Raw genomic sequence first — 139,465 nt, forward strand, 5'->3', positions numbered from 1 at the left:
GGCCATAAAAAGAATAATACAGCTAGTTAAGGACCAAGTTGATTCTGCCCTAGGCAAGCCTATTCAAGTGCATTATCACCAGCTTCACCTTGCTGACCAAGGTGTGGATCCAGAAAATCTGTCTGCTACCCACCCTTTTGGGTAAGAAAGCCCCCTCCTACGGGAGCAGCATATAACTCGAAAGTATGCTTCTAGCTTATGCTATGATTGGTACCGCTGGGTGCGAGGCAAAGCACTGCAAAGGAGGGTCAAAACAATTAAAGGCCATTTTCGAGCTCCTTGAGAAGTATGCCTCATTTGCATAGGGGTTCGCTCTGCACAAATTCCCCTCCCCAGAAAAACAGAAGCCACAAACAACTTGGGGAATGAGGCCTCTACTTCCCCCAGCAGGTTAATGCCAAAAGAATGCTCGATCAGCATTCTTCCTCCATCCTTTTGAAAAACAAAGGGAGGAGGACATGGAATCTCTAACTATTCCAGAATAATCAGTGTAAAAGCAACATTCCTCGCCTAATGCAGCACAAAGCCCTCCCTGTTTAAGGAAAAGTAGGTCTAAGCCTCTTCTATTTTGGAGAACAATCTCTGATAGAGATGTAAGGGATTTTTCAAGATGGGTAATGGAGGTTTCAATGCGGGCTAAATCTTCGTCTATAGCAGCTCTTAGGTGGGAGAGACCTTGGTGCTGGAGAATCATAGAGGCAGTTCCGGTGCCTATGCCAACAATACCTAAAAGAGAAGCAATAGTAACAGCCGTAACAAGTTCTCTTTTTTTTCTTAACATGGCTGGAGGCTGCGCCTCCCAGTATTGATAAAGGTCTTCTTCTTTATGGAAGAGGACATGGGGTAGCACAGTCACTAAGAGGCACATTTCTTTCGTTTCAGTGAGGGCTTTTGCTGATACGCAAGGAGTAAGCCCCGTGGAAGAGCACAGCCATTTTGCTCCTATTGGGGGAATATAGAATTTACCTTGCGATGGAAAGGACGACTGTGCACAGACCTTTTTTAAGGAGGAGGAAATGTTACCAATACAATGCCCAGAGTGAATAACGGATTGCATGGTGAGGCCGATTTTCATTGTACTCCAAGGACACTGGGGAGGATTGTCTTCGTTAGAAATATTAAATGAGGTATTAAGGGCTATAGCGTCACAAAAAGGGGGATTGACAGAGAAACATAGCCAACAACTGCGAGTAAGGTTAGGCTGGGAGGAGTTTAGAGAAAGAAAAGTAGCTTGGAGCACTGGCCAGAGTGGGTTATGGGCCAGTTCAAACGCTATGGGAGAGCTTGAAGGTGGTAATGTTGAAATGGGAGTAAAAGTAGTTAAATGAGTTTTGTTTGGCATAGCGGGAGGCGGGGGCGTAGGTATGCGAGAAGGGATAGCTGGAGGCAGGGGTGCGAATATTACATTTGGCCCTATGGCGGATGGTTTTTGCTGTACTGCTTCTTTTTTTATTTGGATAAGGCTTCCTGGGTCGACCCCGTCTCTATAGATTCTGAAGCCCCAGGTTCGACCGGTTAACCAGGAAGGATCAGTGGGGAGTTGCACGGTAAGATTAAGGTGAGTGCAGGTACCTGTAGGTGGAAGGTGGGAACTATCGTCCGTGCTGAAATAAACACACTCATCACGGGGTTTGCAGTTCCAGGGGGCCCAGCGTAGGGTAAGATAGTGATCAACGCTAGACGGCTTCCAACCCGTAGCTAGTGTTTCGCAGCCCCAATAGGCACAATAATATTGATTGGGGGCATTGCAATACGGTTTTCCGGGGTTGGAGGCTGGGCACATATAATACTGGTGTTCATTACTGCCAACGGGGGGGTTGGGAAATAGATTAGAGGCGTTGACGAGAAAAGAAGGTTGTCCTGCGGTGGTATTGGTTTGCACAATTTTGGAATCTTTCCACCACGTTAGGGTCCATTTCCAAGGTTGGTGGGTGTATTAGTTAGGGTTCTCCTTGGAAACAGAATCAATGAGAGATGTCTCTTATTATCAAATTGTAAAAGTGACTCACGCAACTGCAGGAGCGCACGAGTCCAAATTCTGCAGAGCCATCAACAAGCTGTCAACTCCAAGGAAGACGTCCGACGAACTCCTCGGGAAACGAACCGACAACTTTGACGAACTCCTCAGGAAATGAACCGGCAACTGAAGAACTCAGGAAACGAACCAACAACTTTGACGAACTCCTCAGGAAACGAACTGGCAACTTCGACGAGCTCCCCAGGAAAAGCTTCACTGAGCAGCTGAAGAAGTGAAGGTTCTCTAACCGTCCGGCTTATAAGCCTCCAACTGATCACCCGGACCAAATCCAGCCAATTGCATTCTCTCACTGTGGAAGCATGCCCCTTGATGAGTCATCAGTCAGCTGCAGTCAATTGACTGATGATCCGACAAACCAACCAGCCTCAAATAGCCTCACAGGAATCGTCAGGCCAGTGCTCGCTTGACCAGACAGCTAGGCCACCTAGCCAAGTTGACACATGAACCCAACCATCACAGCATCACAGTGGGGGTTACCTTTGCGATCGAAAATGCCATGCGATACACAAGGTAGGAGGAGATATAAAGCGGCAATTTTGAATGGTAGTAGGTTTAACAAGGCCATACTAATAGGGGTTATAGGTTTTGTTTTTTTTTTTTTTTAAGGAAAGCAAGCTAGCAGAGTGATGCACCCTACAACACACAAGTATGTTATAGCAAGCAGGAGGCGTTCTAACGGGCTCCAATGTTTTGGGGCAACAGCTGCCAATCCGGCTACAAACAGCAAGGCCAGAGAGCCAATTAGTAAGAGCCAATAGTTCATGTGGCCTCAGTGATGGGGCAAACCTGTAAGCTGGGCTTCTCTCGGTTGCCGGCTGCACGTAGGTTGGATGTATTCTGGGCAGGCTACAGCAAGGTTGGCGACGTGCTGGAAGAGAAAAAGAAAAATTTTTTCTCAGAGAGGGGTTTGTTCCCTGGAAAGGTTATTGTTAAAGGGAAGGGGGGATTTTGGGGCTTGTTTTGATAGTGGAGGATTAACATGTCTTATTAGTCTTTCTAGAAGCCAGCGAGGACCTTCCTTTTCTTGGTCATATATGCAGGCAGAGCCTCGTCCCCAAATGATAATGGGGTCAGGCCCATTCCATTCTGACGTTAAGGGATCACGCCACGTAACAGTGGCTTGCTGCATCTGTGCTTTGGGATGCCAATGTCTGTCAGCTGCAGATTGTCCTTCATTATCCAGAGTTAGGAAGTTAAGAACAAAAAGAGCATGATGTAAAAGATCTCGGGGGTGTTGTTTTGTGAGGTTGAGAGTGCTATCAGCTAGGCGGCACAGGGTGTTTTTTAGGGTGCGATGCGCTCGCTCTACCATTCCCTGGCCCTGGGGATTATAAGGTATTCCTGTAATGTGCTTGAGTTGCAATTGCTGACAAAATGCCTGAAAGTTTTTTCCAGTATACCCAGGTCCATTATCTGTTTTAATGGTTTTAGGCTGCCCTAAAACAGTGAAGCAATGTAGCAGGTGAGAGATAACATGCTTTGAAGCTTCCCCTGATTGTAAACTAGCTAGCATGAATCCACTGTATGTATCAACACAAACATGAGTATATTTGAGTTGCCCAAAACTGGCAAAGTGGGTGACATCCATTTGCCAGATTTCATTTGGGATGAGTCCTTTTGGATTGACTCCCAAGTGAGGGACTGGCAATTGGGTTACACAATTTTTGCAGGTTTTAACAATTTCCCTTGCTTGTTCTCTTGTAATATTGAATTTTAGGTGGAGAGTGTTTGCATTTAGGTGGTGTTGAGCATGGGCTTGGGAAGCTAAGGTTAGAGAATTGCAGAGATTGGGGCATATTAACTGAGTGGCAGCGTCTGCTAGCGCATTGCCTTTTGCTAGAGAACCTGGTACATTTTGGTGGGCACGGAGGTGCCCCACAAAAAAGGGGTGCTGTCGTTTTAGAATTAGCTTTTGTAGTTGTGAGAATAAGGGGACTGCACTGGAGGAAGGTTTGATAAATGGAGTTGTTTCTAATAGTGGTACAGACAGAGCTATGTATGCGCTACCAGTGTATAAATTAAAAGGTTGGTTTTGAAGGTGGGAGAAAACCTGCAGGACTGCATAGAGCTCGACGAGTTGAGCTGAAGTATAGGGAGAGCGCACGGAAAATGCTTGGCCTTGGATGACGTATGCTGCGGTTCCATTTGCTGAACCATCAGTAAAGACTAAGGTAGCAGAGTCTATTGGTTTTGTTTTAGTAACTTTTGGGAAGGTGAATTGATGGATTTTAGCGAACTGGATTAATGGATCGCTGGGGTAATGGTTATCAATATTGCCTAGAAACAAAGAGCATGCAATAGCCCATTCGTCGTCGGTTTGGGAGAGCCAATGGATTTGATCTTGAGTGTACGGGACGATAAGGGAATCGGGGTCCTTTCCAAACAATTGGCGACTAGTTTGTCGGCCTTTAATTATGAGGGCAGCTATAAGAGAAATGTATGGCGAGAGCACTTTTGATGGAGTAGCGGGGAGGTGAACCCAGAGCAATGGGTGGCCTCGCCCATTTGGCTGTTTTAAATTGGACTGCCAGAAAACCCCTGTAGGTGTGTGAGTTGTGGCAAGAATTATAAAGATTAAAGGTTGGTGGTAATTTATTTGATAGCAAGTTTGACTTTGGATAGCTTGATTTATGATGGTAAGCACTTGCATTGCCTCTGGAGTTACGCTTTGGGGAGAGGAGGGGTTTGCGTCTCCCTTTAAGATATTATTGAGCGGCAGGAGAGTTTCAGTGGGCAGTTTTAGGTAGGGGCGAAGCCATTGAATGTCCCCTAAAAGTTTTTGGAAGTCATTTAGCGTTAATAGATGGGAGGTTCGCAGTTGAATGCGGGGTGTTAAAACTTGCTGGTGCCAAAGCTCGAACCCTAGATAGGAAAAGGGGTCTGAAGTTTGTACCTTGTCAGGGGCTATTTGAAGACCTCTTGCTGTTAAATTTTTAAGGAGGTTTTGAAAACAAGAAGGTAGTTTGGACATGTCTTGACCTACTAATAGGATATCATCCATGTAATGGAGAATGTAGATTTATGGCTATAGTTGTCTGACAGGGTTAACGGCGTCAGCAACAAATTTTTGGCATAAAGTCGGACTGTTGGCCATGCCTTGTGGCAAGACTTTCCATTGAAATCGGGGCATAGGGCCTTGAAAATTAACTTGAGGAACACTAAAGGCAAAATATTGTCTATACTCTGGGTGAAGGGGTATGGAGAAAAAACAATCCTTTAAATCTATAACTATTTTGTGAAAACCGATAGGGATAGCAACTGGCGAAGGGAGGCCAGGTTGCAGTGCTCCCATAGGTACCATAGCTTTGTTTACGGCTCGCAAATCTTCCAACAGTCTCCATTTGCCTGATTTCTTTTTTATAACAAAAATAGGAGTGTTCCAAGGGGACTGAGTAGGTTCAATATGTCCGGCATTAAGTTGTTCCTGTACTAACTTTATAGTCGTGAGGGTCTTTTCTTGAGTTAGAGGCCATTGATCAACCCACACTGGTTCTATGGATTTCCAGGAAATTTTTTCAGCATGGGGTACAGGGATGTCAATGGCCGTTAGGGTAAATTTTGTAGGTGCCCAAGTCCTGTTCTAGCTGTATTAGGTGTTATAGAGATGGGCAGTTTTATCCCTTGATTAGTTTTGCCTAGGCCTTTGCCAGGGAGAAAATTCATTTTGAGCATTTGAGCAATAACTGTATTACTAGGGCTGCACATAAAAATTTTCATTTGATTTAGAATATCTCTACCCCAGAGATTAACGGGGAGATGGGGGATAATATATGGTATAACTGTACCAGCGTTTCCTTCCTCATCCTCCCATTTTAGGGCCTGTGAACCTTGTAGAGGATTTGTGGCTTCGCCTATTCCTTGTAAGTGGGTGGCAGCGGCTGTGAGAGGCCAGGATTTAGGCCAGTGATTTGAGGATATAATTGTGGCGTCAGCCCCTGTGTCTAAAATTCCTTCAAATGGTTTACCATTTAATTTTAATCGTAAGGTGGGCCGATTATGGGATATTGGTTGTGCCCAAAAAATGTCAGAGGATCCAGGGTCCTCTGTAGGGCGCTGGAGTTTTTTGAAGTTTGAGTTGATGTGCTGAATGGGGAGTATTATAAGTTGTGCTATTCGAGTGCCAAGAGGAATAGAGATAATATTGTTTGAAGTGGCTGCAATTATTTGTATTTCACCTTTAAAATCATTATCTAGCACACCCGGGATGATTTGGACTCCACACAGGGTGACACTAGCTCTCCCTAGAATGAGACCAAAGGTATTAGGGGGTAAAGGTCCATAGACTCCTGTTGGTATGAGGAGAGGACTGGTTTCTGGGGTTAATATTGATTCAGAGGTGGTACAGAGGTCCATTCCTGCACTTCCTGCTGTTGCTCTCCGTAAGTCTGAGATATGGCAGCGTGGTTTATGATTGGGAGCGCAGGTACTGCGACTGGGGATGGCGTAACAAACCGTACTGCCCCTGGGTTCGTTCTGGTTGGGGCCTGGGGCCGGCCCCATTGGGAGTTTCCCTGGGGCTTGGGATTAAGGGGTTGGCCATTTACGTCTGCTCGAGAATGGCATTCAGACGCCCAATGGAACCCTTTTTTACAGCGGGGACAAATAGAGGGCGGCAATGGGGGTTTGTTGTTAGTAATGGGTAAAGAGGAACTGGTTGGTGGCACGGGGCAATTTTTTGAAAAATGGCCAGGTTGCTTACAGTTATAGCATGTTGGAGGCTTTGTGCCGTAAAATTTTTATGCTGCACTGCAAAATTTTGAAGGGCGGCGCCAATGGCTATTCCAAGAGTTTGAGTGGGCCCGATGCCAGAACAGAGCTTTATGTAATTATTAAGATTGGTATTACGAAAGGGGCGGATTGCTGCTTGGCAGGCAGCGTTGGCATTTTCATAGGCCAGGTGTTTAATAAAATCACTTTCATATTCGCTAGCCCCGAATAGACGTTCAGCCATGTTTTGTAGGTGGCTGAGAAAGTCGCTATACGGTTCATCGGGCCCCTGTCTTACTTTAGCAAGAGAGGCAGTGGCGGTGCCCTTTTGCAGAAGTTTTTTCCATGCTCTAAGCGCGGCCGTTTGTATTTACGCTAGGAGACCTGGGGGGGAATTGAGCTTGCTTATTATTCTGATGGTAGGGGCTCTGACCTAAAAATTTGTTTAATGTCCATTTTTTAGAGGTGGCTTTACGGGCATTACGGGTGGCATACCTTTTACAGTGCTCTTCATAATCGGATTTCCATAACAGGAAATCGCCGCCGGACAAGGCAGCTCTGGCTAATTGGGACCAATCGTTAGGAGTGAGTTCCTTTTCACTGAGGCTTTCTAATAAGGCGAGCGTGAAGGGGGCGGTAGCGCCATAATCATTCACAGCCTTCGTTAATTTTTCTAAATATTTTAAACTGAGTTTTTTATATTTAGCTGTTGAGGTAGTACTAGCTTCCTCTTGCTCCTCTGCATTAGAACCGGGGGGGGGGGGGGAGGGGGGTTTGATTGTTTTTCTTCCTCGCTTTCGCTACTAGAATTGCCATTTTTGGAGCCGGCGACGCCATTTTGGGAGCTGGCGGCACCATTTTGGGAGTCTTGGGTCTGACTACGCGTAACCGGAAAGGCATAGGTGCGGCGAGTGCAATGGGGACGCGATGAGCGGGCATTTTCGGAAGCGCAAGGGCTGCAACACTTTGAGTTGCCGACTGGAGGTTGGCGAGCAAATTGGCGGCTCGCAGCCGCTCCTGTTTAAAGGTTTCTCTAAAATTATCGGCGTATAGCCGGAGATTTTCTGTGGCTTCTTCTAAAGCGTGGAACTGAGGTAAGGACGTGACTGGATAAAAATGAGAATATGATTTGGGAAAATCGGGTGCGTAAGGGGGTGGCCGAAAGGGAGGAAGGGAGTTGTTCTCCAAAGAGGGAGAGATTTTAGCCTCCGGTGCCTCCAAAGAGGGAGAAATTTCAGCCTCTGGTTCGATTTTGTGCTGATCGGGCAATAGACTAGCTTGACTGGTTGGGGTATTTGGCCTATCCCTGTTGGAATTTTCGTTTAAGGGATATTCAAGCATGTTAATAATTACTGAGCTGCATGCTGAAGCGGGGCGAGAGTGCTCTCTTAAAGCTTCCTCTCCTATTTTACAGAGATTTTGAATGTCTGGAGCTGAGGAATGAACTTTTAGAATTTCATTAATTAGGTTCCAATAAGAAAAGGCAGTAACTGGGACCTTTTCAGGACCGAAGGTCTGGAAGTAATCTTTTAAACAGTCTCCGACTCTTAGCCAGCATTGGTGGTTTATAGAACCCTCTTGAGGGAACCAAGGGCAGGTTTTTAACAAAAAATCAAAAAAATGTGTGAGATCTTTTTTCTTAACTCGAGTTCCTTGTGCCTTGAGTGATTGTTTGACCTGACTAACATATAATTCGTGTTGGGAAGTTACTTGTCCCATGTTAGGGATGGGGGCTTACCTTTTGTTGGCTTCTTTTCTTCTTTCTGTTTCTTCCTTTCGCCGGCACTGATTGACTGCTGAACGGATCTGTCTCGCGACCGAGTTTATTCGCGGTGATCCCTGGTGTGGTTTTCTTTCTTTCTTTGACTGCTGAACGGATCTGTCTCCGGACCGAGTTTATTCGTGGCGATCCCGGGTGCGGTGAGTGTGAGGTACCTCTCTCCTTGAGTGCGGCGTTCCGTCTCTCACAGAATTCAGGGCCCCACGTTGGGCGCCAGTTTGTCCCGGCCCATGGGACGTTCAACGGAGGCTCCGAGTCCTGTGAGGGAGGAATGGTATGGGACAAGAGACACGAGGAATGACAGCAAGACAGGTTTCTGATCAAGCTGCAAAATTTCATTGAAGAGGCAGGGTATATATACTCTAAGGGTGGAGGGAGTGGCTAGTAAGGATGGGTGGCGATCTAGGATTGGCTGCTGCTGTTGCTAGGGTGGAAGGCAGATGTAGGGGGATTAGCGGTTGCTGTTGCTGGGGGTCTGGGATTGGTGGTAGCTGTTGCTGGGGTGGATGGCCAATGGGCGGCTACTGTTTAGGCGCGAACTAGCTACTGCTTGGGCAGGAACTACTGTTACTTCCTAGAAGAAGGCTAACTATAGCTTAGGCTGTTCTTGCATCAGCCCTGGCGGCCATGTTGCATGTTACCGGTATCGCTGAAGGTGAATATTATGTATGCTACCTTAATTGTCCCCAATACCAGACTACTGGCTTGGAATTTGATAGTTTCAGGTATTTACTTCTAGCTATTCCAATAGATTGAAACCTAAAAGGTGTTATCTATACAGTGCATAAGAATGTCTACCAGAGTGACCTCTCAACTCCATTTGAAATATCTCAGCCAGTGAAACTTTATTTTGTTTCATTTTGCATCCCCCTTTTGTGGTGACCCCACTTTTTTTGCTTTTGTCCCCCATTCTAGGTGTGGCGGCTGCTTCCTGCAGCTACTAATATCAGACCAAGGGGTACAGGAAGCAGTGATAAATATCTGGATCACCTCATTGTCCCTTCTTTCATCCTTCCAATACCTATGTAACCAATTCTCTGTATTAAATCCACTCTATTTGAAATAGTTAGCAGAGCTTCTGTTTCCCTGAGTGTTGAAGCTTTTATACCATTACAAACAAAATTTTGCAAATTGTTTTATATCTTATTTTTTTATCTCCAAATACAAGTGTCATGTTCTTTATTCAGGAAAATCTGTGGTTGAATTCAGGACACAGGGATGGGGTGGATAAGGTTATGTAAATATCAGAGCTCTCTGGTGGCAAGCAACAAATGGACTCAGGCTAATTTAAGCAAAAAAAAAAAGAATCTATGGAAAACTGCTTAAAATTTTAAAAAAGAATCTATGGAAGGATATGACACAGAATTAAAGGTGCAGATTCGAAAGGGGTGGGAACCTGAGCAGAGCCAGAGATCTAGGAAGCAGGAATCAATGGACTGCACCTTCAGGGTGTTTCACCAGCATGAATCTACCAAATTCACACCCCAGGAGGGGCGTGGCTGCTCGGCCCCACTGTGGTCACACACCTCCCTTAGTGGTTGGTGGCCAGCAGGACATCCCAAATGACAGTACTACCAAACTGTATCCAATTGAGGAAGAATAGTTCACAGAAAATAAATCAAGCAGGCTGTTCCCTACAGAAGGAAGAATGGATGATGGTCAGCAATTACAAGAAATTTGTGCTACATGGAACTTCAGAAGTCTTCAGCTGTAAATTATAATGCACTAAACACTAAAACTTTGAATAAAAGAATTATGTACTTGGGATGGAATGTTCAGAGCAATTTTTCTAAAAGAAGGTTCTACAGTGAAGCCTTCCCATCACTGCTTATGGATTGGGACAAGCCCAGGGGGGAGTTTTTTTAATTATTTTTTTCATTTGACAAATATTTATTTACTATGCCCCGCTGATTCTAAGCCCCAGTGACTCTGGTCTAGGTCATTTCCTTTATCCACTGTCACTAAAGTAGAGTTAAGTGTTACTTAACATTAATAGGGTGAGTTGGCCTTTTAGAAATCCAGCCAGACACCTCACAAAGGTTAAATATTAACACATTTATAAGTATAAAACAATTACTTCACTTTGCGTAATAAAATAACACAACAGTAAATGAAAACAAAGCAGCACAAGTTCAAACAAGTACAGTGTGTTTTCTATTATACTATTTTTCCTTTAACTCCCTCTCACACAATTGAATTAAAAGATATTTTAAGAGAAACTACTTAGTATCCTGTCACACTAAGGCAATTCTTTTTATTTCTCTGTATTACTCCTCTACCATTTATTTATATATTTTTTCTAAAATATGTGGGGTTGTTTTCTAAGAGTAACGTGTGACCACTGCATAAAAGTTTTAAAATAGAGCAGTATATGAAGAATAAATACCCACCATCCATTAATACCAGTACCAAGAGACAATGGCTGTTCATATCCTAGTGTATTTTCTTCAGTTCCTGATGATCTGGATGAAAACAATTTGGCCAGAAGCAAAACTGGTATACTTTATGATCCCCTTTTGCTTTATAATTCCCTGATCTTTCTGTAATGTGCTTTGCTTTTATACTAAGAAAAACAAACAATAAACAAACAAGATCTCTATGCCTTATTCATCCCTGTATCTCCATGCCCAGCACGCTGCTTGGAACACAGTTGGTACTCCAACAGTATTTTCTGGAAGGCTAGCTTTTCACCCCAAACTAGTGAAATGGGTTTGTTAATGAATAAAGCATCATACTATAGCTATGCCTGGGTATTATTTCTCTTTCCCTTTAGTAAATGGTTCATTCTATAATTCGTGATCAATTCTCAATAATTTTGCTCCCTTACTATAAGACGATCGGATTCAAATTCCAACTCCAATACCACTAATGACGTGATTTTGGCAAGAAACTTCACCATTCTCAGTCACAGTTTTCTCATCAGTTAAGCACTGGCCCAGGTGATGAGGATACAAATAAACAAAGATCTGCCCTCAAATTTGCATTCTAGTGAGACAGCCATGAACAAACATTTGTCAGGTGGTATGACAAAACAATTGCTATGAAAAAATAATAGACTAAAGGTGATAGAGAGTAACTTCAGGTTGGAGGGGTGGTGATCAGAGATGGCTGAAGGTTTCAAAAGAATCCTAGCGTAGCGATTTTTGCAAACTTCAAGTAGTGACTAAATACGATCATGAAATCAATTTAGACAGTAAACTGCATATTTAAAAAAAATGAAATACACAATACCAGAGTGCATCACAGATATTAAAGGTAAGCACTTGTTTTGTGTAACTTGTTCCAGTTTACACACACATCTACTGTCTGACATGGAGAAAGGCACGATTAACTTTGAGATAAAGAGTTATAGAGAAGGGTACCTCTCTCGATTAGGATAGTCATACTTCGTGCCTGCAACTGTTTGTGTCTTACTCACTTACATAATAGATTTAGCTGAGTGCAAGAGACAAAAAGACAATCACAGTAAAAGCGGGAGAAAAGATCAGGACCAGAGTTAAGAGGTAGGGGAGAAAGGCAAAACAAAACTGAACAATTAAGCAATTCAAGAGAGAACTGGTATCACATTTTTTTCAGGCAAAACGTACCTGATGGTAAAAAGACACCCCCCCCCCAAAAAGAGAGCAAGTGTGCATGAAAAACAAAAACAAAAGTCAGTACAATTCAAAGCTAACCACATATGCTGTACATGATAAGTTCACTATACTCGTGAATATTTTCAGAAACCCCAAGTATCTGCTCCATACTCCCTTTTCCTACCCTCCCGCTGTAGGCAGCATAAAGATTTTAAAGTCATACCGTCTGGGAATGTTTCTTTTCTTTCAGCCCCTTAAACATTTAATATGCTTTGAAAATCATGCCTGCCCATCAGAAATGAGTAAATTATATTAAAGAGAGACTGGAAATTGTCTGCCAAAGCCCCCTCTGGCTGTGCAAATGAGGAGGACCCCATTGGAGCAGGGCTGTGATATACGATTGTTCTAGAACAAAGCCGGCAACCTACAGTCCACCGCCTGTTTTTTGTATAGTCCACAAGCTAAGAACGGTTTTTACACATTTTTTAATGGTTGGAAAAACAGAAGAAAGAATATTTTGTGGCACATGAAAATCATATGAAATTCACACTTAAAAATGATTAAAATGGAAATTTTATGTTATTTACATGCACTATTACAATAAAAATTTTAATTATATTTAATGCAAATTTCAGAGTCGATAAAGTTTTATTGGAACACAGGCAGGTTCATCCATATTGTCTAAGGCTGCTTCCGTGTTAAAAGGGTGGCAGACCTCTCTTTCTCTCTAACTGAGCCATCTCAACAGGTGAACTCGCTGCCCTCCCCCCTACGTGGGACCCGACTCCCAGGGGTGTAAATCTCCCTGGCAATGCAGAATATGACTCCCGGGGATGAATGTGGACCCGGCATCGTCGGAATGAGAGTATCTTTTTGACCAAAAGGGGGATGCAAAATGAGACGAAATAGTTTCAGTGGCTGAGAGATACCAAATGGAGTCAAGAGGTCACTCTGGTGGACATTCTTATGCACTATATAGATAACACCTCTTAGGTTTTAATGTACCGGAATAGCTAGAAGCAAATACCTGAAACTACCAAACTCCAACCCAGCAGTCTGGACTCCTGAAGACAATTATATAATAATGTAGATTACAGCGGGTGACAGTGTGATTGTGAAGACCTTGTAGATCCCACCCCCTTTATCTAGCGTATGGATGAGTAGAAAAATGGGGATAAAAACTAAAGGACAAATGGGGTGGGATGGGGGGATGACTTGGGTGTTCCTTTTTCACTTTTATTTTTTATTCTTGTTCTGGTTCTTTCTGACATAAGGAAAATGTTCAGAAATAGATTGTGGTGATGAATGCATAACTATGTTATCATACTGTGGACAGTGGATAGTATACCATGGATGATTGTATGGTGTATGAATGTATTTCAATAAAACTGAATTTAATAAAAAATTACATATTTTTAAAAAAAGGGGTGGCAGAGTTGAGTTGTCTGCAAAATCTAAAGTATTTATTATCTGGCCCTTTATAGAAAAAGTTTGCAGGCCATGTTCTAGAATATGAACATCCTTCAACCCCCTTCCCTCTCCAGCCACCACCTCCGCTTTAGTCAATAGCAAGATTCCTATGCCTGACATGGAGGGAGGGCGGTATAATAATGAATTGTATGGGAAACCTGAGACACAAGACTATAAATTTCTATATAAGGTCACATGAGTGCTTCTGCCACCAACTAGAGTAACTTCCGGGTGTGTTTCCCGATCAGAAAAGTGGGCATCACAGCAGCAGCTGCACTATATCGTTTGAACATCACCATGGTCACTTGCGAGCAGGCACTTGGAAACGGATCAAGGCAACAAGTGTTCGGAGGGTGTTTTTGCAAGGGGGAGTGTCTCTCAGCGTCTGGATATAGACTGCGGTACCCTCTGCATGTTGGCACCTCGGTGGCTCACCCCCAGCCCCACCCCCACCCCCCCTGAGTCGGGACCTCATTTTAGTCTCTCGCTTCCCGTTTGGGCCTTGCAGCCCGCTTGCTTCACACGCCCACCCCTTTCCTCAGGGCCTACGAAGTTCCCTCGGAGAACAGGGCTTTAGGGAAACCGGCCCGGGGCAGCCCAGCCCAGCACTCCCCAGCTGCGGCTGGGGTGGGTGGGGTTGTCCAAGGACCCCTGAAGGTGGTTAAGAATGACTCAGCAGGGCCTGGGCTCCAGGCGGGACGCGCCAGCGAGGGGCCTAAATTCCCTGCACCACGAAGAGACCGCAAACCATCATTTGTTAAGGGCCCAAATTTACGAACAAATGAAAAATTTAACTCAAGGCCGCTCCCGACTGATGGCACCAGAATCAGGCTGCCTGGGCCCCCACAGGCCGCACGTTTAGCCTTAACAGCGCGGCCTAGGCGACTTCTGCAGCCAGAAAACGCCGGGGACTTGTTTAAAAGGTCCTTTTCGCCATCCACAAACCGCACCCCACCCCGCTCCCATCTCGCACGCCGGAGGGGGCGGTGCTCCGGCCCTAAGAGAGGCAAGCCTCTGCTTCGAGAAGAACCTTTCCGTGACTACCGAGCCGTGACTACCGAGGAGCCTTCTGAGGGCACACTAATTTGAGAACTGAAAACAATTCCTAAAACTCTGACCCGGAATCCCCACATTCCTCTCTCCCCCAGAGATTTTGTTTGGCTAGGCGGCGGCAGTCTCCCTACCCCCCTCCCTGCCCCCACCACCTAGTTTCAGACAATCACGCCCCGCGACCTGAGGGCTCGCCACTCCGCCTCCATTCGCTCCGCCCACGCGCGCTCCCATCCGCTCCCGCGGGCCGCGGCCAGCCCTGGGAGCGCCGGGAGAGACCTCGCGCCTGCGCATTGCCAACTTCCTGCCGCAGACCGCCCCGCCCACCCCCAGAGGTCCGCCCCCGAACGCTGCGTGAAACCCGCCCGCCTCACGTCATTGGCCGAGGCGCAGGAGCTGTTAGCTCCCAGGCCCGCCTTTACCGCCTCTCACTTTTTCCCAGGGCGGATGCGCCTGCGCTCAGCAGCCTGGGCGGGCTGAGAGGCGCGGGTTGAGAAGTCTGATTCCAAGTTTGGCGAAAGAGAAGAGCAGCACAGACCTCGGTACCCGCGAGCGGGGAGTAGGCAGGAAAGAAGGACATGGCATCTGGGGAGCACCTAGGCGGCAACGGAGCGCAGGCTTCGGCGGCTAGAAGTGCGTGACACTCCTGGGAGAGGCCGGAGCGCCTGCGGGTGGGCTGCTCTCGACTAACGAGGGGAGTCCGGGGCAGCGGCGAGGGGCGAACGACCCGACGCAAGATGGCGAGTAAAGAGAGTAAGAGGCTCTGCGGGGCGGCGCGCGCCGGGGCTGCGAGGGGCGGCGGACGCACGAGACCATGGCACGCGCCAGCGAAAGGCGCGAATTGGCCTGCAGAGCAGGGGGCGGGGCCGGGCGCCAGGTTGGGCGCGCGCCTCGAAGGAGGCCTGCGCGGGACGGGGCTGCGGCGCAGAGGGCTCCGAGCACTTCCGGAGCTGGGCGCGGGGCCTAGGATTGGGCCCCGGGCGGCTGCGGTCTCTTAGGGCGCTCCCGGCCTCGAGGCGGAGGCGACCGCCACCGGGTCGCGGCGAGGACGGCCCTTTCCGCATGCGCGCGTCGACCGTCTTAGGGTGGCGGCCTTGTCCGCGGGGCCTCTGGAGCCGCCCGGCCTATGGCTGCCCGCGCGGGTACTGTGGGGCCTCTCCTGGCGGGGGGATGGAGGGAGGGGGCTGATGGTTTCCTGCTACGTGTAGGTATGTCTCTCCAAGTGGGTCGTGGAGATCCTCTAGATCCAAATCATCCATCCTGTTAGAGTAGGTGCGAACAGCTGTAATGTACAAAACAATTTGTAATATTGGAGGCAGATTGACGTCCCGGTTGTAATCCTTTTGTGTATTCGCTGGAGGTATTTGTCTCAAAGTGCAAAAAAATAAGCTTCTTGGCGTTAATATTCTCTCCACTTTCTGGGGAAGCAGTTGTTCTCTTCTAAAATAGAGGTAAAGGGAAAGAGGTTGTTAGGTGTGGCCATCTCGAGGTGACCTCTCCAGTATCTGGATAGCTTCTGACTTCGATCTCTCTCAGCCACTTAATCGTATGAGCTTTCTCCAAATTTCAGTGTTCGAAGATACTGTGGAGGAGCGTGTCATCAATGAAGAATATAAAATCTGGAAGAAGAATACACCATTTCTGTATGACCTGGTGATGACCCACACTCTTCAGTGGCCGAGTCTTACCGTTCAGTGGCTTCCTGAAGTGACTAAGTAAGGGTTTCTGGCAACTTTTATTTTGCACAAATTTAACTGTCGGCCTTAAATTTCCTAGCGTTTTATACTTGGAATGTAACCTTGTAATCATTAGTCCTTGGATGAGGTGATAGGTGGTTTTTTATTTTTAAAAATGTAAGTGACTTATGGCGTGATTTCTGATGTATACGTGTGGCATTAAAAGGGGAGAAAGGGTCCTTTGTGAGATTGATGATGTTTGTGGGAAACACTGAATATATTGGACGTTTCTTGGGCTTAAATATGGAGCAGCCTTTCTCTGGGCCCCGGACTACTGCATTTCTTTCAAACTTTATTGAAAAACGGCATGCACACAGAAGAGTGCACAAATTGTAAAGGTGAATTTCTTTGGTGAATTTTTAAAAAGGGAACGTGCCCATGTAACTGGCGCCCAGGATAAATCATTTTAATTGGCAAAGGGAAAAGAATTTGGTAACAGTTACCCAAAGAAAGGGTATGGAATATACTTTGAGATTGCTGTTAGTTTTCAAAAGGGTGTTTTTTTTTCAGCTAGTCCTAAAAGTTCTCTGGTAATAGTTGCTAACATTTATTGAACACTTAGAACAGGGTCTGGCGTATCTGAAGAGTTTTACGTCCTTTTATTTGGTTTAATCCTTACCACAGTACTACAATGTGTAGGTACTTACCCCGTTTGGCTGATGAGGAAACTGAGGCTGAGAGGTTAAAAACATGCCCAGGGTCACCCAGCTGGTAAGTAAAGGAGTGGGCTTAAGAACACAGACCAGAGGGCTCCAGAGTTCTGGCAGCCCCTGCACTAGCCTCCCTTTCTCATAGGCTTTCCCTTTTTCCAGCAGGAACTTGGCCACGGACTTTAAAGATGTATTAAATTTGGGTATTATGAGCATATAATTTAATGAGGATTAAGTCAAATATTCTATAAAGGGGATTTTTGTGACAAGTTACAAAAATTTTTAATTGTTTTATATTTTATGAATTTTTACTTATTTTATAAAATCATAGTTTTGTATAAAATTAACTTATAATGACTAGATTCTCCATATGCAGACATTTGATTCCACACAGATAGGGTCTCCATTGGTGTTCCCAAATGTCTCATGGTAAATGTACAGATGTGGGAAGGGCAGCCGAGAACTAATAATGGAGATTTCTAAACACGGGTAGATTTCTACAATAGATTGAGCATCATATATTTAAGGGTATTTAGATTCTGGTTTGGAGCGTCTTGTGGATTTGATTCTGTCTTCCTGTTACGCAAATTAAAAACTTTTTCACAACTTAATTTACATTCCCTTGGCTCTTTTTGACCTGTGACATTGTAGGAAAAGCAGGGGGCTTTCAGTTTAGACACCTGGGTTTGGACACTGCTCCTGCTTTGTGACCTAGGAAGGATGTTCAGTCTCTGTCTCCACGTTGTCTGGTCTGTAAATGGACAGGTTGGTAGGACTGACCACCTACACTTGAGAAAGTGAAATAAGATCATCCCTGTTGAAGGCCTGCCACGTAGTAAGCACCCGGTAAGCTTAAAGTGGTGGCTGATGCTGATTCTTCCATTCCTTTCCCTTCCCTTTCTTAGGGTGGAAATACCTCTATTTCAGTGATAACAGCTAACTAAAATTCTTTTTGAACATTACCTATAGTGGTGTTTGCCTTAAAGGTTTTAAAGATAATAGACCTATATGTTCCTCTGGGCCCAGACAGATTGCTGTTTATAGTCACACTTAGGAACTTACCAGAAAATGCTTTAACTACATTACATATTCCGGGTGTTCTTTGCACACAAAGAGGTTGTGGGATCTGATTGTGGGAAGTGCAGTGGCTCTGGGAATGCAAGAAAATGCCAGCCAGCCTGCATTCTTGGATGTTGAGGACTGCTCTGGGGTGCTTTTGCAGGGTTCTGTCTGGGGTATGGAGGGAGTGTGATTGTGTTTTATCAGTAGCAGAACGGTAGAAATGTGGGCTACACTTAACTGTCTTTGAGGAACTAGACCCTACTCCATCTCATGGGCCTTTCTTCTGTCTACATGCAATATGCTTCCTGTTACTTGAATTCTGAGCTGATATTCTTAAATTCAGTTAGGTAATTGTCCAAATAATTGATGTGGTTTTTTAAATTTTTTTATTTTTTAAGATTCGTAGGTGATTGTTTCATATCTCTTGTTAAATAATTTCTCAATAAATATATTGAGACTTGGTTTCCACCTCAAGGGCTTTTGTAATCTTTCAAATTCAGAAATACACAAGTGTATAGAGTAAAAAGTAAGTCCCCTTTCCACATTGTGTATTCTCCCAGTTCCCTTCCCCAGGGCAGAAACAACTGGTTTCAATTTCTTATCCATCTTACTAGCATAGGTAAGTGCATATGTGTCTCCTGTCTACCTTTTTTATGGTAGCAAGTTGTTCATGTGACTTTTCATGAAGAGTTTTTATACATATTGGAGATTTTTTCCTGTCAGCATGCTTGAATATGCTTTGCTCTTTTTAAGAACTTCATAGAATTCTATTTATGGTTATATTATAATTTTATGGCACCAGTTCCTTATTGATTGATGGGTATTTAGGTGGTTGTTTTCAGTCTTATGACTATGAACGGGGCTGCTGAGAATAATCATGTAATAAAACACACTTCTTTCATCGTTGAGTGAATTTCCTAGCAGTGGAGTCACTAGGTCAAAGGATTCTGGCACTGAAAAAGGGACAAGCTTTTTCTTTTACAATTAGTGTTTCTGCAGCTTTTAGGTGCATCCAGTGTTGGAGGAAAATAGTTTCCTATTGATTAGTTTAGAAAGTAGGCCTGTGTTAATGATGGAGGTGAATGGATTTGTAGTGAAGAGAACAATCCTTATATGATGATCAAATCAGGAGAAATGTTTCATAGAATTTTATGAGAGTCGAGGAATTTTTTAAGATCCTCCACTGTCCCACGTTCTTCTTGGGACAGTGCTCCCTGGAAAATTTCTGTGATGAATGATGTGTTTACCTGTAACTTTTATCTGTTGGTCTTTGTATACTGCTTAAACCTCCCCCCCCCACAAAAGTCCCTTCCTTCCTTTTATATCAGTCCTAACATTGTGTGTGGTAGCATTGCTCCTTTCTCTCCAGCATTCCTGTTTTTTTCACTGTTTCTCATATGATACGTTTAAGTTCCCTTTCTATAGATACTTCATTTCATGTAATCTTTCCTAAAGTACATTGCTTAGAGCCTTATTTTCTAAATGACTTTACCGGTTAGAAATGAGTACATGCATGCATGCTCACTCCCTCTCAAGACCATCTGAGGTGAATTACCTTTTTTGTTAGCCACATCATATTTGTAATCTACTGAGCATGCATCAACTAAGACCGCTGTCTTTTCAAACAAGTTGCTGTTGCTTAGCCATGTTTGCCCTATTTTGTTCTTAGGGTTGTGTGTGCTTTTGTTGTTCTTTTTACCTTAAGCCACATCTTAGCTTGGTTAAATTTTGTCTTGTGTTTTTCAGTTATTGTTAAAGTATATCCTACAAGTAATCTCCAAACCTATTTTTTTAAACCGCAGAATCCTTTGAACAACAAAACTTAGAAACAAACAGATAAATGGCCCTCCTCTCAAAGTTTGGGACTGTGGAGCACAGTTAAAAATTGCTCCTCATGGTAATACAAATAGGAAACCCCTGTAGATACATAATGATGCAAAAATTACTGATTGGCCCAGGGTGCCAAGAGGCATTAGCAGGTTCTTCCACCTCTTTGTGAATCACAGAATGAGAGAACAGAGACCCCCTCAAGAAAATCAAGGAGCCCCCATTTCATAAACTTTAGACACTATTAAGTGAAGAGACTGAGGCCCACAAGAAAGTTATGATTCAACTAATTACATACAACTGATTTTTAGTCTGAACCAGGATTTAAACTCTTTATTCTTTCTATTCTACCTTATTGCCTCTTACTGGGAAATCAGAAACATCTAGTGTTTAATTTAATAAAATGGGACTATGGGCAGAAGACATTTTATAGGCATGACATTGTGTTTTATTAGTGTGGGGATCTGTGAATGGACTGCTTTGTAGATGAGTTGGTATGTGTTTACTGAGTTGGACCTACCTGCCCCAGAGTGCTGCTCTAGAAAAGACTGTTCCCACTGGTACATGGAGGCAGAGGAAGATGGCTCTTTGAGGAAAGAAGCAAGCCCTCTGCATGTTATTAGAACAGTTCCTTACATTTGGACAGGTGGGGGTTGTAAAGCTGGTAACTTCGTGGCCGGGGGGGCAGAGTGCTGGTGCATAGTTGATGCTCTCTCTATATATGTTAAAGAAATTTTGGTGTGCTTTAGGAAGACTAGACTGAATTTGTTAGCTCCCGGAGATTTCTTGTAGAATCAGTGTGACTTAGTTTTCTTTCTTAAAACAGACCAGAAGGAAAGGATTATGCTCTTCATTGGCTAGTTCTGGGGACTCACACATCTGATGAGCAGAATCATTTGGTGGTGGCTCGAGTACATATTCCGAATGATGATGCACAGTTTGATGCTTCCCATTGTGACAGTGACAAGGGTGGTAGGTATACCATATATTCCAATACCAGTGTCAAAGGGTGTATGTCTCTTTTTAAGCACGTGCTTTTAAAGCTTTATACTAATATCTTTTGGCCCAGCAGTTTAACGTCTAAGAATTTATCTTAGAGTTACTCATCCATATGTGCATGAGGATTTCACAACAGCTTTATTTGCAGGACTGAAAAATTAGGATCAACCTAAGCAACCCAGATGTTGCTTCAAAGGGAATTGGTTAAATACATTATGGTATGTTTGAAACACTGTTCATCAGTCAGTGAGAGTGAGGTAAAATTATTTGCACTGGAATGGAAAGATCCAAAATAAATTAAGTGAATGATTACTATGTATAATTACAATACTCCATTTTGGTAAAAGTAATAATATGTGTTGATAAAAGCATATTAAAAATCTGAGGGCATATGCACTAAACAGTTAATGGATTTTTTGGGGGGGAGTAGGAGGTAGTGTAGTAGAAAAGTTAATTATGGAAGCTATTAGCTTTTCTTTCTTTTTGTTGGAGGTAGGAGTGTCAGACACACATTACCCCCCCTGTTCTGATACTACCACAGCTCCTCCAAGTTTGGTGATTTTGCTAGATGGATTCAGAATATTCAATAACAAATTATACTCTTGGCTAAAATTTGTTATGGCAAAGGATACAGAACAGAAGCAGCAGAAAAAAGATACACATCGATAAGTACAAGGAGGTCTGGCCCAGGCCTCATCCAAAGCCATGTGCACAGGATGTGCTTTTTCTCTGGCACAAACCGCAAGGACGTGTGGGATATCTTTCCCTAGGGAAACCCATTTGAGGCTCAGGGTCCCAGGCTTTCAGGGAAGTGAGGGCTACTAGTTGCGTAGGCACATCTCGCTGACAGGTAGCTATGGCAACCAAAACCTCTGGGACCCAGTAATGAAACCAGGTGCCCATTAGCAGTCTTGGTGTTTGTGCAGAGCAACCCTGACCAACGGGTACAGCACGGTCCGTTGCTCCAGGTGTACACCACAAAATCTTCAGTCCATCAGTGACGTAAAGAAATTCTGAGGTTCATGTTCCCAGAAATTGGCCAAGGGTGAATCATGGTTCCAGTGTCCCTCGGAGACACAAGGACTAAGCAAGCAGACCTGCTGTGTTAACGCTCTCCTCACACCCTCAGATGGTTTAATAGATACGAACACTTTGCAATATTTGCTTTTGTATTTTCCTTATTGAAAATAAAATAATTGCATTATAGCTAAAGCCCCACTACCTGCTACCCCCTTCCTCCCTGTAGCTTTCCTCTGCAGAGTTAATCACTATTCTGAAGTTAGTGTCATTTTCATTTTTCCTACTTAAATGGTACTAAATGTGTATAATATTGTTGGGCAGCTTGCATTTTTTCATTCAGCATTGTTTTTTTATATGTATATATACCATGTAGACACCTTTCTCATTCTTTTAACTGCTGTATAGTATTCCGTTTTGATTAAACCTTAGTTTGTCTGTTCTCTTACCAAGGAACAGTTGGATTGTATCTGCTTCTTTTCCTCTTACTAACAGTGCAGCAGTGAATATCCTTTACATGTCCTCTTCTTGAACACCTCAGGGAGAGTTTTATCTAGTGTGGTGGAATTGCTGAGTTATTGGTATGTTCATTGTCAAAATAATATAAAAATATTCTCCAAAGTGAATTACCCAGTTTACCACTTCCCACAGTCTACAGTCCATTCCCCCACAACCTTGGCAGTGTTTGGGGTTGTTGTCAACCTTATACATTATTTCTGCAAATGTTGTTACAATCAGAATATTTAAAATGGCTTTTAGTCTTGTAATATATGTACTTACTGGACTTTCAGTTTAACATTCAGTCTCCATACATAAATTATGGATACTTCAAATGAAGTTACATGTCCAGTGTATTGCATTCTAACGAGTGGCAGAAACAATTCAGTCAACACCTTTTAAAATTTTTACTTATGATACTGGTATTTTTTAGTGGGTACCATTACTGTCATTAGACAGTGGAGGGTTTTTTTTTTAACTTTGAGAACTCGGAGCCCTGTGTTCAAACTGAATCTTACCTGGAAGCCCAATTTTTTTTTTTTTTACAGCTGTTAAGGTTGTTTTAGCAAAATAAATTGGGAAACCTGAGTATCTTTGTAGCAGAAGGGTTAGAACTAGTGAAGTCTATGAGATGGGATGTTGGAAGTAAAAGCAGGGGCAGGAATGGAACAGGGTTTCACAGGAGGTAGGAAGTGATAGGATCAAGGCAGGCGATCTGAGGAAGGCTGAGATGCACATCTTTCATTGCCACGATGCAAAAGGTAAGTGCTGAGAGGGAAATGGGTGGTTGCATATGGTTGTGTGAGTAGTGGGTGGAGTAGTTGTGTGGAATGGGTTATGATTTTCAGCCACATTGAAATAGTAAGCTGTGTTTGTCACAGAAGAGAATGACTAGGTGCTGATGTTAAGGCATGGGAGTCAGTGGTCTTAATGCATTCCCACATAGCAAGAGCTGGCCAGAACTGAGAAATGGCTGACTTACCATTTAGGAGAGGTCTGTTTTCTCCAGGCCTTAGCCCATCTGCTTTACTTGTTAGCTGCCTGGCTCCATTTGGCATTTGAGTTTGCTATTTCTGACCTGAGACACAGGGTGAGCTAAAAAGTAATGTGTGAAGAAGAGGCAGTTGAGGTCAGGAAGAAATAATTATAATGCAAAACTGCCTAACTTGTTAAGTGTCAGCAGCCAATTCAAGTTTTTATCTGTGAGCAAAAAAAGAAAATGTTCTTAATTGCTCTGTCAGCTTAGATGTTGTCTACTGTTACTCTTTCTGCTAACATCTTGTTGGTTTTCAGAAATTATCATATTTTTTGTGCACTTCATCACTTTGCCAAGGCCTATTTTTTATTATCATTACTACATTAAAACTGCAGTTGTATTCACACATCAGATTGAGAGTTTAGCCCCCTTGTTTAGCTTTGGCACTCCACTAGCAGTTAAACCATGGATACTAGCAGAACCAGCATGTGAGTGTGTGTGCTGGGGTTGGATGGGGTTAGCATGGATTTCTGGTCTGAGGATGTTTCTGACTTGACACTCAAGGAGTGGTTGTGAAAACCTTTCCTGTTCAGATGAAACCTAAAATAAGATGCTAATTCAGTGCAGTGCTTTCAAATGAGTTGTAGTTGAACTATAAAAGCTAGTTGGAGTGTTTATTATGTGGTTATCTGAAACGTTGTTAAATAACTACATCATTTTTACAAGTGAAAGATGCCAGTTTTTTCCTCCTAAAGCAGAACAAAATTCTACATACAAGTACAGCTGACTTGACTTGCGTGAAATGTTGTCAGTATTCTTCAGTGCAAATGGGCTTCAAGAATAAATTAATTACAAGTATTTTTTGTGTTTTCTCTTTCTCTGGTCAGTTTGTTACTGTTAGCTTAAAATCTGTTGGTTTGATTGAATTGAGTTGTAAATTTTAATCCTAAGTAGTATGTGTTTCTTTCTCCTCACGTTAGAATTTGGTGGCTTTGGTTCTGTAACAGGAAAAATTGAATGCGAGATTAAAATTAACCATGAAGGAGAAGTAAACTGTGCTCGTTACATGCCACAGAATCCTCACATTATTGCTACAAAAACACCATCTTCTGACGTGTTGGTTTTTGACTATACAAAGCACCCTGCTAAGCCAGGTATGGAATAATAAAGTCAGGCTGTTACTTGAGCTTTTTCTTGCTTCAAAATGGTAGTATTTTGTAAAACCATTCGAAGTAGTATACGCTGTGATTTCTAAAGGTTTAAAATTGTTTCAGTGGTCCCTCAACCACCCTCAAGTGTGGTGATTCACCAGACGGACTTAACAGCAGGTTATACGCAATAGCTAAGGTGTTTGTTGTTGTTGTTTTTAAACAAAGGACACAGGGCAAAAGCAATAAGAAAAAGATAAACATCAAGCAAAGTCCAGATTGGTGGAGCACAGGCTTCTGAGTCTCTGTGCCCCAGGGCCACATATAACTTGCATTCTCTCTAGCAGTGAACTGCAGAGACATGGGCTAAATGAATGCCTCTGTCCAGGGAAGCCTGTTTGCGTCTCAGAGTCTGGGGTTTTATGGAGGTCTGGTCACGTAGACATATCCTGCTATGTGACTAGCTATGGTAACCAAAACTCAGGATTCCAGTGATGAAACCAGCTACTAGCTGTTTCATGAATTTTACTAAATGATTCTGACAAGTTTTGGTGAGCTGCGACAGCATGCCCCACTGCTCCAGGTGTACCCAATTTCATTGATCAGTGATACAAAGAACATTCCTAGGGCTTGGCCAAGGGTCATTGGTGGTTGCAGGCTACCCTTGAGACTTGCAAGGACTGAGCAACCAGACCTGCTTGGTTCACTCTTACCTTGCAACAATATTTCTAAAAATTGACCTGTGGAGGGAAGTTGCCACCACCCAAATGTATTAGATAGCTAGCTATAGTTGTCAGTAATTTTGTGTTGGACATAGTATTAGGTTTTCCAGTGAAACCAGTCATTTGATGGTCATGAGACTGGTTTGCAATTGAGTATTTAAAACGAAGAACAAAGAACAGCTTTTCATAGCAATAACAGGTCAGACCAGGTCCTTATTCATGTACATTGCTTTTCCAGACATTGCAGTAAATGTTATGGCACACTCAATGAAGGAGTGAGAATTTGCTCTTGCCAGTTCTAATAAAGAGATAACTTAATGTTTGATGTATTTCTTTTTTTCTTAGACCCAAGCAGAGAATGTAATCCTGATTTTAGGTTAAGAGGTCACCAGAAGGAAGGCTATGGTCTTTCCTGGAATTCTAATTTGAGTGGACATCTCCTAAGTGCATCTGATGACCGTGTGAGAAACGTGTTCTTCCTAATCTACTTACATCCTGAGAGTTAAAGAAAATGTCATGGACAGCTCCACAGTGAGGAGCACTATATAGATGAAAGGTTTCCTGACATGAGACTGCAGATTATTGTGAGAATATTTTCATAGGATTTAGAGCAATAGTTTTTTTAAACTGCCCAGTGGAGCCTTGGGATTCTGCACAGTTCTTTTGAAGCAGCCTTAGAATGGAGGGAGGGTAGGCCAAAGGCACCCCATTATATAAAAGATGATCTCTAGGGCCTTATAATGGAAAGTCTACGGAGTGTTTAGGGCTAGATTAATATAAACCATTTTTTAAGTGTACAGTTCAGTGGTTTTTAGTAGATTAGTATATTGTTAATGTACCCACTGTCTAATTCCAGACCATTTTCTTCATCAGATGTCCCAAAGAGAAACTTATTTATCCATTAGCAGACCCACCCCATTCCACCTCTCCCCAGCCCCTAAAAACTACTAATATGCTTTCTGCCTCTTAAGGATTTGCCTATTCTGGATATTTTATGTAAATGGAATTATACAGTGTGTGGCTTTTTCTTTCTGGTTTCTTTCCATTAGCATTAATACTTTCAGGGTTCATCCTTGTAGCATGTATCAGTACTCCGTTCCTTTTTACTGCCGAATTATAATCCATTGTATGGATAGACTATTTTATTTATCCGTTCATCAGTTGATGGACATTTGAGTTGTTTCCACTTTTTGGCTATTGTAAATACTGCTCTGAACATTTATGTGCAAGTTATTGTGTAGGCATGTTTTTATTTCTCTTGGTTATATGTCTTTGAGTGGTATTGTTGGGTCATGTGGTAACACTATTGCTTAACATTGTGAAGAACTGCCAAACTGCTTTCCAAAGTGGTTGCACAATTTTAAATCCCCATCACCAGTGAGTGAGGGCTCCAGTTTCTCCACACCCTCTTCATCACTTGTTAATTGTCTTTTTGATTATAGCCATTCTAGTGTGTGTGAAGTGGTATCTTGTTGTAGTTTTGATTTGCATTTCCCTAATGATGACAAATGTGAAACATCTTTTCATGTGCTTATTGGCCATTGGTATATCTTCAGAGAAATTTCTATTGAGATTCTATGTCTGTTTTTAAATTGGGTTGTCTTTTTATGATTGAGTCCCTTGTCAGATATGTGATTTTCAAACATTTTCTCCCATTCTGTGGGTTGTCTTTTCACTTTGTTGATGGTATCCTTTGAAGCACAAAAGCTTAATTTTGATGAAGTCTACATTTTATTTTTTCTTCTGTGCTTCTGGTGTCAAATCTAAAAAACTTAAAGTTTTATGGTTTTAGCTCTTATATTTAGGCTGTTGATCCATTTTGAGTACATTTTTGTATATGGTGTGAGGTAGGGATCTGACTTCATTCTTTTGCAGGTGGTATCCTGTTTTCCCAGCACCATGTATTGAAAAGACTGTTGAATTGCCTTGGCACCCTTAATGAATAAAATATTTTAACAAAAGTACCACCCAAATACAAAGTGGTATTGTTCACTTATCATTGATCAGTGGTTTGTAGCAGTCTCACTGTTAACCACCCGCTGTCTTCTCTCATGGATCCCATGCTTCAAGCAAACAGCGTGTGTTATGATTCTGCCTGAAAGCAGAGTAGACTTCAGCTCATGTAACTTGGTCTCAGTTAACATTCTATGTGAGCTTCACAAGAGTAGGTTCCCTCGTCTTTTCTATTACCATATCCCCAGTGCTTAGAACAGGGTTTGTCACATGGCAGTCCTCCTTTATATTTTTGTATTTTTGTTGATTATGCGTTAAGCTGTTTGAAGTATTCAGAACAGATAATTGCCCTAAATCAAGGCTCTTTAGTTGTAAGTAACCAAAACTGACTCTGGCTGATATGAACAGAAAGGGAGTTTTTTGAAGGGCATTGGGTAGGGTAGCTCTTCCCACCACTGTGATAGCTCAGGAACGAAGCTTGGAAAACTGCCTGGAAAACAAGAGGCCAGATCCATGACCACCCACATCATGCCGTAAAATCAGACCAGTGACGACATTCTTGTTACCCCTGGAAGGGGTGCCGCCCCATCAGAACAGATTTTTCCCTGGTGCTGTTCACAGTTGAAAGTCCTGGTCTGCCTGATGGAGCTGGTGGTGGGTTCCTGCAGCCCAGCTGCGTGGGAGGCAGGAGGGCCAGGGTGCAGGGATCTGCCTGTGGTAGAGGTTCCCAGTAGGGAAGGTGAGCTCTATCAGAAGCCTATGGAAATAACCTGTAGAAGGCAGGAAGGTGCTAATGATAATAATAGCTGACACTTAGCAGAGGCACAAAGGCTGCCCACGGACCAGGCCTCCTGCTGTCTTCCCAGTCTCCTGAGGTGTGAGAAGCAGGGGAGAGAGATGGGAAGAGGATGTAAATTGCCTGAGTGTGAAAGTTACAACAGAGATGAAGGGCATGTGCCATGTATAAAATTATTTTTTGTTACTGGGAAGGTAGCTATTACTGGGAAGAAGCTTTGTTACAGAAACCCTTTGAGATGAGAGAGTAATTTTAAAAGAGATGAAACCCATACCAGTATCAGTGGAATTCTAATTAGTGCTAATGTGCCTTAATGGAATTGCCTCTTATTTGAAACCATTGGGTGAGAATCATTGCTTGCAATATGTTTTCATAAAAACCCTCCTAACTTTTTTGTGATGGGATGCCAAGAGAAGGTGGAAACCTCACAATGTGTGGGCCGCTCTGGTCTCTGAGGCCGGCAGAGGGCCCTCTTGCCTCTTCTTGGGCTTTGCTGACATTGCCGGGAGCACGCCATGGGGGTCTGTATGCAGCCTGGGAGCTTTGGCCTCTCGGCGTAGTCTAGTGTGAGTTTCTGGCCCAGGGTCACTCAGCTGTTGCCAGTCTCCAGATGCCTGCAATGGTTTCTGCTGGCAAGTGAGAGACTTTGCCCAAAAGGGTTTTTCTTTTTAAGAAGACTATTAATTTCTATAGTTTTGGTTCTTTCCAACTCAGTATGAATTGTAAGGATTCGTACTGTTCAGTAGATACTGAGCACCTGGCTCTTGGTGATTTGTCATTTGAATGACTTTGGAGTACTTGGCTGGATGGAAGTAGAAACTCGGAACCCCATGTCCTTTGCCTGCCACCATGAAGGGTTCCCCCACTTCAGGGTAGTTTCTTTGCCCTCTGCAAAGTAGGTCATGGAGGCTACACCCAGACACACTTGATTCTGTTTGGGAAGTTTCACTTTTGTTTATATTTCGCTCCCTTATGTTTATTTCTAACTAGCCATATAGCTATAACTTTTCTATGTAGTTATCTAGTTTTATTTTTATTTTAATGAAAATGTTTTAATTAAGATGCTAGTATTTAAATTCATTCTCATAAGTTTTATTGTATTTTTTGTTGTTGTTGTTTTCCTTCTTCAGACTGTCTGTCTGTGGGATATAAATGCAGGACCAAAGGAAGGCAAAATTGTGGATGCTAAAGCAATCTTTACTGGCCACTCTGCTGTGGTAGATGTGGCCTGGCATCTGCTCCATGAGTCACTGTTTGGATCTGTTGCTGATGATCAGAAACTTATGATGTAAGGTGGAAAATTCCTCAGAATTTTGTTGGATGGGTGTCCCGAATAACCATCAGTGATTGTTGGAGACTGTGGTTTGATGTCTTAAGTTGTAGCATTAACTTTAAAAGAAAAACAGCTTTGTAGAGGTCTAATTAATATATTATCAACTGCACATATGTTTGTAATGGCTTTTTACATATGATTACTGGGCGAGATGAATAAACACAATTGTTTCTTATTTTAAAAAAGAAAGAAAAACAGAAATGAATGTGAAGAAGCATTCTTGGTAGTGGTAAATACCAAAATTGGGATCAGAGTGACTTCAGTTGGAGGAAGAGAAAAAAACAATCCGATCGGCGTGGTGGCAGGGCTCATTCAACCACTGTAATGCTTTTTGATGTTGGAAAATACCTGAGGCATATTATGGCAAAATATTGAAATTTGACCAGCCTAGGTTTTAGGTATCAGTTTGTTACATTATTCTCTACATTGTCCTTTAGTGTATTCTTAAAATAGTTCATGACTAAGAAATCTAATAAAAGAGAAACCAGAAATAAAAGCCCTAGTTCATTCTCATTAGGTTTAGAATTGATCATTTCATGGTTGGAAAGACCTACTTTCTAGTTCTCTGCTGGTCTGGTGTCTCTGTTAAGGGGGATCCTCACCGAGAAAATGGCAGATGTGGAGTGAGGACCGAACCAGGAGTGTGGAATAAGCGGGTGGAATCCAAGCGTCCTCGGGGTATGCTGGCTTTGTGTCTTTGTGTTTTAGATGGGACCAGGTCCAACACCACCTCCAAGCCAAGCCACTTGGTGGACACTCACGCAGCCGAGGTCAACTGTCTGTCATTCAATCCCTACAGCGAGTTCATTCTAGCAACTGGCTCTGCGGATAAGGTTTCTAAATTTTTGCATATTTGGTGCTTACAAACCCAGTTGTCTCTAATTAGATAGTTAAAAATTATGTGAAGTGTGGAATGAATTCATTTTGATTTATTTTCCTCAGACTGTAGCTTTATGGGATCTGCGTAATTTAAAATTAAAACTACACACCTTTGAGTCTCATAAAGATGAAATTTTCCAGGTATGTAACACTTCTTTGTATATCAGATTTTTAAGCATTTCTTTCATATTATATGGTTGGGGATGGGACATTGTATTTTTAAAAAGCTCCTTTTTGCTCTATATGAGTAAACTAGTGGGTGATCATTTGAATCTTTTTGAGAGGATGTTAGTTCAAAAATTTTTTTTTAAAAAAGGCTTGCAAAATAGGATGTTTAAATAGTGAAAATCCAAGGTTCTTCAGTTAAGGTATGCTGGCTGTATGGGTTGACGTGTAAAAAGATAAGCTCTCTTGTACACGGTTTAAAATAGAGATTTGCTTAGTGTAAGATAGATGCTCATGAAAACTTAAAAGCCTCTGGGATGGTTATGGGGATGAATTAAGTTTATTGGGACCACTAACTGATGCCTGCCATACTGGAAAGTGACATGCATAGAAGGTGGGCCCAGGAGCTAGTCCATTTAAGAGCACTTAAAGGTTAGGAGGGGGTGGGGGATGGGGCTGTGGGCCAAGGAGAGGATACAGAACAGGAGGTGGGAAAATCTCAAAGATTAGAATAGTATCCACAAATCTAGGAATAGGTGATTCTTTTTAAAATACATTTCAAAATATGTATTGCTAGGTCCACTGGTGTCCGCATAATGAAACTATTTTGGCTTCAAGCGGTACTGATCGCCGTCTCAGTGTGTGGGATTTAAAGTAACTCAGAATCCAGTGACAAAATAAAGCATAAATTGAATCTCCTAATCAGAAGATTACATGATCATAAATTGAGGAGAGCAATTTGTTAACACCACTTTAATAAACCTGATATTAAAATAATTTCCCTGAAGTGTCTTGGCTCTATTAATATAAATTGTTGAATCAGCAAATAGTAAAATAAATGTTGTCAGTTTTGCTTTTCTTTTAATATTCAGGCATGAAGTGTGTGTGTGTGTGTGTGTTTTAACATCCAAATGATTTTATTTAAAACACTCTTGCTCTAGAAAAGGAGGAAGATGCTAGCAGCTCATGTTTCATTGGGTCTGACAGTACACCGCCTGGACTATCCTTTCTCAGAGTTTCTGTACAGTTGCTCTTCTGTGTGTTCATTCAGCAGATAGAAGCTCCTGCTGTGGGTTGTGTAACAACTGGGAACACTTGTGAACGAGATAAGCATGGCCCATGCTGTCATAGAGCTTATGTTCTTCTGGAGACTTATTCTGTATAACAGATTTTCTCCCAATTTCTTAAAAATCCCTTGACTTCAGAGTTGATATTCTAAGAATTGCAGGTGCCTTTCCTTTTTTTGTCCGGGCCTTTAGAGCCATTAATAGAGTTGCTCAGTAATAAACTTCTCCAGAAGATGCCATCACCTTAAGTTTAAATCATTAGATTATCAAAAAATAATTTATTTCCTACTTGTATTAAAGCTGTTGCTTTGAGGTGGAATAAATTCAGTGTATTAAAACCAAGGCTGCCTTAATTACACAGATAGCAGGCCCATCCTTCACTGTATGTAACAGAGACATAAAAATAAAATTCTAGTATTATGAAACTTCTAAACACCTAATGTTCAGAGTTTTCATGGAACAAACTCTGGCCCTGATGGATACTTAAAAGTGGGGGAATTTTGAAAGCAAATATTTGAGCATATTCTGCCTCTCTTATTTGTGAACAATTTTGGTAGTAAAATAAAAAACCTAAAACACAAAAATGTAGTTAGTTGTAGTAAACTTTGGAAGTCTCATGCCTGGAATTATTTAGCAATCCTACATGTTTGGGTTTGTTTGATTAGTTTTATGGGAACGAAAAAAATGTCTGTCTTTTGAAAGGCTCTGTATTTTGGCTTTTTTCAGCAGGTATTACTAGCACACAGTCTGGTAGCAAACTAGATAAAAGATAGGGCTGTGATATTGGTGTGTAATTTTGATTAGGAGTCATTTCACTGTGGGACTGCTAGCAAATTCTACAAACTGAAGTTTTTAAGAGAAGGAAAATAAAACTAAAAACTTTTCCTTGGTTTATATTACTTAAAGTTGCATGTTTTGTTGCCATATCTTTGAACAGATCTGTAATACTGATGTGTAATTGTATTTTACTGCTTTATGGAAAAGGCTTTGATTAACAGTGAAGCATAGGAGCTCTGTATCAGTTCTTGTTTAGATATTTTATATACTCAGCTTTTAATTGTAATGCAGTAGACAACGCAGGTAAAATATTGAACAGATCTTAAGCTAATATTTGTTATTAATAAGTTCCCCATTCTGCAGCTTCAGTTATAAACAGCTCTCTTCACATTTAGAGAAAGTAAACATCACATCTTCCACCAAATCATTCATATAAAAACCTTACTTGAATAGCAGTAGTTGTTTTTAGAGTTAGTGGGTGTGAATGTGTTTTAAGATAAGCTCTCTGGACTGAATGGTTTTGCGTATATTCATGCTACAAGAATGTCAATAATTGAAAGCATTGTGTCCTTCCTTAGTAAAATTGGAGAAGAGCAATCAGCAGAAGATGCAGAAGATGGACCTCCAGAACTCCTGGTATATATTGGCTTTCTTACACAAAATGAAATGTCATATGCAGATGGGATTATTTGTAATTGGTCCTTTTGTGTTGAGAATTAGTTAGAACTTTAAATTCTAGCTCAAGGATGACTGCAAAATGGAGGGCTTGGAGGTTAGTGTGATTGTTTATGACATGTACTGAAAATGGTAAATTAGAGGCCCAGTAGATTTTTACAGTGTTTCACTTAAGGGTAATTTGAGTGCCTGGAAAATAATGTGTAGTAATATGTTTATTTTTTTATGTATTTGGTGACAGCATTATTAAGACATAATTCATATACTGTACAATTTACCCATTTAAAGTCTACAATTCAGTGATTTTTAGTGTAGTCAGGGTTGTGCAGCCATCACCACAGATCAGTTTTTTAGAATGTTTCCATCACCTCAAAAAGAAACTCTGTTTCCCCCTGCCCCCATCCTCCCATTCCACCAGTCCCTGGCAACCATCAGTCTGCTTTCTGTGTCTCAGTTCCCCTATTCTGGATGTTCCATATAAATGGGAGCAGACAGTATAATAAGAACAGTTCATTCATGGAGGACACACCGCCAAAATACCAGATTTCAGTTGGAACCCCAATGAGCCTTGGGTTATTTGCTCGGTGTCAGAGGATAACATCATGCAAATATGGCAGATGGTGAGCTAAAATATTTTTTCTCCTAAATGACTATCTTGGAAAGAAGAGATTTATGGCTAATGTTAAGGTAGCAAAAGTATTTCAGATATTTAGGTGCATATTAAACCAAGTATTTAGAGAAAGGAAACAGTTTAAAAGAACTTTTTCCATTTTAACAGAGTCTTGAGTTCAATCCAGGGCTTTATCCATTATTTCTGTCACCTGTTGGGTTGGGGGAAATCTCTACACACATCTATATAAATACAAAGATGACGATGCATCTTCTGCTCCGATTTTCATGATTGTTGCAATAGTCATCAAGTGGTGTCTCAGCATCACTGCACTGTGACCAGGGTCTGCTGTGTCACAGGCATGAAGGACACAGGAGCAAAATGTCAAGGCACTCATAGAAGATTCGGTTCTCTGATGAGCACAAAGTACTTGGCATTCTAAGGTATTTAGATGTTTCATAAACATGAGGACAACCACTCTGAATGATGCTTGAAACTGCTTTTGGAAAACACCCTTTATGAACAATATATAATTGAAATGATAGTCGTGCATTAGTGGCTAGGTATAAATAAGGTCTGGGGGGAAGACAAAATGAAACCAGGAAATAAATTACCCAAAAAATGTGTCCACATTTAATTTCCAAAACTGAAACACACCAGTCATTGAATCTTAAAGCCTGGTCAGATAGAATTATTAAATGCTATTTTTAGATGACGTTATAAAAACCACAGATTTACCTACAAATTTATTTGGTTGTTCCTCTCCAGGCTGAAAATATTTACAATGATGGAGAGTCAGATGTCACGGCGTCAGAACTGGAGGGGCAAGGATCTTAAACCCAAAGTATGAGAGGGGTTTTCTATTGAATGTAATGCCACACGAATGCTTGACTTACCAAGCACCCAAAAGGCATTGTATAGTAGGAAATATAACTGGGATGGCATATGGCATTCTTTATCCTCTGATTCTAGCACTTTCAAGTGAGCTATTGCGTACTGTCTGTATCATATTGTAGCTATTAGGGGAGGAAGGAATGTTGCTTAAGAAAGAACATCGTTTTAAAATACAAGTAGCAGGGTACTGCCTTTGATTCAACTGATTTAAGTCCCTGTTTTCTCCAACTAAGTGCTTGCTGTTCCCAGATATGCAAGAATAACTTTTACCCCCTTTCCCTCCAACACCTCAATTGGCTTTGCAGAAATAAAAGTTTTAAAATAAATTTTGTTTTATTCTTTGAGGAGCACAGTAGCTGTGTGTGTGCGTGCACACATGTCCGTCCCGGTTCTTGAATAGAAATGGGTAAATCCTGCAGTCTCCAATTTCTTACCTGCCTCATTTTGAAAGGGAAGAAACTGTTAATACATGCACATTGAGAATGTATTGAATTTCTCTTTCCAGGGTACATGACAAGCATCTTCCTCATCCAAAGGTAGGGAAGAAGCTAGGTGTATTTTATGGGTGATAGACTTGTAAACCTAGAACTACTTTAACTTATGCATCATTGGACCCATATCCTTTTTGTGCTTTCCCAGTAGTGGGGACCAGCAAAGGTCTGTTCTTGTACAGCCTGCCAGCTAGGAAAGGTTTTTAAAGTTTTTTAAAGGTCTCTACCTTCTGTGGCCTAGAAGGCCTAAATACTTCACTCTTTACAGAGAAACTTTCCCTGACCTCTTACATGGATGATTAAACACCTTTCGCTCATCACCAAGTCAGTCATTTCCTATATACAAGTATCCCTTTTTATGCAAACAGGTAGACTGGGGTATGCTAAGGCAGGAGACTGGAGAAAACTCAGAATCCTTGTAGTTTTTTAAAGCCTCAGCAGAAATCCCACTGCAGAATTCTTCTAGAATCATCCATTTTACAGGCAAAAAAGGTACCAACAGAGGTCTGACTGCATAAACTGAGATTTCTGCCACCCACTCAGAATGATTAGCCCCACACTCCTTTTTAAAGTTTTAAAATAATTAAACTTGTTAAGACCTGAGAAACCAGCTATCTATCTACAACAGATCTCTTTGGATTTTATTGTTACATAATCAATGTCATGGTTAACAAAAGAATACACAGGAGGCATTAAATTTCATACATATTTACTTAATCTTTACAGAATTGAATAGATAAAATCAGGTTCACATTAGTGAAAAATCTCTATCAGATGTCTTTGAAAAACAAAACAAGACTGCCTCTTAATTCGTATCCTCATGAAAGACGTGGGCTGTAAAAATAAAGCAGTGTGTTTAGCACAAACTAGAAGATATCTGCATCCATTTTTTCACAGTTATTTCCATCTACAGTCGAAGAGAGGTAGGTTTTTCTGAAACATCTGAGAATTGAATTGTGATAACCAGGTGTAATAAAGGCAGTTGAACACATAACTAATAAAAAATACTGGTCTCAAGACTGAGAAATATACTCCTGTAAGTCTGAGGATGAAATGGTGCATTAGCCAAGACACAAGCTTTTTCTACACCTTGGCGCACTATAATACAAATCAAGATTCCACAATGGTGCAACAAATGCAATTTAAGTGACTTCAACATTTAAACCTTTTCTGGGTCAGCGTAGGAGCATTAGAGTGTTCTAGAATACAGTAGATACAGGGTGTGCTACAAAGCCACAACACTGGCTGGTGAGGGGATTGCTTTACGAGAGTGGCCCTAGAGGGTCCCGTTTGCTTTTATTAACGGTAATGGTAGGGAGATTCTGAAAGGAGACCGAATACATCCCAGACAGAATCCATATTCTTAAACACCATGGTAGCATCTAGCTAAATACACATAGTAAGCTGTAAGCAGTAGGCCAAGTACTGTTTATCACATTGTTTTATAAAGCCCTTGAGAATGTGCAAAGGTTTAAGATTTACAATCTTCCACAGAGAACAAGTACCACAAAGAGATGTGGGCTCCACAACTGGCTGAATAAAATGTTAAGAGCTGTACATCCAGCAGAGTTCTTGTGAAATGTGATCATTAGTACTAGTTTTAAGATAGATTCTATTTCTGATATATACCTTCATTTCCTCTGAGGGAAATTAGTCTATTTCATTTAGTAACGGGGGGTGTTATGAAAGGTTGTGGGAGGGCTTTTTGTTTTCACCTCATTTTGAGAGAATAATCAGATAACCTACTCTGGATTTCGTTTCCCCACTGTCTGGCCCTTGATTAGCATGACTCATGGTGGCAGCTTGGATCTAATCTTCCAGTCCAGATGTTTCTCATCTGTGGATGGACAAATTTGTAATTCTTTCAACCCAGTTTAGACCACAAATGTAACAGGACCTTATACATAAAACTTGAACAAGAACAAAACCCTTTTAACTGGATGGAAAACTTGGGCTTCTTCAGTCCAGTGAGCAATTGAGAAGTGTCAATTTGATGGTTTTGCTAAGTGGAATGTGCTAACAGGTTTGGTTAGAACCTTTCTATTTCAAAGTCTTTCAATACAAAAGTTTACTAGGGACAGTATGTCAAAGTTTTCACCATTGGTGCAGCCTGATTGCTCATTTGTATAATTTACCCATGTCTCAATCAAAGGAAAGTTAAGAAACAAATGCAAAAGTTACAGGCTTAATTTAGAAATTTCCCCCACCCCCAAGTGCAGAGACCTTGGTAATACTGGGTTTTTTTTTCCCCCCTTTAAAACAGTTTAAGTCAGTAGGAAAGGGATGAGAAACAGTGAAAGCACAAGAATAAGGATAGTGACTACTGAACACCACCCTGCACCAAGTTTTCCCAAAGGGGAAAAAATGCTGGTTCCAGTCTTTGTTTTGGAAATGAAAGCAGTTTCAGTTAGGATGATCCAAAGTTAAAATTCACTTTAAAGAGCCTGGGATATTTTGCTGGTGGGACTCTTCTAACAGTTGAACATCAGTCTTTCAAGTAACCAGCAGAGGGACCTTCACCTATTGAAAGCTACATAGAATTTACCCTAATTGACTTAAACTGACAAGGGACTGGAAGTGACTGCAAATGCCAAAAGCAATTTTTGAAGAATGGTGCCTTTCTGTGGGAGGTGGAGAATAAGTACCCAAATCCCAAATTGAAACCAAACAAAAACCAGCATACTCTGTGGTAGACATTTGGGTAGAAAAATTCCACACATCAGTTCTAGCCTGAAAGCAAAGCAGCATTGTTGACTTTTTAGTCACGTAAACATTAAGCGTGTTTGTCCAACGATTTGACTGTATGTACTATTTTGTTTACAGGTGACATCTTTGTATACATATTCTGGCATAACTTTGTGGGACTCAAGGCTTGTGGCCATCTCAGTTTTATCAAGTGACAAACAATTACCCAAAAGCTAATTTGAATCAGATATCCTGTGCTTGGTTCTGATCTAACACTAGACTTTTATTTTTACTTGGCATTTAAATGGGATATTAGACAAAACTAATCATCTTGTATATTTTATTTTATTGAATTATATTAATGGCAGGCAGAAAATTTAAATTAATGTTTTTACATTTAGGAACCATGCTCAGAACAAAGTTCCCTCGTAATGGTTGGCCCTGTCGTGACTGGAATTTTAATAGTGACGACTATGTGCAAGGAGCAGGGAAGAGAAAGGACAGTGCAATGAACACATGCATTCCAATGAAGGGGGACAGTGAGGCAGATGTGCAACACAGCTGGGGAAAAGGGAGCGATTAAAACTATTCAAAAAACTAAGCAACCTCCTGTATCACGTAAGTCCAGTAGTTCAAGAAAATACAGATATGGTAGAAAAAGTAAGAAAATTTTCACCACAAAACCAGTAGTTTACTACTAACAGAGAAAGTTATACACAAAATATCTCTCTCAAAACAATGCTGACACTTCATCTTAGTCAACTGAATCAGTACCTGGGACAGAGCCCATGGCCAGGGTCTTTGGAGCGGCAGTTTTTTCACTGGCTGCCTTGGGCTTTGCTTCAAGGGGAGCCCCTGGGGCTGTTTGCGAGGAAGTGTCCAGCTCCTTGTGAGAAGCCAGGGCCGGGCCCGCCTGGAGCACAGGCCTCGCTAAACCCACACCTGCTGCTTCTCTAGACACCTGCTCTCTAAGGACTTCCACCTTCTCACTGAGCTCATTTCTTTCCGTTTGAAGAGCTCGGCCCAGCTTCTGTAACCGTTCCAGTTTTATCTGAAAGGCCTTGTACTCTTTATCACGGACAGTTTTCTGTAAGGGGAGGGGAAAAAAGAATTTAAGTAACCTCATTAAATACAAATTAGGTTACTGTATACAAAATTAAGTAACCTGAGCCATACTGAAAAACTACTGGCTTTATCACCTCTTGGACAAGTTCAGTTTTTTTTAAAAAAACCTCCTAACTTTCTAGCTAGCTTCACTGCACACATATGTATGTAAGTATCTCAACTGATATTAAAGTAATACTGTTCTAGGACAGCAAAATTACATTGTCATGTTTCTTAAAAATAACACCTCACTGACTTATGCTCATATACGTGGGTAAAATGGGGAATGCTGTTATATGTTACAATAATACACTTTTTAAAAAATCAACATCTACTTAACTCTTTGTATTGATGAAATACTGAGAAAATTAAAGAATCAGTCACAAAGACCAGTTGATATAAAATTGAAGGGTCTAATTAAAAACAGAAGAATTCATTTTCCCTCTACGTAGTGGATTTCTGTTTTACCAAGTTTTAGAGAACGAGATTCTTGCTACATGTGCCCCATTTCCTCTTGTGAAATGTTATAAATTAGCCCTATCAAGTTTCTGAAGGTGTGAAATTTGGTATTGCAAATTGAAATGCACTGAATACATTTCAGCTTTATAAGAAGACTGGCAAAAGTACTTTGCTGCCTTTTTGAAAAAACTGTTAGTCACAGTAGAAGAGTGGCTGGGCGGGGCCTGTGCTCCCAGTGGCAGCAGCAGGCAGGAGCTTGTCAGACTTTGGAGATCCCAGCCCAGACCTGCCTAAGCAAAAACCTAGGGGAGCCTGGCAAGCCAGTGTGGACACGCCGGAGTTCAAGAAACCAGTCCTGCAGAAGGAAGCTGCATCCAGGTACTTTGCAGCTGTCTCCAACATAAGCCTGGGCTAATGCATTTGGTAGTAAGACGCTTAAATACCTCACTGTGGAAGAGACTTTATAGAAGCAAGTCCGTGGTTAGCAGAGCCCTCATAAATTCTACTTCACACCCCCAGCCATGGGCAGCTCTGGCCAGAGCCATCCCCCCTGGTGGTGCCATCACAGCACGCACCCCCGCCCTGAGAGGGAAGAATGTGTCTCCGTGGTAGAAAACCAGCTCACCTCTTCAGCCATTTGCAGAAGCGCCTTATTGTTTTCCCATTTGGTACGCCAGACAATCATTTCTTTTTCCAGTTTCTTAATTTTCTTTGTCATCTGTGAATCAACACAACTGCAAATTTAAATTCTAACTTCCATTTCTCATTTCTATATCCTGTCCCATCTCAGAGACTGCTCACAGGCTGCCCCCACCCTGCTCTCCTACCCCGCTGGCAGCTGTGTCTTGATCAAAGTTGCTGGTCTGCCTGTTGGAAGTTGAGCTTATCACAGAAGCTCCTGGGGTGGCAGCAGCAGGAACCAAAGTAGGGGTTGCACATAATGAGGCAAATCAGATCCCCTCCATTTCAGCAGAAGCAGCACCAGGAGGACGCTCTCAGCCGCCACACTCCAGACTCTCAGCTCAGGCTGGAGGGCTGAGGGAGTTGAGAATGAAGTAAGTCCTTGTTTGTGACTTTTATGGTCCATTAAAGTAATCCATCAGCTTCTTGGAGGAATAGGGACTCTTGGCCTCCAAAGATTAAGGATTGGTTCTCTAACCATCACCTCTGAGACCACATCAGCTTCAGAACTAGAGGCAGCATAATTTAGTAAGACTCCAGTGACCAGGAGAATGATCAAAATATTTAATCCTTAGAAATCAGCCCCACAACTCACAAGACTGTTCCCTCACACAAGACCCTTCACACAGACTGTGAAAGCCTTGTGGACCACACTCCCTTTATCTAGTGTATGGTTGGATGAGTAGAAAAATGGGGACGAAAACTAAATGAAAAATAGGGTTGGATGGGGGATGGTTTGGGTGTTTTTACTTTTATTTTTTATTCTTTTTACTTTTTTCTGGTATAAGGAAAATGTTCAAAGATAGATTGGGACAATGAATGCACAACTATATGACGGTACTGTGAACAGTTGACTACACCATGGATGACTGTATGATATGTGAATATATCTCAATAAAACTAAATTTAATAAAAATGAACAAAAAAATGATCCTTCACACAAGAGTACAGCACCCACTTGGTTCCAAGTAGAGGCCCTGAGCCAAGTGCTGTTCAGGGAAACACGGAGGAGGAACCAAAGCCCCTTGCCTTGGGTGGCTGGTTACACCCAAAACTGTAATACAAGGCAAAGTGCAACAAAGGCCACGGGAAGCACTCGGAAGATCTATGTGGGACGCTGACCTGTGGCGATCCCTGTAGCCACTGGCAGAGGAATGCATTCTGGTGCAGGCGCCTGCAGAAGGATAGCTAATTTGGGAGTCCTTGTAAGTTTGGTTCCACCTGAACAAGTGAGCATGTGCTCAAGCAAACATTTGCTGTCCCAAACATGACCCCCTAGATCAGAGCCTTAACTGAAAGGACTGGCAGACAGAGCCCATCTGCTGCTCACCAAATTCTCCAGATTACTGGATCAAAAAATACTTGAAAGTAGTAATCTGAGCACTCAATGTGTGTCAAGCACTCTTAGAAATACTCTTTTTTATGAAGGGTAGGTATTTTTATTATCTTTACTTTTAACGATGAAGGAACACAATGGCAGAGAAAGGTTAAACAACTTGTCACATGTTAAATAATGCAACCAGGACATTAACCCAGGAAATTTGATTAAAGAGTGCATGCTCTCCATCAACACAGAAGATCTAATAATAATCATGACTAACCTCTACTGAATGCTTACACAGTGCCAGCGGCTACTGTACTGATCCCCAATCTGCTACCATTAAAAAAAAGGGGGGACCCAGAAGATTGAAAAGCAGTGACACGAACAGATATCTGCAGGCCAATGTTCACAGCAGCATTATTCACAATTGCCAAGAGATGGAAGCAACCCAAATGCCCTTCAACAGATGAGTGGATAAATAAAATGTGGTATATACACACGATGGAATACTACGTGGCAGTAAGAAGGAACGATCTCGTGAAACATATGACAACATGGATGAACCTTGAAGACAATGCTGGGCGAAATAAGCCAGGCACAAAAAAGAGAAGTATTATATGCTACCACTAATGTGAACTTTGAAAAATGTAAAGCAAATGGTTTATAGTGTAGAATGTAGGGGAACTAGCGATAGAGAGCAATTAAGGAAGGGGGAGCAATAATCCAAGAACAGATAAGCTATTTAACGTTCTGGGGATGCCCAGGAATGACTATGGTCTGTTAATTTCTGATGGATATAGTAGGAACAAGTTCACAGAAATGTTGCTATATTAGGTAACTTTCTTGGGGTAAAGTAGGAACAGGTTGGAAGTTAAGCAGTTATCTTAGGTTAGTTGTCTTTTTCTTATTCCCTTGCTATGGTCTCTGAAATTTTCTTTTATTGTATGTTTTTTTTTTAATTTTTTTTCATACAGTTGATTTAAAAAAGAAAGTTAAAAAAAAAAGAAAGCAAAACAAGGAAAAAAAGATGTAGTGCCCCCTTGAGGAGCCTGTGGAGAATGCAGGGGTATTGGCCTACCCCACCTCGATGGTTGCTAACATGACCACAGACATAGGGGACTGGTGGTTTGATGGGTTGAGCCCTCTACCATAGGTTTTACCCTCGGGAAGACGGTTGCTGCAAAGGAGAGGCTAGGCCTCCCTATAATTGTGCCTAAGAGCCTCCTCCCGAATGCCTCTTTGTTGCTCAGATGTGGCCCTCTCTCTCTAGCTAAGCCAACTTGAAAGCTGTAATCACTGCCCTCCCCCCTACGTGGGATCAGACACCCAGGGGAGTGAATCTCCCTGGCAACGTGGAATATGACTCCCGGGGAGGAATGTAGACCTGGCATCGTGGGATGGAGAACATCTTCTTGACCAAAAGGGGGATGTGAAAGGAAATGAAATAAGCTGCAGTGGCAGAGAGTTTCCAAAAGGAGTCGAGAGGTCACTCTGGTGGGCACTCTTATGCACAATTTAGACAACCCTTTTTAGGTCCTAAAGAATTGGGGTAGCTGGTGGTGGATACCTGAAACTATCAAACTACAACCCAGAACCCATGAATCTCAAAGACAATTGTATAAAAATGTAGCTTATGAGGGTGACAATGGGATTGGGAAAGCCATAAGACCACACTCCCCTTTGTCTAGTTTATGGATGGATGAGTAGAAAAATAGGGGAAGGAAACAAACAGACAAAGGTACCCAGTGTTCTTTTTTACTTCAATTGCTCTTTTTCATTTTAATTATTCTTGTTATTTTTGTGTGTGTGCTAATGAAGGTGTCAGGGATTGATTTAGGTGATGAATGTACAACTATGTAATGGTACTGTGAACAACTGAATGTAAGATTTGTTTTGTATGACTGCGTGGTATGTGAATATATCTCAATAAAATGAAGATTAAAAAAATGAATAAATGAAAAAAAAATAGCGTCTTACATAAATTCTCTTTTATGTAATATTCTACTAAAAATATACAAATACCTTTTCCATTTCCTGCCTGAAGGTCGTAAAAAGTTCACTGCTTTTTGCCATGGTAGTCTGGAATTCTTCAAACTTATCCATATAGAGAGAAAGCTACAGAAAAAAGTATTAAATATTCTGAGTTCCAGGTAAGCAATTTAAAATCTCAGACTTTCAACAAAACACAATATGGTTAAACATTAATTATATTATTAGGGACAGAAATAACAAATGCAAACGCAATCCTTGAAACCAGAGAGATGGCTGAAATTCTTATCACCCCCTGAAATGCATTAAACAAATGCAATTTTGCTGACCTAACCCGCCACAAAAGTGAAGTAGAGTGGTGTAGCTATACGCTTCGTGTACCCATAGTGCTCTACGAACCACCCCCTCTACTAACATTTGAAAAACTGTCCTTGGAAAAAGATGATTCTTTCAGAATTCCACCTGCATAGTTCTTAGCTGGATTTCAAGGATCTCTCTTTCCTTAACGTAGGCAAGAAAATGAAATAGAAGCCAAAGAACTGGTTTGGTTGGAGAAGAATTCAGTGGGGTACACTTAAAAGAAAAAGAAAAGGTAAAAGTGGTAGAAACACTGTTTTGTTTTGTTTTTTTAACTCTTACCCTCAAGGAATTTTTGTTTTCCAGCCAGGCAAATAACACTAACCAACAAGCCAAGCAGAATAGAGAGTCTTCTCTTCCTTGGAATAAGAATTCAAAGAAGGCAAGGGGGTGGTGGGGGTCACGCGCAGGGAGTCAGACTAGTCGGGCAAGTGTCATGTGGTGAGGCCTGAGCCAGGCCTCAAGGTTGGGCTCAATTATTTAATTTTAGACCAGGAGAGAACCTTTTAGAGATCGCCCAATGTGATTACATTGTTTTCAGGATGGGGAAATAGAGGCCCAGAGAAATAAAATGTTTTGCCCAAGATTACACCATACACTTAAGAGAAGAATAAAAGATCATCAGAGGCCAAAGAACAGCATCAACGATGCCTTTCAACTTTGAGCAGTGACGTACCAGGAACATTAGACAGATTGGCCCCAACAGGATGGAGGGTAAATGGTGATGCCCAGCGTACCTCCAGTCAGGTGGGAAAAGCATAGAGAAGCAAGTTCTGCAGTCCGTGCAAGCAGGGGAAAGACGGAAAGCAACATCACCAGTGATGTCAGGCTAGAAGGAGAGTACTGGACCGCCAGCACGCCTGCTGAAAGTGAGGGCCTGGCCGATAATGATGCCAGCAGGAGGAGAAACATAGGAGTGAGCTGGAGGACAAGGCGTAGGATTTACTGACAGACTGTAGGAGGCACCCAATGACAAGGCCATTGAGGCTACTGGCCTAAGGCTCAGAATGATGGTGGGTCTCGGGGCAGCATAATAAGGGGTGTGGTTCTATGTGATGAGGGAGATAAGAGGTTATGGCAGTTTCAACATGGCATGTTCTTCTAGAAGAGAGACTGCCCCAACTGAAAGTTCAATGCTGGCCTACAGTAGGTAGTTAATAAATGTCAATTACCATCTCATCTGGACCTATGTGACTGGATCACAAAACAGTAGGTCAAGACACCAGTAGACTATGGAGATCACCAACAAATGATGAAAAATGAGATGGTAAGAGCAGAGAAGGAAACACTCTTGGGAAGGACAGCCACATTAAGTAGTGGGAAGAGAAAGGTGACAGCAAAGGAAACAAAACAGCGATTAGATAAGAAGACTCAGGACGATGGAGATCACTCACAACAAAAGCTGCACTGATACCGGCGTAACAGAAGAGAATCGGAGCTATTGTGCGGAACTTCCATGTTAAAGAACATCTTCCAAAACCACAAAAGACTTTTTATACCTTCTCCACAATGACTTACTTCTCCATATATATGGATAGGTGAATTTACAGAACTATTAAGAAAGGGCTTCAAATTTTTTAGAAGCATTCTCACAGGATCATATAACTTACAGAGGAAAGTTCAAAAGATTTCTGATACTTGACTCCTCCGTTAAGTTAGGTTAGCTTAATACAGAATTAATTATCACCACATTGTAAACGTTCCCAGTTATAAGCAGCACTCCATGGGGGTGCTCATGAAGTATCAGGGCAGGTGAGAACTAACTGAGAGACCTTACACATTTAAGAAACAAGACCAGGTGGAAAGCAGCAACTTTTCAGCTATGGGAAGCACAGTCTTTCCTGTGCCTTTTCTCGGAGTGAGAAGCAAGTCTGAGCCTCCCTTATTCTACACGAGGCACCCATAAGGAATGGAAGGGACAGACCTAAGGGGTCTAGTGTGAAAAGCAGGAAGGACCCTAATTTAGAAAAAAAAAAAACAACACAACTCTATCTGGGAGTGGGCCTGTATGGTCTTAAGCCATTTTAAAAATAGGTCATGTGCTCAGAGCACAAAATTTTAAAGACATTAGGTTAACCTATAAGAAATTGTCATTTTTATCAGTCGAAGTTAAATATCAGAAGTTTCGTGAGGTTCAACTCAACACAAAAGAAGGAAAATCTGAAGCTCTATCAGCTTCTCTTCAGTTAGCAATCAGCTGACAAGCAGCACATGGGGCAAGGGACTGCAAAAGGGAGGAGACAGCTGGGATAATGGCAGGGACACTGAAGACACAGTGACCACACTGAAGACATGGTGACCACCCATTCCAGTTTGCCTGAGACTGAGGGAACCTTGGGACCTGGGATGTTCAGTGCTACAACTGGGAAAGTCCTGGGCAAACCAGGATGAGATGGTCACCCTAAATGAGGAAATTCCCATGAGGGCCATGTGATCCAACCCTCAGCTCTGTTGAGCCTCCCAGGTGTATATCAAACATACCAAGTATTTCTCACAAATTCTACCATCCTCTGTTATCAAGTTACCTGCTGTATCAGTTGTACTTCTTGCTGTTTCATTTGTTCATATTTGTGCCTTGATTCTGTTGCTGCTTTTAATAACTAGAAAACAGAAACATTCAGGCAAAATACTGACAGCAATTACAGAGATGACTAAAATGTCAGTGACAACATACTTAGGCTTATTCCTTCCACCATTATATACAGGTAATGAAATTATATATAGGTAACAAAACATTACCTATATCTTCAATCTGTTCCACTTGTTAGCACTTAGGAACGCAGGAATAATCTTTTATTGCTTAAGGAGAAAAAAGTACCCTGGAGGCCCAATAAGGCTTACGAATCTCAGGGTCAAATTGTTGTAAGTGAAAATACTCAGATGCCCAGTTTTATTAGCACAAAACATGGCTAGAAGCATCAACATTAAGGGGCTATTTTAGTAAGCCCCTCTACTCCATGAGGGGCAAGATTAGGCAGGCTGAAGGGACATATGGAGTAAAGCAACAGAAGTAGACACCCGGTTTCTAATCACTTTTTGAAAAGCAGAGGTGAGGCAGTGTGGGGGGGGCATTATTTAATATACCTGGGTTTTCAAGAAAATTACACAGTGAAGTTGCACTGAAGGTAGATGTGAAATTCAGTTGCTGAAGTAAAACATCTCAAACAGTCCAAATAAGTCTTGAAAAGAGAGGCATGTGCCTCTCTCTAAACCTGAGACCCACACTCAGCATGAGATGTTCACAATCCTGAGGGGCACTGAGGAACTGAGCCTTCCCTACCATGCTCACCTCGGGGCCTAGGCCACTTGAGTGAAATGCTGGATGGAACAGTCCACATTATTACAATTATTTCTCACTTTTACTGTATTTTTGGTTAAGCATATATAGCTGAATTAGCATATGTGCTAATATATACATAGCCAGTGAGATTTCACCAGGTTCACAGTTTTTGACAGGCAATAGGATCTGAGACTATACTCTGGGAACAATGCTGAGGGATTAGAATATAGAGAATTCTGTTAAAATTTTATCAGAAAATTATAGCAGAGTAAGTAAAATCATTTACCTCATACTTATTTAAAAACAAAATGTAACAGTGTATAGGAGATCCATGCTTGGTGAATTCTAAATTAAATATAATTGCCTCTAACTCTCAAGGCCCAACTTGCCAAATCAATGGCACAATTTTTGAACCTGGTGACCACTACCTAAACAGCGAAATAAATATTCTAAGCACAGAAAAAAACCAAATTGTGTGCACACCTTTCTACTAATTTGAAGTAGCATCTCAAGTATGGTTTTGGTATAAAAAAGTTAATTAGAGGTAGAAAGCCAAATGTTTCCTTAAACACATGCTCCCCTTCTCTTTCTAGAGCAAACAACCAAACAGCATGCCCTGGGCCACACAAAACGTAGAAAGGTATAAACGTTTTAAATGGCTTTGGTTACAATTTTGGCGATAATCTCTTTTTTTTTTTAAGAAATAAAACTTACAAACTCTCTCTCTCTTTGATGTTTTTCATCAGCTTCTTTTATAAGCTGTGTCGTCTGCTGAAGTTTGGCATCCACAAGTTGTTGCTGCAGTTCCTTATGTTTGAACACTTTATCAATATGCTACAGGAAAAGTAAAATTTCTTCCATTAACTCAACAAAAAAAGGTACACAATGTTTAAGGGACATAACCCAAGTTCCAATGCGTTGCCAACTGTGCTTTTCCTGCTAATGCCACTGTAGCTGAGAACACTGGTGCTTTCTGGCATATGCTTGCATAAGAGTCTATTTTACAAAGTCCTGACTACCCCATGCCCATCCCTGCTAGAGATGGGGTATCCCCCATCAACAGCCTCAGCAGCCATGAGCTTTGTATTTCCTACATCAGCCCTACATAGAAAATAAGGTTCAAATTGTATTAAGAAAAGGATAGATAAGGAAAAGCATTAAACTAGTAAGCCCATTCATCATATACACAATTCCTGGTTATTTCTCTCCCCATTAAATTTTGTGAAATTTCTTAGTTGGAGGCAGCATGATATAATGGTAGGAATGGCCCAGTGGAGGGGTGGGGGAAAGGCAAATCTCTGCTCAGTATGTGGCCCTGGGCAGATTCTTCCCCATGCTGAATCTCAGTTCCCATATCTGCAATGGGGGAAAACCACACATACCTAGCAGAGCTGCTGTAAAACTAAATGCAATGCTGAATTACATAAGGTGCTCAGTGCCTGGCAGATACTAGATGCTTGGTAAGAAGTCATTATGTACAAACTAAATTGTTAAGTGGTTATTTATGCTCAGTAAAGTGATCAGAACATCCCTTCTTCAGAAAGACAGCAACCCTTCTAGATACAACACCCTAAATAAGGGGAAGAAGTACTAGTTGATAATAAGGTAACCCAATAAAGTACTGAGGAGAGCACAACAGATGTCTCGCTTTGAGTGCAAATAATTTGGTCATCATTAAACTACATCCTGACCAACAAAAAAACATTCTATAATACTCAAAATAAACAGAATAATGGAAAAATTACTGGTGGCCAGTGACCAAGTTTGGAGGCCACAGATCCTTCCAGTAAACTTTTTATTTCAATGAGTGTGTATGTATGAAGGGTTAGAAGTAGATTCTTTTCTCCCCAATAGTATAAAGTCCCTATCTAAACAAATATCTGAATTATAGGTGAAATGCAGCAGAAGCATACACTGTAAAGATTATCAGAGAAGTCTGAGGTTCAGATATTTTGGGGCCTAATATTTATTTATTATGAGTCTGTATGCAAAAATCTCAATCTTCCAGTATCACATGGAAGATAGGTAGTACTTAGCACATCTCCTAAAAATTACCTTGTTTATCCAAATCTACTAACTGTTAGGACATCAAGTGATGATCCCAACTAGTCCTTACGTTTATTGGGTGCCTGATCCTTTCCTTGCTGGACCTTCCACTACACATATACAAAAGTTCTAAAATGTCCTGTGACAATAGTTGTAAATTAGCAGTGAATGGTGAAAAGTTTTGGCTAATAAAGAGTAGCTGTCTAAATAAACAAAGAAAAGGTCTTTACCTCTTCCCTCAGTGCATACTGTTCAATGAACTTCTTCAGTTTCTCTCCCAATTCAATATTCTCCTGTTGGAGTTTGGCATTGTGTGTGTCGTGTTGTTCCAGCTGGGTCTGAATCTCATTTAAAGTAATCTGGAAATGTGCAGTTGCTTCTTTGTGTCTCTCTTCTTCCTCTCGTGCCTGCTGCATATTTTCTTCCTTATCATCCAAAATAATTTCTGTTAATAGTATCAACCTATAGAGAAGATGCTCACAAAAGATGCTGCCTCAGTGTGGGTTCATTTATTGCTGCCCCAAAGTGTTGCTTCTGCACTAGAATTCCTCCTCCTTGATGACCAGAAGGCTTTCTTTTAAAAGCAAGTAGCTTTTCCTAAAGTATATGGAGTAATCAGAGCTGCAAACTGTCCAGCTAGAAAGCAAGCGTTATCTGACCATCTAGAAACTCTCCATACTGAAATCAAGGGAAGGGGCTTCTCCATAGTTGGCTTTTCCCCAATACGCTCCTCACCAGTAAGGCAGAGCACCATCTCAGAGCAGCCTGAGGAGGTGCATCTCCTGTTTAAGTTCCCTTTCAGGGTCACATCTTCCATCCCCTCAAGGGCAAGGGACAAATGGAATCCTCATTTTTAAAAGGTGACTTTCACCTCTTGCTAGGGTACATGTGCCAAAAGACTTTTATATCTAAAGAGTTACTCACCCAATCAAAATGCTGATCTGCTATGGGAAAAATACCATCTACTTTAATAATATCTAAATCCTAGGCTTCAAAACCAAGAGAAAAAAACACAACCTCATATCAGGTGAGCCTCCACTTCATGCGTGGTCTCATGTGCAAGGGCCCAGGGGTTTTCTGTGGTGAGTGGATCTGATCAGCAACCAGCTCCATCAAAATCATATGCCACCGGTACCCCGGCTTGGCCATACCACAAAGACAGGCAGGTCCCTGTTTTAGGAGGCAAGCTTCTTGCCGGTACCTCTGTTCTTTTTCCTTTCTTCCCCTGTTGATACCAATTAATCTTTTCATACCTGCTCCTTCTTCCTTTATAATCAGACAAGATCCAAGTCCTGTTCTAAAAGCACTTAGCAAATGAAGAGACGGGGGTGGGCAGGGGGGGGGAGTTTGGCAGTCCAGCCAAACCACATCCACAGAAGAGCCCAACGGCCTGTTTTCCCTCCTCAGTTTCCCATTTCATTTAAGCTTTTGATCCCTTATCTGAGGAAGACAGGGGTAATCAACTATGTCAGCGGCCAGCAGAAACTTGGCACCTTCCAGCTCCCTAAGCCATTGCTCTGAGTAGGAGAGCTATGGACACAAACATCCACCTCATCCAGAGCCCTGTGACCAAGCAGGAGGCCCACAACTTAGGCCTCACACATGGCATTGGCACAAGCAAGACAGTATCTCTGTCTCCAAGGACCCACAGTGTCTTCCTCTCAGGGACCTGATCTACCAGCACAAACATAAATCCTCGTAATTCATCAACCAACAACCACAGTTACAGCTAATATCCATTAAAGCAAGTAGAGACGAGGATTGATTTCAAATGCATAAGAAGTAATCAAAACGCCATCTAAGTAAATACCTCCTAAAAACAAACAAACAAAAAAACCCAGAAAAATGAACCAACTGACCTTTAATGTCTTATTGTGACGCTGAAGTTCCCTGCAAAGAGACTCTAGTTTGCTTCTTGCCAAGATAGCCTTGCTGTGTTCACTCTGTAAATGAACTTTTTCTTTCACTATCTGGGCTTGCTGCTTCTGCAGAATCTTCATTTGCTTCTGAACATTCCTGCTCTCCTCCAACTAAAATTCACAAGAATGTTACATTTAGGAAGTACAGTAAGAATCTTTGCATTATGGCTGGAAGAATTACGATTACAGCTACAGAACACGTTTTCAAAAGGCCAAACACTGTAGTGTGCTATTTTATTTAACTTATTCCATGCCATGCTAATCTGCTAACCTTTTCTATTCCTCTCTTTTCCAGTTGTGATAGGAAAGTAGGCAAAAAAAATGTAGGGTGGGAAGAAAAAACAATCTCTTTCTTATTAAAAACAAAAACTGAAAAGTTTTGGTAATGGATGGCAATGATGGTAGCACAACATTGTGAATGTAATGAATACAACTGAACTGATTTGGTTAAAATGGGAAATATTATGTTGTATGTATGTTACACCACAATAAAAATTAAAAGGAAAAAAACCTGTACAACACAAAGAGCAAACCCTAAACTATGGACTTTCATTAATAATATAATAATACTGGCTCATCAAGTGTAACAAATGTGCCACAGTAATGCAACCTGTTGACATTAGAGAAAAGAGGGGGTTGAGGGGGTGATATGGGAAGTCTTACTTTTCTGCATAATTTTTCTGTAAACCTACAACTGCTTTAAAAATAAAGTCTATCAAAAAAAAAAAAAACTAAAATTTTAGGTATCAACACCACCTAGTTTTACTTTTCCAAAATAACACACAAAAGCTACTTTCTTGAAATGGTCCATCAAAATCTGAACTCAGTAAGCAGCACCCAGAGGTCTCCCAAGAGAAGGAGGAATCACTGTGATTTTAGACGGGGGGCGAATTAGTCTATTTCAAGGTTAAATCAACACTAACGTAAGATGGCAGCCTGAATGACCTTTAATAAAGCTTCTATGAAGAATGAAATGATGAGTCACAATTTCAAGAGCAGGAGTGACATCTTGTGGCCTATTAAAATACATCAAGCATCGTTATAGGCAATAAGCTCACAACTAAGGAAAACACCTTCTTGGAAGTCTCTGCAGGCAAAAATAGTTTGGTTTTTGCACAATAATTTTGTGAAGTCATTTTGCTTTTGGATCTAACTATGGACATGAGCTGCAGGCCAGTTGAAATTGGCTACAGGTTCTGCACACATCATCTGGAATTCCACCCCAACTATGTAACGCCACCTTTTTCTTTCTCACTCCAAATACAACAGAACATGAATAAAAACAGTATCATAGGGAAAATCCAAACTCTGCCTATTTTAATTATACTCTTTAATGTTAGTAGTGATAACAAATCACTGGCAATAGCAGCTCAGAAGCAACTTCTATTGCACTGCTGGTGATATACTGCACCTTACTAGGTACCAAGCACTGAGCTAACCACGAATGATGTAAAAGGAACAAGAGCATCCTAGAAGATGGGTACAGATGCAATGAATTGGTAGATTTGATGGGGGGCATTGAGGGTCCGATGGCTTCTGTTTCCTTTAAGCAATATGAGGCATGATCAACTGCTGAGGAGAGAGATGAAGGTTTATAATTAATGGAAAGGGTATGTAACAATCAACTATGGAGAAGGAGGTAACCAGAAAAACATCTTAATGTAACCATACCACACTGAAGGCCTGGTTGAATTTTCATCTGCCTTGGATGACCTGAGTCGGGACTCTGCAAGGCAGCTGGAATAGATGATTAGAAGGGGAGAGCGGGTGTTTCCAAAAAGAATGATTATGATGATGTATGAAACCCAAGGGAAAGAAAAGACACAAAGACTGAAGGGTTGTATGGCTGGGAAGAAAGCAGAGGGCCAATGAGCTGATGGCCACAGCGCATATAGGGAAAGATGGGGTGGGAATCCTTGAGCAAGTTCGCTGGACTATTGATCCAAATGGGATGTCTGCCTTAGTGACTCTGGAGTCCTGTATGTAGTCCATGGGGGTGATCACAGCAGTGGGCGGCTTGGATGGTACAGTGAGGAGGCAGTCAAGAAATGAGAGGCCAGAGTGAGGAAGCAACCCAGACTGAGAGCGAGAGGTGGGGCCGAGGGGACCATGGCAGGTCAGGTGCCAGAGTCTTCAGTGCATTAGGAGTGACCAGGAAAGTTGGGAGATGACAGCAACAAGAAGGGAGATAAGGTAGAGCAGCTGGATGGGCCCTGAACCTTAAGAAACATGGGTTGTAAAAAAGAAGGCAGGGTAACAAGAAGGGCACAAAGCCCACCTTCCCAGCCCTGAAGCAAAAAAGGACCCAAAAAGGAAGTCAGGCCTTCAGGGAAGAGCCAGCTTTCCGGAAATACAAGAAGTTGGAGCATTAATCATAGGAGTGACTGTGGAATTTGGAATTTGCATTGCCTTTCCAGACAGCTTCCATCTCCTGGGCCCTAATCCTTGCAGTGCTAGGTACTGCAGCTTGCACTCTGGCCAGAAAGCATGGTACATGCTGGTTTTTTTGAAGAGCAAGGGGAAAGTCAGAACCTAAAAATCTACTGTGGCCTGGCACAGAGGATTAGGCACACATTTTTCACAGACAACTGGTGTTGGCAGCTATGTGAGTGCAGGAGCAGCGGCGGCAGTGAAGGCAGGCAGATAAACCACGTGCTCCTCCATGTGCTGGAAGGGATTCCCATCAAGTCCAACAGGCACCCTGTGGGGTGAAGCTCATCTTGGACATACAACCAGCATTCCCGGCAGGGAAGGGATCTCATGCTGCTGCTCCTGAAGGTGCCTCACAGGGCAGCTTAGAATCCCATGGAGGACCAACTACCATTTAAATATCTGCCCGGGAGGGGAAGCTGGAAGAATACGGGGATGTGGCAACTCAAGGGGCTGTCTACCTCTATCCTTTTTTTCTCCCCCTTTTGGACAAGAGTGGGTAGGAAGGCTTCAGATTTTGAAACATGACTTTTGAGTCAAAGAAGTAAAATTATTTTCTCTTGTACTAAAAAAACACAAAACAGCATGCCAAAGGAAAAAGGGGCAAAGAAATTAAGATAATTGATAATTGCAGAAATACGAGCAAACAGACTTGAGCGAGAGAAGTGAAGTAGCTTGCTCGTAGTTGCACAGGTACCCAGGAGCAGTGCCAAGGCACCAGCCCAAGGCCTTTGCTCTCTCTCAGAAGGCCCCACTGCCTACAGCCATGAAGGCCAGGCTACCGGAAGGTGTGCTGCATGCCGTGGGCACACACACGTGTCTTTCCGGAAAACCTTTTCAACAGTTATCAACAACCTTTAAAGGTGTCTTTCCTCTGCTTAGTAATTAAATCTTTAAATTTATTACAAATGTGGGCTTTGAGGAATTATTGCTGGTGTGAGAAAAAGGCTCACAGATAATTTTATGAGGGGGGGGGAAGAAAACTAAATGACATATGAAAAAAATGTTCCCTGTTTGAATAAAATACAAGTACCTGCTAGTATATACTCAAAAGACAAGAAAATTTTACAAAAAAACTCTAAGAACAGATAATGGGATATATGAGCAATTTTTCTTTCTATCTGAGTCCTCTGGTGCACAGCACTGGATTAATCCCAGACCTTGGTTTATGAGGCAATCACTGGTCTGTACAAGGCCTTGTGGTTCATTCCTTTACCCCACAACATTAGGACACTGACAATTCCTTCAGTCTAGCTATGTCCCCCTGCACTCCCTGACTCAAGGTAACCACAATCCTGAATCCTGTGTTCATCATTCCATTGCCTTCCTTTTTGCATTATTTTATTTCATTTGTGTTTAGTCCTAAAAAAAATCTTTTCCATTTTAGTTGTTATGATCTTACCGTGGCTAGTGCAACTGAGGAACTAGAATTTTAATTTGCTTTGATTTAAATTGATTTAATTTAAATAGCCACATGGGGCTATTCACTACCCTTCTGGACAGCACCACTATAATTATATTGCAAAGATTCATCCACATTTTGTTGCATGCAGCTATAGACCATGGGTTAGCAAACTTTTACTGTAAAGGACCAGAAAGTAGTAGATATTTTAGGCTTTGTGGGCCACATATGATCTTTGTTGGATTCTTTTTTTAAGCAATTTAAAAATGAAAAACCATTGTTAGCTTGTGGGCAATACAAAATCAGGTCTAAGCTGTATTTGGCTGGCGGGCTATATAATATCCCTCTATAAAAAAACATACCACACACTAAATAAAATTTTAAAAATAAATAAAAATAAAATAAAATAAATAAAATACAATAAAATATATAAAAATTAACCCCCACACACACCTTATTTATACATTCTCTTGTCAACAGATTTATTTGAGCTGTTTCCTGCTTTTGTTATCACCCACAGTGACATGAACATTCTGGTATATGCCGTCTGGTGTACATGTGTGAGAACTTCTCTTGGTAAGTGGGGAGTAAGAGGATTTTAAACAGTCGATTGTACGTGACAATCCCAAACTGTTTTCTAGAGTAGCTGGCAAGTGAATACTGCCAACAGCAGTGGTAAGATCTTATGGATCCACTCCTGTCCAATACAGAGTTCTTAATTTCTGGCACTACAATGGGCAGAAACTGGCATCTTGTGTGGTCTTGATTTGCACTTTCCTGATGAATAAGAGGCTCGAACACCTCTTCGAGCGTTTAACAGCTTTGTGGCTTTTCCACTTCTATGAAATGACTCCTCGTGTCTCATGCCAAGTTTTCCACTGGGTTATCTGTCCTTTTTGTATTCATCTGTATGTATTCTTTACATAGTCTTGGTACCAAATCTGTTGTTCATTGTATGTGTTACAAACATGTTCTCCCCAGTTTGTGGTGTCTTCTCACATGTCTAAGGTGTCCTTTGATGAACAGAAATTCTTGATTTTAATACAGCCAATTTTTGCAAGCTTTTCTCTGATAGTGCTTTTTGTGCCCTAAAAAATACTTCCTTAACCCAAGGCTGGGAAGATGTTCACTTACACTGAAATCCCTAAAAAATTTAAAGTTTAATTTCTGACATTTAAGTCCTTAATCCATTGGATCTGACTGGTGTGTAAGGGTCTGATTTCACTGTTTTCCCATAGGATAACTACTTGAAGCCCCTTTAAATCATAAGGATGTCAGTTCTCCCTCAAATTTCTCTGTAGATTCCATGAAATGCTCATCAAAATTCCAAATGGTGTTTTCCCCCCATAGAACTAATACACTGACTCTATACTTTTATGCAGACTAAAGGTCCAAGAATAGCCAAGATACTTCTGACAATGAGGGTAAGATGTGCCGACCCTATCGGATATCAAGATTTATTATTACACTATAATAATTTAGACAAAGTGACAAAGGAATGGAAAATAGCATAATAAACTACTTACAGGCCTAATGTTATCCACATTTAGAAAATGAAACAGTATGACTTCACAAACCCAGATTATCTGATGAACCTAGTGACCACCACAAAGTCTCCCTAAGTGGACTAGCAACAATCCCGATTACGGTGCACAATACTCCATCACACTCAATCCACACAATGTCTATACTGAGTCAGTGTAACCAACACTAAGGAAATCAGATGATGCTGAACGCTACCAACAAATGAGGGTAACAACGACGTTTTCTGAACAATGCCTGGAAAGAGGCTACTCCCTTGATGGTCTCACTGCTACATATACCATACGCTCTACTTTTTAAAGAAAACGAGCACTCCTGCAAGAAATAAAGCTTTAGAACATTTTCTGAGAACAGTACACATCTTATTTTTCACATATTCAGCACAAGTAATCACTGTACTCCAATCAAGAAGAGGCAGGTTGTTCACTAAACAAATTTTCAATGTGTCACTTCCCAAAATGAATGCAGCAATTGTTACTGGTGTTTAACAATAACGATTCCCACACAGAAAACAAAATAAAACAAAAAAAGCAATTTTAAAAAATCACAAAAACAGTCTATACCCTTGCACTTAAAGTAGGATCTAAGGGCTGGCAGCAGCAGCATCACCATCATCCCCTTCTGAGAGATTACTAAAATGCAGCATCTCAAGCCCTACCTCCAGCCTATGCATCAGAATCCATACTGGAACCACAGTCACCATGAGCAGGAGTCTGAGAAGGACAGCTCTAGACGACCATGCTACTCTAGTTGCTCTTCCTTCTTCTAGTCCCTTCATAGCTGGCCGCTGGAGTCACATCTCTGGGTCAGCTAAGTAACCTTTTATACTGCTTTTTCCAGAGTTTATTCTTTTCTCCATTTTTTCCCCTTTTCTGTGCTTGTCTTCTTTTTCTACCACTTCTCACATGATTCTCATGTGAATGGCCCCAGTAGGGACTGGCTTCCATAGCCAATGAAAGCATTCTTTTCCTGAAGCCAGTAATCAGATCACACGGTGTTCTCTGTGATCTTTGCACCTGTTAACTGTCCTAGGCCATTTTCACTAATGCTCAGGGTTTCTTGTTGCTCCAAACAGAAGGTGTCAGACTGCTGAATGACAGCTAAGTGGGGTATACATGGACCACTTTCTAAATGGAGGGAAAAGTACCTCTAATTCCTTCAGTAATAGACAAACAAAATCCACTGTTTAGAGCTAATCATTCACAAACAGTAGTATTTATGACATGGAATAATAACTGCTTGATCAGATGAAAATGCATAAAAACTGTCAATGATAATTCACATAAGTATTTCCAAAAAGGCAATACTTTTAGCATTTACATCAGAACCAGTTATTCTAAGTTTCCCATAATCCTTCCTTCAAAGGGTTCTCAGGACTTCCCCATTTTCACTCACATAAGATGGCAGGTTTCTGTGTTGAGAGTGTCTCCCTAATTCCACAGAGAATTAATGCTACTTGAAATAACACATGCCAACAAACTCTCCTATGAGGTCAGTTTCTTCAGAAGATGGAAAAAGGAACAATGCCTGGCACCTAGAAGATGCTAAATAAATGTTTCCTGAGACACAGCTATTGTTCTAGTAGACTATTTTATCTAACTCACAATTTCTATCAAAATGGTTAGAGCCTCCATTATTTTGTGAATTCCCCTGGAAAAAGTTAAATGCAGGAACCACTAGACACTGACTGGCATTCTAAGGCATCATAACATAGGAATGAAAATGCTGACTTAGAAATACTCTAACACTGAGTTTTAGGAAATCTATGCTGCATTTTAGCATAATATTCTACATATAGTCATCTCATAAAATGAAGTTATACAACAAATATAAAGGTTTCAAAAAAATCATATCCTTCCCTTCAATTTTGGAAGAAAATATAATTTTACATTTAAATCTGTATCAAAATTATATTTTTAAAAGCTTATCAAGCACTCACACACTTTGCCATGTTTAATTTGGACTTAGCTCCCCTGATTAAATACTCACGAGATCAGCATATTTCTTACAGAGAGCTGCCAGCTTCTCCTCTGGAGTTGAAAGGGTGTTTAGGGCTTGCATCAGTAATAAAACTTCTTTCCCTGATGATCAACAAGATAAGAAGTCAGTCCTGGAAAAAGGATGAGATCAAATCTAATTTGAAAATTCTACATAATACTTCCCAGGATCTGACATCCAGAGTAAAATAATTTATGGCTGTATCTAGAAATAGAGATTTACCAGCTAAATTAAGAAAACTAGTTTTAAATTCTGGATTAGCAAGAACCCCTCCCTTCCTACCCCTACCCCAAATTCCTTCACTCACTAGCCATTTGTCATCTAAACTGTAAAGAACACTTACTGAAGGTTTAAAAATTCCCCTTGCCTAAACTGATGTCCATGTTAAGACATTTTACAAAGGGCAGAGAATATTTTTAAAAGTGTACTCTTAATCAAGTACAAATATATAAAAGCAAGCCCAAAAGGAGTTCAGCTGATACTCTCTGCCTACCTATGAGACACATACAATCACACATCTTTTCCTATGTGCAGTTTAAATAACTTATGCTGTTTTCTGATGATTTACTAAGCAGACTCTGTGTGTCAATCAAGTTTAGTGCAAAGAAAGGGACGTTATGATAGCTCTTCCCTTGTGAAAAAGTACTTAACAGTATTTTAAGGATTTTGGCATAGAGAAGCAGGTAACTGAGATAGCAGCAGACAAATGATGCTTCAAAGTAAATGATAATATTCTACTTCATAGGCTAGGTGACAGGTATCTCATTTATTTTTTAAAATATTCATTCTTACATGTAAGATAGTTCATAAAAAAGATATCTTAAAATAACTGGTATTTGGTATACGGTACAAACTGCTATGGGGGAAAAAAGAAGGCTGTCTTCAAAAAAGAGTAGTTTTCTATCCACATAAAAACTTAAGTAATTAAACCTTCTCTCATTAAGCCTGAGGCCAGTAAGAATAAGAAAGAAGATTAAACATTATTATTGAATGTGATTAGAAGTAACTGTAATCTGCAAGTTTATGAAGAGTTTTTAATGCAAACTCCATCTGTTTTGTTTGTATTTTTGAGCTATAATTCACATAACATAAAATTAACCCAGTTAAAGTGTACAACTTATTATATTCACAGAGTTGTGCAACCATCACCACTATCTAACTCCAGGCCATTTTCATTACCCCAAAAGAAATCATTTAGGCATTAACTGTTACTCCTAGTTCCCCTTTCCCTTCAGTCCCTGAAAACCACTAAGCTACTTGCTTTGTGTCTGTGGATTCTGGGCATTACAAATAAACTAGAATCATATAACACATGGTCTTTTGTGACTGGCTTCTTTCACTTAGCATAACATCTTCAGTGTTCATCCATGCTGTAGTATGCATCAGTACTCCATTCCTTTTTACAGCTCATTACTATTCTACTATATGAATAGACCACATTTTGTTTTTTCCATTTATCAGGTGATGGATATTTGGGTTTATGAATAATTATTCATTATTATGAATAATGCTGCTGTGAATAGCTGTGTACAAGTTTTTGTGTACATATATGTTTTCAATTCTCTTGGGTATATTATACCCAGGAGCGGAATTGCTGGGTCAACATGGTAACTGTGTTTTAACTTTTTGAGACTGTTTTTACACTTATAATTGGCGCTATTGATTCTGAAGAAATCTGTCTTGTTTTGCAGGGAGTTAAAATTACTTTTCATATTCCTATAAATTTTTAAGTTTTCCAGGGTATCAGAAAATGGACTTAATGAGAAGGATAATTCCAATTTACAGTCATGTTCAGAAACCATGCAAATCAAACATTGTAAACCTTGTTATACCTTCTGTACCCAAGTATAAAAAACTAAGAGGTAACCAGTAAACTAAAGTAAATGGGGATTTCAGATTTCATTCATATTTAACATTTCACATTCTTAGTCCTAAATTTCAAACTAACATAGCAGAAGGGAGAAAACATACCCTTGAAAATCAATCAGTCTTAACTTTCTTTCTAAATCACAGAGAGCATTATATCATCTCTAAAGTTTTGTGACTAATTTTTAAATAAACCGAGAAAATAAACATACACTTTTCATGGTAATTTTGGTCAGTACCTAAAAAAAAAGAAAAAAAAATCCAAACAAGGCAAGTCGAGCTGTCGAGCTGGCCCCTAACTTTTGCAAGAAAGTCAACTCTTGATTAATCTGAGAGAAATAACTAAACTTCCTACTCACTGACAGAATGACTCAACCAGACAATATGTGTATTAGCCAAGCAACATCTACCTCAAAATGGGCCATATTCTACAATCATCATATGTGCTATAGAAAACTTAAGTAAAATGAGCAGGATTTGAAAATGTCCAACGCCAAGCTGAGACTATTACCTAAAGTCTTCTCTTTGTTCCTGTTGCACTGGGAATCCTGCTGGCCATCAGGAGGATCCATCCGAGCTTCTTGCCCAGGAGTTTCCTCTCTTGCCTCTTGCGTGCAATATGCTGGGCTCACCAAATTCCTGTTCTTTGTTATAAAATCACTGCCTTCGTCCTCTTCCAATAAATGTTTGTTACTTGTGCCATCACGATTTGAGTCTTGATGTTGAAGAATATCATTTGATTGAGAGTTATGCAACATATCTGCTTTCACTCCTAGCCCACTAATTCCAGCTTCTTCCATTGTGCCAATTACAAACTAAAGAGAAGGGGGAGGAGAAAAAAGGAGGAGAGGGATTAAGACACACAGAATTAACATTTACAATCAATGGTACATCATAGTTTGACAGCTTTTTTTCTCTTTCTGAGTGGTTTGTAAAATCCATGTAAATATAGTAGTTTCTAAGTTTCACTGAAAGGTGACCTAACTGTAAAGTATATGAAAATTAAAGTTAAAACAAATCATGAAACTAAGTATTACCAAAGGAGGCAAGAAGTATCATTTAGTTGTAAATCTATGTATTTCCATATAAAAATTCACCACTTACAAAAAGGAAATCAAGAAAACAATTCCATCTGCAATGCCACCTAAAAAAGTTAAATACGCAGGGAATAAATTTAACCAAGGAGGTGAAAGACTTGTACACTAAAAACATTTGGATGGATTCTCTGGTGTGTGAATGAATCTCAATAAAATTGCATTGAAAAAAAACTGATAAAGGCAGAGAATCTTTGAATGGAGATATAACTAAGCACTGGATCCTCAGCAGCCCTGCCCACCTCTATGTTGGCTGACCTCTGGAAAATGATCTCTGTTACCCATCAGATTTTTCCTTGTGGCCATGTTTTGTAATTTTTCAAACTAAGCATCCATTTAAGTACAGTGATTGCAAATAAAATAGGTTACAGAAATGTGTTTATTCCTCACATTTTATCTAAAGTCATCCTACCATGATCTAATATTCGCAAAAGCATGCTTGTCAAGTTGGCAAAATATATTCTTGCCTTATTTTGTTTTTTTTTTTTTTTTGAAGTTTTCCCTAATTCATTTATTTTAAAGGTTCCTGGATGCCAGGTTTTTTTTTTTTTAAATACAGTTTTATTGAGATACATTCACATACCCTACAGGCATCCATGGTATACAATCAATTATTCACAGTACCATAATATAGTTGTGCATTCATCACCAGAATCAATTTCTGAACATTTTTCTTACTCCAAAAAAATAATAATAAAAATAAAAGTAAAAAAGAACAAGAAACATTTCATTCCCTGCATCACACCCTATTTTTCATTTAATTTTTGTCCCCATTTTTTTAATCTTTTTTTATCATCATTTTATTGAGATATATTCACATACCACGCAGTCGTACAAAACAAATCGTACTTTCGATTGTTTATAGTACCATTACATAGTTGTACATTCATCACCTAATCAATCCCTGACACCTTCATTAGCACACACACAAAAATAACAAGAATAATAATTAGAGTGAAAAAGAGCAATTGAAGTAAAAAAGAACACTGGGTACCTTTGTCTGTTTGTTTCCTTCCCCTATTTTTCTACTCATCCATCCACAAACTAGACAAAGGGGAGTGTGGTCCTTATGGCTTTCTCAAACCCATTGTTACCCCTCATAAGCTACATTTTTATACAACTGTCTTCAAGATTCATGGGTTCTGGGTTGTAGTTTGATAGTTTCAGGTATCCACCAACAGCTACCCCAATTCTTTAGAACCTAAAAAGGTTGTCTAAAGTGTGCATAAGAGTGCACACCAGAGTGACCTCTCGGCTCCTTTTGGAATCTCTCTGCTACTGAAGCTTATTTCATTTCCTTTCACATCCCCCTTTTGGTCAAGAAGATGTTCTCCGTCCCACGATGCCGGGTCTACATTCCTCCCCGAGAGTCATATTCCACGTTGTCAGGGAGATGCACTCCCCTGGGTGTCTGATCCCACGTAGGGGGGAGGGCAGTGATTTCACCTTTCAAGTTGGCTTAGCCAGTGAGAGAGGGCCACATCTGAGCAACAAAGAGGCATTCGGGAGGAGGCTCTTAGGCACAACCATAGGGAGGCCTAGCCTCTCCTGTGCAGCAACCGTCTTCCGAAGGGTAAAACCTATGGTAGAGGGCTCAACCCATCAAACCAATAGTCCCCTATGTCTGTGGTCATATTAGCAACCATCGAGGTGGGGTAGGGGAATACCCCTGCATTCTCCACAGGCTCCTCAAGGGGGCACTACATCTTTTTTTCCTTGTTTTTCTTTGTTTTTGTAACTTTCCCTTCTTTTTTAAATCAACTGTATGAAAAAAAGTTAAAAACAAAACAAACATACAATAAAAAAACATTTCCAAGAGACCATAACAAGGGAGTAAGAAAAAGACAACTAACCTAGCTGCTTAACTTCCAACATGTTCCTACTTTACCCCAAGAAAGTTACCTAATATAGCAACATTTCTGTGAACTTGTTCCTACTATATCCATCAGAAATTAACAGACCATAGTCATTCCTGGGCATCCCCAGAACGTTAAATAGCTTATCTGTTCTTCTTGGATTATTGTTCCCCCTTCCTTAATTGCTCTCTATTGCTAGTTCCCCTGCATTCTACATTATAAACCATTTGTTTTCCATTTTTCAAAGTTCACATTAGTGGTAGCATATAATATTTCTCTTTTTGTGCCTGGCTTATTTCACTCAGCATTATGTCTTCACGGTTCATCCATGTTCTCATATGTTTCACGAGATCGTTCCTTCTTACTGCCGCATAGTATTCCATTGCGTGTATATACCACATTTTATTTATCCACTCATCTCTTGAAGGACATTTCGGTTGTTTCCCTCTCTTGGCAATTGTGAATCATGCTGCTATGAACATTGGCATGCAGATATCTGTTCGTGTCACTGCTTTCCGATCTTCCGGGTATATACCGAGAAGTGCAATCGCTGGATCGAATGGTAACTCTATATCTAGTTTTCTAAGGAACTGCCAGACTGGCTTCCAGAGTGGCTGAACCATTATACAGTCCCACCAACAATGAGTAAGAGTTCCAATTTCTCCACATCCCCTCCAGCATTTGTAGTTTCCTGTTTGTTTAATGGCAGCCATTCTAATCGGTGTTAGATGGTATCTCATTGTGGTCTTAATCTGCATCTCTCTAATAGCTAGTGAAGCTGACCATTTTTTCATGTGTTTCTTGGCCATTTGTATTTCCTCTTCAGAGAACTGTCTTTTCATATCTTTTGCCCATTTCATAACTGGGCTGTCTGTACTATTGTCATTGAGTTGTAGGATTTCTTTATATATGCAACATATCAGTCTTTTGTCAGATACATGGTTTCCAAAAATTTTTTCCCATTGAGTTGGCTGCCACTTTACCTTTTTGAGAAATTCCTTTGAGGTGCAGAAACTTCTAAGCTTGAGGAGTTCCCATTTATCTATTTTTACTTTTGTTGCTTGTGCTTTGGGTGTAAAGTCTAGGAAGTGGCCGCCTAATAAAAGGTCTTGGAGATGTTTTCCTACATTATCTTCTAGGAGTCTTATGGTATTTTCTTTTATATTGAGATATTTCGTCCATTTTGAGTTAATTTTTGTGTAGGGGGTGAGGTAGGGGTCCTCTTTCATTCTTTTGGATATGGATATCCAACTCTCCCAGCCCCATTTGTTGAAAAGACCATTATGGCTCAGTTCAGTGACTTTGGGGGCCTTATCAAAGATCAGTCGGCCATACATCTGAGGGTCTATCTCTGAATTCTCAATTCGATTCCATTGATCTATATGTCTATCTTTGTGCCAGTACCATGCTGTTTTGACAACTGTGGCTTTATAATAAGCTTCAAAGTCAGGGAGTGTAAGTCCTCCCACTTCGTTTTTCTTTTTTAGAGTGTCTTTAGCAATTCGAGACATCTTCCCTTTCCAAATAAATTTGATAACTAGCTTTTCCAAGTCTGCAAAGTAGGTTGTTGGAATTTTGATTGGGATTGCATTGAATCTGTAGATGAGTTTGGGTAGAACTGACATCTTAATGACATTTAGTCTTCCTATCCATGAATATGGAATATTTTTCCATCTTTTAAGGTCCCCTTCTATTTCTTTTAGTAGAGTTATGTAGTTTTCTTTGTATAGGTCTTTTACATCTTTGGTTAAGTTTATTCCTAGGTCCTTGATTTTTTTAGTTGCTATTGAAAATGGTATCTTTTTCTTGAGTGTCTCTTCAGTTTGTTCATTTCTAGCATTTAGAAACATTACTGACTTATGTGCATTAATCTTGTATCCCGCTACTTTGCTAAATGTTTACTAGCTCTAGTAGATGTATCGTCGATTTTTCAGGGTTTCCTAGATACAAGGTCATATCATCTGCAAACAATGACAGTTTTACTTCTTCTTTTCCAGTTTGGATGCCTTTTATTTCTTTGTCTTGCCGGATTGCCCTGGCTAGCACTTCCAGCACAATGTTGAATAACAGTGGTGACAGCGGGCATCCTTGTCTTGTTCCTGATCTTAGAGGGAAGGCTTTCAGTCTCTCACCATTGAATACTATGCTGGCTGTGGGTTTTTCATATATGCTCTTTATCATGTTGAGGAAGTTTCCTTCAATTCCTACCTTTTGAAGTGTTTTTATCAAAAACGGATGTTGGATTTTGTCAGATGCTTTTTCAGCATCTATTGGGATGATCATTTGATTTTTCCCTTTTGAATTTTTAATGTGTTGTAATACATTGATTGATTTTCTTATGTTGAACCATCCTTGCATGCCTGGAATGAACCCCACTTGGTCATGGTGTATGATTTTTTTAATGTGTCTTTGGATTCTATTTGCAAGTATTTTTTTGAGGATGTTTGCATCTATATTCATTAGGGAGATTGGCCAGTAGTTTTCCTTTTTTGTAGCATCTTTGCCTGGTTTTGGTATTAGATTGATGTTAGCTTCATAAAATGAGTTAGGTAGTGTTCCATTTTCTTCAATGTTTTGAAAGAGTTTGAGTAAGATTGGTGTCAGTTCTTTCTGGAAAGTTTGGTAGAATTCCCCTGTGAAGCCATCTGGCCCTGGGCATTTATTTGTGGGAAGATCTTTGATGACTGATTGGATCTCTTTGCTTGTGATGGGTTGGTTGAGGTCTTCTGTTTCTTCTCTGGTCAGTCTAGGTTGTTCATATGTTTCCAGGAAATTGTCCATTTCCTCTACATTACCCAGTTTGTTGCCATACAGTTGTTCATAGTATCCTCTTATAATTATTTTAATTTCTTCAGGATCTGCAGTTATGTCACCTGTTTCATTCATTATTTTGTTTATATGGGTCTTCTGTCTTCGATTTTGTCAGTCTAGCTAGGGGCTTGTCAATCTTGTTGATCTTCTCAAAGAACCAACTTTTGGTGATATTTATCCTCTCTATTGTTTTTTTCTTCTCTATGTCATTTATTTCTGCTTTAATCCTTGTTATTTCTTTTCCTGTACTTGGTTTAGGATTGGTTTGCTGTTCATTTTCTAGCTTCTTCAGTTGATCCATTAGTTCTTTGATTTTGGCTCTTTCTTCCTTTTTAATATATGTGTTTAGTGCTATAAATTTCCCCCTTAGCACTGCTTTTGCTGCATCCTATAGGTTTTGGTATGTTGTGTTCTCATTTTCATTCGCCTCTATGTATTTAGCAATTTCTCTTGCTATTTCTTCTTTAACCCACTGATTGTTTAGGAGTGCGTTGTTTAACCTCCAGCTATTTGTGAATTTTCTAAGTCTCTGATGGTTATTGACTTCCAATTGTATTCCATTGTGGTCAGGAATGTGCTTTGAATAATTTCAATCTTTTTAAATTTATTGAGGCTTGTTTTATGTCTCAGCATATGATCTATTCTGGAGAAAGTTCCGTGAGCACTAGAAAAGTATGTGTATCCTGGTGATTTGGGATGTAATGTCCTGTATATGTCTGTTAAATCTAATTCATTTATCAGATTGTTTAGGTTTTCAATTTCCTTATTGGTCTTCTGTCTGGCTGATCTATCTATAGGAGAGAGTGATGTGTTGAAGTCTCCCACAATTATTGTGGAAACATCAATTGCTTCCTTTAGTTTTGCCAGTGTTTCTCTCATGTATTTTGTGGCACCTTGATTGGGTGCGTAGATATTTAGGATTGTTATTTCTTCTTGTTGAATTGCCCCTTTTATTAGTATGTAGTGGCCTTCTTTGTCTCTCAAAACATCCCTGCATTTGAAGTCTATTTTATCTGAGATTAATATTGCTACACCTGCTTTCTTTTGGCTGTAGCTTGCATGAAATATTTTTTCCATCCTTTCACTTTCAGTTTCTTTGTGTCCCTGTGTCTAAGATGAGTCTCTTGTATGCAACATATTGATGGTTCATTTTTTTTGATCCATTCTGCGAATCTGTATCTTTTAATTGGGGAGTTTAATCCATTTACATTCAACGTTATAACCGTGAAGGCATTTCTTGAATCAGCCATCTTATCCTTTGGTTTATGTTTGTCATATTTTCCCCTCTCTCTATTAATATCCTTAATTGTACCCATACCGAATCTCTGTAGTACTGAACCTTTCTCTAAGTCTCTGTCCTTTCTTTGTTTCTCTGTCTGTAGGGCTCCCTTTAGTATCTCCAGTAGGGCAGGTCTCTTGTTAGCAAATTCTCTCAGCATTTGTTTGTCTGTGAAAAAATTAACCTCTCCCTCAAATTTGAAGGAGAGCTTTGCTGGATAAAGTATTCTTGGCTGGAAATTTTTCTCACTCAGAATTTTAAATATATCGTGCCACTGCCTTCTCGCCTCCATGGTGGCTGCTGAGGAGTCACTACGTAGTCTTATGCTGTTTCCTTTGTATGTGGTGAATTGCTTTTCTCTTGCTGCTTTCAGAACTTGCTCCTTCTCTTCCGTGTTTGACAGTGTGATCAGAATATGTCTCGGAGTGGGTTTATTTGGATTTATTCTATTTGGAGTTCGCTGGGCATTTATGATTTGTGTATTTATGTTGTTTAGAAGATTTGGGAAGTTTTCCCCAACAATTTCTTTGAATACTCTTCCTAGACCTTTACCCTTTTCTTCCCCTTCTGGAACACCAATGAGTCTTATATTTGGACGTTTTGTATCATCTATCATATCCCTGAGGTCCGTTTTGATTTTTTCAATTTTTTCCCCATTCTTTCTTTAATGCTTTCATTTTCCATTCTGTCATCTTCCAGGTCACTGATTCGTTGTTCAACTTCCTCTAGTCTTGTACTATGAGTGTCCAGAATCTTTTTAATTTGGTCAACAGTTTCTTTAATTTCCGTAAGATCATCCATTTTTTTATTTAGTCTTGCAATGTCTTCTTTATGCTCTTCTAGCGTCTTCTTGATATCCTTTGTATCCCGTACTATGGTCTCATTGTTCATCTTTAGTTCTTTGAGTAGCCGCTCTAGGTGCTGTGTCTCTTCTGATCTTTTAATTTGGGTGCTTGGGCTTGGGTTGTCCATATCGTCTGTTTTTTTTATATGCTTTATAATTTTCTGTTGTTTTTGGCCTCTTGGCATTTGCTGAACTTGATAGGGTCCTTTTAGGATTTGTAGACCAATTGAAGTCCTTATCTCTAATTTATCAGATCTACAGCTTCGTGGAATACACTTTCTCTAACTAACCAGCAGGTGGTGTCCATGAGCCACCTGTTCTCCACAAGCCAGTTCTCCCCTGCTTAGCCTTTGTGGTGAGTGGGAGTGTGAGTCTTGTGGGGTCCAATTGTTGTATCAAGCTTGCGTGTGTAGTTGGTGTTGCCCGCCCTGTATATGGGGCGTGTTTCTGGGCAGTCAGGGAGTTGGGGTGGCTCTAACAATCAAATCTCCCTGGTGATCCTGGAGTTTTAAAGCTGCTGCAATAGTCTAATCCTTCAGTTCAGTCCTGCCACAGTTTGTCTCTGCCACTGACCCTCAAGTCCTTGGTATTGGCGTATGGCTCCTTAGACTTGCAAGTGGGCCCCTCTTCCAGGCTGTGCACCCCCTGGTCCTCTGTTGAGGGATGACTGTGCTATGTCACAGGTGAGTACCGTCCCCCCAGGGCAGTTCTGGGCTGCTGGGCTGTGTAGGGAGGCTCCCAGTCTGCTGAAATGATGGCTGAATGGGGCTTTGTTAATTCACACTGCTCCACCTTCCCAACTCTGGGACAATCAGCTGAGGTTGCAGGGAAGGCTAATATCCGCGCCCAATTTTGTGGTGTGTGCCTGTTATTTGAAGCACTTCGTCACACTGGGTTGCCTGGGGCAGCTCTGGGCTATGGGGCTGGCGATGGGCAGGAGTGTTTCCTGTCCACCAGGATGATGGCTGTGAGCGGACACCCCCCTTTTCTTGGGAAGTTGTGGTATTCAGTGAATTTTCTCTGCCACTGGATTATTGCTTTTTGTCTGAGAGCTCTCTTAGTTCTGCTGTTGTCTTGACCTGCCCAAATGGCAAGTCTTTGAAGCTTTCTGTATTGGGCTTCTTAGAGTAATTGTTTTAGAAAAAGAAAAAAGGATTAAAAAAAAATAAAGGGCCCTCCTCAGAGATCTAATGGGTTATTGAAATGCTAAGAGACAAAGCAATTAGGGCCATTAAGGAAAGGTCCACAGGGCAGAGAGATCAGCTTCTCTTCGGGATTTGCATATGAGCCTCAGGGCCTGAGCTCTGCCCTTCCCCTTTCTATGTTCACCAGAACTCCAAAAATCCTCCGCTTTTATTTTGGAGTTTTTCGTGGTGTTTTTCTCTATGCCTGTTTCCTCTCTGCTGGGCTGGCTGCTCTCAGATTCTCTGGTGTCTGGTCTCAGTCTGTCTGTGGTTGGAGTTTGGATCAGTAGAATGAGTTTCCGATAAGGGCTGCCACTGCAGTTCTCCCTTCTCCTTCCCGCAGCTGACAGCCCCTCCTCCCACGGGACTGAGCCTGGCAGGGAGGGGTGCGGGTCCCCTGTCCACAAAAACTTACACATTTTGCTGATCTCAGCAGTTCGACGTTTTCATCAGTGTTGTATGAAGTATGCCCAAAGTCAGATTGCTCTGTGGTGTCCAGTCCACGCAGTTCCTGGCTTTCTACCTACTTCTCTGGAGGAGTAACTAAAACATACAGCTCACCAGTCCGCCGTCTTGCTCCGCCTCCCCCGGCATTAATGTTTTTAAAGAAATCAAAGTATCACATGCTTATTATTTTAAAAGTATCATCTCTCAACTTTCTCCCCACAGGAAAATATTTCTGTTGTTTAATTTCTTCCTTCATAATTCTTAAATAATGTATAAATTTCAACTTTTTAAATAAAGTTATTAAAGTAAAGCTTGTATTCATAAAAGTATACCAATCATAAATATTTAGCTTAATGAATTTTCACATAGTGCATACCTGTGCTCCTCCATCTAGATCAAGAAATAGAGTATTACCAAGCACCCCAGAACGCCCTACCCCCAAAAGTAACTACTATCCTGATTTCTAGCCCCATCAAATTAGCTTTGCCTGTTTTTTGTTTTTCTTAGTGCAGCTGTAGGTTTACAGAAACATGCAGGAAGTACAGTTTCTATACCCCCCATTCACAGTTTTCCCTATTAATATTTTGCATTAGTGTGATACCTTTGTTACAATTGATGAATCAATATTATTATAACTATATTATAAACCCCATATAGTTTACATTAGGGTCACTCTGCATTGTACAGTTGTATAGGTGTGTGTATGTGGTAATTTATATGCAGCCTAAAATTTGCCTTTATCGCTTTTTGAATATACCTTTCAGTTGTGTTAATTATGTGCACAAAGTTGTGCCTCCATCACCATCTTCCATTGCCAAAACTTTTCCATTACCCCAAACAGAAACTCCATATCACTGAAACATTAACTCCCCATTTTCCTCCCCCACTCAGCCCCCCTCGTAACCTGTATTCTAATTTCTAACTTTATGAATATGCATACAGTATTTGCCCTTTTATGTGTGATTTATTTTACTCATCAGGATGTCTTCAAGGTTGATCTAGGTCGTATTATGTGTCAGAACTTCATTCCTTTTTGAGGCTGAATAATATCCCGTTATATGGATATACCTCATTTATCCATTCTTCTGCTGATGGACACTTGAGTTGCTTCCACCTTTTGGCAGTTTGGAGCTTTGCCTGTTTTTGAACTTTATGTATAAATGATTTCGTGTAGCTTATACACTTCTGGCACCTTGCTTGCAGCATCATGTGTGTGAGGTTCACCTGTGTTCATTCTCCTTGTGGCATACGACAATTTATTCATTCTGTTGATAGAAATTGGATGGATTACATTTTATGGCCATTACGAATGGTGCTGTTTGTAACATTCTTGGCCTTTGAATGCACGTTTGCACGCACTTCTGTTGGGTAAAGTCCTAAACGTAGAATTACTGGGTTAGAAGGTATTCAGATTGCCAAGGAGATTTTCAGAGTGGCTGTACCAGTTTATTCTTCCAGAAACATAATTGATTTATCAACTTTAGACTATAAAAGATAAGAATTTAGTTCTCTTAACCTCTCTATCCTCCCTGTCCCCTCCTACTTTGACAGTTTAAATTATTTTTAATTCTTTGGTCAGATACTGTTGTAACTTGAAATAAGGAATCCCTGCTCTCCCCTTAATTTTAGAAAGTTGCTTATGTCCACTTCTGACATAAAAGGATATTAGACACCTCCCCCCTCAATCATATTACTCAAAAAAGGCAGAGGCCTTCTCTCCTACAGAGAGGAAAAGTATAGAATTTAAATTTGTGTCATATCCTATGATCAAGCATCATTAACAGGGGAAAAACAACATAAATAAATAGGGTTAACAGTATTGTGGAAGAGAGTAGATAAGGTAAAATTATTGAATTCAAGAAGCCATCTTGACTGTGCCTTCTATCTATTTCAAAATTTCAGTTGCACAACATGAGGAAGCTTATTTCTTGTTCATCCAGTAGTCCACTGTGCGTGATCTTTGTAGGTACGGTGGCTTTCCTGTATATACATGGGTTTCAGGGATTCCAGTCACCTTTCATCTTGTGGCTCTGATATCCTATAGGGTCTTGGAGACCTCTATTTTCAGGCAGAGCATGGTGGAAAAAGAACATGGGCCTCTAAGAATAAGAGTCTGCTGAAAAGACAGTGGTCACTTCTGCTCACACTGCTTTGGTGGGAACGTCACATGGGAGTCTCCCGTAGATGTAAGGGGGCTGGGAGATGTAGTGCCACCTGGGCACTTGCCTACCAGTTCTAACTCCACAGAATATTGGGGGATCAGGTATTTTTGGTGGATAGCTAGCCATCTCTGCTTTACTGTCTCCTTGAGGTTAAGGTCAGAATAATTAATGTTAACTTGGAACAGTTTCATTTCTGCTGATGTGCCTAATTATTTTAAATGGTGATAATTTAAAAATTTTATTGTAGTAAAATGTCTATAACATAAAGTTTGCCATTTTAACCATTTTGAAATCTATAATTTGCTGGCATGAATTGCATTCACATTGTTAGTCAACCATCACAACTATCCATTTCCAAAACATTTCCATCACCCCAAACAGAAACCATATACCTGTTAAGCAATAACTCCCCATTCTCCTTCTTCCCCAGCCCCTGTTAAAACCTTTAATCTACTTTCTGTCTCTGTGAATTTGCCTATTATAGATATTTCATATAAGTGGGATCATACAATATCTGTCCTTTTGCGTCCGGCTTATTTTATTCAACATAATGTCTTCAGGATTAATCCATGTCATAGCAGTGTCACAACTTCATTCCTCCCCCCACTCCAGGAGCAATTTGTTTTTTGTTTTTATTTTAATTAAAAAAATTGTGGTGACATATATACATAACATACATAGATATCATAAAAATTTGCCATTTTAAGTTTTTGAAGTGTATAATTCTGTGCTACCACTACTACCATCCATTACCAAAGATTTTTCATCACCCAGAACAGAAAATCTGTGTTCATTAAACAATAACTCCCCATTCCCCTCCCTCCCCCTGGCTCCCGGTAACCTTGAATCTGGTTTCTGTCGCTATGAATTTGTCTATTCTAGATATTTCATATAAATGGAATCATATAATGTCTGTCTTTTTGTGTCTGGCTTATTTCACTTAGCATATGTCTTCAAGGTTCATCCATGTTGCAGCATGTATCAGAACTACGATCCTTTTTATGACTGAATAATCTGTTATATGGATAGACCACAGGGTTGTTTTTTTTGTTTTTTTTTTGTTTTTGTTTTTGAAGTTTACTATTATTTTTTAAAACAGTTTTATTGAGGTAAGTTTACATACTAGACCACATTTTGCTTATCCGTCCATCTGTTGGTAGACACTTGGGTTATTTCCACATTTTGACTATTATAAATGATGCTGCCGTGGACATTGGTGTACAAGTATCTGGGATTCTATTTTCAGTTCATTTGGGTACATACTTAGAAGTGGAATTGCTGGGTTCTGTGGTAGGTAAATAACCATAAACCAATGGTTATATCTGTAGGTATTACCGAACTGTTTTCCACAGGGGTTGCACCATTTTACATTCCCACCTGTAATGCACAAGGGTTCCACTTTCTCCATATCCATTTTGAGTTCATTGTTGTATATGGAGTAAGAGTCCAACTTTATTCTTTTGCATGTGGAAATCCATTTTTTCCAGAACCATTTCTTGAAGAGACTATTCTTTCCCTACTGAATGGACCTGGCACCCAAAGATCAGTTGGCCAGAGTTGTATGACTCTCAGTTCTATTTAATTGATTTATATGTCTATTATGCCAGCACCACACTACCTTGATTACCGTAAAGCTTTTTAGTAAGTTTTGAAATCAGGAAGTCTTGAGTCCTCCAACTTTGTTCTTCGTTTTCAAATTGCTTTGACTATTTGAAGGCACCTCTGCAGTTCCATATGAAATTGAGGATCAGTTTTTGTGCAAAAAAAGGATTCTTGGAAATTTGATAGGGATTGCATTGAATGTATAGATCTCTTTGGCTATTGTCTTAGTTTCCTGGGGCTGCCATATCAAAGTACCATCAGCTGTGGGTGGCTTAAAACAACAGAAATTTATTCTTTCACAGTTCTGGAGCCTAGAAGTCTGAAATCAAGATCTCAACCCAGCCATGCCCCCTCTGAAATCTTTAGGGAAGAATCTGTTCCATGTCTTTCTCCTGGCTTCTGGCAATGACCAGCAGTCCTTGGTGTTCTTGGTTAATAGCGGGAAAACTGCAGTCTCCACCTGCGTCTTCACATGGCTGTCATCTTTCTGTCTGTCCTGTGTCCAAATTTCCCTCTTCTTAAAAGGACACCAGTCATACTGGCTTAGGGCCTACCCTAATCCAGTTTGTTCTTATTTTTAACTAATCACATACTCAAAGCCCCTGTTTCCAAATAAAGTAGTCCCCTTTATCATACAGTGAGTTAGGACTTGTACATGAATTTTGGGGGACACAATTTAACCTATAGCCTCAGTATTGACATCTTTACAATATTGTCTTCCAGTCAATGAACATGGGATATCTTTCCATTTATTTAGGTTTTCATTAATTTCAATCAGCAATGTTTTGAGTTTGTTTTCAGTTTAATTATTTACATAAACATTTAACATAAACAGGAACAAAGAGAAGACTTTGAGTATTAGCAGCAAATAATGAGCAGCAAACTAGAATTAAGAACAAAAGGTAGAATATATATATATATATATATATATATATATATATATATATATATTTACATTGGGGAATTATTTTTAAAAACAAAATAAGGCGAGGCGGGGCAAGACGGCGGACTGGTGAGCTGTATGTTTTAGATACTCCTCCAGGGAAGTAGGTAGAAAGCCAGGAACTGCGTGGACTGGACACCACAGAGCAATCTGACTTTGGGCATACTTCATACAACACTGATGAAAACGTCGAACTGCTGAAATCAGCAAAATGTGTAAGTTTTTGTGGACAGGGGACCCGCACCCCTCCCTGCCAGGCTCAGTCCCGTGGGAGGAGGGGCTGTCAGCTGCGGGAAGGAGAAGGGAGAACTGCAGTGGCAGCCCTTATCGGAAACTCATTCTACTGATCCAAACTCCAACCACAGACAGACTGAGACCAGACACCAGAGAATCTGAGAGCAGCCAGCCCAGCAGAGAGGAAACAGGCATAGAGAAAAACACCACGAAAAACTCCAAAATAAAAGCGGAGGATTTTTGGAGTTCTGGTGAACATAGAAAGGGGAAGGGCAGAGCTCAGGCCCTGAGGCTCATATGCAAATCCCGAAGAGAAGCTGATCTCTCTGCCCTGTGGACCTTTCCTTAATGGCCCTAATTGCTTTGTCTCTTAGCATTTCAATAACCCATTAGATCTCTGAGGAGGGCCCTTTATTTTTTTTTAATCCTTTTTTCTTTTTCTAAAACAATTACTCTAAGAAGCCCAATACAGAAAGCTTCAAAGACTTGCCATTTGGGCAGGTCAAGACAACAGCAGAACTAAGAGAGCTCTCAGACAAAAAGCAATAATCCAGTGGCAGAGAAAATTCACTGAATACCACAACTTCCCAAGAAAAGGGGGGTGTCCGCTCACAGCCATCATCCTGGTGGACAGGAAACACTCCTGCCCATCGCCAGCCCCATAGCCCAGAGCTGCCCCAGGCAACCCAGTGTGACGGAAGTGCTTCAAATAACAGGCACACACCACAAAATTGGGCGCGGATATTAGCCTTCCCTGCAACCTCAGCTGATTGTCCCAGAGTTGGGAAGGTGGAGCAGTGTGAATTAACAAAGCCCCATTCAGCCATCATTTCAGCAGACTGGGAGCTTCCCTACACAGCCCAGCAGCCCAGAACTGCCCTGGGGGGACGGTACTCACCTGTGACATAGCACAGTCATCCCTCAACAGAGGACCAGGGGGTGCACAGCCTGGAAGAGGGGCCCACTTGCAAGTCTAAGGAGCCATACGCCAATACCAAGGACTTGAGGGTCAGTGGCAGAGACAAACTGTGGCAGGACTGAACTGAAGGATTAGACTATTGCAGCAGCTTTAAAACTCCAGGATCACCAGGGAGATTTGATTGTTAGAGCCACCCCAACTCCCTGACTGCCCAGAAACACGCCCCATATACAGGGCGGGAAACACCAACTACACACGCAAGCTTGATACAACAATTGGACCCCACAAGACTCACTCTCCCACTCACCAAAAAGGCTAAGCAGGGGAGAACTGGCTTGTGGAGAACAGGTGGCTCATGGACACCACCTGCTGGTTAGTTAGAGAAAGTGTATTCCACGAAGCTGTAGATCTGATAAATTAGAGATAAGGACTTCAATTGGTCTACAAATCCTAAAAGGACCCTATCAAGTTCAGCAAATGCCAAGAGGCCAAAAACAACAGAAAATTATAAAGCATATAAAAAAAACAGACGATATGGACAACCCAAGCCCAAGCACCCAAATTAAAAGATCAGAAGAGACACAGCACCTAGAGCGGCTACTCAAAGAACTAAAGATGAACAATGAGACCATAGTACGGGATACAAAGGATATCAAGAAGACGCTAGAAGAGCATAAAGAAGACATTGCAAGACTAAATAAAAAAATGGATGATCTTACGGAAATTAAAGAAACTGTTGACCAAATTAAAAAGATTCTGGACACTCATAGTACAAGACTAGAGGAAGTTGAACAACGAATCAGTGACCTGGAAGATGACAGAATGGAAAATGAAAGCATTAAAGAAAGAATGGGGAAAAAATTGAAAAAATCAAAACGGACCTCAGGGATATGATAGATGATACAAAACGTCCAAATATAAGACTCATTGGTGTTCCAGAAGGGGAAGAAAAGGGTAAAGGTCTAGGAAGAGTATTCAAAGAAATTGTTGGGGAAAACTTCCCAAATCTTCTAAACAACATAAATACACAAATCATAAATGCCCAGCGAACTCCAAATAGAATAAATCCAAATAAACCCACTCCGAGACATATTCTGATCACACTGTCAAACACGGAAGAGAAGGAGCAAGTTCTGAAAGCAGCAAGAGAAAAGCAATTCACCACATACAAAGGAAACAGCATAAGACTACGTAGTGACTCCTCAGCAGCCACCATGGAGGCGAGAAGGCAGTGGCACGATATATTTAAAATTCTGAGTGAGAAAAATTTCCAGCCAAGAATACTTTATCCAGCAAAGCTCTCCTTCAAATTTGAGGGAGAGGTTAATTTTTTCACAGACAAACAAATGCTGAGAGAATTTGCTAACAAGAGACCTGCCCTACTGGAGATACTAAAGGGAGCCCTACAGACAGAGAAACAAAGAAAGGACAGAGACTTAGAGAAAGGTTCAGTACTACAGAGATTCGGTATGGGTACAATTAAGGATATTAATAGAGAGAGGGGAAAATATGACAAACATAAACCAAAGGATAAGATGGCTGATTCAAGAAATGCCTTCACGGTTATAACGTTGAATGTAAATGGATTAAACTCCCCAATTAAAAGATACAGATTCGCAGAATGGATCAAAAAAAATGAACCATCAATATGTTGCATACAAGAGACTCATCTTAGACACAGGGACACAAAGAAACTGAAAGTGAAAGGATGGAAAAAATATTTCATGCAAGCTACAGCCAAAAGAAAGCAGGTGTAGCAATATTAATCTCAGATAAAATAGACTTCAAATGCAGGGATGTTTTGAGAGACAAAGAAGGCCACTACATACTAATAAAAGGGGCAATTCAACAAGAAGAAATAACAATCCTAAATATCTACGCACCCAATCAAGGTGCCACAAAATACATGAGAGAAACACTGGCAAAACTAAAGGAAGCAATTGATGTTTCCACAATAATTGTGGGAGACTTCAACACATCACTCTCTCCTATAGATAGATCAGCCAGACAGAAGACCAATAAGGAAATTGAAAACCTAAACAATCTGATAAATGAATTAGATTTAACAGACATATACAGGACATTACATCCCAAATCACCAGGATACACATACTTTTCTAGTGCTCACGGAACTTTCTCCAGAATAGATCATATGCTGAGACATAAAACAAGCCTCAATAAATTTAAAAAGATTGAAATTATTCAAAGCACATTCCTGACCACAATGGAATACAATTGGAAGTCAATAACCATCAGAGACTTAGAAAATTCACAAATAGCTGGAGGTTAAACAACGCACTCCTAAACAATCAGTGGGTTAAAGAAGAAATAGCAAGAGAAATTGCTAAATACATAGAGGCGAATGAAAATGAGAACACAACATACCAAAACCTATAGGATGCAGCAAAAGCAGTGCTAAGGGGGAAATTTATAGCACTAAACACATATATTAAAAAGGAAGAAAGAGCCAAAATCAAAGAACTAATGGATCAACTGAAGAAGCTAGAAAATGAACAGCAAACCAATCCTAAACCAAGTACAGGAAAAGAAATAACAAGGATTAAAGCAGAAATAAATGACATAGAGAAGAAAAAAACAATAGAGAGGATAAATATCACCAAAAGTTGGTTCTTTGAGAAGATCAACAAGATTGACAAGCCCCTAGCTAGACTGACAAAATCGAAGACAGAAGACCCATATAAACAAAATAATGAATGAAACAGGTGACATAACTGCAGATCCTGAAGAAATTAAAATAATTATAAGAGGATACTATGAACAACTGTATGGCAACAAACTGGGTAATGTAGAGGAAATGGACAATTTCCTGGAAACATATGAACAACCTAGACTGACCAGAGAAGAAACAGAAGACCTCAACCAACCCATCACAAGCAAAGAGATCCAATCAGTCATCAAAGATCTTCCCACAAATAAATGCCCAGGGCCAGATGGCTTCACAGGGGAATTCTACCAAACTTTCCAGAAAGAACTGACACCAATCTTACTCAAACTCTTTCAAAACATTGAAGAAAATGGAACACTACCTAACTCATTTTATGAAGCTAACATCAATCTAATACCAAAACCAGGCAAAGATGCTACAAAAAAGGAAAACTACTGGCCAATCTCCCTAATGAATATAGATGCAAACATCCTCAAAAAAATACTTGCAAATAGAATCCAAAGACACATTAAAAAAATCATACACCATGACCAAGTGGGGTTCATTCCAGGCATGCAAGGATGGTTCAACATAAGAAAATCAATCAATGTATTACAACACATTAAAAATTCAAAAGGGAAAAATCAAATGATCATCCCAATAGATGCTGAAAAAGCATCTGACAAAATCCAACATCCGTTTTTGATAAAAACACTTCAAAAGGTAGGAATTGAAGGAAACTTCCTCAACATGATAAAGAGCATATATGAAAAACCCACAGCCAGCATAGTATTCAATGGTGAGAGACTGAAAGCCTTCCCTCTAAGATCAGGAACAAGACAAGGATGCCCGCTGTCACCACTGTTATTCAACATTGTGCTGGAAGTGCTAGCCAGGGCAATCCGGCAAGACAAAGAAATAAAAGGCATCCAAACTGGAAAAGAAGAAGTAAAACTGTCATTGTTTGCAGATGATATGACCTTGTATCTAGGAAACCCTGAAAAATCGACGATACATCTACTAGAGCTAGTAAACATTTAGCAAAGTAGCGGGATACAAGATTAATGCACATAAGTCAGTAATGTTTCTAAATGCTAGAAATGAACAAACTGAAGAGACACTCAAGAAAAAGATACCATTTTCAATAGCAACTAAAAAAATCAAGGACCTAGGAATAAACTTAACCAAAGATGTAAAAGACCTATACAAAGAAAACTACATAACTCTACTAAAAGAAATAGAAGGGGACCTTAAAAGATGGAAAAATATTCCATATTCATGGATAGGAAGACTAAATGTCATTAAGATGTCAGTTCTACCCAAACTCATCTACAGATTCAATGCAATCCCAATCAAAATTCCAACAACCTACTTTGCAGACTTGGAAAAGCTAGTTATCAAATTTATTTGGAAAGGGAAGATGTCTCGAATTGCTAAAGACACTCTAAAAAAGAAAAACGAAGTGGGAGGACTTACACTCCCTGACTTTGAAGCTTATTATAAAGCCACAGTTGTCAAAACAGCATGGTACTGGCACAAAGATAGACATATAGATCAATGGAATCGAATTGAGAATTCAGAGATAGACCCTCAGATGTATGGCCGACTGATCTTTGATAAGGCCCCCAAAGTCACTGAACTGAGCCATAATGGTCTTTTCAACAAATGGGGCTGGGAGAGTTGGATATCCATATCCAAAAGAATGAAAGAGGACCCCTACCTCACCCCCTACACAAAAATTAACTCAAAATGGACGAAATATCTCAATATAAAAGAAAATACCATAAGACTCCTAGAAGATAATGTAGGAAAACATCTCCAAGACCTTTTATTAGGCGGCCACTTCCTAGACTTTACACCCAAAGCACAAGCAACAAAAGTAAAAATAGATAAATGGGAACTCCTCAAGCTTAGAAGTTTCTGCACCTCAAAGGAATTTCTCAAAAAGGTAAAGTGGCAGCCAACTCAATGGGAAAAAATTTTTGGAAACCATGTATCTGACAAAAGACTGATATGTTGCATATATAAAGAAATCCTACAACTCAATGACAATAGTACAGACAGCCCAGTTATGAAATGGGCAAAAGATATGAAAAGACAGTTCTCTGAAGAGGAAATACAAATGGCCAAGAAACACATGAAAAAATGGTCAGCTTCACTAGCTATTAGAGAGATGCAGATTAAGACCACAATGAGATACCATCTAACACCGATTAGAATGGCTGCCATTAAACAAACAGGAAACTACAAATGCTGGAGGGGATGTGGAGAAATTGGAACTCTTACTCATTGTTGGTGGGACTGTATAATGGTTCAGCCACTCTGGAAGCCAGTCTGGCAGTTCCTTAGAAAACTAGATATAGAGTTACCATTCGATCCAGCGATTGCACTTCTCGGTATATACCCAGAAGATCGGAAAGCAGTGACACGAACAGATATCTGCATGCCAATGTTCATAGCAGCATGATTCACAATTGCCAAGAGAGGGAAACAACCGAAATGTCCTTCAACAGATGAGTGGATAAATAAAATGTGGTATATACACGCAATGGAATACTATGCGGCAGTAAGAAGGAACGATCTCGTGAAACATATGAGAACATGGATGAACCGTGAAGACATAATGCTGAGTGAAATAAGCCAGGCACAAAAAGAGAAATATTATATGCTACCACTAATGTGAACTTTGAAAAATGGAAAACAAATGGTTTATAATGTAGAATGCAGGGGAACTAGCAATAGAGAGCAATTAAGGAAGGGGGAACAATAATCCAAGAAGAACAGATAAGCTATTTAACGTTCTGGGGATGCCCAGGAATGACTATGGTCTGTTAATTTCTGATGGATATAGTAGGAACAAGTTCACAGAAATGTTGCTATATTAGGTAACTTTCTTGGGGTAAAGTAGGAACATGTTGGAAGTTAAGCAGCTAGGTTAGTTGTCTTTTTCTTACTCCCTTGTTATGGTCTCTTGGAAATGTTTTTTTATTGTATGTTTGTTTTGTTTTTAACTTTTTTTCATACAGTTGATTTAAAAAAGAAGGGAAAGTTACAAAAACAAAGAAAAACAAGGAAAAAAAGATGTAGTGCCCCCTTGAGGAGCCTGTGGAGAATGCAGGGGTATTCCCCTACCCCACCTCGATGGTTGCTAATATGACCACAGACATAGGGGACTATTGGTTTGATGGGTTGAGCCCTCTACCATAGGTTTTACCCTTCGGAAGACGGTTGCTGCACAGGAGAGGCTAGGCCTCCCTATGGTTGTGCCTAAGAGCCTCCTCCCGAATGCCTCTTTGTTGCTCAGATGTGGCCCTCTCTCACTGGCTAAGCCAACTTGAAAGGTGAAATCACTGCCCTCCCCCCTACGTGGGATCAGACACCCAGGGGAGTGAATCTCCCTGGCAACGTGGAATATGACTCCCGGGGAGGAATGTAGACCCGGCATCGTGGGACGGAGAACATCTTCTTGACCAAAAGGGGGATGTGAAAGGAAATGAAATAAGCTTCAGTGGCAGAGAGATTCCAAAAGGAGCCTAGAGGTCACTCTGGTGGGCACTCTTACGCACACTTTAGACAACCCTTTTTAGGTTCCAAAGAATTGGGGTAGCTGGTGGTGGATACCTGAAACTATCAAACTACAACCCAGAACCCATGAATCTCGAAGACAGTTGTATAAAAATGTAGCTTATGAGGGGTGACAGTGGGATTGGGAAAGCCATAACGACCACACTCCACTTTGTCTAGTTTATGGATGGATGAGAAGAAAAATAGGGGAAGGAAACAAACAGACAAAAGTACCCAGTGTTCTTTTTTACTTCAATTGTTCTTTTTCACTCTAATTATTATTCTTGTTATTTTTGTGTGTGTGCTAATGAAGGTGTCAAGGATTGATTTAGGTGATGAATGTTCAACTATGTAATGGTACTATAAACAATCGAAAGTATGATTTGTTTTGTATGACTGCGTGGTATGTGAATATATCTCAACAAAATGAAGATAAAAAAAAACTCAGTGAAATGTAATAAGAAATTTGGTTACTTTAAAAAGTTGGGTTATATGTAATTTTTACTTTTTCTCATTGAAACTTTTATATGTTTTCCAAATTTTATTCAAGGAGCATATATTTGTGTTGTAATCAGAAAATAAACAATAAACATTATTTTTACTGTTATCTCTAAAAAAAAAAATTAGTATTGTTGATATTCTACCTTTGCATCATGCTCTTAAATGGCTTGGCATGGCACCATTACCAATGTTATCTGTATTTGAAATTTTGATATTTTGTTCACCATGGACTTTTTGCATTACTTTTGATTTTTTAAAAGCTTGCATTCAAATACTATTTCCTGAGTTTTTTGGTGCCCCTTAAATTTGGGGCCCAAGGCAAATGCCTCACTATCCTTCCCTGCTTTAAAACCTGAAGCACACTTTTTCACTTTAATTATTATTCTGGTTATTTTTGTGCGTGTGATAATGAGGGTGTTGGGGATTGATTTTGGTGATGAATGTACAACTATGTAACAGTACTGTGAACAATCGAATGTATGATTTGTTTTATATGACTGTGTGGTATGTGAATATATCTCAAGAAAATGAATATTAAAAAAAAAAAGAGAAGAGAGAGCAAAAATTGAAGAGTTAACTGCTCATCTGGAGGATTTAGAGAAAGAACAGCAAACTAACACCAAAGCAAGCAGAAGGGAAGAAATAACAAAGATCAGAGCAGAAATAAATGCAACTGAGAACAGGAAAACAATAGAGAGAATCAACGAAACCAGAAGTTGGTTCTTTGAGAAAATCAATAAAATCAATGGACCACTAGCTAGGCTAAAAAAAAAAAAAAAAAAAAAAAAAAAAAAAAAGAGCAGATGCAAATAAACGCAATCAGAAATGGGAAAGGAAATACAACTACTGACCCTGAAGAAATTAAGGAGATAATCAGAAGGTACTATGAGCAACTATATGCTAATAAACTAGACAACTTAGATGAAATGGACAACTTCCTAGAAAAGCATAAACAACCAACATTAACTCAAGAAGAAAAAGATGACCTCAACAAACCAATCACAAGTAAAGAGATTGAGTCAGTCATCAAAAAGCTCCCAAAAAGGAAAAGCCCAGGACCAGATGGTTTCACATGTGAATTCTACCAAGCATTGAAGAACAAATTAGTACCAATCCTGCTCAAACTCTTGCAAAAAATTGAAGAAGAGGGAAAGCTACCTAACTCTTTCTATGAAGCCAACATCACCCTAATACCAAAACCAGACAAAGATACTACAAAAAAAAGAAAATCACAGACCAATTTCCTAATGAATATAGATGCAAAAATCCTCAAGAAAATACTCGCAAATCGAATCTAGCAGCACGTTAAAAGAATTACACACCACGACCAGGTGGGATTTATTCCAGATATGCAAGGCCGGTTCAACACAAGAAAATTAATTAATGTAATATACCACATCAATAAATCAAAGCAGAAGAACCACATGATCATCTCAATTGATGCAGAAAAGGCATTTGACAAAATTCAACATCCTTTCCTGATGAAAACACTTCAAAGGACAGGAATAGAAGAGAACTTTTTCAATATGATAAAGGCAATATATGAAAAACCCACAGCTAACATCACACTCAATGGGGAGAGACTGAAAGCTTTTCCTCTAAGATCAGGAACAAGACAGGGATGCCCACTATCACCATTGTTATTCAACATTGTGCTGGAAGCTCTAGCTAGAGCAATTAGGCAAGAAAAAGAAATAAAAGGCATCCAAACTGGAGAGGAGGAAGTAAAACTTTCACTATTTACAGATGACATCATTCTATATGTAGGAAATCCAGAAAAATCTACAGCAAAGCTACTAGAACTAGTCAATGAATACACCAAAGTAGCAGGCTACAAGATCAACACGCAAAAGTCTGTAGTGTTCCTATACACAAGTAATGTGCAACAAGAGGAGGAAATCAAGAAAAAAATCCCATTTACAATAGCAACCAAAAGAATCAAGTATTTAGGAATAAACTTAACCAAGGACACAAAAGACCTATACATAGAAAACTATAAGAAACTGCCAAAAGAAACTGAACAAGACCTAAAAAATGGAAGAACATACCATGTTCATGGATTGGAAGACTAAATATAGTTAAGATGGCAATTTTACCTAAACTGATTTACAGATTCAATGCAATACCAATTCAAATCCCAACAACTTACTTTACAGAAATAGAAAAACCAATAACTAAATTTATTTGGAAGAGTAAGGTGCTCCAAATAGCCAAAAATATCTTGAGAAAGAGGAATGAAGTGGGAGGTCTCACACTACCTGACTTTGAAACATATTACAAAGCTACAGGGCTCAAAACAGCATGGTCCTGGCATAAGGACAGATATACTGATCAATGGAATCAAAGTGAGTGTTCAGAAGTAGACCCTTGCATCTACGGACAACTGATCTTTGATAAGGCAGTGAAGCCGAAGCAACTGGGAAAGTGCAGCCTGTTCAATAAATGGTGTTTGGAGAACTGGATATCCATTTCCAAAGGAAAGAAAGAGGATGTCCATCTCACACCTTACACCAAAATTAACTCAAAGTGGATCAAAGACCTAAACATTAGCACCAAGACCATAAAATTCTTAGAAGATTCTGATGGATATAGTAGGAACAAGTTCACAGAAATGTTGCTATATTATGTAACTTTCTTGGGGTAAAGTAGGAACATGTTGGAAGTTAAGCAGTTATCTTAGGTTAGTTGTCTTTTTCTTACCCCCTTGTTATGGTCTCTTTGAAATGTTCTTTTATTCTATGTTTGTTTTCTTTTTAACTTTTTTTTTTCATACAGTTGATTTAAAAAAGAAGGGAAAGTCAAAAAAAAAAAAAAAGAAAAAGAAAAACAAGGAAAAAAAAAGATGTACTGCCCCCTTGAGGAGCCTGTGGAGAATACAGGGGTATTCGCCTACCCCACCTCCATGGTTGCTAACATGACCACAGACATAGGGGACTGGTGGTTTGATGGGTTGAGCCCTCTACCATAAGTTTTACCCTTGGGAAGACGGTTGCTGCAAAGGAGAGGCTAGGCCTCCCTATATTTGTGCCTAAGAGTCTCCTCCTGAATGCCTCTTTGTTGCTCAGATGTGGCCATCTCTCTCTGGCTAAGCCAACTTGAAAGGTGAAATCACTGCCCTCCCCCCTACGTGGGATCAGACACCCAGGGGAGTGAATCTCCCTGACAACGTGGAATATGACTCCCGGGGAGGAATGTAGACCCGGCATCGTGGGACGGAGAACATCTTCTTGACCAAAAGGGGGATGTGAAAGGAAATGAAATAAGCTTCAGTGGCAGAGAGATTCCAAAACGAGCCGAGAGATCACTCTGGTGGGCACTCTTACGCACACTTTAGACAACCGTTTTTAGGTTCTAAAGAATTGGGGTAGCTGGTGGTGGATACCTGAAACTATCAAACTACAACCCAGAACCCATGAATCTCGAAGACAGATGTATAAAAGTGTAGCTTATGAGGGGTGACAATGGGATTGGGAAAGCCATAAGGACCACACTCCACTTTGTCTAGTTTATGGATGGATGAGTAGAAAAATAGGGGAAGGAAACAAACAGACAAAGTTACCCAGTGTTCTTTTTTACTTCAATTGCTCTTTTTCACTCTAATTATTATTCTTGTTATTTTTGTGTGTGTGCTAATGAAGGTGTCAGGGATTGATTTAGGTGATGAATGTACAACTATGTAATGGTACTGTAAACAATCGAAAGTACGATTTGTTTTGTATGACTGCGTGGTATGTGAATATATCTCAATAAAATGATTAAAAAAAAAAACTCTTAGAAGAAAATGTAGGGCAATATCTTACAGCTTTTGTGATAGGAGGTGGTTTCTTAGACCTCACACCCAAGGTGCGAGCAACCAAAGAACAAATAGACAAATGGGATCTCCTCAAAATTAAACACTTTTGTACATCAAAGGACTTTGTCAGAAAAGTAAAAAGGCAACCTACACAATGGGAGATGATATTTGGAAACCACATATCAGATATGGGTTTCATATCCCGAATATATAAAGGAATCCTGCATCTCATTAACACAAAGACAAACAATCCAATTAAAAAATGGGCAAAAGACATGAACAGACATTTTTCTGAAGAGGAAATACAAATGGCTCAAAAGCATGTGAAAAAAATGCTCAACTTCACTGGCTATTAAGGAAATGCAAATCAAAACCACAATGAGATATCATCTCACACCTACCAGAATGGCCATTATCCAAAAAACAGAAAATGACAAGTGCTGGAGAGGATGTGGAGAAAGAGGCAAACTTACTCATTGTTGGTGGGAATGTAGAATGGTGCAACCACTCTGGAAGACAGTGTGGAGGTTCCTCAGGAAGCTAAATATAGATTTGCCATATGACCCAGCTATTCCATTGCTAGGTATATACTCAGAGGAACTGAAACTTAAGACACAAACCGACATTTGTAAACCGATATTTATTGCAGCATTATTCACAATTGCCAAGAGATGGAAACAGCCCAAATGTCCATCAAAGGACGAGTGGATAAACAAACTGTGGTATATACATATGATGGAGTATTATGCAGCTGTTAAGACAGAACAAAGACATGGGTCATGTAATAATGTGGATGAATCCTGAGCACATAACGTTGAGTGAAGTTAGCCAGAAACAAAAGGACAGATTCTGTATGGTCTCACTAATATTAACAGACATTAATGAACAAAATTTGGGAGTTAAAAGCTGACAACACAGGCGACCAGGAGATAGACAGAGGGCAGAGACCAGCCATTTGATGCTGAAGGACTACAGAATGTTTAGGATTGATTGCATAGATCCAGAAACAGATAGCATAATACTGTGTGATGGTAGCACGGTATTGTAAGTACACTGAACAAAGATGTCTGTGAGTAAAGCTGAAAGAGGTGGGATAGGAGAATGTATGACACCAGAGGTAAAGATAGATGATAAAGACTGGGACTGTATAACGTGGCAAAAACTGGAGTGGCCAAGGACTGTTACTAAATATACAAATATAAAAATGTTTTTGCATGTGGGAAAGCAAATGAATGTCAACCATGTAGAGAGTTGAAAAGGGGGTGGAATTCAGGAAAAAACATAATCAAAGCAAACTGGAGTCTATGGTCAACCGTAACATTGTAATATACCTCCATTAAATGTAACAAAGGTAATATGCCAATGCTAAATGTATATGAGAGGGGGATATAGGGGAGGAATATGGGATTCTTGGTTAGTGGTGTTATTTGCTGTCCTTACTAGTATATTGTATTGTATGTCATGTTATTTTTCTTTTTATCATTTTTTTCTTATTGCTAAAAAAAACACAATTTTTCTTGTAGTAATCAATATGTTCAAGTGCTGATTGTGGTGATAAATGTACAACTTTATGATGATACCACGAACAGCTGATTGTACACTGTGGATAAATGTGTGGTATGTGAATATAACTATAAAATTGAAGGAAAATATAAAAAAAAGAATAAATGAGAGTGGTGACAGTTGCAAAACTCTATGAATATACTAAAAATCATTGGATTGTGCACGTTAAATAGACGAACTGTATGCTACATGAATTATATCTCAATAAATTTGTTAAAAATAAGAAAACAAATAAATGAGTGAAGACAGCAATGAGGAGACTTCTGAGAAGGGACATAAATTGGAATAACCAAAAAAAAGCTGGGATAGCTATACTAATATTGGACAAAATAGAATTGAAATGCAAACTGCTATAAGAGACAAAGGAGAGTATAATGAAAGAGGCAATCCACCAAGAAGAAATAACAATCAAAATATTTATGTCCCAACTATAATATCTGGCAGCAAAAGGATCCAGAGTTACTGGTATAGTATGTAAGAAGACAGAGAAGACATGCAAAGGCAGTAATACATAATTAATAGGCAAATGAGGAGAAAAGAAGAACAAACCAATGCTAAACTAAGGAATGTGAGAACCTAATTTTCCCCACTGGTGAAGAAGACAAGGATGAAAGAAAGGATCTGGAAGAGGTCTAGTTTTGAGGCAGTTTCATTTTGGGCCTCATAATGTTCACAGTAATAGTAGGTTCTGATAATGTATATTGACAGGTAACATCTATATTTGCCTTTTTTTTAATCTTCATTTTATTGAGATATATTCACATACCACACAGTCATACAAAACAAATCGTACATTAGATTGTTCACAGTACCATTACATAGTTGTACATTCATCACCTAAATCAATCCCTGACACCTTCATTAGCACACACACAAAAATAACAAGAATAATAATTAGAGTGAAAAAGAACAATTGAAGTAAAAAAGAACACTGGGTATCCTTGTCTGTTTGTTTCCTTCCCCTATTTTTCTACTCATCCATCCATAAACTAGACAAAGTGGAGTGTGGTCCTTATGGCTTTCCCAATCCCACTGTCACCCCTCATAAGCTACATTTTTATACAACTGTCTTCGAGATTCATGGATTCTGGGTTGTAGTTTGATAGTTTCAGGTATCCACCACCAGCTACCCCAATTCTTTAGAACCAAAAAGGGTTGTCTAAAGTGTGCGTAAGAGTGCCCACCAGAGTGACCTCTCGGCTCCTTTTGGAATCTCTCTGCCACTGAAGCTTATTTCATTTCCTTTCACATCCCCCTTTTGGTCAAGAAGATGTTCTCCGTCCCACGATGCCAGGTCTACATTCCTCCCCGGGAGTCATATTCCACGTTGCCAGGGAGATTCACTCCCCTGGGTGTCTGATCCCACGTAGGGGGGAGGGCAGTGATTTCACCTTTCAAGTTGGCTTAGCCAGAGAGAGAGGGTCACATCTGAGCAACAAAGAGGCATTAGGGAGGAAGCTCTTAGGCACAACTATAGGGAGGCCTAGCCTCTCCTTTGCAGCAACCGTCTTCCCAAGGGTAAAACCTATGGTAGAGCGCTCAACCCATCAAACCATCAGTCCCCTATGTCTGTGGTCATGTTAGCAACCATCGAGGAGGGGTATGCCAATACCCCTGCATTCTCCACAGGCTCCTCAAGGGGGCACTACATCTTTTATTCCTTGTTTTTTTTTTTTTTTTTCTAACTTTCCCTTCTTTTTTAAATCAACTGTATTATATTTGCCTTTTAATATGAGGATGTCTATATTACATTTCACATTTAAGTTCTGTGGCTATCTCTTTTATAAAAAATAAAGGGCATTGGACCACATGATTTGCAAAATCACTTCTAGCTCTAAAACTGTATTCAAAAATTAACTGCAACCTGAGAGATACCCATATTATCCCCACCACCTCTCTCTGCAGCAAAAGGGTCAGGAAATCCCAAGATTTTAATGCCCAAAGCCATTTAAATATGCTTGTGCCTCACCTATTTTGCAGAGGGGCAGGGGATGGGTCACACAATTAGCATCTTCAAGCCACAGACTCCTAGATGTAAAATGGTCCTCTACTTTTATGGGTTATCTAAGTGGAACATCCCTGTTCCAATTTAATGAAGTCACCTTTCCCCAGCTCCACTTGGACCAATCATGATGCAACCTTCAAAATATCAAGACTTTTTTTACTCATCCTACTTATCCGGACCACTTTAGCTCTTTGTTAACACCATGTTGTATGGACTTTATTTAACAGAAATTAAAATGGTTCTCTCTAAACTTGGCACTTCAAACAACAAGCAGCTTATTCCACTCTACATTTCAATTTACTCAAATGACACTTGGGGGTACCTCTGCAGGGAGTTACAGGGCAGCACACCTCCTAATTCATATATCTGAAGATCAACCTAGAGCCTAAATGAATGAAGCAGAAAGTAATAAGTGAATAAGGCTCCAAACTCCCCTGGTCCCTAGATTACAACAGATCTCTGATGCCTCCTAATTACCCAACCCCACCCTTAATAATCTATTTTCATTTAGCAAAAACAATTACTCATTTTATATACTACCAAGGTTTGCTCACATTCAATAAGGACCATATTTTTGGCTCTTACTATCCTCAGGAAATGTGTTAAGAGAGCATGAGATATATGTAATGGATAATGGCTATGGAGCCTAAAAAACCCTACTTTTGAATATACCACTTACTACCTACCTCCTGTGTGGCCATAGGCAGGTCAACCCCCATTTCCTCATCTGTAAAATGGGGATGATCACTACTTATCTTGCAGAGTTTTGAGATTAGATATAATTAATATACATTGCTGCCACACAGCAGAACTGTTATAACATTTGAATAAGGATATTTTACAAAACGCATATATTCTCATTTTTAATACGGCCCACACGTGAACCCAAAAGCTCCTTAAAGAAACTTGTTTCTAAGCTACTGGCACATCTTCCTCACCAAATCATTCTACTCTGACCTTTCTGAGAGAAAAATGACAAAGAAAAAGCAATTTATCATGTAAGTAAATATTACTCATGGAAGAATAAAGGGTAGAAAGTGGGGAGCAGTGAAGATCATTCTGGGGACATTATGAAAACATATCATAGAATGCAAATCAACACCCTAAGTTTTCACAGCATAGGAAGACAACTCTGGTCATTCATATGCTTTTCCTTCAAGTAATAAAATTTAAATAGTTTTAAGTGCCAACAGAATTTCAACCAGGAAATAGACAGAATCATAAAATATACTCTCAGGGTCTCAATGGCTCTTAAAGGCCATCTCATCTATTTTTATCTTATTCTGGAAATGACCCACCTGGGAAAAACTTAAGCACAGCTAATTCTTAATGTTGACGAATACAATATTAAATTTGTATACTCCTTTGCATGTTTTAAATTCTGTCACATCTGTCATAGTAAAGTTACTAATAATCATGTTAGCATCAAATTAAAGGGAATTTGGTGGAAGGAAGCAATGGATTCATTTGCATATCAGGTTAAAATTTACTAGGTAAGCAGAAACTCTCGTCATGCAGTGAGGTACATCAGTTGCACTTTCAATTACATGATTACAGATCAACCCTAGGCAAACTTCACCTACTATGAGACATGGTATTTAAGCAAGTTTTGTTTCGTTTTTAACTGAACCTCAAATGCATTAACTGTATACCTGCGGATACAACCTACCTTAGAGAGTTGGAGATATTAGAAGGCAGGTACATTTTAAGTGCCCAGCAGTTCATGAAACAGTGAGGATTCAAATTTCTTTCCTTGGAGACTCCCTGAAAAGAATAAAATTGCAACAGCATTCATTCCGCTTTGCATTATACCAAATAGCATCTGAGTCCCTCCGTGGGCATTGTCCCTGCAGGAACTAGCCCAGGGTTCCGCACAGGGAAAAAGACACATCTTTCCTGAATGGAAAACTAATCAAACTACATACATTTAGAGAGGCGGGGCAAGATGGCAGACTGGTGAGCTGTATGTTTTAGTTACTCCTCCAGGAAAGTAGGTAGAAAGCCAGGAACTGCGTGGACTGGACACCACAGAGCAATCTGACTTTGGGCATACTTCATACAACACTCATGGAAACGTGGAACTGCTGAGATCAGCGAAATCTGTAAGTTTTTGCGGCCAGGGGACCCGCGCCCATCCCTGCCAGGCTCAGTCCCGGGGGAGGAGGGGCTGTCAGCTCCGGGAAGGAGAAGGGAGAACTGCAGTGGCTGCTCTTATCGGAAACTCATTCTACTGATACAGACTCCAACCATAGATAGACTGAGACCAGACACCAGAGAATCTGAGAGCAGCCAGCCCAGCAGAAAGGAGACAGGCATAGAAAAAAAACAACACGAAAAACTCCAAAATAAAAGCGGAGGATTTTTGGAGTTCTGGTGAACATAGAAAGGGGAAGGGCCCTGAGGCGCACATGCAAATCAAGAAGAAAAGCTGATCTCTCTGCCCTGTGGACCTTTCCTTAATGGCCCTGGTAGCTTTGTCTCTTAGCATTTCAATAACCCATTAGATCTCCGAGGAGGGTCCGTTTTTTTTTTTTTTTTTTAATCCTTTTTTCTTTTTCTAAAACAATTACTCTAAGAAGCCCAACACAGAAAGCTTCAAAGACTTACTATTTGGGCAGGTCAAGTCAAGAGCAGAACTAGGAGAGCTCTGAGAAAAAACGCAATAATCCAGTGGCTGAGAAAATTCACTAAACACCACAACTTCCCAAGAAAAGGGGGGTGTCCACCCACAGCCATCATCCTGGTGGACAGGAAACACTCCTGCCCATCGCCAGCCCCATAGCCCAGAACTGCCCCAGACAACCCAGTGTGACGGAAGTGCTTCAAATAACAGGCACACACCACAAAACTGGGTGTGGACATTAGCCTTCCCTGCAACCTCAGCTGATAGTCCCAGAGTAGGGAAGGTAGAGCAGTGTGAATTAACAAAGCCCCATTCAGCCATCATTTCAGCAGACTGGGAGCCTCCCTACACAGCCCAGCAGCCCAGAACTGCCCTGGGGGGATGGCACTCACCTGTGACATAGCACAGTCATCCCTCAACAGAGGACCCGGGGTGCACGGCCTGGAAGAGGGGCCCACTTGCAAGTCTCAGGAGCCATACGCCAATACCAAGGACTTGTGGGTCAGTGGCAGAGACAAACTGTGGCAGGACTGAACTGAAGGATTAGACTATTGCAGCAGCTTTAAAACTCTAGGATCACCAGGAAGATTTGATTGTTAGAGCCACCCCCCCCTCCCTGACTGCCGAGAAACACGCCCCATATACAGGGCAGGCAACACCAACTACCAGGCAAGCTTGGTACACCAATTGGACCCCACAAGACTCACTCCCCCACTCACCAAAAAGGCTAAGCAGGGGAGAACTGGCTTGTGGAGAACAAGTGGCTCGTGGATGCCACCTGCTGGTTAGTTAGAGAAAGTGTACTCCACGAAGCTGTAGATCTGATAAATTAGAGATAAGGACTTCAATTGGTCTACAAATCCTAAAAGAACCCTATCAAGTTCAGCAAATGCCACGAGGCCAAAAACAACAGAAAATTATAAAGCATATGAAAAAACCAGACGATATGGATAACCCAAGCCCAAGCATCCAAATCAAAAGACCAGAAGAGACACAGCACCTAGAGCAGCTACTCAAAGAGCTAAAGATGAACAATGAGACCATAGTACGGGATATGAAGGAAATCAAGAAGACTCTAGAAGAGCATAAAGAAGACATTGCAAGACTAAATAAAAAAATGGATGATCTTATGGAAATTAAAGAAACTGTTGACCAAATTAAAAAGATTCTGGACACTCATAGTACAAGACTAGAGGAAGTTGAACAACGAATCAGTGACCTGGAAGATGACAGAATGGAAAATGAAAGCATAAAAGAAAGAATGGGGAAAAAAATTGAAAAACTCAAAATGGACCTCAGGGATATGATAGATAATATGAAACATACAAATGTAAGACTCATTGGTGTCCCAGAAGGGGAAGAAAAGGGTAAAGGTCTAGGAAGAGTATTCAAAGAAATTGTTGGGGAAAACTACCCAAAACTTCAAAACAACATAAATACACAAATAATAAATGTTCAGCGAACCCCAAATAGAATAAATCCAAATAAACCCACTCCGAGACATATACTGATCACACTGTCAAACACAGAAGAGAAGGAGCAAGTTCTGAAAGCAGCAAGAGAAAAGCAATTCACCACATACAAAGGAAACAGCATAAGACTAAGTAGTGACTACTCAGCAGCCACCATGGAGGCGAGAAGGCAGTGGCACGATATATTTAAAATTCTGAGTGAGAAAAATTTCCAGCCAAGAATACTTTATCCAGCAAAGCTCTCCTCCAAATTTGAGGGAGAGCTTAAATTTTTCACAGACAAACAAATGCTGAGAGAATTTGCTAACAAGAGACCTGCCCTACTGGAGATACTAAAGGGAGCCCTACAGACAGAGAAACAAAGACAGGACAGAGAGACTTGGAGAAAGGTTCAGTACTAAAGAGATTCGGTATGGGTACAATAAAGGATATTAATAGAGAGAGGGGAAAAATATGACAAACATAAACCAAAGGATAAGATGGCCGATTCAAGAAATGCCTTCACGGTTTTAACGTTGAATGTAAATGGATTAAACTCCCCAATTAAAAGATATAGATTCGCAGAATGGATCAAAAAAAATGAACCATCAATATGTTGCATACAAGAGACTCATCTTAGACACAGGGACACAAAGAAACTGAAAGTGAAAGGATGGAAAAAAATATTTCATGCAAGCTACAGCCAAAAGAAATCAGGTGTAGCAATATTAATCTCAGATAAAATAGACTTCAAATGCAGGGATGTTTTGAGAGACAAAGAAGGCCACTACATGCTAATAAAAGGGGCAATTCAGCAAGAAGAAATAACAATCGTAAATGTCTATGCACCCAATCAAGGTGCCACAAAATACATGAGAGAAACACTGGCAAAACTAAAGTAAGCAATTGATGTTTCCACAATAATTGTGGGAGACTTCAACACATCACTCTCTCCTATAGATAGATCAACCAGACAGAAGACCAATAAGGAAATTGAAAACCTAAACAATCTGATAAATGAATTAGATTTAACAGACATATACAGGACATTACATCCCAAATCACCAGGATACACATACTTTTCTAGTGCTCATGGAACTTTCTCCAGAATAGATCATATGCTGGGACATAAAACAAGCCTCAATAAATTTAAAAAGATTGAAATTATTCAAAGCACATTCTCTGACCACAATGGAATACAATTAGAAGTCAATAACCATCAGAGACTTAGAAAATTCACAAATAACTGGAGGTTAAACAACACACTCCTAATCAATCAGTGGGTTAAAGAAGAAATAGCAAGACAAATTGCTAAATATATAGAGACGAATGAAAATGAGAACACAACATACCAAAACCTATGGGATGCAGCAAAAGCAGTGCTGAGCGGGAAATTTATAGCACTAAACGCATATATTAAAAAGGAAGAAAGAGCCAAAATCAAAGAACTAATGGATCAACTGAAGAAGCTAGAAAATGAACAGCAAACCAATCCTAAACCAAGTACAAGAAAAGAAATAACAAGGATTAAAGCAGAAATAAATGACATAGAGAACAAAAAAACAATAGAGAGGATAAATATCACCAAAAGTTGGTTCTTTGAGAAGATCAACAAGATTGACAAGCCCCTAGCTAGACTGACAAAATCAAAAAGAGAGAAGACCCATATAAACAAAATAATGAATGAAAAAGGTGACATAACTGCAGATCCTGAAGAAATTTAAAAAATTATAAGAGGATACTATGAACAACTGTATGCCAACAAACTGGATAATGTAGAGGAAATGGACAATTTCCTGGAAACATATGAACAACCTAGACTGACCAGAGAAGAAATAGAAGACCTCAACCAACCCATCACAAGCAAAGAGATCCAATCAGTCATCAAAAATCTTCCCACAAATAAATGCCCAGGGCCAGATGGCTTCACAGGGGAATTCTACCAAACTTTCCAGAAAGAACTGACACCAATCTTACTCAAACTCTTTCAAAACATTGAAGAAAATGGAACTCTACCTAACTCATTTTATGAAGTTAACATCAATCTAATACCAAAACCAGGCAAAGATGTTACAAAAATGGAAAACTACCGGCCAATCTCCCTAATGAATATAGATGCAAAAATCCTCAACAAAATACTTGCAAATCGAATCCAAAGACACATTAAAAAAATCATACACCATGACCAAGTGGGGTTTATTCCAGGCATGCAAGGATGGTTCAACATAAGAAAATCAATCAATGTATTACAACACATTAACAAGTCAAAAGGGAAAAATCAATTGATCATCTCAATAGATGCTGAAAAAGCATTTGACAAAATCCAACATCCGTTTTTGATAAAAACACTTCAAAAGGTAGGAATTGAGGGAAACTTCCTCAACATGATAAAGAGCATATATGAAAAACCCACAGCCAGCATAGTACTCAATGGTGAGAGACTGAAAGCCTTCCCTCTAAGATCAGGAACAAGACAACGATGCCCGCTGTCACCACTGTTATTCAACATTGTGCTGGAAGTGCTAGCCAGGGCAATCCGGCAAGACAAACAAATAAAAGGCATCCAAATAGGAAAAGAAGAAGTAAAACTGTCATTGTTTGCAGATGATATGATCTTATATCTAGAAAACCCTGAGAAATCGACGATACAGCTACTAGAGCTAATAAACAAATTTAGCAAAGTAGCGGGATACAAGGTTAATGCACATAAGTCCGTAATGTTTCTATATGCTAGAAATGAACAAACTGAAGAGACACTCAGGAAAAAGATACCATTTTCAATAGCAACTAAAAAAATCAAGTACCTAGGAATAAACTTAACCAAAGATGTAAAAGACCTATACAAAGAAAACTACGTAACTCTACTAAAAGAAATAGAAGGGGACCTTAAAAGATGGAAAAATATTCCATGTTCATGGATAGGAAGACTAAATGTCATTAAGATGTCAATTCTACCCAAATTCATCTACAGATTCAATGCAATCCCAATCAAAATTCCAGCAACTTATTTTGCAGACTTGGAAAAGCTAGTTATCAAATTTATTTGGAAAGGGAAGATGCCTCGAATTGCTAAAGCCACTCTAAAAAAGAAAAACGAAGTGGGAGGACTTACCCTCCCTGACTTTGAAGCTTATTATAAAGCCACAGTTGCCAAAACAGCATGGTATTGGCACAAAGATAGACATATAGATCAATGGAATCGAATTGAGAATTCGGAGATAGACCCTCAGATCTATGGCCGACTGATCTTTGATAAGGCCCCCAAAGTCACTGAACTGAGTCATAATGGTCTTTTCAACAAATGTGGCTGGGAGAGTTGGATATCCATATCCAAAAGAATGAAAGAGGACCCCTACCTCACACCCTACACAAAAATTAACTCAAAATGGACCTAAGATCTCAATATAAAAGAAAGTACCATAAAACTCCTAGAAGATAATGTAGGAAAACATCTTCAAGACCCTGTCTTAGGTGGCCACTTCCTAGACTTTACACCCAAAGCACAAGCAACAAAAGAGAAAATAGATAAATGGGAACTCCTCAAGCTTAGAAGTTTCTGCACCTCAAAGGAATTTCTCAAAAAGGTAAAGAGGCAGCCAACTCAATGGGAAAAAATTTTTGGAAACCATGTATCTGACAAAAGACTGATATCTTGCATATATAAAGAAATCCTACAACTCAATGACAATAGTACAGTCGGCCCAATTATAAAATGGGCAAAAGATATGAAAAGACAGTTCTCTGAAGAGGAAATAGAAATGGCCAAGAAACACATGAAAAAATGTTCAGCTTCACTAGCTATTAGAGAGATGCAAATTAAGACCACAATGAGATACCACCTAACACTGGTTAGAATGGCTGCCATTAAACAAACAGGAAACTACAAATGCTGGAGGGGATGTGGAGAAATTGGGACTCTTATTCACTGTTGGTGGGACTGTATAATGGTTCAGCCACTCTGAAAGTCAGTCTGGCAGTTCCTTAGAAAACTAGATATAGAGTTACCATTCGATCCACTGATTGCACTTCTCGGTATATACCCGGAAGATCGGAAAGCAGTGACATGAACAGATATCTGCACGCCAATGTTCATAGCAGCATTATTCACAATTGCCAAAAGATGGAAACAACCCAAATGTCCTTCAACAGATGAGTGGATAAATAAAATGTGGTATATACACACAATGGAATACTACGCGGCAGTAAGAAGGAACGATCTCGTGAAACATATGAGAATATGGATGAACCTTGAAGACATAATGCTAAGCGAAATAAGCCATGCACAAAAAGAGAAATATTATATGCTACCACTAATGTGAACTTTGAAAAATGTAAAACAAATGGCTTATAATGTAGAATGTAGGGGAACTAGCAATAGAGAGCAATTAAGGAAGGTGGAACAATAATCCAAGAAGAACAGATAAGCTATTTAACGTTCTGGGGATGCCCAGGAATGACTATGGTCTGTGAATTTCTGATGGATATACTAGGAGCAAGTTCACAGAAATGTTGCTATATTAGGTAACTTTCTTGGGGTAAAGTAGGAACATGTTGGAAGTTAAGCAGTTATCTTAGGTTAGTTGTCTTTTTCTTACTCCCTTGTTATGGTCTCTTTGAAATGTTCTTTTATTGTATGTTTGTTTTCTTTTTAACTTTTGTTTCATACAGTTGATTTAAAAAAGAAGGGAAAGTTAAAAAAAAAAAAAGATGTAGTGCCCCCTTGAGGAGCCTGTGGAGAATGCAGGGGTATTCGCCTACCCCACTTCCATGGTTGCTAACATGACCACAGACATAGGGGACTGGTGGTTTGATGGGTTCAGCCCTCTACCACAGGTTTTACCATTGGGAAGACGGTTGCTGCAAAGGAGAGGCTAGGCCTCCCTATGGTTGGGCCTAAGAGCCTCCTCCCGAATGCCTCTTTGTTGCTCAGATGTGGCCCTGTCTCTCTAGCGAAGCCAACTTGAAAGGTGAAATCACTGCCCTCCCCCCTACGTGGGATCAGACACCCAGGGGAGTGAATCTCCCTGGCAACGTGGAATATGACTCCCGGGGAGGAATGTAGACCCGGCATCGTGGGACGGAGAACATCTTCTTGACCAAAAGGGGGATGTGAAAGGAAATGAAATAAGCTTCAGTAGCAGAGAGAATCCAAAAGGAGCCGAGAGGTCACTCTGGTGGGCACTCTTACGCACACTTTAGACAACCCTTTTTAGGTTCTAAAGAATTCGGGTAGCTGGTGGTGGATACCTGAAACTATCAAACTACAACCCAGAACCCATGAATCTCGAAGACAGTTGTATAAAAATGTAGCTTATGAGGGGTGACAAGGGGATTGGGAAAGCCATAAGGACCACACTCCACTTCGTATAGTTTATGGATGGATGAGTAGAAAAATAGGGGAAGGAAACAAACAGACAAAGGTACCCAGTGTTCTTTTTTACTTCAATTGCTCTTTTTCACTCTAATTATTATTCTTGTTATTCTTGTGTGTGCGCTAATGAAGGTGTCAGGGATTGATTTGGGTGATGAATGTACAACTATGTAATGGTACTGTGAACAATCGAAAGTACGATTTGTTTTGTATGACTGCGTGGTATACGAATATATCTCAATAAAATGAAGATTAAAAAAAAAAAAAAAAAAGACATAATGCTGAGCAAAAAAAATAAGCCAGGCACAAAAAGAGAGATATTGTATGTTACCACTAATGTGAATTCTGTGAAAAATGTACAATGTTTTATACTGTAGAATGTAGGGGACCTAGAGATACCAATTAGTGGAGGGGGAATGATAATCTAATAAGAACAGATAAACTATGGAGGGTAATCTCAATGTTATGGGAATGCTCAGGAATGATTATGGTTTGTAAACTTTCTTGGATATAGTAAGATCAAGTTGGAAGGAATAGAGTTATTTTAGGTTTTTTTTTCTCTTATTCCTTTGTTTTCTTAGGGGTTGTTAATTTTCTTGGGGTATGGAAGGAACATGTTGGAAGCAATGTAGTTATTTTAGATTATTTGTTTTTCTTACTCCTCTGTTTGGACATGGTTTATTAATTTTCTTGGGGTATGGTAGGAACATATTGGAAGCAAAGTAGTTATTTTAGGTTATTTGTTTTCCTTAATCCATTGCTTTGTTTGAAATGTTGTGGGGTTTTTTTGGTTGTTGTTTGTCTGTTTGTTTTTAATTTTTTGATAAACAAAGTTAAAAAATTGAAAAAAAAATCAGTAGAAAAATGGGAGTAAAAACTAAATGACAAATAGGGTGGGATGGGGGGATGGTTTGGGTATTCTTTTTTCACTTTTATTTTTTATTCTTATTCTGATTCTTTCTGATGTAAGGAAAATGTTCAGAAATAGATTGTGGTAATGAACGCATAACTATATGATCATACTGTGAACAGTTGATTGTATACCATGGATGACTGTATGGTTTGTGAATATATTTCAATAAAACTGAATTAAAAAAAAAATTGCCACAGCATATCTATTTAAAATAACCTATTTACTCTTGTGAGGAATCCCACAAAAGCAAACGACATGCATCCTGTTTCATGTAATCTGGATTTGACATATACTTTTCCAAATAAAATGTCTCTACTCAAAACCAATATAAATGATACAAAAAAACATTAAAAATGCCTTCTGGTAATCACATAAGGAACAAATGTGGCATACTATGATATAAAAAGGTGGTATTACTAGAAGAACTTACTACATTTTTTCTGCTCTCATTACTGCTTTCCCTGTTAGATGCAGGTGAAAATAAATTGACCAAAGCTTAGTGATACGAGACAACAATCCCGTACACAGAAGACTGCTTTGTTTCTCATTACTTAATCTCTGTTCACAGAAGAGTAGTTCATTAAGTCCTCAGATGGGGGGCAAAACAAGATAATGAAATGGTTTCTTCCAACCCTGACCTAATTTCTCCACATTATGTCCATCATTTAGAGATTCTGGGAAGAGATAAGATTACAAAGTAAAGTTAGATGATGGATTTACAGAATTAATAGCACTCTAAAAACAAAAGAGAAATTAGTCTCTTTTGGACATCTTCCCCTCAGAAATTCTACATGCCCAGCACTGTACCCCATGAGTTACATGAACTCTTATTCTTTGCAACAATCTTATGTGGTAGGTATTGGCATCATCCCCACTTTACAGATGATGGAATTTAGGATTACAAAGACTGGCAAACTTGCCCAAGGTTGCACAGCTAATAAGTGGCAGACTGCTAAGAGTCATGACTCCAAAATCTATACTGTTTTACCCACTACCACACTATTTATTATTGTAGTATACAAGAAAGGGTATTGGGTTCCAGACTCGGCTTCACCCCTTGGGCAAATCACTTGACCTTGCTGACCAGTTTCTCATCAGTAAATGAGGACAATGATAGCTGCCTGCCCTTCTCCATAGTCTCTGGGTGATGTCGAATCAGTGTATGTTCAACAAAAACACTGTAAAAACTATTAGGCACGAAGTAAATGTTAAGATTTTGTTAATTTGGGCCTAGGCTCCATATATTTTTATCCTTCTAGATTATTTATGTATCTAAAAACAAATTTAACAATAGTTAAATAATTTTTAACATTTCTAAGCAAAACACTAGTAAATAAAAAAAATCCATGTTAAAAATAAATTCAGCATAGGGATGTAAGAAGTAATATGAATGAGCTTGATGTTACAAAAGATGCCTGGAATACTTGATAATGTATATTCCATCCTTTTAGACCAGTGCTGTCCAAAAGAACCCTCTGCAATGAGGGGAATGGGCTATATCTGCTCTGTCTAATATGGCAGCCACTAAGGCACATTAGTTAATATCACTTGAAATGTGGCTAGTGCAACTTAGAAACAGAATTTTTAATTTAATTTAATGTAAATGTAAACAGCCATATGTAGCTAGTGGCTACCACATTAGACAGCACAGTTGTAGACAAATCCTTAAGAGACCCCGGGAGAAGGACTTACAATATTATCTTTATTTTTTTTTAATCATCATTTTATTGAGATATATTCACATACCACGCAGTCATACAAAACAAATCGTACTCTCGATTGTTTACAGCACTATCACATAGATGTACATTCATCACCTAAATCAATCCCTGACACCTTCACCAGCACACACACAAAAATAACAAGAATAATAATTAGAGTGAAAAAGAGCAACTGAAGTAAAAAAGAACACTGGGTACATTTGTCTGTTTGTTTCCTTCCCCTATTTTTCTACTCATCCATCCATAAACTAGACAAAGTGGAGTGTGGTCCTTACGGCTTTCCCAATCCCATTGTCACCCCTCATAAGCTACATTTTTATACAACTGTCTTCGAGATTCATGGGTTCTGGGTTGTAGTTTGATAGTTTCAGGTATCCACCACCAGCTACCCCAGTTCATTAGAACCTAAAAAGGGTTGTCTAAAGTGTGCGTAAGAGTGCCCACCAGAGTGACCTCTCAGCTCCTTTTGGAATCTCTCTGCCACTGAAGCTTAATTCATTTCCTTTCACAACCCCCTTTTGGTCAAGAAGATGTTCTCCGTCCCACGATGCCGGGTCTACATTCCTCCCTGGGAGTCATATTCTACATTGTCAGGGAGATTCACTCCCCTGGGTGTCTGATCCCACGTAGGGGGGAGGGCAGTGATTTCACCTTTCAAGTTGGCTTAGCCAGAGAGAGAGGGCCACATCTGAGCAACAAAGAGGCATTCAGGAGGAGACTCTTAGGCACAAATATAGGGAGGCCTAGCCTCTCCTTTGCAGCAACCGTCTTCCCAAGGGCAAAACTTATGGTAGAGGGCTCAACCCATCAAACCACCAGTCCCCTATGTCTGTGGTCATGTTAGCAACCATGGAGGTGGGGTAGGCGAATACCCCTGCATTCTCCACAGGCTCCTCAAGGGGGCACTGCATCTTTTTTTTTTTCCTTGTTTTTCTTTCTTTTTTTTTTTTAACTTTCCCTTCTTTTTTAAATCAACTGTATGAAAAAAAAAGTTAAAAAGAAAACAAACATACAATAAAAGAACATTTCAAAGAGACCATAACAAGGGGGTAAGAAAAAGACAACTAACCTAAGATAACTGCTTAACTTCCAACATGTTCCTACTTTACCCCAAGAAAGTTACATAATATAGCAACCTTTCTGTGAACTTGTTCCTACTATATCCATCAGAAATTAACAGACCATAGTCATTTCCGGGCATCCCCAGAACGTTAAATAGCTTATCTGTTCTTCTTGGATTATTGTTCCCCCTTCCTTAATTGCTCTCTACTGCTAGTTCCCCTACATTCTACATTATAAACCATTTGTTTTACATTTTTCAAAGTTCACATTAGTGGTAGCATATAAGATTTCTCTTTTTGTGCCTGGCTTATTTCGCTCAGCACTATGTCTTCAAGGTTCATCCATGTTGTCATATGTTTCACAAGATCGTTCCTTCTTACTGCCGCGTAGTATTCCATCGTATGTATATACCACGTTTTATTTATCCACTCATATGTTGAAGGACATTTGGATTGTTTCCATCTCTTGGCAATTGTGAATAATGCTGCTATGAACATTGGCGTGCAGATATCTGTTCGTGTCACTGCTTTCCGATCTTCCGGGTATATACCGAGAAGTGCAATCGCTGGATTGAATGGTAGCTCTATATCTAGTTTTCTAAGGAACTGCCAGACTGACTTCCAGAGTGGCTGAACCATTATACAGTCCCATCAACAATGAATAAGAGTTCCAATTTCTCCACATCCCCTCCAGCATTTGTAGTTTCCTGTTTGTTTAATGGCAGCCATTCTAACCGGTGTTAGATGGTATCTCATTGTGGTCTTAATTTGCATCTCTTTAATAGCTAGTGAAGCTGACCATTTTTTCATGTGTTTCTTGGCCATTTGTATTTCCTCTTCAGAGAACTGTCTTTTCTTATCTTTTGCCCATTTTATAATTGGGCTGGCTGTACTATTGTCATTGAGTTGTAGGATTTCTTTGTATATGCAACATATCAGTCTTTTGTCGGATACATGGTTTCCAAAAATTTTTTCCCATTCAGTTGGCTGCCTCTTTACCTTTTTGAGAAATTCCTTTGAGGTGCAGAAACTTCTAAGCTTGGGGAGTTCCCATTTATCTATTTTCTCTTTTGTTGCTTGTGCTTTGGGTGTAAAGTCTAGGAAGTGGCCACCTAATACAAGGTCTTGAAGATGTTTTCCTACATTATCTTCTAGGAGTTTTATGGTACTTTCTTTTATATTGAGATCTTAGGTCCATTTTGAGTTAATTTTTGTGTAGGGGGTGAGGTAGGGGTCCTCTTTCATTCTTTTGGATATGGATATCCAACTCTCCCAGCCCCATTTGTTGAAAAGACCATTATGGCTCAGTTCAGTGACTTTGGGGGCCTTATCAAAGATCTGTCGGCCATACATCTGAGGGTCTATCTCTGAATTCTCAATTCGATTCCATTGATCTATATGTCTATCTTTGTGCCAGTACCATGCTGTTTTGACAACTGTGGCTTTATAATAAGCTTCAAAGTCAGGGAGGGTAAGTCCTCCCACTTCGTTTTTCTTTTTTAGAGTGTCTTTAGCAATTCGAGGCATCTTCCCTTTCCAAATAAATTTGATAACTAGCTTTTCCAAGTCTGCAAAGTAGGTTGTTGGAATTTTGACTGGGATTGCATTGAATCTGTAGATGAGTTTGAGTAGAATGGACATCTTAATGACATTTAGCCTTCCTATCCATGAACATGGAATATTTTTCCATCTTTTAAGGTCCCCTTCTATTTCTTTTAGTAGAGTTATGTAGTTTTCTTTGTATAGGTCTTTTACATCTTTGGTTAAGTTTATTCCTAGGTACTTGATTTTTTTAGTTGCTATTGAAAATGGTATCTTTTTCCTGAGTGTCTCTTCAGTTTGTTCATTTCTAGCATATAGAAACATTACGGACTTATGTGCATTAACCTTGTATCCCGCTACTTTGCTAAATTTGTTTATTAGCTCTAGTAGCTGTATCATCGATTTCTCAGGGTTTTCTAGATATAAGATCATATCATCTGCAAACAATGACAGTTTTACTTCTTCTTTTCCTATTTGGATGCCTTTTATTTGTTTGTCTTGCCGGATTGCCCTGGCTAGCACTTCCAGCACAATGTTGAATAACAGTGGTGACAGCGGGCATCCTTGTCTTGTTCCTGATCTTAGAGGGAAGGCTTTCAGTCTCTCACCATTGAGTACTATGCTGGCTGTGGGTTTTTCATATATGCTCTTTATCATGTTGAGGAAGTTTCCTTCAATTCCTACCTTTTGAAGTGTTTTTATCAAAAAGGGATGTTGGATTTTGTCACATGCTTAGACATTTACGATTGTTATTTCTTCTTGCTGAATTGCCCCTTTTATTAGTATGTAGTGGCCTTCTTTGCCTCTCAAAACATTCCTGCTTTTGAAGTCATTTTATCTGAGATTAATATTGCTACACCTGCTTTCTTTTGGCTGTAGCTTGCATGAAATATTTTTTTCCATCCTTTCACTTTCAGTTTCTTTGTGTTCCTGTGTCTAAGATGAGTCTCTTGTATGCAACATATTGATGGTTCATTTTTTTTTTATTCATTCTGCGAATCTATATATTTTAATTGGGAGTTTAATCCATTTACATTCAACGTTATAACCGTGAAGGCGTTTCTTGAATCAGCCATCTTATCCTTTGGTTTATGTTTGCCATATTTTTCCCTCTCTCTATTAATATCCTTTATTGTACCCATACCGAATCTCTTTAGTACTGAACCTTTCTCCAAGTCTCTCTGTCCTTTCTTTGTTTCTCTGTCTGTAGGGCTCCCTTTAGTATCTCCAGTAGGGCAGGTCTCTTGTTAGCAAATTCTCTCAGCATTTGTTTGTCTGTGAAAAATTTAAGCTCTCCCTCAAATTTTAAGGAGAGCTTTGCTGGATTAAGTATTCTTGGCTGGAAATTTTTCTCACTCAGAATTTTAAATATATCGTGCCACTGCCTTCTTGCCTCCATGGTGGCTGTTGGGTAGTCACTACTTAGTCTTATGCTGTTTCCTTTGTATGTGGTGAATTGCTTTTCTCTTGCTGCTTTCAGAACTTGCTCCTTCTCTTGTGTGTTTGACAGTGTGATCAGTATATGTCTCAGAGTGGGTTTATTTGGATTTATTCTAATTGGAGTTCGCTGAGCATTTATGATTTGTGTATTTATGTTGTTTAGAAGATTTGGGAAGTTTTCCCCAACAATTTCTTTGAATACTCTTCCTAGACCTTTACCCTTTTCTTCACCTTCTGGGACACCAATGAGTCTTATATTTGGATGTTTCATATTATCTATCATATCCCTGAGGTCCATTTCAATTTTTTCAATTTTTTCCCCATTCTTTCTTTTATGCTTTCCTTTTCCATTCTGTCATCTTCCAGGTCACTGATTCGTTGTTCAACTTCCTCTAGTCTTGTACTATGAGTGTCCAGCATCTTTTTAATTTGGTCAACAGTTTCTTTAATTTCCATAAGATCATCCATTTTTTTATTTAGTCTTGCAATGTCTTCTTTATGCTCTTCTAGAGTCTTCTTGATTTCCTTTATCTCCCGTACTCTGGTCTCATTGTTCATCTTTAGTTCTTTGAGTAGCTGCTCTAGGTGCTGTGTCTCTTCTGGTCTTTTGATTTGGGTGCTTGGGCTTGGGTTATCCATATCGTCTGGTTTTTTCATATGCTTTATAATTTTCTGTTGTTTTTGGCCTCGTGGCATTTGCTGAACTTGATAGGGTTCTTTTAGAGTTTGTAGACCCATTGAAGTCCTTATCTCTAATTTATCAGATCTACAGCTTCGTGGAGTACACTTTCTCTAACTAACCAGCAGGTGGCGTCCACGAGCCACCTGTTCTCCACAAGCCAGTTCTCCCCTGCTTAGCCTTTTTGGTGAGTGGGGGAGTGGGTCTTGTGGGGCCCAATTGGTGTACCAAGCTTGCGTGTGTAGTTGGTGTTGCCTGCCCTGTATGTGGGGCGTGTTTCTGGGCAGTCGGGGAGGGGGGGTGGCCCTAACAATCAAATCTCCCTGATGATCCTAGAGTTTTAAAGCTGCTGCAATAGTCTAATCCTTCAGTTCAGTCCTGCCACAGTTTGTCTCTGCCACTGACCCACAAGTCCTTGGTATTGGCGTATGGCTCCTGAGACTTGCAAGTGGGCCCCTCTTCCAGGCCGTGCACCCGGGTCCTCTGTTGAGGGATGACTGTGCTATGTCACAGGTGAGTGCCATCCCCCCAGGGCGGTTCTGGGCTGCTGGGCTGTGTAGGGAGGCTCCCAGTCTGCTCAAATGATGGCTGAATGGGGCTTTGTTAATTCACACTGCTCCACCTTCCGAACTCCGGGACAATCAGCTGAGGTTGCAGGGAAGGCTAATGTCCACGCCCAGTTTTGTGGTGTGTGCCTGTTATTTGAAGCACTTCCGTCACACTGGGTTGTCTGGGGCAGCTCTGGGCTATGGGGCTGGCGATGGGCAGGAGTGTTTCCTGTCCACCAGGATGGTGGCTGTGAGCGGACACCCCCCTTTTCTTGGGAAGTTGTGGTGTTTAGTGAATTTTCTCAGCCACTGGATTATTGCCTTTTGTCTCAGAGCTCTCTTAGTTCTGCTCTTGACTTGACGTGCCCAAACTGAAAGTCTTTGAAGCTTTCTGTATTGGGAGATTTCGCTGATCTCAGCAGTTCGACATTTTCATGTGTGTTGTATGAAGTATGCCCAAAGGCAGATTGCTCTGTGGTGTCCAGTCCACACAGTTCCTGGCTTTCTACCTACTTTCCTGGAGGAGTAACTAAAATATACAGCTCACCAGTCTGCCATCTTGCCCCGCCTCACAATATTATCTTTAGAAGTAACAAGTAACCCCAAGAAACCATTCAAATGGATGAAGTTATGAAACATTGCCAGAATTAACCGAAGTCAAGGGTGACTAACTAGATGGTTAAAACAACTAGTCACCAATAAAACCCATCTCCAATTGTTCCTCATTTCAAGTCCCATAATGTAACCAAACAGTGACTCAACAGTCGCTTTTCTTTTAACTCCTTCAATATTTTTGATACAACCCAATTAGTTAAACATGATTTCTGCTTCCTGAAAGAGGGCAGAGGTTAGACAGAATTAAGGAATATTTTTTTCGAGACAGTGACACAAAGAAAATAAATTAAAGGTCATAAGGAAAAAACCTACAAGCGAATTTTTTTTTCCATCAGAGCTTTTTTTTTAATTTTCATTTTATTCAGATATATTCACATACCATGCAGTCATACAAAACAAATCGCACTTTCGATTGTTCACAGTACCATTACATAGTTGTACATTCATCACCTAAATCAATCCCTGACACCTTCATTAGCACACACACAAAAATAACAAGAATAATAATTAGAGTGAAAAAGAGCAATTGAAGTAAAAAAGAACACTGGGTACCTTTGTCTGTTTGTTTCCTTTCCCTATACAAGCGATTTTTGCAAGCAGAAGACAGTCACTTGATTTTTTTTAATGAAAATTCAAAAACTAATACTTAAGTATGTATTTAAATTCTATGTCACGGTCAGTTAAATGAGAGCAAGAAATCAAAAGGAAAAAGATGGCCAGGAAGGCATAAGCAAAGAAGTATGAGGTAAGTGTATAAAAATGAGATGGTAAAGATACAAATAGGTTCTAACTATTCACACCTAGCTGTTAACCAGAACTCTGTACCTCTTATCTTTGTCATTTAAAATGCTGGTTGATTAAACCTCTGTTCCTGATTCAACGACTTTTTGTACTTATCCCAGTGACATAAAAGAGACTTACGTCCTGAATTCCAGTGGCTTTTTATCAGGTTCTCCCATGGGGGACCTCGGAAATCAAACACTGAGATTGGCTCCCCACCCTCAGGGAATAAGTTAAGTGTCCAAAGTGACAATGTTGAATCCCTAGAGAACATTCTGGTCCACAGCTTCTTTTTCGGTCCTGAAAGTCCTGGATCTTTCTTTCACAGTAGAGAGAGAGAAACAGAGGCAACTGAGAAGTAGTAACACCCACATGCCGAGGAACCTGACCTTAGAAACAGGCCCAAACAGCTAATTTTTGACACTTTGCACAGATGTAAACCGAACCTTTGTTCTCCCTTCTGAAGTTCATGAACTGCATGGGAAAAATATTATTTCGTAATTTCATACAGGAGTGATTTTCAAGAGTACTCAAATGAATAATCAAGTAATATTAAACAGCCCTGAGTGATCCAGCAGGGCGTCCAACAACTTAAATCTTTCATTATGCTCAACTACAAGGAAAAAGAAATCGGTTTCCACTTTCCAAGGCCCTTTTCCCGCAATTCTCCACTCCTGGTCCCCGAAATCCCTGTAGCCCACTAGTTGCGCAATCTTTCTCGAGCTCCACCCACTGAACTCCAGAACGAGTGGATCTGTTCCATTCTGAAGGAGACCTCGATTTTCCTGTATCCAGGCAGAAACTGAAAACTCCTTGATGGGAGTCAAGTTAAGGAAAAGGGAAAGGGAAAGGTCCAGCTTGTCTCCCAGAGTGAGACACCAAAGGCCAGGGTCGAGGAGGTGCAAGTTTCCGCACACTGAAAGTTTAAAAAAAAAAAAAAAAAAAAAGGAGAGAAAGGAAGGCGTGGTGGGGGGGAAGGGGAAGGCTGGACTGGGAAGACGTATCAGCCGATGCTGCTCCCAACTCTGCGGAACCGTGGTCCTCTGGCATCACCTCCCCATATCTGGCCCCACGTGCGGTCAAGCCCATGGCGCCCAGAGCCGAGCCCCGGGGGCCAGTGGTCCCTCCAGCCCCGCCGCTCGTCAGCCCGCGCAGTGGCGGGGACCGAAGAAGGGCGGGGGGGGGGAGGGGGAGGCCGGCGGAGCGCACTCCGGCTCCCGCGCGGTTATCTTACTGCGCAACAGCCTCGCCAGCGCGGCCCGGGAGCACCCAGCAGCGCGCCCTGCGCACCTGCCCGAGGAGAAGACGGCGAGCCCGTGACCCCAGAGAGTCCCCCGACTGCGGCGCACAGCGCGGGGAGCCTGGTGATGGCGGGGACTGGGAGAGAGAAGACCTGGCGCCCGGGGCCCCGCGGTGCCGGCCGCACATGGCTGTCACACCTGGAGCACCCCCGCGTCGCACCCCTTCCCCAGCAGACCTGGATGCACCCCCTGCCGTCCCTCCCCTTTCCCACCGCGTGCCCACAAACCCAACCGTCGCCCCCTCCCTCCTCATCCCTCCAGGTCCCACCCCCCACACACACCTGCTCCCACTGTCGTCACCCCCCGGAGGGAAGAGGACCGGATGTTCCCCCGTAGCTAAAGGTAACCCGAGGTAGGGGGAGTGAAGAGCTGGCTCCCGTAAAAGGTAGACTAAGCATCCCTCCTGCCTGGCAGCAACGAGAGCGTCCCCCGGACTGACCTTCTGCCGCGGGCTACCTCGCCGTCCTCCCCGTCAGGCTTCAGTCGCCTCCTCAGCGCCGCCGCCTCTTCCCCGCATTGCCTCCTCTACCTGCGTCGCCATGAGGTGACGGCAGCGGCCAAACAAGCGGCCCCGCGAAGGCCACAGAACCTCTCAGGGCCTCGCGCCCCGCCCCCGGATTCCTAAGGCCAATAGCCGCGTGTAAGCTTCTTCACGTGACCGGAGGAGGTTGACCCCCGAGGGGAGGTAGCGGGATGGGGGTGGGGAACATTGGAGCGTGAGTTGGGCTTCGGCGGGGCGGTAGGGTAGACCCCTGCCGCCCAAGCCTGCGCGGACCGGTGGAAGGGACTCAAGCGGACTACGAGTCCCAATAGGCTGCGCGGCCACGGTTCGCAGGCCCAGATAGGGATTGGCGTGTAATACAGCGTTCTGGGCAGGGAGGGTGTACCCACTGTGCTGCGCCTGCAGCCTACTGGGACGTGTAGTTTGCTGGGGAGGTATTCGGTTATGATCGGGAAAAGTTTTAAGAATTTTTACGTTTGGGAGAGATCGGGATCAGGAATCGGTTGTTGCGTTTTTGTTGTTGCCTCATCAGATGTGGGACTCACCTGCCTGTTCTTCGGAATTGAGCCCGAATGATTTGGGGATAAAGGGAAGTATTTGGCGATTTTCAAGGTGCAGTGGCTTTCAAAATTTGCAGTTTCGGGCTCAGACACCTGCCCCTCCACCAGATTCTTCACAACAGTTTACCTGTCCCGCGCTCCTGCAGGGCGCGTCCTATTCACCTTGGCTGACCCCTCCCGGCTTCTAAGCACAGCGCTGCATACTTAGTTGACGCTTGATTCAAGTCGAATGGATCCTGCTTTCTCCGCCAGTCGTTTCGTTACTTAGATTTTTCAATAAACCCGGTTTGCTGAATTGATTTTAATCTCGATATGATGGAGGAGGACGGGATGGAGTTTTCCTCAGGTATATTCCCTATTGCCATCTGATAGAACCGGATCTTCACCTCATGAAATCCTGACATATTGTGTTCAGTAATTCGATATGAAAATTTGTGCTAAGTCCTGTATCTTTTTTTTTACTAGACTTGAATACAAAACAGTGGTAGCAGGTGCCAAAATTTTAAGCGCATACGCGAGAGTAAATTTTGATATTGGGGAAATGACATCCTTTAATTTTTTCTGTAAATTTGGGGAAAGTACCATTATTTTGTTTCATGGGAAGAACACCTCAGTCCAGCTTTGACATTTCAAAACTAGAGCATAGTTTAAGAGGTGGATGATGAACCGAAACCCTCATTTGTTTTTTCTTTTTCCTTTTTTAGAGAAGTGTGTTTACAGAACAATCATGCCTAAACTACAGGATTCCCATATGGCAAAAGTCCCAGCAAGATGCAAAATAAAATATATCAGGAATTCTCCAGGGAATCGAGTGTCAAAATCCAGCATAGTTAGTTAAATTGTGGTACAACAGAATGCTGTGCAACTACTACAAATGATAAGCATTTTTAATTGACCTAGAAAAATGTACATAGAGTGAGCTTAAAAATTTTTCCATTTATGTAGAATTACCTATGAGTATGTTTATAAAGAGATGTTTAGAAGGATAGTCATCAAAACATTAATAATGTTTTTCCCTCGATGTTGACATTTGGGTGTATTATTACCTCATGATTTTTTGTATTGAGTGGAAGTATGTATAGAACCAAAAAAAAAAAAAAAACAAATCAAAGTCATCTTCATTAAGAAAATGAAAGAACTATGCAAGTGACCTCGAGACTTAAGAGCAATGAAAAATATTTAATTGTATTTATACATATTCTAATTTCAAAGGGATTTGGGGTGACTTGTAAACGTATACACAATATGCCAAGATTTATATGTATTGTATATGCAGAAATGAGAATAAAGTGAAATAAAGGTAGAAAAAAATAAGATGAAGTCATGAGTAAGTTTAATCCATAAAATACATGCCTTAAGTTCTTATACATAAGCTGAAGGTAAGCCAACATTTTTATTTTGAGCATCTTGACAGCTGAGAAAAGAGGAAAACCATTTACAGAATGATTCACTTCACAAAATAAAAGCCAAACTGGTTGCTCAAGAGAAACATAGCCATTTCTGGTTCTACAAGAAATGTGAATATTAGAGTTCTGTTTCTTATAACATCTTTTATATATAAGGTACAGTGGTTTTTTAATCTGTCGACAAATTCTTCAGCCCTTCTCCCTGCAAAAGGTGGAGTGTGACTCTTCATCACCTTGGATGTGCACTGGACTTAAGAAGTTTGCTTCTAAAGAGTACAGTGTAGCAGAAGAGGTGTGTAATTCCCAAAGGCAGGTGAGAAAAAGGATAATAGTGTCTGCCTGTGCTTTCTGGCTGGGAACCCTCTTTTTGCCTGAGTCAGACTACTCAGATCTTTGATAGACCCATTCTTTTTTTTTTTTTTAATTTAATTCAGTTTTATTGAAATATATTCACAAACCATACAGTCATCCATGGTATACAATCAACTGTTCACAGTATGATCATATAGTTATGCGTTCATCACCACAATCTATTTCTGAACATTTTCCTTACATCAGAAAGAATCAGAATAAGAATAAAAAATAAAAGTGAAACGAGAATACCCAAACCATCCCCCATCCCACCCTATTTGTCATTTAGTTTTTACTCCCATTTTTCTACTGATTTTTTTTTCAATTTTTTAACTTTGTTTATCAAAAAATTAAAAACAAACAGGCAAACAACAACCAAAAAAAAACCCCACAACATTTCAAACAAAGCAATGGATTAAGGAAAACAAATAACCTAAAATAATTACTTTGCTTCCAATATGTTCCTACCATACCCCAAGAAAATTAATAAACCATGTCCAAACAGAGGAGTAAGAAAAACAAATAATCTAAAATAACTACATTGCTTCCAACATGTTCCTACCATACCCCAAGAAAATTAACAACCCCTAAGAAAACAAAGGAATAAGAGAAAAAAAAAACCTAAAATAACTCTATTGCTTCCAACATGATCTTACTATATCCAAGAAAGTTTACAAACCATAATCATTCCTGAGCATTCCCATAACATTGAGATTACCCTCCATAGTTTATCTGTTCTTATCAGATTATCATTCCCCCTCCACTAATTGGTATCTCTAGGTCCCCTACATTCTACAGTATAAAACATTGTACATTTTTCACAGAATTCACATTAGTGGTAACATACAATATGTCTCTTTTTGTGCCTGGCTTATTTTGCTCAGAATTATGTCTTTTTTTTTTTTTATCTTCATTTTATTGAGATATATTCATATACGACGCAGTCATACAAAACAAATCATACTTTCGATTGTTCACAGTACCATTACACAGTTGTACATTCATCACCCAAATCAATCCCTGACACCTTCATTAGCACACACACAAGAATAACAAGAATAATAATTAGAGTGAAAAAGAGCAATTGAAGTAAAAAAGAACACTGGGTACCTTTGTCTGTTTGTTTCCTTCCCCTATTTTTCTACTCATCCATCCATAAACTAGACAAAGTGGAGTGTGGTCCTTATGGCTTTCCCAATCCCCTTGTCACCCCTCATAAGCTACATTTTTATACAACTGTCTTCGAGATTCATGGGTTCTGGGTTGTAGTTTGATAGTTTCAGGTATCCACCACCAGCTACCCCAATTCTTTAGAACCTAAAAACGGTTGTCTAAAGTGTGCGTAAGAGTGCCCACCAGAGTGACCTCTCGGCTCGTTTTGGAATCTCTCTGCCACTGAAGCTTATTTCATTTCCTTTCACATCCCCCTTTTGGTCAAGAAGATGTTCTCCGTCCCACGATGCCGGGTCTACATTCCTCCCCGGGAGTCATATTCCACGTTGCCAGGGAGATTCACTCCCCTGGGTGTCTGATCCCACGTAGGGGGGAGGGCAGTGATTTCACCTTTCAAGTTGGCTTAGCTAGAGAGACAGGGCCACATCTGAGCAACAGAGAGGCATTCGGGAGGAGGCTCCTAGGCACAACCATAGGGAGGCCCAGCCTCTCCCCTGCAGCAACCGTGATAGACCTATTCTTTCTTTAGATTTTTATCTTAAATGCCTTCAAAGAGGTTACTGTCAAGCCTTAGCCTTAATGCTCTGTGAAGCACTTTGCTTTTCTCTGCTGGGATACATTGTTGATATTAGACTTGAAGTCTTCCAGGGCCATCCTTTCTTTATTTCCATGTCCTTAAGGGGCACCTCCTGTTCTGCCTCCGTTAATTGCTCTCATTATTTACTGAAGGAATCATTGTCTCTGTTAAGAATGTGCCTGCCAGGAGGGTAAAATGTGCAAGAAAAAAATGGCTCCTCATGGGATGGGGTGGGGTATTCATTCTCCCCAGGCTCCCCAAGGGCTGTGGATGTACTCTGAATGTGGACCCAGGTATTCAGACGTTTATGAAACAGTATTGAGTGAGCAAGCATAAAACAGTTCCTATGAACTGTAAGCTCAACGGTGTCTCCACTCCCTGTCCTTTCAGGTCCTTCCACCATCATTTTGCCTATTACAAAAGCAGGATTCTGTTGGCCTCATAGCCAATATTAGGGAACAGGAATCTTCAGAGTTCATGGCTGGACATGGGATCCCTTAGAGGTTTTAAGCCTGTAGTATTATCTCTAAAGGAACAGGCTTCAGACTTGCTAGGTTCTTAATACTGTGTTCAAGCCAGGGTCGGGAGTCGTAAATGTTTTAGCCAATTTGCATATCTTGACTATCACTAACTTCACCAACATAAGCCCATTTCTAACCTTCCTTTTGCTATTTAGCAAAGCCTCCAGTGTGATTTGAGCTATAGCTTACAGAAGCATTTGCAGTGGCTGCCTCTGGAGTATGGACTCCCTGATTAATGCTAGCTGACCACTCCTGGAGTGAGAAGTCCTCAGTGGGGTCCTTGCAAGCCCTTAGATTAATACACACACAGACACACACACACACACACACACACACACACACACAGCCATTACTACCACTACGACATGATCTTTACTGGCAGTAAATTACAGACCTCATTATACCCTATAACACATCAAAGGCATTGACAAATCTAAAAGAAGCAATGTCCATCAGAAGAGTGGAAACCTAGAAGAGGGAGTCGGGGACCTAGAAAAGGGGGAGAGTTAGAGAGACCAGGCTGGCAGACCTCAGCCAAGTGATATTTGGGAGAGAGAGAATCCTGGCCCAAAAGAGGACTTCAAAAATAATAGCCCCAACAATTTTTGAAATTACCTCTAAGACTGCTTGTTGAGCTGTACATTGAGAGGAGATACCTTTCTGTATGTATGTTATATTTTACAATAATGGAAATGGCTGAAGTTGTGGAACTGTGACCCATGACATTCTTTGAGATTTGCTCTCTAACTACTTGTGAAATCGAACATTGAAAGTTATCACTGTTATCTGTATATGTTAAGGTTCACAATAAAAAAATGGAAAAAAAATAATAGCCCCATTGACAAGATCATCTCTAGCTTAAGGATGAGGCCCCAGGCTATCCTAACTTCAAGTCTTTGAACGCTGGGAGTTCTTTTGATTTCTTACTCACCTAACAACCTTCCTATTATAGAATGCCTCACAACCTTCCTATTATAAGATGCCTCCCCACATGGGTCTAAGTACAGAGAGAGAATGTAGATATGTGTACATTTTCATTCAGAGAGATGCAAGTGCTCATTTGAATACAGGGCACATTGACTTTAGATATCAGGCCTGAGGGCTTGGTTAATGTGTAGCTGCCACTAAGAGAAAGAATATTCTGGGTGGCCCCTGTAAGAAGCCCTGTTGGTAGGTGCCCTGTGTTATGCATCCTTAGCACATGGTACTTCCTGTAGCAGTATCACCACTCCTCAGTTTAAGAGCTTCATTACTTGACTCTTCTCCAGCAACATTGTAAAAGAAGTGAGGACAGGGACTATGCCCATGTCACTTCTAGATAGCCAGGTACAGAGAAAGCTCTTGATGTCTGCTTGTTGAGAAAAAGATCCTCTGAATAGAGAAAATGCACTGACCAATCAGTTTTCTGACTCAGTACCCATGAGGTCCAAACCCTCACTTGATTGCCCAAGATGATAAACCTTTGTGTGACCTCTTGGAAAGTCTCCTGGTGGAGATATCCCTCCAGAAGGTTGTGAGGGCCTTGGGCAGCCACAGGACCAAGAGCACCCCAGAATAAATGTGGTGGCGATAGAAAGTTTTCCTGCATCAGTTAAACATTTACTGAGCACCTACTACATTCTAAGCATTTTATTTTATCCCACGGTTTAGAGGTAGGGGCTCCCAGGCCTATCCTGGACATTTGTACAACAAACAACATAATTCATACAATGGTGGGACTGCCAAGGAACCTCTCCAGGGTTATTTTCTACTGTGGTTTGGAAGTTTAAGGAAGGTTTAAAAGACGACATCTGAAGGAATGTAGACCTGGCATCGTGGGACAGAGAACATCTTCTTGACCAAAAGGGGGATGTGAAAGGAAATGAAATAAGCTTCAGTGGCAGAGAGAATCCAAAAGGAGCCGAGAGGTCACTCTGGTGGGCACTCTTACGCACACTTTAGACAACCCTTTTTAGGTTCTAAAGAATTGGGGTAGCTGGTGGTGGATACCTGAAACTATCAAGCTACAACCCAGAACCCATGAATCTCGAAGACAGTTGTATAAAAATGTAGCTTATGAGGGGTGACAAGGGGATTGGGAAAGCCATAAGGACCACACTCCACTTTGTCTAGTTTATGGATGGATGAGTAGAAAAATAGGGGAAGGAAACAAACAGACAAAGGTACCCAGTGTTCTTTTTTACTTCAATTGCTCTTTTTCACTCTAATTATTATTCTTGTTATTCTTGTGTGTGTGCTAATGAAGGTGTCAGGGATTGATTTGGGTGATGAATGTACAACTATGTAATGGTACTGTGAACAATCGAAAGTACGATTTGTTTTGTATGACTGCGTGGTATATGAATATATCTCAATAAAATGAAGATAAAAAAAAAAAGACATAATGCTGAGCAAAATAAGCCAGGCACAAAAAGAGAGATATTGTATGTTACCACTAATGTGAATTCTGTGAAAAATGTACAATGTTTTATACTGTAGAATGTAGGGGACCTAGAGATACCAATTAGTGGAGGGGGAATGATAATCTGATAAGAACAGATAAACTATGGAGGGTAATCTCAATGTTATGGGAATGCTCAGGAATGATTATGGTTTGTAAACTTTCTTGGATATAGTAAGATCATGTTGGAAGCAATAGAGTTATTTTAGGTTTTTTTTTTCTCTTATTCCTTTGTTTTCTTAGGGGTTGTTAATTTTCTTGGGGTATGGTAGGAACATGTTGGAAGCAATGTAGTCATTTTAGATTATTTGTTTTTCTTACTCCTCTGTTTGGACATGGTTTATTAATTTTCTTGGGGTATGGTAGGAACATATTGGAAGCAAAGTAGTTATTTTAGGTTGTTTTCCTTAATCCATTGCTTTGTTTGAAATGTTGTGGGGTTTTTTTGGTTGTTGTTTGCCTGTTTGTTTTTAATTTTTTGATAAACAAAGTTAAAAAATTGAAAAAAAATCAGTAGAAAAATGGGAGTAAAAACTAAATGACAAATAGGGTGGGATGGGGGGATGGTTTGGGTATTCTCTTTTCACTTTTATTTTTTATTCTTATTCTGATTCTTTCTGATGTAAGGAAAATGTTCAGAAATAGATTGTGGTGATGAACGCATAACTATATGATCATACTGTGAACAGTTGATTGTATACCATGGATGACTGTATGGTTTATGAATATATTTCAATAAAACTGAATTTAAAAAAAAAAAAGATGACATCTGAGCTGTGTCTTGAAAGATCCAGGGAGTCAAATTCACCACACTATGTGACTTGTCCACCTCAACACATTTTCAGAGAAGAATCAGCTCTTGCTAACTGGGTATTACTTCATCAAAAGAGTTGAATTTCATGTTTGTTGGATACAATAGGGGCTGTAGGTAGTGAAAAGGAGTATTTGCCTTTTCCTAGAACAAAGGGCTTATTGTTTAGTTAGATTACCAAATACTACCCTTATAAGCTAACCCTGATTTTAGTCCTTACAGGAATTCAGCCAATTTCAGCATTTGCTATACACTTCCACATTTCTGGCAGACACTGAAAGAGTTAGAAAATGATTATACTTTATCCCAGACTGCTCAGGCATATTGATGGTAGACTGTGGAATGTACTATTAGATTATCACAAACTGGGGAGCCAGCTCTGGTGGGAAGAAGATACTTAAAATAAAAATTCTCCTCATATACCGAATATTGTGTGAGAGTATGTGGATTACAAAACTTCAAATACATACATTGCATATTTCAGAGTACTGGCATTCATGGATTCTGTTCTGATTTATTTCCTCAAAGTCACCTATAATTACAGACTATTGAGGAAGTGGAAACTGTATTTCTGTATAAAGACAATGGGAAATAAAAATAGGACATACTTGTGACTTTTGTATTCAGCTCTACTGAAAAATCACTAAATAAATGTGAAGTTTTTCTCCAGAAAATATTTCTGACTTGGAATACTATCCTTCTTCACCACTGCTTTCTAAAGTTGGTTTGAGAACCACATACTTCAAACTCTTCTGGGATGTTAAAATACAGATTCTAGGGCTCCCTCCAAGATCTAATTTGGAGGAAGTTGGCATCTTTAGCGATATTTTGTCTTCCCATTCATTTATTTCGGTGTTCTTTAATATCTCCTTACATTATGCATAAGTCTTTTGTTAGATTTATTGCCTTATATTTTTGTTGCTAATTGAAATGGTAATGTTCAAATATTACAACGAAATATTTCAGACATACAAAAAGCTATGAAGAAAATAATGACTAACTGGCTAGAGGTGATGACTCAGTGTCCTGTCAGGAGACAGAAACAACAGACAGTTACTTTCACAGAGAAGATTGAATTAAAACAAACAAACAAACAAACAAAACCTATTAAGCCATGTATTGGAGAGCCGAAAAGGCAAAAAGAGAATACTAAAGTGGCCATTTCTGGAAATAGCTATCGCCCCTAGGACTGGAGTTAAAAAGGAAAAAGGTTGGAATTATTAAGACTGACAAGTGTGGAGGAGGGCAACTGAGTGTCTGGGGCCCAGGCCGCTGAGGAGGGGTCCCTGAGGGGCACAGTGGGGCTGGTTCTGGGGCAAAACTGTGAACCACAGTCACCCGCTATCACTGAAGCCACCTGGGGCCAGGTGAAGACCAGTTTTGAGTTTATGTGGACAAAACCGAGAAACACACCAGAACCAACAGGTCCCTTCTCCCTCCTCCTGCTTTCCAGTCTTCCTCTAGCACCCGCTAATGGCAGGGCCTGACATGGTGTAGCTGGCAAAGGAGAAGAGAGGTTTGCAGAGTCCCAGCCCCACAAAGCAGAGCACAGAAAGGTAGGTTTGAAACGCAGAGACCAAAGCTTAATCAGCAGCATAGGTACAGCTGCTCAGGCTTTTGCCCCAATGGTGGCTGGATCAGCGGGGGGTATGGGGGAAAAGTCCCAGAATGGCAGAGGGACATAATCACAGTGTCATTATCAATGCCAAATTTTTAACAATAATTCCTTAATATCATCCTATATCCAATTGACTTTCCAATTTACCCTATTGTCTCACACATCTTTTAGCAGTTTCATTTACTTGCCAGTTTGGTGATTTCCACCTTTAGCTCATGGTAGAAACTTCTAGATGCTCTCTCTGAGATCAGTTCTTTTCTTTTCCTTGGTAATAGACACCCCAAATAGTAGTTGGGTACTCGGGTGTCGAGAATAAGGCTATATTTCCCAGCTTCCCTTGGAGCTAAGGTGGCCAAGTGGCAGAGGTCTGGCTGGCAGGGCGATGTGAGTAGAAACGTAGTGCGGCCACTTCCGGGAAGCCTCCTTACCTGACAGCAGGTGGCATCATTGGCTGCTCCTCCCTTTCCTCCGTCCTGGAAGGCAGGTAAGTAACACCCTGGGGAACCTTGAAGTGGAAGGAGCCAGAGGCCCTCACTACGTCTTGGTCTTGGAGCAGCCCTGTCAGCCTTGCTCCGCCTTTCTCTGGACTTCCTTGATGTGGGAAAGAATAAGCATCCAGTTTACTCCATTCATTTTGGATTTTCTGTCACATGCATTCCAACCTACTCCTAAATTGTCAGAAGCTATTCTATGCAGACTTGCTTCAAGGGGTGGGGGAAGAGGGGCTAAGGCTTTTTCACATGCTCTCCCACAGCACATGCATACACACTCCCTCATTACCATCTCCCCAATATAGTTATATTTTTTGTTAAGTTATTATTTCTTTAAAAAATAATTTAGGGAGGTGAAATTCACATAACATAAAATTTACCATTTTGAAGCAAACAATTCAGTGACATTCAGTACAATCACAGTGTTGTGCAACCACCATTTCTATCTAGTTCCAAAATATTTTCAGCACTCTAAAATAAAACCCCACACCTCTTAAGCAGTTTCTCCCCATGGCCTCCTTCCCTCAGCCCTGGCAACCCCCAATCTGCTTTCTGTCTCTATGGATTTTGCCTATCCTGAATATTTCATATAAATGGAATCATACAGTATGTGATCTTCTGTGTCTGGCTTCTTTTCAATTGGCATTGTGTTTTCAAGGTCCATCCATATTGTTGCACGTATGAGAACTTCTTTCTTTTTTATGGCGGAATAATATTCCATTCTGTGGTAGACCACAATTTGCATATCCATTCATCCATTAGTTGACACCTGGGTCATTTCCACCTTTTGGCTATTGTGACTAAAGCTGCTATGAACATTCACATACAGGGACTTGCTTGAGTCCCTGTTTTCAATTCTTTGAGTATATATCTAACATTCCTTTTTTACATTTCCATGTGAATATTATTCACATCCTAGCCATGTAGGGTCCTATGAATACATTACCTTTCTTGTTCATCCTTTTTTTTTCTGTCTGAGTTAATAGTTGCCTTATTATTATTTTTTTAATCATCATTTTATTGAGATACATTCACATACCACGCAGTCATACAAAACAAATCGTACTTTCGATTGTTTACAGTACCATTACATAGTTGTACATTCATCACCTAAATCAATCCCTGACACCTTCATTAGCACACACACAAAAATAACAAGAATAACAATTAGAGTGAAAAAGAGCAATTGAAGTAAAAAAGAACACTGGGTACCTTTGTCTGTTTGTTTCCTTCCCCTATTTTTCTACTCATCCATCCATAAACTAGACAAAGTGGAGTGTGGTCCTTATGGCTTTCCCAAACCCACTGACACCCCTCATAAGCTACATTTTTATACAACTGTCCTCAAGATTCATGGGTTCTGGGTTGTAGTTTGATAGTTTCAGGTATCCACCACCAGCTACCCCAATTCTTTAGAACCTAAAAACGGTTGTCTAAAGTGTGCGTAAGAGTGCCCACCAGAGTGACCTCTCGGCTCGTTTTGGAATCTCTCTGCCACTGAAGCTTATTTCATTTCCTTTCACATCCCCCTTTTGGTCAAGAAGATGTTATCCGTCCCACGATGCCGGGTCTACATTCCTCCCCGGGAGTCATATTCCACGTTGCCAGGGAGATTCACTCCCCTGGGTGTCTGATCCCACGTAGAGGGGAGGGCAGTGATTTCACCTTTCAAGTTGGCTTAGCTAGAGAGACAGGGCCACATCTGAGCAACAAAGAGGCATTCGGGAGGAGGCTCTTAGGCACAATTATAGGGAGGCCTAGCCTCTCCTTTGCAGCAACCGTCTTCCCAAGAGTAAAACCTATGGTAGAGGGCTCAACCCATCAAACCACCAGTCCCCTATATCTGTGGTCATGTTAGCAACCATGGAGGTGGGGTAGGCGAATACCCCTGCATTCTCCACAGGCTCCTCAAGGGGGCACTACATCATTTTTTTTCCTTGTTTTTCTTTCTTTCTTTTTTTTTTTTTTTAAACTTTCCCTTCTTTTTTAAATCAACTGTATGAAAAAAAAAGTTAAAAAGAAAACAAACATACAATAAAAGAACATTTCAAAGAGACCATAACAAGGGAGTAAGAAAAAGACGACTAACCTAAGATAACTGCTTAACTTCCACCATGTTCCTACTTTACCCCAAGAAAGTTACATAATATAGCAACCTTTCTGTGAACTTGTTCCTACTATATCCATCAGAAATTAACAGATCATAGTAATTTCTGGGCATCCCCAGAACGTTAAATAGCTTATCTGTTCTTCTTGGAATATTGTTCCCCCTTCCTTAATTGCTCTCTACTGCTAGTTCCCCTACATTCTACATTATAAACCATTTGTTTTACATTTTTCAAAGTTCACATTAGTGGTAGCATATAATATTTCTCTTTTTGTGCCTGGCTTATTTCACTCAGCATTATGTCTTCAAGGTTCATCCATGTTGTCATATGTTTCACGAGATCGTTCCTTCTTACTGCCGCGTAGTATTCCATCGTGTGTATATACCACATTTTATTTATCCACTCATCTGTTGAAGGACATTTGGGTTGTTTCCATCTCTTGGCAATTGTGAATAATGCTGCTATGAACACTGGAGTGCAGATATCTGTTCGTGTCACTGCTTTCCGATCTTCCGGGTATATGCCGAGAAGTGCAATCGCTGGATCGAACGGTAGCTCTATATCTAGTTTTCTAAGGAACTGCCAGACTGACTTCCAGAGTGGCTGAACCATTATACAGTTCCACCAACAATGAATAAGAGTTCCAATTTCTCCACATCCCCTCCAGCATTTGTAGTTTCCTGTTTGTTTAATGGCAGCCATTCTCACCGGTGTTAGATGGTATCTCATTGTGGTTTTAATTTGCATCTCTCTAATAGCTAGTGAAGCTGAACATTTTTTCATGTGTTTCTTGGCCATTTGTATTTCCTCTTCAGAGAACTGTCTTTTCATATCTTTTGCCCATTTTATAATTGGGCTGGCTGTACTATTGTCATTGAGTTGTAGGATTTCTTTGTATATGCAAGATATCAGTCTTTTCTCAGATACATGGTTTCCAAAAATTTTTTCCCATTGAGTTGGCTGCCTCTTTACCTTTTTGAGAAATTCCTTTGAGGTGCAGAAACTTCTAAGCTTGAGGAGTTCCCATTTATCTATTTTCTCTTTTGTTGCTTGTGCTTTGGGTGTAAAGTCTAGGAAGTGGCCGCCTAATACAAGGTCTTGAAGATGTTTTCCTACATTATCTTCTAGGAGTTTTATGGTACTTTCTTTTATATTGAGATCTTTGGTCCATTTTGAGTTAATTTTTGTGTAGGGGGTGAGGTAGGGGTCCTCTTTCATTCTTTTGGATATGGATATCCAACTCTCCCAGCCCCGTTTGTTGAAAAGACCATTATGGCTCAGTTCAGTGACTTTGGGGGCCTTATCAAAGATCAGTCGGCCATAGATCTGAGGGTCTATCTCTGAATTCTCAATTCGATTCCATTGATCTATATGTCTATCTTTGTGCCAGTACCATGCTGTTTTGGCAACTGTGGCTTTATAATATGCTTCAAAGTCAGGGAGTGTAAGTCCTCCCACTTCGTTTTTCTTTTTTAGAGTGTCTTTAGCAATTTGAGGCATCTTCCCTTTCCAAATAAATTTGATAACTAGCTTTTCCAAGTCTGCAAAGTAGGTTCTTGGAATTTTGATTGGGATTGCATTGAATCTGTAGATGAGTTTGGGTAGAATGGACATCTTAATGACATTTAGCCTTCCTATCCATGAACATGGAATATTTTTCCATCTTTTAAGGTCCCCTTCTATTTCTTTTAGTAGAGTTATGTAGTTTTCTTTGTATAGGTCTTTTACATCTTTGGTTAAGTTTATTCCTAGGCACTTGATTTTTTTAGTTGCTATTGAAAATGGTATCTTTTTCTTGAGTGTCTCTTCAGTTTGTTCATTTCTAGCATATAGAAACATTACTGACTTATGTGCATTAATCTTGTATCCCGCTACTTTGCTAAATTTGTTTATTAGCTCTAGTAGCTGTATTGTCGATTTCTCAGGGTTTTCTAGATATAAGATCATATCATCTGCAAACAATGACAGTTTTACTTCTTCTTTTCCAATTTGGATGCCTTTTATTTCTTTGTCTTGCCAGATTGCCCTGGCTAGCACTTCCAGCACAATGTTGAATAACAGTGGTGACAGCGGGCATCCTTGTCTTGCTCCTGATCTTAGAGGGAAGGCTTTCAGTCTCTCACCATTGAGTACTATGCTGGCTGTGGGTTTTTCATATATGCTCTTTATCATGTTGAGGAAGTTTCCTTCAGTTCCTACCTTTTGAAGTGTTTTTATCAAAAAGGGATGTTGGATTTTGTCAAATGCTTTTTCAGCATCTATTGAGATGATCAATTGATTTTTCCCTTTCGAGTTTTTAATGTGTTGTAGTACATTGATTGTTTTTCTTATGTTGAACCATCCTTGCATGCCTGGAATGAACCCCACTTGGTCATGGTGTATGATTTTTTTAATGTGTCTTTGGATTCGATTTGCAAGTATTTTGTTGAGGATTTTTGCATCTATATTCATTAGGGAGATTGGCCGGTAGTTTTCCTTTTTTGTAGCATCTTTGCCTGGTTTAGGTATTAGATTGATGTTAGCTTCATAAAATGAGTTAGGTAGTGTTCCCTTTTCTTCAATGTTTTGAAAGAGTTTGAGTAAGATTGGTGTCAGTTCTTTTTGGAAAGTGTGGTAGAATTCCCCCGTGAAGCCATCTGGCCCTGGGCATTTATTTGTGGGAAGATTTTTGATGACTGATTGAATCTCTTTGCTTGTGATGGGTTGTTTGAAGTCTTCTATTTCTTCTCTGGTCAGTCTAGGTTGTTCATATGTTTCCAGGAAATTGTCCATTTCTTCTACATTGTCCAGTTTGTTGCCATACAGTTGTTCATAATATCCTCTTATAATTTTTTTAATTTCTTCAGGATCTGCAGTTATGTCACCTTTTTCATTCATTATTTTGTTTATATGGGTCTTCTCTCTTTTTGATTTTGTCAGTCTAGCTAGGGGCTTGTCAATGTTGTTGATCTTCTCAAAGAACCAACTGTTGGTGATATTTATCCTCTCTATTGCTTTTTCTTCTCTATGTCATTTATTTCTGCTTTAATCCTTGTTATTTCTTTTCTTGTACTTGGTTTAGGATTGGTTTGCTGTTCAATTTCTAGCTTCTTCAGTTGATCCATTAGTTCTTTGATTTTGGCTCTTTCTTCCTTTTTAATATATGCGTTTAGTGCTATAAATTTCCCCCTTAGCACTGCTTTTGCTGCATCCCATAGGTTTTGGTATGTTGTGTTCTCATTTTCATTCGTCTCTATATATTTAGCAATTTGTCTTGCTATTTCTTCTTTAACCCACTGATTGTTTAGGAGTGTGTTGTTTAACCTCCAGTTATTTGTGAATTTTCTAAGTCTCTGATGGTTATTGACTTCTAATTGTATTCCATTGTGGTCAGAGAATGTGCTTTGAATAATTTCAAACTTTTTAAATTTATTGAGGCTTGTTTTATGTCCCAGCATATGATCTATTCTGGAGAAAGTTCCGTGAGCACTAGAAAAGTATGTGTATCCTGGTGATTTGGGATGTAATGTCCTGTATATGTCTGTTAAATCTAATTCATTTATCAGATTGTTTAGGTTTTCAATTTCCTTATTGGTCTTCTGTCTGGTTGATCTATCTATAGGAGAGAGTGATGTGTTGAAGTCTCCCACAATTATTGTGGAAACATCAATTGCTTCCATTAGTTTTGCCAGTGTTTCTCTCATGTATTTTGTGGCACCTTGATTGGGTGCATAGACATTTACGATTGTTATTTCTTCTTGCTGAATTGCCCCTTTTATTAGTATGTAGTGGCCTTCTTTGTCTCTCAAAACATCCCTGCATTTGAAGTCTATTTTATCTGAGATTAATATTGCTACACCTGCTTTCTTTTGGCTGTAGCTTGCACGAAATATTTTTTTCCATCCTTTCACTTTTAGTTTCTTTGTGTCCCTGTGTCTAAGATGAGTCTCTTGTATGCAACATATTGATGGTTCATTTTTTTTGATCCATTCTGCGATTCTATATCTTTTAATTGGGGAGTTTAATCCATTTACATTCAACGTTATAACCATGAAGGCATTTCTTGAATCAGCCATCTTATCCTTTGGTTTATGTTTGCCATATTTTTCCCCTCTCTCTATTAATATCCTTTATTGTACCCATGCCGAACCTCTTTACTACTGAACCTTTCTCCAAGTCTCTCTGTCCTGTCTTTGTTTCTCTGTCTGTAGGGCTCCCTTTAGTATCTCCAGTAGGGCAGGTCTCTTGTTAGCAAATTCTCTCAGCATTTGTTTTTCTGTGAAAAATTTAAGCTCTCCCTCAAATTTGAAGGAGAGCTTTGCTGGGTAAAGTATTCTTGGCTGGAAATTTTTCTCACTCAGAATTTTAAATATATCGTGCCACTGCCTTCTTGCCTCCATGGTGGTTGCTGAGTAGTCACTACTTAGTCTTATGCTGTTTCCTTTGTATGTGGTGAATTGCTTTTCTCTTGCTGCTTTCAGAACTTGCTCCTTCTCTTCTGTGTTTGACAGTGTGATCAGTATATGTCTCGGAGTGGGTTTATTTGGATTTATTCTATTTGGGGTTCGCTGAGCATTTATGATTTGTGTATTTATGTTGTTTAGAAGATTTGGGAAGTTTTCCCCAACAATTTCTTTGAATACTCTTCCTAGACCTTTACCCTTTTCTTCCCCTTCTGGGACACTAATGAGTCTTATATTTGGACGTTTCATATTATCTATCATATACCTGAGGTCCATTTCAATTTTTTCAATTTTTTCCCCATTCTTTCTTTTATGCTTTCATTTTCCATTCTGTCATCTTCCAGGTCACTGATTCATTATTCAACTTCCTCTAGTCTTGTACTATGAGTGTCCAGAATCTTTTTAATTTGGTCAACAGTTTAATTTCCATAAGATCATCCATTTTTTTATTTAGTCTTGCAATGTCTTCTTTATGCTCTTCTAGAGTCTTCTTGATTTCCTTTATCTCCCGTACTATGGTCTCATTGTTCATCTTTAGTTCTTTGAGTAGCTGCTCTAGGTGCTGTGTCTCTTCTGGTTTTTTGATTTGGGTGCTTGGGCTTGGGTTATCCATATCGTCTGGTATTTTCATATGCTTTATAATTTTCTGTTGTTTTTGGCCTCGTGGCATTTGCTGAACTTGATAGGGTTCTTTTAGGGTTTGTAGACCTATTGAAGTCCTTATCTCTAATTTATCAGATCTACAGCTTCGTGGAGTACACTTTCTCTAACTAACCAGCGGGTGGCGTCCACGAGCCACCTGTTCTCCACAAGCCAGTTCTCCCCTGCTTAGCCTTTTTGGTGAGTGGGGGAGTGAGTCTTTTGGGGCCCAATTGGTGTACCAAGCTTGCGTGTGTAGTTGGTGTTGCCTGCCCTGTATGTGGGGCGTGTTTCTGGGCAGTTGTGGAGGGGGGGTGGCCCTAACAATCAAATATCCCTGGTGATCCTAGAGTTTTAAAGCTGCTGCAATAGTGTAATCCTTCAGTTCAGTCCTGCCACAGTTTGTCTCTGCCACTGACCCACAAGTCCTTGGTATTGGCGTATGGCTCCTGAGACTTGCAAGTGGGCCCCTCTTCCAGGCTGTGCACCCTGGGTCCTCTGTTGAGGGATGACTGTGCTATGTCTCAGGTGAGTGCCGTCCCCCTAGGGCAGTTCTGGGCTGCTGGGCTGTCTAGGGAGGCTCCCAGTCTGCTCAAATGATGGCTGAATGGGGCTTTGTTAATTCACACTGCTCCACCTTCCCAACTCTGGGACAATCAGCTGAGGTTGCAGGGAAGGCTAATGTCCACGCCCAGTTTTGTGGTGTGTGCCTGTTATTTGAAGCACTTCCGTCACACTGGGTTGCCTGGGGCAGCTCTGGGCTATGGGGCTGGCGATGGGCAGGAGTGTTTCCTGTCCACCAGGATGGTGGCTGTGAGCGGACACCCCCCTTTTCTTGGGAAGTTGTGGTGTTTAGTGAATTTTCTCAGCCACTGAATTATTGCCTTTTGTTTCAGAGCTCTCTTAGGTCTGCTCTTGACTTGACATGCCCAAATTGAAAGCCTTTGAAGTTTTCTGTATTGGGCTTCTTAGAGTAATTGTTTTAGAAAAAGAAAGAAGGATTAAAAAAAAAAATAAAAGGGCCCTCCTCAGAGATCTAATGGGTTATTGAAATGCTAAGATACAAAGCAGCCAGGGCCATTAGGGAAAGGTCCACAGGGCAGAGAGATGGGCTTTTCTTCGCGATTTGCATATGCGCCTTAGGGCCTGAGCTCCGCCCTTCCCCTTTCTGTGTTCACCAGAACTCCAAAAATCCTCTGCTTTTATTTTGGAGTTTTTCGTGTTGTTTTTTTTTTTCTATGCCTCTCTCCTCTCTGCTGGGCTGGCTGCTCTCAGCTTCTCTGGTGTCTGGTCTCAGTCTATCTATGGTTGGAGTCTGAATCAGTAGAATGAGTTTCCGATAAGAGGAGCCACTGCAGTTCTCCTTTCTCCTTCCGGGAGCTGACAGCCCCTCCTCCCATGGAACTGAGCCTGGCAGGGAGGGGCGCGGGTCCCCTGGCCGCAAAAACTTACAGATTTCGCTGATCTCAGTAGTTCCACGTTTTCATGAGTGTTGTATGAAGTATGCCCAAAGACAGATTGCTCTGTGGTGTCCAGTCCACTCAGTTCCCGGCTTTCTACCTACTTTCCTGGAGGAGTAACTAAAACATACAGCTCACCAGTCTGCCATCTTGCCCCGCCTCCCCTTATTATTTTTTATTTGCTTGGTTTTCCATACACTTATTACCCAATTCATTTCTAGAGTCTCTGTTTGAAATGTTACTCTTGTAGTAATACATGCAAACATTTATAATTTTATCTTCTTCAGGGAGACATCCCTCTAGGAATCTCACACTCTCCTACTCCAATCTGGACTGTTTGCTCTCCAGATTCCATGCACAGCTTCATCCTGGGACCTCCCTTCCCTTCTTTCCTGTCTTTCTTGTCTCCTATGCCCTGTCTTTTCTCTCTGGAAACTCTTAGGATCCTCTCTTTGTCCCTCTTAGCCTGAATTTCCATTGAGATGTGCTTTGGTGTGTGTGTTTGTGTGCTGGAAGAGTTTCTTTAATTCTTTTATAATTTTCTTTACCCATTTTATGTTTTCTCTCTTTGGAATTTCTTTCATCAGATGTACATTCTGGAACAATTCTCTAATTTTTCTTATCTGTTCTCTCCTATTTTCTACATCCTGTCTTTTTGTCCTACTTTCTAAAAGGCGGTCTCAACTTCATCTTCTAACCTTTCTAATGAAGATGTGATCTACACCATCATATTTGAATTCTCTAGAGCTATTTCTTATTCTATGAGTGTTCTCGTTCTATAGTATACTGTTATGTTTTTCATGGATGCAGTACCTTCTAATATCTCATTCAAGATGTTAGCATCTTGGTTTTGTTTTGCTTTGGTTCATTATACTTTCCCATCAACCATTCTTCTAATGGAGTTAACATCATTGATGATTGTCAACTAGATCATTACTTCATATCACTTTGCAAAGTGGTACCTTTTGCATTTATTAGCTGGAATCCTTTTTCCTTCCTTCCTTCCTTCCTTCCTTCCTTCCTTCCTTCCTTCCTTCCTTCCTTTCTTTCTTTTCTTAGCTGAAATTGTTTTATAAAGAACTTTCCTTCATTGACTCTTTGTGTCTTGGACTCTTCTTCAAAATTCTTTCCATATCCTGAATACAGTTAGTACAATAAGCAAAAAGCTAAGAAAAGCCAAGATAATTTTTGAAGAAGAATAAATATTTTTTTCCATCAAAAGGATCCAGGACTCCTTGGAGAAATGCCTGAATCCAGGTCTTGGGCAGTAAATATAAAAGAGGAGTATGAGACATCTTTTGTATGTGTTTGTGTGTGCATGCATGGGCCACAGAGCAATGAAGCTATCAAAGGATGCAGGAGTCTGCTTGAGAAAGCTCCTATTGGCCAAAGATGGAACAATTTGAGCATCACTAAGGACAAAAACTGCAATGGGTAGACACACATCAGATATATTTTAACCCTTTAGCTAATAACATTACTTAACTGATTTCTGGTTGAGAGCCTCAATTATCAGGGTTGAAGTCTCCGCAACTCTTTGATTTTTCTTTCTTGGTCCCAAGAAGGCCCCTGTAACTCCAACCATCACATCCATGTTTCAGGGAACAGAAAAGAGAAAAGAGTGAGGCTGAATCACCTTTTCCGGAAATTCCATCAAACATTTCCACTTACTTCTAAATGGCTATTCTCACCTGCTAGTGACACTGGGAAATTTAAGGGTTTTTTTTTCTCCCCCAAAGCTAGCACATTACCCCCCCCCCCATAATACAGAGTTTCTGTTAGCAGGAAAGGAGAAGAGAAACGATATTGGAAGCTGTGTCTCTTTGTGTATCTTTCAGTTATATCCCATTTATCATTCCTAATATTATTCATGCCTTCTTTTTTTTCCTTGATAAATCTTTAAAAAAACCTTTTTGCTTCCTTGATTATTTCTCTTGTAATTCTGCCATGCTTGTTATGAAAACATTTTATTGCCTCTTTTAATTTTCTTAGTGTAAGTGCAGAAGTTTCCGAAAATATAGACAAAAAAAAATAAAGAGTTAAAAAACGTCATTGGTAATGTCAACCACCAGAGATAACCACCACTAACATTTTGGTGTAAACCTTCCGGTCTGTTTTCTACGAATGTACATGCTCAACACAGAGATAGACGTGCATTTTTAGAAGAAAAAGCGAATCATAGTAAATACATTTTTGTAACTTGCTGTTTATTTTTCGTTTAACGTTATTTTGTGAACGTCCTCTCTTGTCTAATATAGAACTCTGACGTCACTTTTTACGTGGTCAACAAAACCCTTTATCCCAAAGCAATCACACTCAAAGCCGGATGAACAAAGCAGATCAAATCAGTTTCCCGGGTTTTGTTTTTGCTTTTGACTCTTTGTCAAAACTGGGCTTTTTCAAGCCATGCAAGCATCAGCGGTGCCCTGGCGTTGCGGCATGAATTTCAAGAGCCATAACTCGGCTTTCGTTTGCATAATCATAGGGCACTGCACGCAGTAAATTTACAAGTTAAAAACTATAAGCTTTCCTTTAAAGCTATTATTTCACAGAATGAAGTTTTTTCTTTACATAATTGACTGAAAAAGCTCCTGCAGGCACTTGAATTGGGCTTTCTTCCCACCCTCAACTGTACGTGGGGTTGCTGTTACCTGGCAATTTGTCTTACCAAATTTGGTAGCCTAGTTTTGTTTCTATTCATAAAGCAGAAGTCTTTCGCTCTTTACTAAAGATTTTCCGGAGGTTCAATGAAGTTAACTTGTTATTGATCATTTCTTTTCATTTTTAGCTCAATATAGTTCTGTTCCCTTTTAAATCTTGATTTTGTTTTGTTTTTATTTTTGCTCAACACTGTTTCTGTAAGATTCGTAGAGGTAATTCACGTTACTGAGCGTAGCTGTTCGTTTATGTTCTTTGCTTTCATTATGGTTTCACGTTTTGAAATTCCACTTCCACTCTACTGTTAGGCTGGTACAGCTTGAGGCCACTAACGCTATTAGGAAAATTCTCGCATGTGTCACCTAGTTCGCACGGCCTACATATAAAGACACAGTATTTATTTTCCACTTCAGTAAGTAACGCTAATTTTTTTTTTCAAAAGTGGTTATATCATTTTATACTCCCTAGGCGGGGTCTGGGTGGTCAAAGAGAGGTGCCTATTCAACTTTTCATATAACTAATGTCAATTTTTGCTTTTTCCCAAAGCAGGGCACACCAGGGCACATGTCGCCAGCAGTATATCTACTTTCCATTGTTTTGCATATTCACTGACCCTTGGTATTTTCAGCCTTTCACATTTTTGACCATCTGGTGGGTGTGATATCCATCATTTGAAATATTTGCATATATTCCATTGAATGGACAAACCATCCCGTGTTTGTATTCTCCTGTAGGACACGTAGGTAGTTTCCAATTTTTCTATTTTATAATCAAACCAGTGCTTGTCCAAATAATTCCTTAGAATAAATCCTGAGTGGAAATGGTGGATTAAATGTCCTGCACATTTAAACTTTTAATCTTTATTATCCAGCCTCTACTCAGAAAGATTTTACAATTTTACATTCCCATCAACAGTGTTTTCATGACTTTTTTCCCATAGGCTTGTCAAAAGTAGGTATTTTTTAAAGGTTTTTTACAAAAATCTAAATGGTGCATCTACTTAATTTTAGATGTCAAACTGATACAGACAAAATGCAAAGTCTTTTAAAATAGTAGACCCCTGACCTGCCCTTCCCATCTCTGATTCCTACTTTCCAGGAACCACCATTTTAAACTCTGAACAATATCATCTATTTGCTTTCGTATTTCATTATATGTTTAGGCCACTATTTCTTTTTTCTGTTTTTTAATCTTAATCATATTTTAATTGTAGAATATGATATATATACATAGAAGTGATAACTAAAGTAGTTACAGAGCAAATTTCAAAGAATATTATGGGTTACAGTTCCACAGTTTCAGTGATTTCCTTATTGTGAAGCATAACATATATGCAAAATGGTAATGACTGTCAAAGTACGATTTAACAAGTAGTTATATAGGAAATTTCCAAAAATATTATGAGTTATAGTACCATAGTTTCAGTTATTTCCTTATTGTGAAATATATATACAAAAAAGTGATAACTTTCTAATTACAATTAAACAAGTAGCTAAAGAGCAAATTTCAAAGAATGCTATGTGTAAGAAAGGAATAAGTTTAGTTTTCACATAGAGACAGCATGGAATAAGGGAAATGGAGGCAAAACCAGTTTAAACAAGCCCCAGACAAAAAGAAGAGAGAATCTACCTGCTCCTGATATGGAAAAGTAACCATGGTTACTGGAATGTAAAGAGATATGAGGTAAAATCAGAGGCGGGAACTCACAGCAAAAAAAAAAATTGGGGGGGGCGGGGAGGATAGGCTGATCAGTTCAAAATCTCAGTAATGAGCTAGTTGGCTCTCTGGGATTGGCTGTACAAATTAAAATCTCAAAAGACGAATTAGTTAGTGTTCTCAGATAGGCTGTAACCTCTGTAGTACACAGTCAATGGGGAAACAGGGGAGCGACTTGCGAATTAGGAGTAGGAGATTTAAAGATCGCCATTCTCTTCCTCTGGCGCACCAGCCTTCCACATGTTTGGCTGGATGCCCTATCTTGCAAGATTGTAAATCCATTCTTTTCACCTCCAGAACCGAGTGAGTGTTTATTCCCTTACAGGTACCACTTTATTTCCGACATATGGGTCACAGTTCCAGTTTCAGTTATTTCCTTATTGTGAAATGTAACATATATACCAAAAGATGATAACTTTCACATTACAATTTTTTTAATCTTCATTTTATTGAGATATATTCACATACCATGCAGTTATACAAAACAAATTGTACATTCAGTTGTTCACAGTACCATTACATAGTTGTACATTCATCACCTAAATCAATCCCTGACACCTTCATTAGCACACACACTAAAATAACAAGAATAATAATTAAAGTGAAAAAGAGCAATTGACACATTACAATTTAACAAGCAGCCACAGAGCAAATTTCAAAGAATGCTATGAGCTACAGTTCCACCATTTCAGTTCTTTCCTTCTAGTTATTAAAATAGTTATGCCGCTATAAAATAATATAAAATACTTTATGCCACTATTTCTTGATTTTCAGTTTTAGACTGGCAGAGAATGCTGGTTGTCTACCCTGATATCAGTTTTCCCACGGCCTTCAGACGTAGTACACCTCCAGAATTCTTGAGCCTTCTGGGGGTTCTGAAGCATTAAAATGTGCTTGTCAGCATGTAGCTTCCATTGCCTGCTCTCCTGTTTTTGTTGTCATTATCAATTTATGCCTTTTCTTTTTCTTCCTTTACTGTCATGTAGTGCAGTTTGTGGAAGGAGCAGAGATAAATGCATACCATTACTTTGCCATGTTCAATCTGAAAGCCCAAGATATTGCACATTTCAGAAAATTAAATTAAAAAAAATCCCTTTTGACAATAGAACTAAAATAGTATCCATTTAGCAAAGGATTCTTTTAAAAGAGGATAACATTTTTGACATGGAACGGGCTATATCCTGAGCCAATTAAATCGCTGGGGCTGGGGCCTGGAATGCACTGGTTTTGCCCATTTACAAAGACACGCTAATGTGTAACACTAAAACGGCCATTGTATATTCATTTTCATAAATTACTTTTGTGTTGTCCAGATTTTGAAGTGTCTATTTTCAGGCCTTAATTTCACAAACTTGCCTTCTGTTAATTCAATTAACAATGAACGCTTTACACTAAATTTGCTGATGGCAGTAACATAACATACTGGTGCTACACTCATTTGATAGAGCATACTATTTAGCTCAATTCTCAGATCACATTTATTTCTCTGCCATTACTGTACTTACCCCATGCAGAGATCCTAATACAGCGAAATCACCACGTCACTCAATGGTTTCATACTTTCACTCCTGCCCTTAATGGCAGTTAGCGGGTGGATACTTCAGAAGTAGTCATTGAAAATCCTTAATTATGAGGAATTGATCTGTTTTTTTTGTTAGGTCATAGGCTCAATTCTTAAAGCTGGTTAACAGCTGAATTTTAACTGTTCATCATGGTTATCAGGGAAGAATGTGGGTTGGACAACATACATGATCACTACTGGGGAAGGAGAGAAAACCCCAATAGCATTAGAACACAAAATCTACTGACTGAGGTTGCAATGATCTTTTATTGTGAGGCACAATCCACTGAATTGAAGTAGAAGCGTACAGCTAAAGTAAAATGTGTTCTTAAAAGTCAATACTATCTCAAGACAGGTTTTTTTGGTTTGGTTTTAAATTTTTTTCCTCTTTAAAAATTTTTCCCTTTTTTTCATCCTAAGTCAATTTTTTTTGTTGTTTTGTTTTGTTTTTGTTTTTTGTTTTTTTTAATCTTCATTTTATTGAGATATATTCACATACCACGCAGTCATACAAAACAAATTGTACTTTCGATTGTTCACAGTACCATTACATAGTTGTACATTCATCACCTAAATCAATCCCTGACACCTTCATTAGCACACACACACAAATAACAAGAATAATAATTAGAATGAAAAAGAGCAATTGAAGTAAAAAAGAACACTGGGTACCTTTGTCTGTTTCCTTCCCCTATTTTTCTACTCATCCATCCACAAACTAGACAAAGGGGAGTGTGGTCCTTATGGCTTTCTCAATCCCATTGTTACCCCTCATAAGCTACATTTTTATACAACTGTCTTCAAGATTCATGGGTTCTGGGTTGTAGTTTGATAGTTTCAGGTATCCACCACCAGCTACCCCAATTCTTTAGAACCTGAAAAGGGTTGTCTAAAGTGTGCATAAGAGTGCCCACCAGAGTAACCTCTCGGCTCCTTTTGGAATTTTTCTGCTACTGAAGCTTATTTCATTTCCTTTCACATCCCCCTTTTGGTCAAGAAGATGTTCTCTGTCCCACGATGCCAGGTCTACATTCCTCCCCGGGAGTCATATTCCACGTTGCCAGGGAGATTCACTCCCCTGGGTGTCTGATCCCACGTAGAGGGGAGGGCAGTGATTTCACCTTTCAAGTTGGCTTAGCCAGAGAGAGAGGGCCACATCTGAGCAACAAAGAGGCATTCGGGAGGAGGCTCTTAGGCACAACCATAGGGAGGCCTAGCCTCTCCTTTGCAGCAACCGTCTTCCCAAGGGTAAAACCTACGGTAGAGGGTTCAACTCATCAAACCACCAGTCCCCTATGTCTGTGGTCATGTTAGCAACCATTGAGGTGGGGTAGGCCAATAACCCTGCATTCTCCACAGGCTCCTCAAGGGGGCACTACATATTTTTTTACTTTTTTTCTTTTCTTTCTTTTTTTTTTTTAACCTTTTCTTCCTTTTTAAATCAACTGTATGGAAAAAAAAAACAAAAAACAAAAAAGAAAAACATACAATAAAAGAACATTTCAAAGAGACCATAACAAGGGAATAAGAAAAATACAACTAACCTAAGATAACTGCTTTATTTCCAACCTGTTCCTACTTTACCCCAAGAAAGTTACATAATATAGCAACATTTCTGTGAACTTGTTCCTACTATATCCATCAGAAATTAACAGACCATAATCATTCCTGGGCATCCCCAGAACGTTAAATAGCATATCTGTTCTTCTTGGATTACTGTTCCCCCTTCCTTAATTGCTCTCTATTGCTAGTTCCCCTACATTCTTCATTATAAACCAAAGTTCACATTAGTGGTAGCATATAATATTTCTCTTTCTGTGCCTGGCTTATTTCGGTCAGCATTATGTCTTCAAGGTTCATCCATGTTGTCATATGTTTCACAAGGTCGTTCCTTTTTATTGCCGTGTAGTATTCCATCGTGTGTATATACCACATTTTATTTATCCACTCATCTGTTGAAGGACATTTGGGTTGTTTCCATCTCTTGGCAATTGTGAATAATGCTGCTATGAAAATTGGCGTGCAGATATCTGTTCGTGTCACTGCTTTCCGACCTTCCGGGTATATACCGAGAAGTGCAATCACTGGATCGAATGGTAACTCTATATCTAGTTTTCTAAGGAACTGCCAGACTGACTTCCAGAGTGGCTGAACCATTATACAGTCCCACCAACAGTGAATAAGAGTTCCAATTTCTCCACATCCCCTCCAGCATTTGTAGTTTCCTGTTTGTTTAATGGCAGCCATTCTAACCGGTGTTAGATGGTATCTCATTGTGGTCTTAATTTGCATCTCTCTAATAGCTAGTGAAGCTGAACATTTTTTCATGTGTTTCTTGGCCATTTGTATTTCCTCTTCAGAGAACTGTCTTTTCATATCTTTTGCCCATTTTATAATTGGGCTGGCTGTACTATTGTCATTGAGTTGTAGGATTTCTTTATATATGCAAGATATCAGTCTTTTGTCAGATACATGGTTTCCAAAAATTTTTTCCCATTGAGTTGGCTGCCTCTTTACCTTTTTGAGAAATTCCTTTGAGGTGCAGAAACTTCTAAGCTTGAGGAGTTCCCATTTATCTATTTTCTCTTTGGTTGCTTGTGCTTTGGGTGTAAAGTCTAGGAAGTGGCCGCCTAATACAAGGTCTTGAAGATGTTTTCCTACATTATCTTCTAGGAGTTTTATGGTACTTTCTTTTATATTGAGATCTTTCGTCCATTTTGAGTTAATTTTTGTGTAGGGTGTGAGGTAGGGGTCCTCTTTCATTCTTTTGGATATGGATATCCAACTCTCCTAGCCCCATTTGTTGAATAGACCATTATGACTCAGTTCAGTGACTTTGGGGGCCTTATCAATCTAAGTCAATTTTAATGCTAACAATGGGAACCTACACACCAAACAACTTTGAAATATTTAGATGTCCTCTTTATCAGAATAGAAAAAACATTACAATCTATACCTTCCCACTAAAGGTGACATTTATGTATATAGAACTAACTATATCATATTTTTTCATTTTGGAAATAAATCAGGATGAATTGGTTAAATGCTGTCAAAAAATCAGTCCAACAACTGAAATTATAAATGACTTTATTGAAACAAATCCCTTCATGTAATGATTTGTGAGACATATATGACTACATGTGGCTAAAGCTTCATGAATGTATGTTATGACATCATCTTTTTTTGGTACCATGTCACGTATTTTGTAATTTTATTTTCTTTATATCAGTGCAGTCTGTGGAACTCATCATTCATTAAAATGGTCCATCTTCGCCACAATATAATTGATTACAAACTATATCAAAATTTCTACCATCTATCTTTTTAATGCATTTTTATTGTGAACTTTAACATGTATACATAACAGTGACAACTTTCAAAGTGCAATTTAACAAGTAAAGAGCAAATTCAAAGACTAGCATGGGTTCCACAACTTTAGCTATTTCTGTTATTATAAATGATTTTTATTTTGTAAATATTGTATAAATTGTATTTTTATATATTGTATATATTATAAATTGTATATATTGTAAATATTTTTTAAAACTGAAAAATAAATTTCTAAAATTAGATGTACTTCATTTTCATGTCTCATTATCACCAGAAAGAGTAACCATATCAAATTATTTAAGTTATAGAAGCACATTCAGAATTCTGATTTTATTAACTTTTTAAAACATTTTTTATTGTGAAATATAATATATACACACAAAAATGATAACTTTCAATGTACAATTTAACAAGTAATTATAGAGCAAATTTCAAGGAATGTTGTGGGTTACAGTTCCACCATTCCAATTATTTCCTTCTAGCTCTTCTAATACCCTAGAGACATATATATATATATATATATATATATATATATATATATATATATATATATATACACACATATAGATTCAGTATTCGTAATCCTTTGTTAAATCCTATCTTGTCTGTTGCTACTCCTCCCTCTTGTTTGATCACTTCCTTAATTGTTGGGGACGTCTGGGCAGTGACCACACTAGTTTATATTGATCAGGGGTGTCAACATTATGGGGAAGGGGGATGCCTCTGATTGATGTTCTTGAAGAGGCTGTTGCCTCTGGGTTTTGGGACTTATCTGGCTTAGGAATACTCTGGAGGATTCAAGTTTCTGGGGAAAAAACTTAGTGAGTGAAACTTTTATAGTGTTTCTGATAGGGACCTGGGTATTCTTTAGGATTTTCGTGACTACCGTTGATTTGGGCTTGACATACTGTGGCCATTTGGAATACCTAGCTGAAGCTTACATAAGAGTAACCTCCAGTATAGCCTCTCCACTCTATTTGAAATCTCTTAGCCATAGAAATCTTATTTTGTTGCCTTTCTTTTCCCCCTTTTGATCAAGAAGGCACTCTCAATACCTCGATGCCCAGGCCAGGCTCAGAATTCTGATTTTTATAACAAAAGTAGTCAGGAAAGTAAATAGAATATTGCAAATTGCATGTGGATATGTTTTCTTTTGGTAGACCCTTCAAATATTCTAAAACCCCATTTTAAACAAATTTTTGATTATGAAAAAGTATCTTGGTTATGAAAGGGCATCTTACAGCACTGTGAATCCAAGAATAAATTGCTGCTTTCACGCTGAAATGACAAACTTCTCTAGTTTAACTTTTTAAAAACTAAAAATGGATACTTTCCATGTTGCCTAAGAAGTTACCACTTTTGAGTAAAAAGGAGGTTCTGACATTGTAACTGAGTTTGCTGTAGTAGAGTAAAAACCCTTTGCTAAGGTCTGGACTCCTGAAGACGATTATATAATAATGTAGATTACAAGGGGTGACAGTGTGATTGTGAAGACCTTGTGGATCACACCCCCTTTATCTAGTGTCTGGATGGATAAGTAGAAAAATGGAGATAAAAACTAAATGACAAATAGGGTGGGATGTGGGGGATGGTTTGGGTGTTCTTTTTTCACTTTT

At 40.0% G+C, this 139,465-nt stretch overlaps 2 protein-coding genes across 2 annotated transcripts; one reads left to right on the plus strand and one right to left on the minus strand.

Moving 5' to 3' along the window:
• Positions 1 to 15,357: 15,357 nt before the first annotated feature.
• LOC119525904 (histone-binding protein RBBP7-like) lies at positions 15,358 to 34,347 on the plus strand. Its single transcript, XM_037824695.1, is given in 12 exon segments — positions 15,358 to 15,373; positions 16,191 to 16,335; positions 20,722 to 20,867; positions 24,366 to 24,539; positions 25,601 to 25,716; positions 29,135 to 29,297; positions 30,046 to 30,170; positions 30,280 to 30,357; positions 30,959 to 31,035; positions 32,804 to 32,861; positions 33,410 to 33,520; positions 34,279 to 34,347. Coding segments are annotated over 12 exon segments (1,278 nt in total).
• A 3,987-nt stretch (positions 34,348 to 38,334) lies between these two features.
• LOC119525871 (gamma-taxilin-like) lies at positions 38,335 to 66,226 on the minus strand. The gene is made up of 10 exons (XM_037824668.1): positions 66,209 to 66,226; positions 60,486 to 60,789; positions 58,100 to 58,191; positions 50,677 to 50,847; positions 49,048 to 49,242; positions 47,486 to 47,605; positions 46,017 to 46,091; positions 43,168 to 43,260; positions 39,769 to 39,861; positions 38,335 to 38,667 (listed from the first exon to the last, which is right to left on the minus strand). The coding sequence occupies exons 2-10, from the start codon at positions 60,772 to 60,774 to the stop codon at positions 38,335 to 38,337; spliced, it is 1,461 nt and encodes a 486-aa protein (XP_037680596.1). The 5' UTR covers positions 60,775 to 60,789; positions 66,209 to 66,226.
• Positions 66,227 to 139,465: the final 73,239 nt, after the last annotated feature.

This window comes from Choloepus didactylus (genome assembly GCF_015220235.1).
Source record: "Choloepus didactylus isolate mChoDid1 chromosome Y unlocalized genomic scaffold, mChoDid1.pri SUPER_Y_unloc1, whole genome shotgun sequence".
Taxonomy (NCBI): Eukaryota; Metazoa; Chordata; class Mammalia; order Pilosa; family Megalonychidae; genus Choloepus; species Choloepus didactylus.

Excerpts from the sequence above, each read along its gene's own strand:
- LOC119525871 (XM_037824668.1), bottom strand. The coding sequence starts at position 60,774 with ATGGAAGAAGCTGGAATTAGTGGGCTAGGAGTGAAAGCAGATATGTTG. Across the intron at positions 58,192-60,485 it reads GAACAAAGAGAAGACTTTAG|GGAAAGAAGTTTTATTACTG; the intron begins GTAATAGTCTCA and ends GTTGATCATCAG. Across the intron at positions 39,862-43,167 it reads TCAGGCAGGAAATGGAAAAG|ATGACAAAGAAAATTAAGAA; the intron begins GTATTTGTATAT and ends GTTGATTCACAG.